Below are 131,993 nucleotides of genomic sequence, written 5' to 3' on the forward strand. Positions count from 1 at the left end.
TTGCAAAAAATACTTTCTAGGTTTTCAAGTCAAAATCCTAAATCCAAAGTCACCTAAAATGGCTAAACAAGCACTTAAGTCATTCTTGTGCAAATTCTAAATAATACAAACAATATTTTCAAAACGAAGATTATATCTAAAATTGTAAAGCAACAATTTAATATAACTATGGTTCAAATTTAGATAAAAAACTTCTGGCTTGTTAATAAATTGCCTTTTTACGGGTTCCTAAAATAATCCAATGAACTTGCATTTTATATTTGAAATCTGATTTTCATTATTTAGATTTTTTATTTATTTTTAGATCAGGCCGTTGCAAATATTTTTTGAAGTTTATGTACCTCGACTCTGACTAATGTCGAGGAGGGGGGCACAAAAAAAAGTTTGAAAATTTAATTTACGAGCCATGATTTCAACATTTGAAAAAGGTGTTTTAAAATGCATTTTACACCTGTCCAGTTGTTTTGCAATCATTAGTTTCCAAAATATCTAATTATTGACAAAAATGTATTTTTTTTGCGAAAAAAAAAAGTTTTTGCGATTCCATAAAAATTCAAATATTTTTAATCCAGTCCAAACATGCAAAACGTGAGTATCAATGCAGAAAAATGCATTTTAGATTGTTTTCAGTTGATTTGACTTCTATTTTCATTAAAATTTTGAAGTTTTTGAAAAAAAAAACAAATTACCTATTGATTTTTTGGAACAATTTCGAAGGGGTGGGAGGGGGTGACATAAACTTTGAAAAATATTGGCAACACCCTAAATTTTACCTCTCCCACCTTCAACAATAAAAAAATATCTGTGACAAAAAAAAAATAAAAAAAAGGAATTTTCATTGAATAATACAATTTTCAAGTTTTGTAAAGGTCCTATAAGCTAAAGGATTCCCTATTTTTTGGACCTTTCCAAATAAAGCTGTAGAATTGATTTAAACTTTATTGAATACAGTTCTTGAACCGCAGATCTGGAAAAGATAGTAAATTTTGGAACAAAAATTTGGACATTGATATGAAATTATTTTTTAAGTAACATAACATTCAAAACTTCATGACAAAATCTTCAAATAAAGTTTAAACTAGCCATATTATGTAAACAAATTCTAAACGTTTAAAGTCTGTTATAAAAAAATATTTTTTTTCGCTTATTTATTTTCCACAAAATCGAGTCATTGCGACTCAACTTGCTAGTTCAAACTATTTTCAATAAATCATTGCTCATATTGGGTTCACACTAAAAAAAAACATTTTTTACGTTCTTCTTTTAAAATATTGTTTTTTAAGTTTGATGAAAAACAACAATTAGATTTTAAAATTTATTTTTTACAATTCCGCTGTGAAACTGTCAACTTTTCCTGTCCTTCTGGAGTAACGAAACGGCCTACTTTTCCCTACCAAAACTAACTGAATGGAAAATTTGCTGAAAAGTTGAACTTTTCAACACTAGTATCGAAAAGTAACATTTCTCAATATTTTTTTTTGTTTTGAACGGTGAATTTACTAAACACATGAATGTTTGACATAAAATTCCATCCAAGAAGCGTTTTTCGGAATGGCATAAAATGTTGTGAGCAACTCGTTGCAAAACTTGATTTTTTCAGCACTCGTCGTATTAATCCAACTCGGTAAACCTCGTTGGATAAATGTCCAACTCGTGCTGAAAAAATCTTCTTTTTGCAACTTGTTGCATTAACCACTATTTTTTATTGAAAAATTAGTGTTTTTTGTCGATGCTTCATCACGACTTTGCTATCACAAATTTTCCACAGGTCCTAAATTTTAATTAAATCGAACTAAATTTATGTTTTCAACATCACCATTATCTTGCAACCATTAAGCAATTGCAAATTTTAACCTTTAGTTTTGTCTCCCTTCAGAAGTTTCCCAAAGGACAGGTGGCAAAACAATATTGCCAAAAAAATATTTTTCGTTTGAATAAAATCTTTTACAATCGATTGAAAACTATTGAGAATGCATTGTAGAACATTTTATTTGTTTTTTTTAAAGCAAAGAAGACTTGTTCAGGCTTTCAGGAAATTATGAATTTTGGGACCAATATTTTTTATGCATTGAAAATAAAATGTTTGTTTGATCTATAAATCGAAGAAGCACAAATATTTAGTTATTTTTTTTTTGGATTGATAATTAATTCTCTCCTAATGATTAAGGTTCTATAGAACTGAATAAGAAAGTTGTATTAGTTTGATTCCAAAAATAAAAATCATTTTTGAAATTTTGATAAATCCCAAAGATTCAATATTCCAGGACGATTAGTTGATTTTGAAAACTCAGCAAGTAGACATTCAAATGAAATTTCCCAGCACTTCACTGATAATCCTTTTTTCTCTGAGGTGTCCGTTGGGTTTTAGGTATCCAAAATTATCAGCTCACATCACAACACTTTCTTTCCTGGAGAAAAAAAAACACTTTTCCCTATAACACTTCCGGGGCGGGAAAGCTCACACGTTGTGGCTGCTCGACGGTTGGACAAAAACTAACTCGAGCGCGCTGATTAGTCCGGAAAGTAACTAGTGTGTCGGCGGAAAACTGCGTCTGGTTGGGTTGGGTCCTCCTGCCTTCCAGTATTAACTTGACGTCTGGGAGGGGGCGAGGGTGGGCCAGCCAGGAATAAATAGCAGCGCAAGCGATACATTAGATGAGCAATTCAAACGCAGTATCACAAGTGTCACCCGTACAACAATAACAGGGTGAAATCCGCTGGAAAGGGCCTATGTACACACTTTGAGGCGCGGGTGGATGGATGCAGAAAATAAAAAAAAAAGATCCAGAAAAATCAACCCGCCAGAGTTGGCGATAGGATATGTGTGACACTTTGACGAATGGATAAACAGGCGTTGATAACGTCGACTGCGCGGTGTGTCTGTGAGGCTGATCGTCCTTTTAACGCAATTTTATAGACACATTTAGGTACTTGTGACTTACGTGGGTGTTGAGAATATGGTGATGCAATGATACCAATATTATGAAATAGAAGAGTGATGTCGACAAATTTGAACAAAGGAAGCATTTTCGATAAAATACCTCAACCATTACGCACTTAGATTTTTTTACCGAATTCGATAGTTGAAAAATCGCTAAAGATCGCTTAAGATCGGTAAACCATCTGTCAAAATGAACATAATTTTACCGAATTTTGATTGTACGATTAACAATAATGAACTTCATTACCGAATTTTGGAAAGTTCTTACCTAATCCGGTAAATTTCAGTTTACCGAACTGTTCAGCAGTTGAAAATTCGGTAAACCGAATTCGGTAAAAAAATCTAAGTGTGTAACTATCAAATTTCAAGCAATTTTTACCGCAATTTTCAGCAGTATTTTATTTACAGCATTCTTAGTCTCAGCCAACCTCTTCAAGAAAAACCAGGTTTGCTCACCATTTTTTTATTACTGATCACGAAAAAGATCAGAATCACCAACTGATCATCTTTTTTGCTTTTAATTTAGTGTCATCTTCCAATGTTCTTCCACCAATACAATCGAGCATTTACCGTAAACCGTTCAAACACAATCCATCACCATACCTTTGTTTGCAAAGTTTATTTAAAAATATTCTCGATAATCCTACCGCCCAAGAGCCTCGACTCGTTTTGCGATGAAATGAAAAATGGCCATTTTCCACAATCAACACAATTATAATTGTAATTAGTCCACTGATAACATGCCGATAAGAGGGAAAAACGAAGAAAGGAAGCCTGGTTTGTCTGGTTCGCGCCATTGTACACATAGAGAGGCAACATGTGTCACAGAAGTAAATAGCCAACCGCCAACCGCCAATCCATCTGTCTACGGCACGTCAACGATCCCGGTCCGGACGATGCGATCCGTGGACGCTTTCCGGGCGAGGGCTTGGCTGATGATGGTGGAGGTGGGCAGCATGATTATCAGCCCGTACAAGAGCAGAACCAGCAGCAAGACTAGAGTACAAACGAGGAGTGCTTTGCGTGCCAATGGCCAGAGGATTTTCCGGAACGACTTGAGCGGACTGCGGTACCAGTTGAAGGACGTGTCTGGACGGCTGGGCGGGAGAAAAAATAAATCACTTGGGTTAACGGAAACGTCTTTTAAGTTGATTTAATTAGGATGATCCGCGTGGAGAGAGAGAAGAGGGAATCCCGCTAATATCATTGAATTATATTTTTTTTTTGTTTTGATACACATTGTTGGTGACGTCCTTTCGTGGGTGTGTCTTATGTACTTTGAACACAATGGCCTGGTGAAGCCTCTTGAAAAGTTACTAATTTTAGCTCAAGCGATACGCACACAGAGCGAACTTTTAAGGGTGCTTTGAGATAATCGAGAGAAAATCTGGAAAAACATTACGCGCAACTTACTCTGGCATCGCCAAACTCTGGGGTGGTTTTCGTCCTCTACCAGCAGGTTGCAAAAGCGCTTCCTCCTCAGTCAAAATCTGAAGCTCCAGCTCGATTTTACCCTTTAATCAAGTGCAATATGTGAACATAAACAAATTAACAAAATTTCCACCAGTTCCACTCACCGTTTGCACCACTTTGCCGTTTCCATGGCCAACAATTGGGTACCAACCGCGAACTTTGCCTTCGCGGAACAGATTCAGGAAACGCCGTTCGTCACCTTTTGATCCTGAACCGGGCTCGGGTAGGCCACATTTCGCAGGCTTTGAAGCTGGAACCGGCAGTTGGGCCAGATTCAGGTTCAACGTCCCCAAGAAGTCATCGCGCGTCAGTAGATCATTATCCCACACCTGCACCGTCAGCAGCGGGGGAACTTTGTGTTCGGTGTCGAGTTGCTCGTAGAAACTTTTCTTGCGTCTTACCACCATCTGGAAAGAGTTACCGAACGGCATCAGTTGGATGTTGCGGCGTTCATTACGGTGTTCTGCGAACGATTCGATTCGTACCATAATATCGGAGCTTGAGTAATTAAAAGGGAATATCATACGCCAGTTGAAGTTTCCGGATCCGTCCAAGGACCGGTAGTGGATGTCAGTGAACTGGGCGTCCGAAATGTCCTGCAACCAGCTGGAAACATTATAAGAATTTGAACTTAAGTCTCCTTACGCTAGTACACTCAAACCTCGATGGTTTGACACCAACTGTTGTCAAACGAACAGGGTCACTTTGACACCACTTTTACACGGAGTTCACACTCACTATCAAACGTTTGTTTTGATAGTGTGCGTAAGCGCCGTGAAAAAAGTGACAGTTCGTCACTTTTTAGTTTGACTTTGACCAACCAAAGTGGTACAAACTAAAAAAAGTGTCAAACGAAAAAGTGACCAACCACCGGGGGTTGAGTGTAGCCTTTAAGATTATATCTTTGTAACATAAATACAAAAATCCTTTTTTTTATCAGCGATGGTTTTGAAACTAGCTGAACCTGGCCTGGCTGGCTAACCCCCTCCCCCCATATTTCAAAATCGGTCCGAAAAATCAAGGGACAAAAAAAAATTAAAATTAAAATTAAGTAAATCAATTTAAAATGCACTCCTGGCTTTTAAAATCATTTTTAGCATGTTTGGGTTTAATCAAAAATCTCTTGAATTTAAAAAAAAATGATGTACAGGACCACAACAACCTTTTTCTCGTTAATTTTTTTGCCATCGTCATATCTTTTTTTTTTTTAAACTAATGATTGCAAAACAACTGAACCAGTGTGAAATGCATTTAAAAACACTTTTTTCATTCAATTGTGAAGGCTATGGCCTGTTATTTCAATTTTTATTTTTTCCCTCCCTCTCGACCTTGGCCAGGGCCGAGGGACAAAAACTATTATAAATATTTGCATCGGCCTAACTGATAAGTTCATAAATGTTTATCCTGTATCATATTTCCAATTCTTTTAAGCTAATCAGTAGGTAATCCGGTGAAAACCAGTGAAATTTTGTTTGTGTTTTACGCACTAAATTATGTCAAATTAAAAAATATATATTTTTTTCAGTAATTTAAATGGTAGGCCAGTTTAAATTATAATTACTGTCATGATTTGCAAATGTTACCATGGATTTATGAAAAAAAAATCATAGAATTTTCATATCTTTTCCGGTTTATAAAATATTGTTTTATTTGCAAGCCGCCAAAAACTGTCACAGTTTGATTTTTAGAGAAAATGAACATTGCACAAAAAAAAAACATTTTAAATGTGTAACAAGCGTTTGTTTGAGTTTTGCTAATAAAAAAAGGATTTTGATATAGGTTATTTTTTAGCTCCTTGGTCCTTTTTTTTTTACTATTTGAGAGATATTATCAGAACTTTGATCATGAACAACAGCTTTCCTAATGTGTTTTTGACTGTTTTAATGTAATAAAATAAAAGTAAGCAACCAACTCTCTATTGTTGATGTACCGTCAGTGGGGGTGATATTAGGTCTCGGGGGTGAGATTGGGTCAAAGTAATTTTTTACGGATTTTACCATTTCTCAGATCCTTCTTAATGAAACTGAATTCTGTTAAAAGGGTTGTGCAAGGGACATCTTAAGATGACTTCACTGAAAAAATCTCGTTCCTAGAACAAATCCTGTTATTTTGGCAGCTGTCTAAAGTTGAGGTACGTTTTTGACCAAAAATTACCTCTCGCAAAATCATTTTTCTAATATTTTTGTTGGAATTGATCAAAAAGTACCCAAATGTTTGAAAATATCTACTTCAAACATTGTAGCGCGTCAATACGATTCCCTCGAACAAGAAACACTGTTGGATGATTTGTTTTTACCATATCGTTGTATTTGAGCATCATTTTAGTTTCTTTGACCCAATGTCACCCCCTCTAAGGGGTGAGATTGGGTCAATTTTCATACTATTGGCATTTGAGGTAGTGTTAATCAAAATCCACCATATTTTGGGAAAATGTTCGTAAACTATCTAAGAACAAATCTGGAGTTTTTTGAGGTACGTAATACCCCTGGCTCAAAGCGGTTTCAAAAACACCCAAAAAGCAAAAACTGAAAATTTTGTGTATAGGACCTTTTCAAAAAAAAACTCCAGAAATCTACGTTGAAAGATTTTCGATGTTATTTAAACTGTTTTTGTTATAAATAAAATACGAGAGGTGTATCGTTTTTTGACCCATAGTCACCCCCACGGTATATGAAACTGCAAAAGTGAGAGTCTCTCTTAACTTGTTAAGAACTTTTTTTTCAGTAATTTGTCAATCTGACGTGAAATGCAAAAAAGGAAAGAACATATAAAACAAGATTTTCTGTTGAAATTACATTCAAAATTGACGAGGATAAAAATTCGATTGATTATTTATTTTAAATAAGATTTAGAAAATTCTTTTAACATTTTTTTCAGATTCTGTGAAATTTGCAATTTATTAGCGTGAAAAGCCCAGCAAGAAGTGACCGGGGAAGATCTCTTTACCCTGCCGGAGTTCTTTGCTCTCGCGGGGGAGATGATGACACGGTTCCGGAGCTGCCGTAACAAGGCGGAGCAATTTCTAGCCCTCGGGGAATTAATGATTAAGCACATCTATAAAGGATAAAAAACTGTGATCTAGTTTTAAGCTTTCTCTATTTCTATCCCCTTTTCCTAGCAAGTTTAGTAAGTTTTTTTTTTTCTTAATTTTTCTTACTCTTGGCAACACCTTTATTTACAAGCAATAACTGTTCCAAAATGGATTATGATGTAACACACAGCTGAAAGGAACTCCAAAACTCTGTTTTGTACCTCAAAAGAACTTATTGTATCTGATTATTCACCAATAAAACCGAATTTGAAAATTTGAATTAGCGTGAAAAATCACTAAGCCTACTAACCAGCAAAAAACAGCAAAAAGTTTTTTTTCCTGGAAAAAAAATATTATGCCTGGCAAGATAATTTAACATTCTGCGGTTTAAGAAATCGTCAGTCTGTTAGTCTGTTAGTTAGTCAGTGGGTCTCGTGGCGCAGGGGTAGCGGCTTCGGCTGCCGATCCCGATGATGCTATGAGACGCGGGTTCGATTCCCGCCTTATCCACTGAGCTTCTATCGGATGATGAAGTAAAACGTCGGTCCCGGTTTCTCCTGTCTCGTCAGAGGCGCTGGAGCAGAAATCCCACGTTAGAGGAAGGCCATGCCCCGGGGGGCGTAGTGCCAATAGTTTCGTTTTCAGTCTGTTAGTTGGCTGCGACTATAAAACGCACTTTGATAAGCGCTACGCATTTTACGACCACTTGTCACTTCCGGATACCAAAAACCATCATGACATCCCAAGCATGCTTTGCTTATTTCAGTTTTTTATGCAGTCACTTTACTTATTCAGATATAAAATGAAGCATGTTGATCGAACACGCCAACAATTCTAGATTAAATTTTCAAAACAACCTATCCCTCATGGGTTTCCTATGCAGATAGGGCCTTTTGAAAATTTAATCGAGAATTGAGCTTACTAAGGGACATCTGCGATTTCCGGAAGTGTGGTATACGATCGCAGCAGAATGATAATTAATCCTAGGAGCCGCAATATGTGAAACGATATTTTTTTGTCTTGTAACCTTCAAGTTTCATAATTTAACAAAAATGCGCTAGCTCAAACGGAAATAAAAATACACTCAACCCCCGGTGGTTGGTCACTTTTTCGTTTGACACTTTTTTAGTTTGTACCCCGTTGGTTGGTCAAAGTCAAACTAAAAGGTGACGAACTGTCACTTTTTACACGGCGCTTACGCACACTATCAAAACAAACGTTTGGTAGTGTGTGTGAACTCCGTGTAAAAGGGGTGTCAAACTAAAACGTGACCCCGTTCGTTTGACAACAGTTGGTGTCAAACCATCGGGGTTTGAGTGTATTGTTTTCTTACAACTGTGGACCACATTACATACCACTTAACATAAATATCGCTCATCAGCGTTCCGAAAATATTCTTCTCATCCAAAATCACATCCTTCGTGTTCCAAACAATCACTCGCAGTTCGTACGGCTTTGGAGGATTCGGGGTAATATCAACCAAATTGGGAACACATCCCTCGGGATACGTTTCAACCCACAGCTGAAGCTTTCCTTGCTCAATGCGTGGATTATCGGGATGATACAAAGATCTAGTTTCCACGTGCTCGGGAACAAAATGACAACCAACTACGGGGATTTTGTGAAAATTCTTCAAAGCCACAAGGGCCAGCCGCTCACGCGGGTCTTCTGTGGTTGAAATTTGGGTGTCATCTTGTATGTCTACTCCAGCTAGGTGAATTGATTTGGTCCCGTATTTGGGACCTGCTATAGAGCTTTGTCGGCAAATCTGTTCCAGTAGCTCCGTTGGCTTCTTTGGATGACGCCACGCGTTGTACCCTTAAAAGAAGCTCGAATAAGTTTCGATCACATGATTGACTTAGCAGTACAAACCCGACGAACTGTACTCCAGTGGTAAGCCAATCGACAACGAATGACAGCTTTGAAAACGATCCTCGATATCAACGCACGTGGTTCCAATCAGATCGTCCGCGAAGCAATTGTCATGATCAAGCACGGATATCTGGAGGTGCTGATCCCTGGGAAGACTTCCGTGCAGCACGAATCGCTTCCCGAACACGGGATTCGTTTGGTCTTTCACAAAGTTTGGGCGGTCCACGATCTTTGTGCTGCCCAGCTGGAGCTTTACGTACGCATCGGATAGACTGAACAGATCACGAGATCTCAGATTGAGTCCTTGCACTATGTACACCACGACGATGACTTTGGTTTCGGGGGCCAAAATAGGGATTGATCGAAGGCTGGAAATATTTGATCTTGAAAAGTGGGTAAGATAGAAGCTTATACGTACTTCAAGTTGAATAGCGAATTAACTGATTTTATTTCACGATTTCTTTCAAACGGTTTGATCATAATTTTGCACTTGACCATGCCATATGATTCAGCTGGTTTTGACGGATTATGTGTAGCTTTTTTGTACAAAAAAACCGGGATACTCCAATCGTGAAAATGCTCAAACTCTGGAACTTTCTCCAGCTCGCACGAATAAATCTAGGAGGGAAAATAAGGCTAATCATTCGGTGGGATTTGAAACTTTAGATTAAACTCCAATAGCTTTGACCAGAGGTAATCAACTAAATGGGAGAACATGCTCATGTTCATGCAATAAAACATTACCTTCAATTTGTGCTTGTGGGCGGACGGAAGCGGGCTGGCACTATTGTAGAACTTGGTCCACCACGTGTAGTCCGTCTCGAGAGAGTTTCGGCGCTTAGCCAAATTAGTTTTGACTGGATGCATGATACTATTTTTGACGGTGTGCCCGATAGTTTTCAGAGCAGGAACTAACTTTTCAGACAATCTAGTTTTACGTGCATCGAATTCAATTAGTGGTTCTTGCTCAGCACTGTGGAACGAATCCGACGAGGATTTCCGCAGCGTTATTTCAGAATCCCGTTTTCGGACCATGTGTTGCTTTATCGAGTTTAGATTTACTTCTTGCAAGAACTGCTCTGGCCTGTCCATCATATTTGCACCAACAACTTTTCCTTCTCTTGAGCATGAACAATCAACCTGTTGCACCATCAATGCCGGCCAATATTCAACATTTTTTGGAAGCATCTAAAACTGAAACTTAAATTTAAAGCTCCAAGCTTGTTGTAACTATTTTTTACCAAATTTCCAGTTGCATACACGTCCACAAAGTTTATCGACCGACCGCCGCTACTTTTACACGAAAGCCCACTGGAAAGTTTCAGTTCGCCGAAAATCATCTGAAGCCGATATCGACCAGCACTTTTGAAGGGCAGCGTCGCCAAATCTCGCAAGCCCGTGAACAGGACCTCCACCGTAAATTTCTCCATGTCGGGAAATATATTTTGAGGATCATCATCAGAGGCATTTTCAAGGCCCTTTATAAACAGGTCAAAGTTAGATAACGCATTAAAAAGAAGAAGAAAAAGATTTAGTTGTTTCAGATTTTCCCCTGCGGCACAAAAACGATGTAATTCGTCAATTAAGACAAAATTCCATCAGCTGACACTCTCGAAGCCATCAATCAAGTATCGACCCCTATATTACCTGATGCTGAACGTGGCACGACATCAGCACGCTCGCCATTTTCGTTCCATTCCGGTACAAGCCTACCCAGCGGAAGACCTTGTCCAGTCGTTGGTCATCGAACTCCTTCCACTGGCCAGAAAGTTTGCCCTTCCGGTGGGAGACTACTTTATGGCCCACTTCCGGTGCTGAGGTGTGACCGTCGGTGTCTGGTGGTGTCAATGTCTCATTATTTTCACTTTTTCTACTATCCAATAAAGAATAGCTCTCCGGAGGGAACACCATGTTGGTATCGATGGGGTAATCTCGTTCCTGGAAAGTGGGACGGAGGCTACATTTGAACCATCCAGTGCCGATTACTTGATACGTTTTGTGCGTGCCCTGGCGAAGATAAATTTAAAGTATTTAAATATCCTTTAAACTTGCTTTAAACTATTTCTTGTTTGTTTTACCAGCCGGGTATCTTCGTCAAGCAAGAGAAGCATCACGGTCAGTTCGTCGTTGTAGAACCAATCGTTGCATTCCAATAGATTTACATCCCGGAATTTAATAACCTCGTTCCATAATGGAGACAGCGTCTGATGAATTGTCTGAAATGAGTGGTAATTTGCATATCATTTTCCTGAATGTGGGTCAGAAAGTGCTTGGGGTAGGGCGACCAAATTTCAAAATATTATCCTTTTTGAAACTTTTCTAATTCCATCCTAATTTGACAACAACAATAATAACAATATTTTTCATACTGTTTCACAAATGCTTTGATACGAAATTACATTCAAAACCAAGATTCATAGAAACAGCAATCTGAACAATTATTATGATAAAATCATTTACAGTTTTAAAAAATCTAAAAATCTTTAATCATCTTAAAATTTCTCGTATTTTCCTGATTTTTTATTTATTTGGAAGACCTTTTCAAGCATTTTAAAATGTTCCCCTAAAAATCCCGGAATGGTTTCACTTTTACTCGTAGCTTTTGTAAATGAATGTACAGCACTTTTTCGGTAACTGGGCTGAGAACGTAGCCCAGTCACCGAATGCTGCTCACTAACTGGGCTGAACGAAAAGTTATGAGGGGACCATCGATGCACACTTTTTTTCTGATGTAATATGTGATCCAGCCGAAACCTTTAAACTGGGCCCTCGTCCTGTCACGTCCGTCAGTAGTCTTGTCGTACATTACAACTAGAATCAGATCTGCCAATGAATTAGTACACTTCGACCAAATAAACACTGACGCTGTATGGATCTGACTCTAGAATAAATGCAGATTTGTGTGTTATTCATAAGTCCAAAATGTTCAATTATTCATATAAGTCCAAATTTTCATTTGCGGATAACTACCTAACTTGAATTGAATACAAGATTTAAAGCAAGCTATCCGAAAGCTACTCTTATCTCAAATCCCCGACATTTTAATTAATAGCCAAAAAACGTTTCTTGTAAAACCTGTCTGGCTTCTTTTAAAAAAACAAAAAAAAAATTAATAACATTTCATATTTTACAAGTCGTGAATTGAAATAGAGACGACCATTTGATCGTCATAATTCCAGTAGATCCTCGATTCGCAACAATGGTCGATACAATCATAATCCGACAACCGTTAGTTCAACAGATCAACGAACTTAGTCCGATATCATTTCACTATTGATTGATCGAGACTCTACGGAAATTTTGACAAATCATAATGGTTTTTATGCTACTTGAATGAAAATCACCGACTCTGATAGAATTACTTAATTCACTGTTACTAATTTTGTCCCTAAATAACTAAAGGCAAAGTATTAAAAGTTGATATTTATAGTTAAAATCCTAAATTCTACAAAAACTAAATTTTTAAAAACCCGCATCCTAACCTGACACCCACATTAAGATAGGGAAAAATCACATATGTAGCGGTTCATTGTACAAATGTGATATTTCCACTATCGGAGAACCTCCTTGTCTCGATGACAGCTTACCGGCCATCGATTAAGCCCTGAGACTGCGCCAAAGTGGGTTCTCGCAGCATGAAGTGGTGTCCATGTGTAAAAATGGAAGCTTCAGCAATATACTGAACACTTCGATTTTAATTCCACATCGAATCAAATCATACTCTTTGCCAAACAAGCATCAAACCTATGACACTCATTATGACAAAGCCCAGGGAATTTCAAAAGTTTATCCTTTTTGTAACATTTCTAATTCCATCCTAATTTGACGACAACGATAATAATAATATTTTTTTATACTGTTTCACAATGAATGAGACTAAAAAAAATCTTCTTAAAAAACATTAAAATTTTTTATTTGAAAAAAATGACAAATCTTAAAATTGCTAGATTTTTGTAAACTTTGATGTAATCTAATTATTATTTTTTAATTGAAAACGACTTTTAGAGCATTTTAAAATGTGTATATGCAGCAACAATTCACCTTTTTAGCAGAAACTTTGATAAATTGCACCGTTTTTTAGGTAAATTCACTTAATGTTTGATTTTCGCCTTAAAAAGCATTTTAGTTTTTTTCAATAGTGCCCAAGTCTAAATACATTTTTTCAGGGTCCTCTCATAAAAAAATACAAAGATTGGCAACAATGCCAAATATTTCTTGACCTTGCGGGTCATAGCTCAATATTGTCTTTTTTGATATGTACGGGAAGGTGGGGCAAGTGTAACAAGCTGAGGAAATGCTCGTTAAAACCCATTAAAAACGAAAACAAATCCGTCAAATTTTTTGATAGTCGCCTTATTCCAGGTCTTGTCTAAGAATTTGAAAGAACAATTTTCAAAAAAAAAAATCTGTTTTGTACTATAAAAAAAAATGATTTTAAAATTATTGATTTTCCGTACGTTCTACTCAACTAGTAGGGAAAGACGAACAACCCGTTGGGGCAAGTGGAACAATGAGTATACAACATGTCAATTTGCTAACAACTGAACTGTTATCACTTAAACACACCAGATTAGAATGTATTTGAAACGTCACTTGCATTTATAGATAAAATAATATTATTTACTAAAATTATGATCGTTTTTATGAAAAAAAATAAAATACTTAGATGATAGATAGTAAATTTTCATAATATAACTATATTTTGTATGGACTATCTTTTTCAACAATTGTTTATCAGTTTAACTTTTATTTATTTCCCAATAAAATAAGTTGTTGCAGCAATTCGTATTTTTTCCATACTGCTCTCAACAAAAAATTTGATAAAATGAACTTTAAAACGAACCCTAAGTCTTATTTTAGGCTTTCCAAATGTTATAAGAAAACAAAGGATTATAAAAAAAACACTGTTCAATCTTGTGTCCCGTGGCATTTACGTCGTTTTGGCGGTTATATGGTAGTAAAATTAACTAATTGCATTGCTAGTAACAATTCCTCATTGGAAATATTGGAAAATGTATGAATAACGATCGTACGAGCGATTGTTCCTCTTGCCCCATATGGTCGTCTTGTCCCACTTTCCCCTACAGCTGTTTAATTTGTATGGAAACATATATAGACTCAAAATATCTTCTTCAGTCGTAGGGAAGACCCCTACTAAGATTAAGGCCGATAAAAAAATTAATTAAATAAAAAAGAGGCACAGTTATGTACAATCTAGTCCACATCGGTGAAGATCGAGTTCAAAAGTGTACTCATTCGAACAAGCATATCCCGAAATGGACACCCAATTTCCGGAAACGAAAGCTGCCTTACCGCAGTTGCCATTTCGCGGTTTTCAACCAGGACCACCAATTTGGGATCACTCAGACCACTGCTGTCGAAGCCAGCCTCAATTTTCCCCTGGTACACATTTGCAGTACATTTTACGGGCCCCACCGCTGATGTATGACATTGAACTTGCTGCGGGTTGTGATGCTTGTCCTGATTTTGTCGCTTGGTTCTTGCCTCTTCCATTACATCCTGCTCTTCCGTGCCCACCCAAATGGCCACGTCCAGCTTGGCGTACACACAACCGCACTGGTCGGGGCCACACGAGTGCCGACAGCTGATTGGCTTAACCAACAGTGCTCTGCGTTGGCTGGCACCGTTTAGGCCCCTCGTCGGTGATTTCCTATCACTGCCGGAATCTGATTGCCACTGCAAATAGTCGATGGTACCAAGTCGGCAGAATGCATCACAGGGCAAGGTCTCGCCAGCTGAAGTGCATCCTTTCGATGATGAGCCTTGAGTGCAGCAACGACCGGATGAATGACTTACTAGCAGAAATCCATCGGGGAGGGCGTTTTGAGGCTGGAGGTGGGGTAGTTCTTGGAATTAGTTGTAATGACGAACTTTTCGGCTGAATGAAATTTAATTTATTAAAGTGCTCACGTTATCCGCCAGTTGCGTCAGCTTTTGCAGCAGTTTGGTTAAATCACGTTGAACTGATAGAATCTTGTCGTCAGCGAGCGGTGACTTCTCGGAATAGCTTTTGAGCTCTTTCAGAGCAGCGCCAAATGAGTCCTGAAATGATATGAAAAAGGGTGAACTTTTGTTTATTTTTAGGAAACCAGTTCATTGTCAGTAAAAAGCATGTTTTACTGTCGGAGTAAATCACGTAAAAAAGTAAGTTTAGCTTGATTTTTTTGTCAAATTGAAAATAAGACAAACTTACGATTTGTTGAACAGCATGCAGCATCCATTTGTGGTCCCAGTGTGTGTATCTGTTATCATTTCTCGCGTAGAGCAATCTTCTAGCTTTTCCGATACTTTCACCAATTTCATTAATCACATCTAGGATAGCCAATTTCAGGCGGTCAGCACGACCAACCCCATTGTCCACACGGAAAAGCTCAAATTTCTCCAGCAGTCGCTCGGCCAGCTTCAACGTTCGGTGGAGTGCAATTAATGGATGATATTTCCAGCGAAAATCCGGACATTCGAATCTCACTGTCAACACCGGGCGCAGAGAGGATTCCTTGAAGGTGGCGTAACGAACTTTTGATATGGCCAATTTGTCCAGCTTCAGTTCGACGACATTCGATCTGTTATCTAAGCATTTTAATGAGATTTTGATTTTGGTCGGTTTGACCGCGTCGAACACCAGCACGTTGAGAACGATAAGCTTCATCAGAAACTTTTCCTCTTTGAAGTACTTTGACGCATCCAGCGCGACAGGAATGGATGTAGTTTGGCACTTTTTTGGAGAAATTGAACGATTGTGCACAACTTCAGTCGATAGGGAAAGTAACAGTTTTCCAGTGTAAAGAGAATGATTTTCTCCGCGATAGAAATACAAATAGGATGGCCCAAACGTAGGAAGTGTGTCTAAAAAACAAATAAAGGTAAATGATTCCCAAAAACTTCAACTCACTCATCTATCCTACAAACGCCATCAACCTCCATCGAAATCGTCTCGAAAGGTATTTCCACGCTTGCCAAAACTCTTTTGTAGCAGCAATCACTAACAACTACATCAACGATGAACGTTTGCGAAAGTGAGGGAAAAGTTCCAATGAAAGTGATTTTTTCGTTCCACTCGTGAGTATCCTTCGCCCGCACAAACCGCGTCCTAGACTGCATCCGGGAAAAACGCAAGAAGAACTTAAAGTGACAACTTCCCGAAACTAGTCCAAACGATTTACCTTGATTCCACCGTAGGTCACCTGTACAGCGTAATCTGATTTGTCAGTGAATTCACCGCGAAAAATGCTGATGCAGTACTTGACTCGTTGCAGGTTGCCATCGTCGGTGAATGGGGTCAACAGATTGCTGGAAAATCGCCACTTTTAAAAAAGTAACAAAAATTATGTGCTGAAAAAGCTTACTCCTCAATAACATCAGTGTCCGTTGCAAGCATAGGAATTGGTTCGACAGCCTGCATGCTGGATACAATTGATAAATCTAGCTGTAAATACCCAACGCTTTCAGCAGAATTGGAGAAATCCTCCAGTGAGACCCATTTTTGAAGGAAAGCATGATCTAAATGAAAATCATATGTTATGGTTTCAAATCAAGAAATTCAATCAAAACTCATACATGGATTGTTCCAAATCGTTTTCATGTCAATGGAAAATTCGCCAATACAGCGGTTCTTTTTTGAAACACAAGTATACTGAAATAGTGCAATGTTCATGTTCAGCTTCACAAGATTTTTCTCGGAGGTTTTGAGTTCAAACACAAAATACTGAAAAAAAGTTTTGAAATGCATTATAATTATCAAAAACAAATTATCGTTTACCTCGTTGAAATACGGACAATCGGAATTTCGGAATGTTTTAGTTCTGCGATATTCTCCGTTGAATGCAATTAGTACAAATAAATCCTCGTTGAGAACCGGCAAATGGCGGGCTTTGTGGACGGTGGTACACACCAGAAAGGGTTGATCGACGCTTTCGAAGCAAGATGGATGCATTTTGTGTTACGGTTGAAGAATATTGTGTCCACTTTGAAGTGTGATTGACTTAGAGTAGGCAATGTTACTAAACCCGAAGCTAACTTGATTGATTTTGAGGTAAGCTTTGCGAAACAGTCCAGACTCGATTATCCAAAGTACTCGGGAAATTTCACTGAAATTATTTATATTTCAATGAAATTATTTTAAAATTATCGAATCTCGATTATTTTTTGTTATTTTATTTTGAGTATTTAGCCTAAGGGGTTACATACATTTAGAAAATCACAAAATTTCATATTACAGAAAATTCACTAAATTCACTAAAAAGATGATTTTCAATCACTCCTGAAAGTTTCATGAAGATATTTCGTAACTGAACTGAGTAAGAGACGATTTAAGTTCACAACTTTGCCATGCGCAAAGCGAACTGTCAAACTTTGTGAACGTTTTTCTCTAAACACCGAGTTGATTTACGGGTGCCACGATATCTCGAGATGGGATAGACCAAATTGGCTGAAATTTGGGGTGAATACTCCCAGGACATATCCCGTGTGCATGACGAAGTCCGATTTCTAAATTACGATTTTTTTTAAATACAAAAATCTAAAACAGACGATTTTTTATATGAAAAACATAAAAATATTTTTATCTTCTTTTTGAAATTAAGTTTTTGAGATTCGGCCTTCATGCACACAAGACCGGTTTAACGAGTCTTCACCAAAATTTTGAGCCAATTTGGTCAAAGAGTAATTCTCTACGAAATCGGTATTTTTTATTCAATTTTAATTTTTGTATATTTTAATCCGACTGAAACTGTTTTGGTGCCTTCGGTATGCCCAAAGAAGCCATTCTAAAAGTGTGCAAACATGTGCACTAATTTAAAAAAATTAAAAACTGCTACTATTTTCAAAAAAGTCACCTAAATATGGATTTAACTTGAAAACGGTGCACTTTATCTAAATTTCACTAAAGTACTTTTTGATTGAAAATTTGATTTTACATCGAAAAATGAAGTTGAAAATTTTTTGCGACCAACATTTCGATTTTTTGAAAAAATCAGTATTGGTTCAAAAAATCAAAACTCGGTCAATGATTTTTTGCATAACCTGGAAATTTCTGAAAAGTTGGCATTTTATGTCCTCTAAAACATATAAAAAAAAAAAAGTGTTTTTTTGCAAATCAAGTTTTAGTGATAAAAAGTTAAATGAAAAATCACCAAATTTTTTTTACCGTGTATCATTTTTTTCCAGTGAAGTCCGTATCCATATATACAACTTTGCCGAAGACACCAAATCGATCAAAAAATTCCTTCAAAAGATACAGATTTTTGAATTTTCATACATAATTTTTGTATGGACAGCTGCCAAATTTGTATGGAAAATTATATGGACAAACTAATGATGCAAAATGGCTTCTTTGGGCATACCGAAGGCACCAAAAAAGTTTCAGTCGGATTAAAAAATACAAAAAAAAAATCGAATGACCGAAATCCTAGAGAACTGCTCCAAAGCAATGTTGAGATATCGTGGCACCCGTTTTTTGAAACTGCTAACATAAAAAAGCTATATCTCGGCAATGGTACATCCAAATGTCTTATATTTATTTTGTTAATAGATAAAAATGTATATTTTTATGCCCTGCAAAAAGATTTGAACCAATCTCTGACATTTTTGACGATTTACATATATGGGTATTCTCTACCAACTCACACGAAATCGGGAAAAGTTGCCCCGACCCTTCTTCGATTTGCGTGAAACTTTGTCCTAAGGAGTAACTTTTGTCCCTGATCACGAATCTGAGGTCCGTTTTTTGATATCTCGTGACGGAGGGGCGGTACGACCCCTTCCATTTTTGAACATGCGAAAAAAGAGGTGTTTTTCAATAATTTGCAGCCTGAAACGGTGATGAGATAGAAATTTGGTGTCAAAGGGACTTTTATGTGAAATTAGACGCCCGATTTGATGGCGTACTAAGAATTCCGAAAAAACGTATTTTTCATAGAAAAAAAAAACACTAAAAAAGTTTTAAAAATTCTCCCATTTTCCGTTACTCGACTGTACAATTTTTTGGAACATGTCATTTTATGCGAAATTTAATGTTCTTCTCGAATCTACATTGACCCAGAAGGGTCATTTTTTCATTTATAACAAAAATTTTCATTTTAAAATTTCGTGTTTTTTATAACTTTGCAGGGTTATTTTTTAGAGTGTAAAATGTTCTACAAAGTACAAAGTACAAAGTAGAGCAGACAATTACAAAAATTTTAATAAATATAGACATTAGGGGTTTGCTTGTAAAAATCACGAGTTATCGCGATTTTACGAAAAAAAGTTTTGAAAAAGTTACTTTTTGCGTTTCTCTTTGTTTCGTCGTCCGTGTCTGTCGCGGGTGACCATGAGCGGCCATGATCGACGACGACCAACTTTTTCAAAACTTTTTTTCGTAAAATCGCGATAACTCGAGATGTTTATAAGCAAACCCCTTATTTCTATGTATTAAAATTTTTCATGGGAAGAGATGTGTAATTTTATGTCGTAAACAACTCTTCAGAACATAATAGGCCGCTAAAATGCTAAAATTTTGAGTTATCACCAAAAAAGTGCTTTTTTGGACAATTTTTGCAAAAATGGCGTATATCTCGAGTAGATTAAGAGCTACAAATTAGACGCCTAGAAAAAACTTTCATGAAATTTTCTCCTTTACAACTTTGCGGAAGACACCAAAGCCCTACAACGTTATCCAACAAAGTTAGTTTTTGGTTGACACCCTGGAAGGTCGTCAGCCTGTATGTCAATAACTTCAAAAGATAGTCCTTATCAAGTACAACAACTCTTCCCAATACACCATTTGGCTAGGACGTCAAATAAAGGAGTTATCAATTTATTCCACTTAATTTTGCCACTCCGAACACTGTGCAGGGGGGAATTCCAAACTGGTTGAGAAACACTGTTTCAGGTATTAGGTGTACTAAGGACCTACAATGTAGGTGTAGGTCCATTTTCGAATAATCTCTTGCGTTGGTGTCGGAGAGAACAGACACAGAACAACCAAAATAGTTTTCCAAATTCCATGTTTAAAAGTGCTCTGAAAACTGCTGTTCATATTTAGACTGCAGTCCCGATTCGCCCTAGTCGACGGTACTGTATTTCCTCTGCTGACACGAAATTATGTTCAAAGCATAAAAGCTCCTTCAAAATTCACCGTTGTAGAGTTCTAAAAGCTTCATCGGACAGTGCTGGCATCGCTTACATACAATGCTTCAAAGAGCAAAGAGCTTTTCAATGACTGCACCAACACAATCATGAATCCATCATCAACAGGTGGTTGAATGCTTGTCTTAAACTGGTCCAGATAAATAAAGCATTCAATTTAGATGTTTGTAAAATACTGTTTTGATTTGGAATCTTTTATTCATGAACAGTTATTGATAGAATTAGAATACTTAATAAAGATTTAAATTTGTACTGTTTTTAATGTAGTTTTCAAATTATGATATATGAATGTATTCCAACTCACAAAATCTAAAAACCAACTCACTCTCCCAATTTTCCTCCCCTAGCAAAACTATGCTCACTTCCACAACATAACATCGCACAAACACATACGAACATTTCTACACCCTCAGCTGCCGATAGCATCTGTTTTATGCTGCTGCACAAGCCATGACAGTGCCCAGCGTGAGATCATCGGTTTCGGTTGTATTTGAATCGTCGTCGTTGCTTGCGCGGTTCGTCACTGCTTTTGGCGCGCTGCCCCGTTCAGTTTGGCTCGAGTCTTTGAACAGAGTCGTCGTTGTCGCGTGTGCTCGCGTTTACCTTCGGGTCTATCCAGTAAAGTTCAAAAGTGAACGTGTGCCTTGACGGTTTGTTATTTTTTGCTGAAACAGGTTTGTCACATTTCTCCTTTCGCTGGAGACTTGACTCTTTTTTTTTTCGTGACGCGAATTTTTAGTGAGTTGTTTTAAGCAATTGAGGGTAGCTTGTTGTTTTTTGTTGCGTTCTGCCTTTTCGGTGGAATTTCGGTGTGCAAAACATCAACAAAATGCTCGGAGAAAGGTTCTGATGTTGGCGCGAACAAAAAACGGTCATCGCGCGGTTGTTTGTGTGTGCACACGGTGTACGTGTGCGGTTCAGTGTCTGAGTGTATGTTTTATGTGTTGTTCTTCGTTTGATGAAGCTCGTTAACTCAATCAAACCGAACTCCGGAGAGTGATCGCCATAATTCAGGCTTGTGCGAATTTCCCATCGCAAAAGAAGAGAGGAAATTCAATCAGTGGAAGCAAAGAGCAACAAACAACATCAGAAGAAACAGAGCCAAAAACAACAGAAGAGACACGCGGGACAAGCAATCGGCGGATTCTTCTTGAACAAGACGACATCGTGTGCATCGAGAGAAATTGAATGCATCCGATCATTAACGAATTACTGCTGGACAATTAGCGAATTAGTCAATTGAGTTGTTTTTCTTCATTTACAAATATTATTTAAATTAGCTTAAATTAGCACTTTTGCATAATTAAATCAAAAATTAGCAATTCAGAATATTTGTCATAACTTTATTTAAATCAATACTATAACTGAAACTATGTCTGAGGTTCGTCTACCTAACTCAAGCATTATTCAAATTTCACAGTCACCAATATTCAAATTCAAACTTTAACGAATCAATTCCCAGAACACCGTATCAATGAGCTCATCGTAAGCCACAACACACAGTATTCAATTGAAATTAAATATTGTCGTTCTCTGGCTGGAGAATCTTTTTTTTTGTGTTCAGTTCATTCTTACCATATACATATTCGTTCAGTTGTGGTGGTAGACCGCGCGTTTTTGTTGATATTTCATTACCCCGTTGCGTTGCGTTGTGTTCCAGATAGGGATTATCATCGCCGACTAGTACAAGATTAGGCGGGGTTCCGGAGGCTGCGCCGAGTGTTTGTCGCTGATTGTACAACTGGAATTATACGGTAAGTGATTGTGTTAGTGTTTGGCTAAGGGAGGGTTTGTTTTTAAATATTGAAGGTAAATATCATTGAAATTTTGCTGGTTCTATTGATGTGCTATTTTCGATAAACGAAAAAATGGGTGATGTCTTTCTAACCAGATTAGAAATGTCATACAAAAGAACTGGAAATAATTAATATGGAACCAACAGAGCCCACCTACCATCCGGCTTCAAAAAGTATATAAGGTGTCATCCATAAAGTACGTCACGCTCTAGGGGGGGGAGGGGGGTATTAGCTAGTGTGACAGAGTGTGACATGAGGGGGAGGGGGGGTCTGTGAGACCGTGACGTCACGCTAGATTATTTCTTGAATACTGAAAATTACATATATAAGCTTAAAGCCGTTGCAAATATTTTTTGAAGTTTATGTCTCTCGACTCTGACCAAAGTGTAGGGTGGAGGGGGGGGGGGGGGGGGCAAAAAAATAAAAAAAAGTTAACAAAATTAAATTAGAGGCCACGTTTGCAACATTTGAAAAAAAAATTGCATTACACATCTGTCCAGTTGTTTTGCAATCATAAGTTTACAAAATTTGTAAGCACTGACGAAAATTTTATTTCTGCGAGAAAAAAAAGTTTTTGCGGTGATGTACATTGGTATTCCATAAAAGTTCAAAATGTTTTTAAACGAGCCCGAACATGCTAAATATGATAATCAATGCAAAATAAAGCAATTTAGATTGTTTTCATTTTATTAGACTTCTCTTTCCATTGAAATTTTCAAGTTTTTTGAAAAAAATATTTTTTGCCCCCTGATTTTTTGGTTTAATTTGAAGGGGGGCGACAAAAACTTTGAAAAATATTTGCACTGACCAAACTTATAAATGATAAACTTTATGGGACACCATCGGAACCGGTTCCTCCGATCTCCGGTAGTCACATTCGGAACAGCATTAGAAAAACAGCGTAAACTTGTCATGCGACGTATCCAACTTCTTGGATGGAGAGTGTCTTTAAGATGTACTTTTGCCTCCTGGGCAGTTCCCAGGTACTAAAATCATGAAGAGTGGGTTGAGATTTTTGTAAATTTGGTTTTGGATGTGGCCACCGGAGTATCCTGGGAACCAGTCCAGGAGGCAAAAGTTCCAAAGTGGATTGAGATTTAACACACAGCTGAAAGGAACTCCAAAACTCTGTTATGTACTGCAAATGAACTAATTGTAACATGATTATTCACTAATAAAACCGAATTGAATTGAAATAAATCCTACTTTGAGTAACCTTCACAAACGAAAATAAAACACTAGAAACAGACCTATAAGACCATTGAAAACATTATATTTTTATATTCTTGTTCCTCTAATCCTTTGAAAGTAATTATAAGCTGCATTAATTTACGATTTTTTGAAAACTTGGTATCACAATATTAAACTAATTAAAAAGTCGTATTCTACTTTATTTTCTTTACTGGACTCTTCGAATTTTATAACTCTTCAACTCGGCAAACAATCTGTCTAAACTCACAGAAGTAATACCACGATTTTTAACGATTTTTATAATAGGGTAGAGTACACAGAAAAAAAAATGATGGTAATATTCATCAGGAAATGGTGACAGATTTTGTGTCGAAAAAATGATTAATTTTACCCCAGAAAATGATGAATTTTCATCAGTTTTTGATGAATATTCATCAGGTTCACATTTTTACACATTTTTTATGTAATATTACTCAAAAATAGAGGTAATATTCAACCTACCAAATTTTCAACATTCCAAAATTCAACTTTTTTTTCTGTGTAGTCTTCCATGAGACACGGGGAACAATGATAAACTAGCTCTCACAAGTTGTAGTTTCAAAAAACCAGGCTCAAATTTGGGGGAAAGGTGTGTCTGGATACACGTCTGCCGTAATAGTGGCTTTAATTGTGGACGCTCCCTTGCAAAGTTATTCGTAAATGTTTGAATCCGGGATGTAAATGTATATTAGTAAATTGAGAATTAAATAAAAAAAATGTCCACGTGGTTTGTGGATGGTCCCAAAGGATAAACCAAAATTTTCCTCACATTATTTGAACACTTTATATATCAAGAGGAATTCTTTTTTTTGAAAAAAAAAATCTCTTAAAAGTTGATTCAATGAAAGTTTTTGAATGAAATTTATTGTAGTCTCACATCTCGGTGACAATTCCTAGTTACTCCAATGCTTTCAAAATGAAACTTAATACCATGATGATATAATTTGTAATAAGTCGCGAAACAGCATGATCGCAGCACAATGGACATAAAATAAAACGAACGATTGCTAGCACAAATTGCTCAATGAAGCAATATTACTAATTGCTTTCGTCCCGGTCGTACTTGCATGCCACCACTTCACAGAAAAAAAAATGATGGTAATATTCATCAGGAAATGGTGACAGATTTTGTGGCTAAAAAAATGATGAATTTTACCCCAGAAAATGATGAATTTTCATCAGTTTTTGATGAATATTCATCAGGTTCACATTTTTACACATTTTTTATGTAATATTACTCAAAAAAAGAGTTAATATTCAACCTACCAAATTTTCAACATTCCAAAATTCAACTTTTTTTTTCTGTGTACGATGCAGTGTGAGTTCACTTCTGTTTGTCTAGTGCTGTAACTGGTCAAATTAAAGTCTTTCAAAAAACATTTCATACCATAAGAAAACACTGCTTTAAAATATCAAAACAACTCGAAGAAATTTCAATTTAACTAAAAAAAGTCACCGTCGATGATTTTGTAAGCACACCAAATTGAAACCCGATCTGGGGAACGCAATTTCCTTTCGAAAGGCTAGAGGCGCATGGCGGAGGTGTTTGTTATACCGACATCGTGACGGCAACTACAAAAGTGTTTCTTTTAGCTTTAAGGTACCTAGCACTTTTTCTGATCGAATATAAAAGATTACATGTTTAGTGATTTGATCAGCAACGTTGAATAAAATTGAACTTGTGCTCGAGCTACGTTGAAATCTAAATAGGTCCAAAATAGGTACACTGACTCCTTCTCCGCAGTGTCCAATCAACCACTTGCCCTCAGCTTCTGGTCACTCCTGGTGTGGGGTGAAATTTAGCTCCTAACTATACTGATGAGAAAATACTAGTAGAGTAAGAGTAGTGCTAAGTACTGAACTAAGAGGATCAGTATCAAGTTTCCTGGTGTTCCGTCCTGTGTACAAACTTGTTCCACAGGTGACAACGCATGATTGGGTTTCAAGTCAAGAATCGTTTGACCTGAGCAAAGCCGTAAGCTTGAATGTAGTTTAATGCTTTCCAAGTCGATATTTTCAAATGAAAATTCGAAAATTGATTATTTTCGGCAACACTAACTTTTAAGCCTAGCGTTCAGCAAAGATTTTCCTCCTTCCAGCATCCTAGCTAGCAAACTTACTGGGGACCAAACGCAAGTCGAGCATGACACTAAAGTTGCACGTGCAGTGCCATAAAACGTACAGTACAAATAGCTTAACGAACTTTGCCACAGGTGCACACACACACCTGGGAGACGAAGGCGAAACTGTCTGCGGAATGAACCGCCAATTTAGTTACGAGAGTCTGCAAAACTGGCCCCCCTCTCGAGTTGGGCGCAATTTGGCGTTGCTCGACTGTGAAAGATGATTGTGAAAAAGGGGGGAAGTGATGCAAATTTGCTTTTCGTTGAACCTAAGTTTTAGTTGATGTCTTTGGCGCTGGAGAGTGCACAGTAAAATGTGGCATTTTACAGCGTTATTTTAACATAACAGTTGTTTAGTTTAGGAGTATGTTTTCACTTTACGATTTCAAAACAACCACTATTTATACCTCTTACATGATTTTATAACCGTATGATAACAAGTAGTTACCAGAGATAATTTTAGCAACCAAAATAATCAAAGTTAATGGTCATGAATGTTGAGTTTTTAGAACTGAATATAAAACATCAATAATTGATCAAAAAATCCACTTGCGTCAAGATAGCACAACGATACCATTCAGCAGAAAAGGTTATCCCAATTCGCCCCACATCACGCGGAACACCGTTGATGAACCGCTCGGAGGTCTTCGACACATCATCACCACGATCGTCGTCCCCTCTTCAGAACCGCGATGCCAATTTCCAGCCATAATGTGATGTCCCGCCGTGTTGACCGACATTTGGTGAACTTTTTGTGCAGTGTACACACACGGTCCGGCCGGACCAGTTTTGCAACGTTGCACAAAATGCTTTTACGAGGGACAAAACAGCCGCCCGAAGTGAGGGGTCCTTGGTGCAGTGAAGGTAGCCCCCATGAAAAGATTTTAAAATTTTGGGGGATCGTGATGTGGAAACCTACGAAACGAAACAGGTTTCTCCGCTATCCCAGAGAGGGTCACCGATTGTGGTCTGAAATTTATTGTTCCATTTTAAATGGTGTTATGCAAGTTTTTGCGATGATTTCGGGGCAATTCTCGCCAGGTTTGTGACATAATTCTAGGAAGGTCAACTAGATAATACGTGTTATGTTTATTATGCAAACGTGGTTGAGTTACACACTGGCAAAAAACAATGTTAAGTTTTACTTCAGTGTTCTGTTTTGCCCAAGTCAGTCGCTTTACATTCTATTTTAGGTACGGTTATTATGACGAATTTGATTTGGTGACTTTAATGCCGCACGACAACTTTGGGCCAAACACTGATGCTTTGAAACTGAGATATTCAACGAAAAATATGAAGCTTCGTTTATTGTTGCCACAAGCTTTAGAGCAATTCCTGAAAAATTAAGTCGGTCATATAGAAATTGTCAAAAAATAACCAAAACCCCTATTTATTAAACATTTTTATTTTTTAATCTTCACAAGGATTGGACTTAGGACAATAGAAAGTACATCCAAAGGAAAAATATATATCAAAATCTGCAACAGTGGATTTGCTGCAAAAAATGTTACATTTCATAACATTTTTTGCAGCAAGCCCGTAACTCATTTTTGCCCGTGTGTAAACATGTCAGCGATCTGCAGTTCACACCAACACATATAATGCTGGCGCAACACTTCAAAGAGAAGAATATATTGGTGCTCTTTCCCTATCAATCCATCAAGCGTCCATGGCGCGTAGGGTCAATAACCAAGAAGTTGGTGGTTCAATCCTCGTTCTTATAATGGTCTTTTTGTGAAATAAAACCAAGAAGCCTACGGCAATGTCGATAATTGTCGGTAACGGGCAAAAATGCCATACCCCTAATATCGCAAAAAAATGCAAGAGGACAGATTTCATGCAGAATCTGATTTCTTTCATGCAGCCATGCATCACAATCATGCGACTGGGTTGGGTGTACTTTTATGTAAAATTGTCTGGAAAATCGATTCTCACTATCGATTTTTGAAAAAATTACGTTTTGACAACTGTTCGAAAAAAACTGCTTTAGTAAGTATATTTTGTATTTTTTTTAGGAGAGACATGTGAGTCTTTTTTTAAATATAAGTTTTAAACTTAAAAGCGAAAAATATCATAGAAGTGGTGTTTATTTTTCTTTCAGTGTATTTTTTCAGAAAGCCCGTCCAATTTCCTACAAGTTTGTCTCTGACCACTTTTTGATCCGATTCAACGGCTTCGAGATACAGTAATTTTTAAATTACGGAATACAAAAATGTTTAGATAACTTACCGTAAAACAAGGTGACTTCGATAGGTTTGACATTTTTTCGTAAAATGAAGAATACAGTTAAATGCGTACGGAATGGTATGGAATCATACTGACCGTTGTAGAGAAGTGTTCAAAGTACTACTAGAAGAAGTTTTCATAAAATGTTGACAAGTTTGAAAAGTTAGTTAGCTTCAGTTCAGAAAATGTTCAAGACTAGTAATATTTTAATATTCTCAAAGTGTTAAGATATTCGCAATGAATTATATGCGTTTTTTTAACGTAATTTAAAATAATCTATAATTTGTAGGCATTTTCAGTCTAACAAATTTCATATAAAATGTGAAAACTGTTCATTGGTGCTTTGAATTTAGTTTAAAGTGTAATATGAACCGATAACTTTATAAACAAAACTAGTTTTAACGAATTTTGACCAAAACTTCTGACTTTTAACAATTTTACCTAAATTTCATATGTTGTTGTTGTTAATTCATTTATTTCTAGCAGCTTTAACCTTTTTGGTCATTCACTGCCCTATTTAATCTGAATTTTGTTATAAAGCTTACAAACTTAGCTAACTAATTATAAACATTGTTTTTTTTCTTAATAACTATATCAGCAACCTTATTGATGGTGTTTTTGACGTAAAAACAGAATTTCAACACATCAAATCTGATCTGATTTTTTTACAACTGAATTAGCTTTGTAAATGCCGGCCCAGGGGTTTTTTTCAGGAACTGTGAAAGAACTTCAGAACTGGCTGAACCAAACAAATCCAGTTTCCTGCGCACTTAGCTTCCAAAGCGTTAATAATTTAGATCAAAATTCTTTCTTGATTTTTTATGAGAAGTTAGTTTTTATTATAACAGTTTTTCTTGCAAAAATCTAACCTAAGTAAACGGTAAAAAGCAAAAATATCCTGTTTGTAAAAAAATCTAACACCTTAAAATCATATGTGTTTCTGAGAAACATATCTGATCCCATCTATCTTGTCAAGGAACAAACATCAAACAAGACCCACACCGGCCGAATCAAGCCTGGTGAGCCTACTTCCTGAAGAAATATAATATTTATTACATCATTTCACGCCGCCACCACCACGCGACCGGTTCGATGAAGTGTGAACGACAACGGTGGGGGCCAAGATTAGATTTTTCCTGGGACTTTGCACAAGACAAAAAACGCACACACAAAGTTTAAGGAAAAGGTAGAGGCCGCGGCGGGGAACTCCGGATAAACGAAAGTAGCAAAATAAAAACCACATAAAATTGATCTTCGTCGACCGGGCGGTGTTGATGGCTGGCGAGAAGTGACTTCCCCAACCGGAAGTACGACATCAAATATAATGACTCTTGGTGGCCGGGTGGGTTCAGGTAACCAGGTAGGGTGGATCGGGCCATTACGGCCCTGCGGTTGATTCTCCCGGTGGTGGTCGGTGGATCAAGCGGGCTGTGTCTTTGGCGAAACTGTCGTAAAGCTGTTGCCGCGGTGAAAGATTTGTGGCCGCGGTTATAATCTAGTTGGTGATTGGACGAGGTCCAATCTAGCGTAGCGATTCCGATCATCGTCGAAATTGGGGGGTTTGCTTGATCAGGGGTCTAGTCATCGAACATTGAAATTTCATGGGTCATTTCATAAAATTTGCTATTACGCTAGCGATCATATAATTATGTTTGAAGTATGAACACTTTCCCAAAAATTATTTGAAGAAATGTTCATCCACATGATCAAGACACATTCACTAGGTGTAACGTGGGTTTCATTTGAAAAGTGATTCCCCACAAAGCAGATTCTCTTTGTTGGCCAACCTACAGAAATAAGGCAATTCTCGTCACGCTCATTAAACCGGGGCTCCACCGTGGCACCACCTTTAGAACCTGTCTCCCACTTTCGTATTCAGACCACTCCATGTGAAAGCCCTACCGCACCTCAACCTCAACGACTCCGAGGGTCATCGGAGACAACCAGCTTGAATCACACTCACAATCCCTAGCGCTGGCGAGTCTTTCGATACACTTTGCCTACCTATGTTTTTATGGTAGTTTTTTTGTTGTTGTTCACATAATCGACTCACAACGTCTCAAACGGATCGAACCGCACACACGTGTATCGTTGGGGATGTCGACATATTATCCAATCTCTGTGTAATCTCCATTCCGGCCATCAAATACGCCTTTTTATGATGCATACTAATATGTTTCGAGAAGCGCATCGCGTGATGAAAACATGAATGGAACAATAATTACAAGCAAATCTGAACATCCCTAACCCTGGTATACGGTTGGCTGGTGCTGAAAAGGAAATGCACAAGAAGCAATTAGAATGTTGTCTTACTTTGCAGGCTAAACACGAGCTTAACGCACTTGTACGAATGGGCTCTGACTTAATTGAATGGCCGGCTTCCTCTGCTAAGCGACGGTTTTTTGTGGCTTGAGAAAACTGCTCTGCTCTTCATAAAACATGTCCCGTTGTCGAATAATGTGGAATACCTTCGTAAATGTTTGTTAAAGTACGTATAGCGTAAAACTACTATTTTGTTGATACATTTAAATCAAAAAATTTAATATTGTGGAATTTTTAGAACATTTTAAAGATCATAAAATAAAAAACTTAGCCAGAAACCACAACTTTTGATAACCTTTTTGGCAAATTTTAAAGTTCTTAAAGTATGAACTGAAAGGAGTTGAAATTGAAAGGACTTATATTACCTCTTTTAAGATGCAATATTGCCTCAATTTAAACTAAAAAAGTGAAGTGAAGTGAAAAAGTGCTGAATTTATACATTTCTCTTGATAAGATTACTATTTTTTTCAATTACTCATGTTTTCTGTTCTATAAGATGTACCGATTCCCAGATTTATTGTAACCAATTTTTTTTACTGTGTACTTTACTTATCATGACAATTCTCTATGAGGATTCCAATACGGGCGGAATGAGACCGATACGGTTAAAATGGATTAGAAAGTGCCAAAAAAATCGAGTGACAATTTTCCGATTGATCTCCACTATTTGATTCTGAGTTGATAGGTATGAGTAAATGTGGGTCGTAAAGATGGTCATTTTTCGAGTGATTTTATAGCCTTTCTTCTGTGAGAATGCAAAATTAAAATTGAACATATTTTCATTAATTTTTATAGTTAATATGTTTTACTAGTTAGTAGTTCTCTAAATTTTGGCAAATTATTTTGCGATTTTTAACCTATTTTTAAATTTATATTTTTTGATTTGGATGAAACTTTGTCCATCTAGAGGTGGGCAAAAAAGAGCGAGCCGCTCAAAGAGCCGTATCATTAAAAAGAGCGAACGAACCATGGCTCACAAAAAAAGAACCGCGGTTCTTTTTTAACCTCCGGTCTTTTGAAAGAAACGTTCCAAGATGGAATAATTTTTTAACTTGTTATGAATTTCCAACAAATTGTAGTGTTTAATTTGTTGTTGAGAATTTAAAATACAATTTCAAATATTTCAATGCTAGTTAAAAAATAGTCCCAGCATTGTCTCTTGGTGTACTTTCTCATCAATATAAATTGAAAGACTCTCAATAGCAATTGATGTAATATTCTAAAACCACTTAATAGTTTTCAAGCTCATAATTTCAGTGTTCTACTTTTTTTAAATTCCAAAAGTAAATGATTTCCTAAACAAAGTGAAGGAACTTTGTGTACTGACCGTACATCAAAGTTTTAACCGAATAAAAATTTCAGCATTTCAAATTGCTTAACTTGTAAATTATTACCAAATATCTACTAAATAGCTGAAAGATTTTGTAAAAAAAAATCCTCTTGCCCGAATAAACTTCAGCGTTTATAGACTTTATCGATAAAATCAGAATGTAGAAAAGACTTAACAAAATATTTACTCTAAATAAAATATCAGCATTAGTTCAATTTTTGCAGAAATAAACGCAATTTTAAAATGGAGAACCCGATTCGAGTGGTAGAAAAGACAGTTCTTCCATAACGAATACATTGTAGAAAAAAGCAAAGACTACTGGAATGGAAGTGCTCCATTAATAGCAATTTCTCCAAAATCCTTGATTAAAGTTTGGATTCCATTATTCGAACGTTTAGGCTCGAGTAGATATGTTAACATAGAGACCGCCAACACCTATGGTTTTCAAGGACATCTTCTCGTTTTTAATTAAATATTTTTTTAATTTATTTCATTCCAATGCGAAATAGCTTTGAAAATCACACCATTTAAAAATCATTTCCATCGATATTTTGAAAAAGAGTGAAAGAGCCGTTCTTTTTAATGAGCGAACGAAAATGAGCGGCTCCTAAAAAAGAGCGCTTTTGCCCACCTCTACACAGCTAAAAAAGTAGTAATCCAGCTGCGTGTAAAGGGCCTGGGTTTAAAACTTATATTGCAATATTTTATGCAATTTTATGTGATTTTACACCCTGAAATATGTAGCCCATCAATATGGGAAACCTACTTGACCGAAATGTCAAGCTCATATATGCGTTTGTCCTTACAGCTATTCATCGGTCTGATGGCCGAGTGGGCTAAGGCGCCAGTCCTTACTGTTGGTGCTGGTTTTGAATCCCGTCGGTTGCAACTTTTTTTTTTTGTGTTTGCAGAAATTGTACATGCAGTGTGTAATATTAAGTGTTTATTTTGACGAAGGTGATGGGCATGCTTTTGCATGCGATTTTACCATCGGATTTTTTGCTGTGTAGTCCAATGGATTCTACTAGTCCATACATTCCCTTTGTCAAAAAAGCAATTTTGCATCTTTAGCTTTTCCATACAGAACGCCATACAATTTTGGGTGCTAGTAATACAAAAAAGGTATGTAAGAGTATGAAATTCTGTATCTTGATAAGGGATATACACATCGATTTGGTGTTTTCGGCCAAGTTGTAGGTTGCCTAGTTATAATTATGAAAAAAATAGATGCACGAAAAAAATGATTTTTTATTTAACTTTGATTTTTTTATTTGATTTTGCATTTGAATGACAAACATTTTTCAGCCGAAATTTCAATATTTTTGAAATTTAAACTTCTTATCTCTGGCACCAGATTTTGCAACATCTATGGCTCAAAAGACGTCTGTATCAAAAAAGTTCGAAAATTAAAAAAATACTTATTTTGGGAATTCAACTTTAAGTGATATGGAGACTTGTATGAAAAAAATTATCATGCAAAAAAGCTTCTTTTGACATAGGGAATGTATGGACAAAGTTGCATCCAAACAAAAAAAAACATAGAATAGTCGATTTGCGGAATCGTAGAGAAGTAGGGGAAATATACCCATTTTAAACACTCTAAGCCGTTCGACCAATTCTCATCACTTTTGCAGTTTTCCTCTATTAAATCAACATTTTCAGATGTATCAACAAAGGAGAGTTGCTTGCTCACTTTTATTTGAGCTATTTATTACTTTGGAACAGTCAAAAACACTTTATGGAAGCTGTAATTCATGATCAAAGTGCTGATAGGCCGATAATATAAATAGGCTGAGAAAGGGTATAGTTCCCCTACTCAAGTGGAATTTGTTTCTTACATTTAGAAGGCAGTCGAATTTGATTTACCAATTTGACAATAACTCGATTTAAATTGCACAACATTTGTTTTGTGTACTGTTTTGTACTGAATTGAAACCCTTAACTTATTTGAATTGAGCAAATGCTTTAGTATACTAACTACACAGCAAAAAATCCGATGGTAAAATCGCATGCAAAAGCATGCACATCACCTTCGTCAAAATAAACACTTAAAATCTGGGTGCTGAAAAGACAGAATGCGTAACGTGATTTTCGAATGCTCCCCACTACTCCTCACTAATACCACTGCACTACAGCTGTAAACATAAACAAAGTAGAAGGCTATGTTCAAGCTCAAGCGTGACATATGTTTTGCTGCTCAAATGACTTGTTTTGAAACATTTTGGATCTGTTGATGTTAGACTTTTCGCTGACAAAATTAAGTACTTCGTGCGTGTTTTGTTCATAGACTAAACGATGGGCGGCTGAAAGAGGCTTTTTTTGTTTTCCACGTGACGAAAAATTGCGTCAGAAGTGGGTGGAATTTAGTGAATCATAAGAGCATCCAAATGGCATTTTTGAATGCTTCAACAGTTCGACGCCATCAACTTTTTTTTATTCCTGACAAAATAAATTATTGATCAATTACAATACTTGCTATTTCTTGGGAGCATTTTGCGAACAGTAAATTGGTTCCGCTTTGACAGTTCTAAATTGAGGCCGCTTTGCGAACGACTATTCAGCACCCAGCTTAAAATTACACAATGCATGTACAATTTTTGCAAACACAAAAAAAAAGTTGCAACCGACGGGATTCAAACCCAGCATCAACAGTAAGGATTGACGCCTTAGCCCACTCGGCCATCAGACCGATGAAAATTTGAAAGGATAAACGCATATATGAGCTTTACATTTCGGTCAAGTAGGTTTCCCATACTGATGGGCTACATATTTCAGGGTGTAAAATCACATAAAGTTGCATAAAATAATGCAATATTTATTTTACACCCAGGCCTTTTACACGCAGCTGGATTACTACTTTTTTAGCTGTGTACGGGTTATTATCAGATATTCTTCGTCTTTTGACAAAAATGTCTGAAATGTTGATACGTTCTTTATTCTATTCTATCCTATTCTATCAAATAGAGCATAAATCGAGAGAGCAATTTTGACCAAATATATTTAAACACCTATAAGACACATAACACATATTGACTTATTTGGAGTACTTTAGAGATATACTTGCTTTGCGAAACTCGCTGAAGTACTAGTGTACAGATTTACTGCTCAAAGCTAAGCTTTACTTTTGAGCAGACAAACCGCTCGATCTAAGTTGTATCATCGGTAGAACTTCAAGGAAAATGAAAACGAAATAAAACTAGCAATTCCCCCTAGAAAACATGCATTTCGCACAAAACTAGCAAAACAACTGTTGCTCATTGCACCATCTTACAGCTCAGCAGGTATGTTTCCACCACTCACCAGTTTATCCAGTTGGCTTTAAGCCTGGCAGCAGCAGCAGCACTATCGATTTCATCCTACCGAGGGGAAACCTGCTGCTGCTGCTGGCAAGTTCCTAGGTTCGTTTCCACTCTCCCGCAGGGGGGACAAGTGAAAGCGATTATGTTGGCTGATGCGTGGGAGGCGGCAGCCTCATAAAAGTGCACGTAACACATAACGACCACCGAATGGCATTCATATCCGCTGCATAATTCAAACGCTAAAAATATCACGCGATCTTGCCATTGCTAGACTATTGGGTGGGGGAAGGTGGAAACGGAGAAAAATAAACACCAACATAAAGGGGGACTGAATAGTAGGAACAACTACCAGAGTTGGCATAGAATTCCATGGGGGACACTTCATGTTTCTTTGGCTGGACTGTGTGTCCCAATGTAAGTTTTTTTTTTCTAATTCACTGCGAGGGAGTCAAACCGGTCACAATTGGCTGGATTCGGTATTGTATGGCACCAACGTTGCTGGCAGGAAGCATTCCAAGAAATGTACAGCGCTCAAGAAATAGGGGAACAGCTGAGTTCAACGAACCGGGTTCGTGAAATGTTGAACGCCAATTCACTTCTATTGGCATGTATTTTAATTGTGATCGTAATTAGCCACCCCCTCATAGCATGCAATCGATATCGATTCTGTTTAATAACTATGTGCATAAATTTGAAAGGAAACTTGCTAGCCAGTTTGATGCTCAGTTGGTACTTTTAAAACTCATAAAACAACATTGTTAAATGAGTCATTCTCAGCCAACTCACACCTCCCCTCGTCGATTTACGTGAAACTTTGCCCTAAGGGATCGCTGAGGTTCATTTTTCGATATCTCGTTTTAGAACATTCGAAAAAGACGCGTATTCAATAATTTACAGGAACTCGTGATTAGTAGGGTGCCCAGAAATAATGCACCCCTGCTCATCAAGCGATAAATGATTTTTGGGTGATTTATGCATCTTTTTAATTTTGAAAGAAATTCGATGAGATTAACCTATTGATACCCGAGCCTAAAGTTGGACAAAAATATGCTTTTTCATACAAAATTTGCATTTTTGCAATTCCGTCGTGAAACTACTTACTTTTCCAGTCATTCTTGAACGATGAAAAGGCCTACTTTTCTATATCGCAAATGAAAGAATCGAATAGTTACAGTTTTCAAAATAAATGCTGACAAGTTCTACTTTTCAGCACTGAAATGGATGCTTAAAAGTTAAACTTTTCAGCTCTTTGTTTCGAAAAGTAATACTTTTCAACATTTTTTTGATAAATGAATGATCATAATTTATCAAAATACATTACTTATTATTCCACATCTCGGTGAACCTCGTTGGATAAATGTACGACTCGTGCTGAAAAAATCTTATTTTTGCAACTTGTTGTAGAACTACTATTTTCGATTTGTGCATGAACTACTATTTTCGATTTGTGTCAGTAGCAGCAGTAAAATAATAAAAAATGTTCAAATATCATAAATGGGTCATTCTCCGCCAACTCACACAGCAGTTGCCCCGAACCCTCTTCGATTTGCGTGAAACTTTGCTCTAAGGGGTTATTTTGGTTCCTGATCACGAATCCATTTTCGATATTTCGTGACGGTGGGGCGGTACGACCCCTTTCATTTTTCTGGTTTTTTACTAAGACACGTTTTTCAGTGATTTGTAGCTCACAACCGAGAAGAGATAAAAAATTTGGTGTCAAAGGGACTTTTGTGTAAAATTAGACGCCCGATTTGATGGCGTACTCAAAATTCCGAAAAACGTATTTTTCATAAAAAAAAGTTAAGAAATAGTTTTAAAATCGCTGCCATTTTCCGTTACTCAAATGTCAAAAATCGTGAGACATGTTATTTTATGGGAAATTTAATGTATTTTTCGAATCTGAAATAATCCAAAAGGGTCATTTTTTTCATTTAGAACAAAATTTTTTATTTTAAAACTACGTGTTTTTTCTAACTTTGCAGGGTTACATTTTAGAGTGTAACAATGTTCTACAAAGTTGTAGAGCAGACAAAAACAAAAATTTTAACATATAGACATAAGGAGTTTACATGTATTCTTAACGAGTTATCAGATTTTTACTAAAAAGTTTTTTGAAAAGTTATGATTTTGACCATTTTTGACCAGTTTTCCGAATTTTTTCCCCTAAAACTCAATTGTGTGCTTTTGAAAGTATTTTTTTCGGAAAGGTCAGCTAATTTTGCATAAGAATGACCCCTTGGACGATTGTTGTGACTCGTGACTAAGTGCCTCAAACTTTAGTTGAAAAAATGAAAAATGAAGAAAGGAAAATAAATGAATAAAGACATTTTGCTGCAATTTTGAGAAAAACGAATACTAGTGACGGAGGTCACGGTGGCTCTTACGCCTATTTGAAAACTCACCCTATATATCGACGTCGAAGTCATTGGATCGTGGTGGCTTTTTACTCAAAGTTATTTCAAATTATTTTGCAATTTTATCGGCACTTCATTCCACACTTGCGTAATCACTCGAGTTTCCTTACCTGGCTCGTTGAGACAATCATGACAAACAAAACTGAAGGCTTAGAGAGGCATACTCTTGAGCAGATGGAGGAAAATTATTATTACACTTTAAAACCCTCCTCTCGACTAAATGAATGATCATAATTTATCAAACCGTGTGGTGTTGAGCAAATCTCCCTCCCTCTTCAACGATCCTTTCTCTTTTCACTTTATCCTCATGTACTCAGCCAAAATCATGGTCTCAACTTTACTCGCATAACTACACCTAATGTTCACATTTTTGAAGTGCACACTACCAACAAACACCTCATGATGATTGAAAAATGAATGATAATGATGATTATGACAATTTTCATACTTTTGTGCCCGGGTGACTTTTGATTGGCTTCATTGGTCAGCATGTGAGTACTGAGTTGTGCTACCATTCCATTCTCTTTCTTTCTGTTCGAAAACAGGGCCTCATCTCAACTCTTGTTTTGTATTATGGTCCAGTCACTTGCGCAACAGGTTTTCTGCTCCCATGACACAGATTTCCGACCGCGTCAACGTCCAGCAGGCAGATCAAAATCGCGCTGAAAGCTGAATGGGATGAACCCACAAGCAGCATCAATGACAGCTCTTCATCACAACACCTCGGCTTCGCGGTTGATGAGGTTTCTGAATCATATTTGAGCGATTCTCTAGGAATTTTTCATTTCTCTACGAGTGTTACAGAAAAAATCATAACATTCTATGAAGTATACACAAATTATTATGAATTAAACTAAGAAATTCACTGAAACGATTTTTTTCGAATGCCATGGTTCTTTAAACTTTCTGTAGCTAAATTCATTTTGATTTCATTGAATTAAAATTTTGAAATTAAATTATTATTAAATTTCCAGAGAACTGCCCATTTAGTGAATGGTAGCAGCATCGCCCAACAACGGTAGCAAAAGCCATATAGTCGCAGCTTTACAAGACTTCTATTCAACCTATATTTAGCGAGGAGACTCTATTGAGCTCGTGATGCGTGGAAATTTATTGATTGATTGTTCGACGTGGGCCAAAGGTTGCATAACGCGACGCGACCGATCAGAACGTCTGGAGCTTTTGGCCCGGACTTGTGCACGCGCCCAACCGCAAATCTGCAAGAGCAACCTGCTGAGAGCTTCGCCGTAGCAGTAGTAGGTGGAATTAATGGTTGCCGGAGGGCGGACCACTAAGCTTCCCATTAAGCGATTAAGTCGCGAGAGAAAAAAAAACGTGGTAAACGTGGGAGAAACGTGGCTTTAACGATGAGCTTTCATGGCAAGGTGCAACGAGTAGTAAGTAGTGCGTAGTGCAATTGTTTCACACCGCTGACGACTGACTTGCTGACGGTTGGGCCTTAATTTCATGTAAACGATTGACCCTGACCGGGAGGTAACCGGCTGGTGGTGGTTTGCTCAGGCCCGAATGGCTCGTGGAAATGCAATGCTGCGTGTAAAAACTTATCTTCAAGAAGTTCTTTCTTGTTGAGCATAAAGTTGTTATCAGAAGGAAGAAAAAATGCTTTAGGATTAGGGTAACAGGATTGTAAGACTACTTATGGGATTATCTCGTTTTTTAGGATTTAATCCTTTTTCTATCAAATTCGCTGATTTCTACTGTAAAAACAAATAATTTTGGAAGAATTTTGATTTAAAAAAACTTGCTTGCTCACTTTCTATTATGCTGATTATTGGATGAGCTTTTTTCAAAGCAGAAGTACCTCAATCGTCAATTTATTGTTATACCGTAAAACGGGGTGACTTTGATAGCCGGGGTGACTTTGATAGGTTTGAGATTTTCCGGCAAAATGAAGAGTACAAATTGAATACGTACGGAATGGCTTTAAATCATACTGACCGTGGTAGAGAAGTACTCAAAGTACCTCAAGAAGAACTTTTCTTAACATTTTGAAAAGTTTAAAAAGTTAGTTAACTATTATTATGGAAATGGTGATGAAGGAATTATTTTAAACTTCTCAAAGTGTCTAATCTAATCTAATCTAATCGAACACAAGCGCAGCCAGTCCGAAGAAAGCATCCTGGAAGAACTAAAAAAAAAAAAAAAGTGTCATAATTTTCTTAATGAACATGATTTTGAATTGGAAAATGGAATGCATTTTCGGATTCTTTGGACAATTTTCCACTAAGAGAAGGTAAAATAATTTTGTAAATATTAAATAATATATGTTTTTGAAACATAATTCAAAACAATCTCCAAATTTATAGGCAATTTCAGTTAAACAAATCTCAAATAAAATGTGAAAACTTGTGATTCGTGCTTCGAATTCAGTTTAAAATGCAATATAAATCGATAATTTTATGAACAATACTAGATTTAACGAATTTCAGGCAAAATTCCGACTTTTTAACAATTTTACCTAAAACTAATATGTTTTTCTTTAAAAAGCCTAAAAACTTAGTTAACTAAATATAAACATTGTTTTTTTAAACTATATTAGCAACCTTAGTGATGGTACATTTAACCTAAAATAAAGTTTGAACACCTTTAATCTGATTTTAACAAGAAAAACTATGACTATCAAAGTCACCCCGGAATTTAAAATGAGAATTTTTAACGTAACTATATTTCTAAACATTATAGAAAAAAACTTTTTTCAGAAATAGTGCATGGACTTTGTGTACATGTTTTAAAAATAATAATCTTGAGAAAAACCTTTCCAGTTGGAAAATATTCCATAATACGGTATCTTAAATTAAAATTCTTTAAAATTGTAATCAACATTTATTCTAAGGAATCCAACATTCCATTGCAAGTCTTTTATTGACCTTGTGCTCCATTCAGTTCAATATTTCAAATCATTTTCAATCAGTTTCCAGAACAATATTTTGTTAAATAGGTAAATAAAAAGGAAATTACAATAATCTTCAAAAGGAAGTGTAAATGTTTGGGAGGAAGTTACTATCATTTCAAATAATTTAAGTAGTATGTTGATTTTTTTCTACACTAATGTCTTTGTGTGGGAAGAGTCCGTTTGCTCTCCATCCGCATTGACTCTGTTTACCTTCTGTCCCTGTTATGTACTTGGTTTGGGGATTAATCGATTCATCCATTTGGGCATTATTATCTTTTCTTCTTTATTTCTTCATATTTTCATTGTTGTTTTTTCACAAATATTACCAGTATTTGTGAGGGGATATTGAGCCGATTTGCTTTCCATCCGCATTGACCTTTTCTGATCTATGATTTCCCTTTTTAGTAGTTAAAATCAAAGCCGGGGATCGGGGAGGGAGCATCAGGGCAGTGAACAGTATGCTAAGGCGGAGACTGGTTATGGTTAGTAGAAAAAAAGAACTCCGTTACAAGGGGAAAATAGTGTATTAATTGTACAATTCTTACGTATTGTCTAATTACTACATCTATTGACCATATTTTCAAAAAACCCCAGTCTGCTGATTGATCATATTTTTTATATTTAGTCATCGTCTTGAGAATAAATATTTATATTGTAGAGATACATTCATGGAATTCGGGAATAAAAATATTTTGTGGATGCTCGTTAAATTTTCTAATGGATTATAAATATAATACATACATATTTTTTGTTTGACGATTCATTTGAGGTTCAAAAAACCAAAATAAAAATGTCTATATAAACTGGATGATGTCATACCAAAAAGGTAAAGTTTAAATTATCCTAGTGAAGTCACGCTGTTATTGCTTGCAATTAGAGGGTGACGAGCGGGAATTCCCGGGAAATCGGACATTTTTGGACCTCTCGATTCCCGGGAAATTTGGTCGAGACTCCCGGGAAATTTTATACTTATAAATATCAAACCGAAATTAATCATTTAATCGGAAAAACATTTGAAAAATTCGAAATTGTTTAGAACAATCAAGTTTGAATAAACCAATGCTTCTCTAATCTTCTTATTCTAAAAGTGTGAATTTAAACTTTTCAAAAATTCCAATAACTATAATTGAGAGTAACCAAAAAATGTGAACCCCAAAATTAACTTTGAAACATTCTTAGAAGTTACACACCAGGAATGAAATATTTATTATTTCTAAGAGGGAAAACCTTTTCAAGATAAGTTTAATTTCCATATCCTTCCTCAAGCATAGCAAAACTCATAATCTTTTTTTTTAATTCTTAGTAAGTCAATTTCGTTGTATCGAGGTAATTTCCTTTTTTGATGTCAATAAGTCATTTTGTGTTTTACAGTTGACCTTAAGAAGGAAAAAATCAACTTAAAAATTTTATTTTGTGTCGTTATTTATCATATTGCAAAAAAGACATATTGCATAAATGGAAAATTATATATTAGTTATTTATTTTACTTTCAAAAAATCTAATAACAAGTTCAACAACAAGTTTGTGCAACTTTTGAAAAATCACTCAGTGCGAATGAAGATTCGTAAACATTTTAAACTGCAATTTCGAGTCCCAAAAAGGCTCAAGAAACGATTTTGTATTTGTAGATTGAGGGAAAAAATCAAAATGAAGAAATAGTTCCTCAAAATAATGAGGTTACTTTAATATACGTTTTATTGGATCCGTATGAATTAATTGTATCTGAATTCATTTAAAAGAAACGTTTTTTACTTTTCTTTTTATGTTATTGACACTAAGCTAGTTAAAAAAATTCCCGGGTCCCGGGAATTCCCGGGAAATGGCAAAACTCAACTCTCGATTCCCGGGAAATTGAAAATCTCGAGAGTCGTCACCCTCTACTTGCAATACACCTTCAAGAGCCAGTGGTTGAAATAAAATTTGCATTTTTTGCAACAAACCTGCACACACTCGACAACCTTTCCGTGCAGTTTGAACCAATATTCGCAAACGACCACAACCACCCCGACCCGTACCAGATTGACTGGAGAAAACTTGTTTCTTGATGGGCTTTATTTTTATCCTCTTACGGCAAGAAGTGACCACCGCCGCCGCAGCCAACGGCGAAGGTCACCAACACAGCCAGTTCTCAAATGTCACATCGTGAGTCCCGCTGTACTCCCTTATTGCTTGGTGGCCTAACAATATTTGCATTAGAAATTTTTGTCCCACAAAAAGGTACTAATTGAAAAGGCAAGTTACGCTGGAATTTCAAACATTTATTTCTCTCATCATCGTAATATCAAGGGTTATCAAGCGAACATGTGTTACATCAAATAAGTGGAGATAATGGCAATGATGAAGCCAAGTTAACACGCACGTGGTGGTGGATGGCGCGCATTTTACGCGGGAAAATTTCTAAACAATGGCGGTTCGCTTTAACTCTTTTGACGTAAAATTATTCATAATTAATTGACTACTTGCTTATCTGCTCGTACACATTGCCCTTCATGGGATGCGGGGAGATCCGCGTTTACTGAACAGTTGTAACTGAAATTTTACAATTTGTTTTCATATTAAAGATTTTTATCCGATCAAGAATATGCACCCAAAAGAAAAATATATCTCAAAATCTGCAACATTGGATTTGCTGCAGAAAATGTCATATTTTATTACATTTTTTGCAGCAAGCCCCTAGATCATTTTTGCCCGCGTGTAAAAATTTCAGCGATCTGCAGTTTTCACCAACACATATAATGCTGGCCCATCCCCGAGCAACACTCCAAAGAGAAGCTTATGTTGGTGCTCTTTCACTCACTTTTCATCAAGCGTCCATGGCGCGGTGGTAGCGTGTCGGATCAATAACCAAGAAGTTGGTGGTTCAATCCTCGTTCTGCTATGTGTTTTTTTTGTGTGAAATACAACCAAAAAGCCGTCGGTAATGTCGATAATTGTCGGTAACGGGCAAAAATGTCATACTCCTATATCGCAAAAAATGCATGAGGACAGATTTCATGCAGATTCTGATATACTTTCATGCCGCCATGCATCATAATCATGCGACTGCCAGTTGGGTGTGGAAGAACTGAAAAAAGTTTTTTGGGTTCAATTCTTTATTACAACATTTTTATCATTTTTTTTAAAAACAATTCGATTGTTGTAACCAGCTGCATCCTCTTGCAATCTATAACCATGTTTTCAAACCCCAAATGAAAGTGAACGTATCTTCACACAAATAAAACAGGTGGTCGCAGATGTTTGTACACACTCTGCAGCAGTTTGCCAATTCCAGTGCCAACATCTGCGCAAAACGACTGCACGCAGAGGAAAAATAAATCCTAACCTCTATATGGTGGATTTATGGTGATTTGAACGCTTTATTTCGCTTTCTTGGCTCTGCCAAGCTGAGAGCATCGCAACGCGCAAAGGCTTGCAACGACGTTCAAGTCTTGTTGGTGTTTGATGCAATCAACGCGTTGATCGTCAACAGATCGTCAACGAGATCGGAAAAGGGGTCCGGTACGGTGACAACTCGGTGCCGTTGACAAACCCGCGGGTGAAGGTTTCGCCGTCCCGCGAACGTCCGGACGTTGTTTTTCTCTGCTTCAAAGTACCCTTTTACAGGTTACAGGTTTCTAAGCGCAAGTAAAAAGAGAAAGTTTGACCGAGAACTGAGACTGCTGCACAAGCCAATATAGACGACGAGGAGTTGAAGGCTTGCTGCAGAAACAGGAGTCCGGGCCTGATCGATGGCTGTCGTTTGATGTAATCACCTCGGCAGTTCATTAACCTTCCATATTGACCCGGTAGTTAATCTTTTAGCAAACGCCACGCGCTAAGTGATTTAGAAATTACCCTTTACAACAAAAGTCAAACTATTGGCTGTTGAACAAATTGGACGTGCAGGGTACCCAAATAACCATGATTACGACTTCCCAAAGGGCTTGAGGTATAGGAACAGGTTTTGGGGTGGCAATGTTTTGAAATCCACTGCCCTTTCACCGTAAAAAATAGAAGAAAGAAATAAAAGACATGAATGGACTCTCTGTTCCCCCAGCCTAATAATAAACTCTATTGTGTGTCGCCCGAGACGAAAATCGGCAGCATCGACGAAAGTGAAGCAAAAGAGTTGTAGCTCAAGGAGGTGTTGATCGCAACCTGTTGATCGCGGCCTGATGAAACCAACTAGCAAACGATGGTCATTCAGAGTAGTTCTCTTCAGAAAATTTTCCATTTTCAGTTATTTTGTACTTTTTGAATCTGCAATAATCAGCAAAAACTTTAATTTGAAAATTTGTTGTTTTTTAACTGAAGGGTTATTGAATTAGCTTTTGAAAAATGCTTTTAAAAAAGTTGAATTCGTTTCCTCGAGACTAGTTCTTCATTGATCAACGTTCGCCGAGATGCCGCCTCGCGTGATTGGACCGTGGGCACCGGTCGGTGGCAATCATCGATGTAAAGTCAAAACCTGTTTGGCAGTTTTGCCTTTATTTTTAATAACAGCGCGCGCGCGCCAAAATAGAAACTTTGGCCAGATAATAGTACTTCCGATACGGTTGGCTCTCGAGCACAACTTTCCTCACGATCGACCGACCAAACGTAATCATCATGCAAGCTACGCACGCGTTCAAAAGTCGCGTATTTTTTGGGCGACTTGAACGCCCGAGAGACTCTGAAAAAAAAAACTAAATAAACAAAAGTGAAGCAATTATGTTGCGGTTTTGTTTCGTTTACTGTGAGTAAGAAAAAACGCAAAAATTCGCCAATAAAAGTTTGCTTGGCAACTTGAGCAGCAGTTTTCTTCCGGAACTTGAAGTGTGCACCCCCCGGAAAGATCAGCCAAGTCGCGTGAGTTGGAAAGGTCCAACCGAACACCCGATTTGTTGTGAACGGTTTAACGCGGTGTAATTTGACCTTTCCCAATCTGCCGTGGCCGGCCACGGTGCGTTCAAAAACCGGTCCCGGGAGACCAGCGCATGTGCGCGCATCACCACGGACCGTAAAACGAATTATGTAAACGAAGATGAATGGTTTGTTATGCCGTCCGTAGCAAAATAAAACTCTCTTTCCTCAGATATGAGGAAATTGGACCATAAAACCTTCAAAAAATATTAAAATTCTACACGGTAGACCACAGCCAGTTCTATAGAGCTCACTCGGACGGAACTCAACATTTCCTATTTACTCAAGAATTTTCCCTTTCAAGCCGTAGTCTGTAAAACCTCACGAACCGTGAAGGTTTCTTTCCAAGAGGTTCTGAGGCGCGCGCTCAGTTTCCACACATGTCGGTCAGGTCAAACCGGACTGGTGGTCGGGGTGGACGTAACTTGACCGTGACCAGAACCGAGTTATTCAATCTCCGTCAAAAAGTGCGGCAGCGGCGATGAGCAGCGCGTACACTGGCTACTGGGTGGATCGTTGCGGTTCGTTGACTGTGGCGTTGTTTTTAACTGATAATGTATGGATTGAGAATTTATTATATAATTGGCTTAATTTGATAAAACTGAAATGAAGGTAGTTGGCTTTGATAGCTATTTGTACAATAGTACAATACTTTGAGTTCATAAATAATGTTACTAAAAACATGCTGGCTATAATAGTTATTTTATTTATCATTAACGACAACATAATAATATGGGATTGAGATTTTTTTGTAATTTTTTTCATTATTTCATTATTTCTGCCTAGCAAAAAAAAATATTCATATTTACATATTTATTTACTGAACATATTTTTTTCTCTTCTTTCAGGCAAATAAACACGACTCTACACTCAGGTAAGATTAAAACTACAAATCATACTTAAAGTTGTTTTATGTATCATGTTGAGTGAAATTTTAAATCAAATGTCAAAAAGCTCGATATTAAAGCTACATCCAAACCAAGGTTGTTAACGATAACATTATCGAGGTTCGATAATGATAACGATAGTTCTATCGTTACCGTCGGAACGATAACGATAATCTATCGTTGTAAATTATAAAAATTTGTGTGTTTTTAAAAATACAATATTTTGTGAAAATGAGTGAGTATTTCATTCAAAAAACTCTAAAACAGTGAAAATGCATACAAAATTTCGATACGTTTGAAACTCATATTGCGAACTATAAATAATTTGATTATTTTCGAGAAAATACAGTATTTTGTGAAAATTTGAGTATTTCATTCATAAAACTCTAAAACAGTGAAAATGCATACAACATTTCGAATCGTTTGATACCCATAATCCCAAATATAACAAACGCCTCGTGGCGCGGTGGTTAGCGGCTTCGGCTGCCGATGCTATAGGGCGCGGGTTCGATTCCTGCCTTATCCTCCTGGCCTTCTATCGGATGGGGAAGTAAAAAGTCGGTCCATTTGCGTAAAAGAGGTTTTGAGTGACTCACCACACATAACCTTCGGACGCCTAGAAATGAGCAGAAACTTGCAAAAGGGACCACAAAAGACCCGGGGGTCGTTAAAGTGGATTGCTTTGCTATTTTAACAATTTGAAAATTTTCGAGAAAATATGGTATTTTGTGAAAATTTTGGTATTTTATTCAAACATCTCTAGAGCAGTTTAGATGCATGCAAAATTTCGAATCGTTTGATACCCTAAGCGAAATATAAAAATATTGATTATTTTCGAGAAAATACGGTATTTTGTGAAAATTTGAGTATTTCATTCAAAAAACTCTAAAACAGTGAAGGTGCATGCAAAATTTTGAATCGTTTGATAACCATATCGTTATCGTTAGACGATAATATTATCGACGATAATTCTATCGATTACCAACCTTGATCCTAACGTTCAACGCAATAACAAAAAAAAACTACTTGAAACGTGCACAAAAATTTATAGTCTACCATCAACAGTTAACTGCTCAGACATTTTATAGCCTGCAGAACAATTGAATCTGTTTTACGAGAATTCCAACGAATTCTGTACCGTATCCAGTCTGAATTCCAAGAAATTCACAATTAATCAACAGTTTGTCCGGCAGCTTCTGCTGCATTATGTCACACCACTGATGTTAATCCCATTAGAAGGCATTAATTGAAAATTAATTAGAGCGACATCCAACCAGCAGGGCTGAGGGCGCCCTCTTAGTTGGTAAGAGCCGGAAGCACCGCAAACAAGAAACAGGTCCCATCGGATTTATTCAAAGCATGTAGAAAGCGGTGACAAAAAGAAGCAATAAAACAGTTCCAGTAAAGCATTGTGAACAACAAGACAAAATACGAAACAATAAATGTACAGGACAGTCAAAATCGGAGATGATACAACTTGCGGAGAACACAGTTAAAAATATGGAAATTGTGAAATGTAACTTTACACTAGATTCCATGTAATTGCATTGTATCAATAAAGAATAAAATGGATTCTCGCTGCATCACGCGAGAGTTTTTACTGTGCACGCAGGGACTTGAGCTGCGTCGTACGCACTGCGCGTAATTGACAAGTGAAATAAATATGCATGAAGCCGGAGAAAATTGTGCATGAAATTGATATCGAACGATTGTAATTCAAGCCTCGGCCCGCATCTCATCATCGAGGGAGCATTTCTCATTCGTTCATTCACCGCGCCGTATTTACGATGGAAGCCTTTCGTGCTGTTTGAATTGTACGAAACAAGTTCGACACACTTGAAGAGGGCCGTACTGATCGAATCGTGTTGGGTTCGGTCAGGATTTCGAGCACCGAATGACAACGTGAAGAGCGCGGTGATCAAGTTACTGTTATGTAAAACTGAAAACATTTGCAATTGGGGGAGGGGATTGATATGTTCAATGTTATTGTATAATTTTGAGGGTAAATTTGTTGCTGACAAATTTAAATATGGGCAACCTAAAAAAAAAATTCAGGCGTCAACATATTTATCAAACTTTTAAAGTACTTTGATAATATTCGAAATGTTGTACCTTGAGACGAGATTTTCTGATCGATTTGGTGTCTTTGGCAAAGTTGTTGATTATAATTAGAACAATCAAAAAAGGAAAAGAAACGGATTTTGTTTTTATTTCATTCTCCGTTAATTCAAACAGCAGTTGTCATGATCTCTATTCGATTTCAGTAAAAATTAGCTTTAAAGGGTAATTTTGATCCCTGATCACGAATCCGAGGACCATTATTCGATATCTCGTGACGGAGGGGCGGTACGACCTCTTTAATTATTCTGTATTTTTACTAGGACACGGTTTTTAGTGATTTGTAGCTAGAAACCGTGAAGAGATATAAAGTTGGTGTCAAACAGGACGCCCGATATGATAGCGTACTCAAAATTCCGGAAAAATCGGATTTTTCTTCAAAAAAAAGTTACAACTAATGTTTTACACAGTTGCAGAAAAAAAAACAAAATAAAATGATTTATAAATATAAGGGTTTTGCATATATGTTTTACGAGTTGTGATTTTTACGACTTTTTTGAATAAGTGGTAATTTTGAGTTTTTCAAAATTTTAACCCTTAAAACTCTACCTGAAGTATTTTTTTCGGAAAGTCAGTAAAATTAGCATAAAATTGACCCTTTGGACGTTTGTTGTTGTTTGTGCACTGCTTAAAAATGTGGATTTTTCTAAAATAATGAAACTAAGCAGATACTGCCGGTCATAATTACTTGGTTTTAACAAAATTAATCCCCTCAATTCTATTCCATTTTTGATGTTTTAGTGGATCATAAGTGCATAAAGACTGAAATATTTTTGACCAGCTATACACTTTTGCAAAAAAAAATATTTTTTGTTAAGGGTGCACAGTAACGAAGGAAGTTGTTGTCTTCTTATTCCCAAATGGTCAAACTTACGGACCCAATCCTGCATTAACGGGCATGTAAAATTAATCAAACTTTGTTCTAAATTACTTTGTGGACAGTACTTTAGGGGATGAATAATTTTTTTTTTTTGGATAGTATCCGTAGTTTTGAAGATATTAAAATGTCTGTAACAAAAATCTGGGTGCAAAAGCTCTGGTTGATGTGCACCGTTAAGTTTGGGAAAACACTCGAAACGAAACGTTAGGCTGGAGTGTCCAATTACCCGTCCCGGAAAAAAAATCCCGGGATTTCCCGAAAAAAAATATAAAAGAAAATTGTAAATTTCCCTGGAATTCCCAAAATTTAAGCTGAAATATACATTTTCTTAACTCGTTGGCTCATTTTTTGAATGCTTCCCACCAAGATTAAACTTTAGTTTCTTCTACGTTGATGACCAAATTAGATGAAAATTGAATTGGTATCATTAAATGTATCAAAGAGCGTTGTGCTACAATAATAAGGTGAATTTGTATAAAAGTGTTCGAGAAATCACAGTTTAGGATTGAAAATTTATAGAGCACTAGAGCTACCATTGGCGTAAGAGGTTTAAATTTGAAACTACTAAACTACTTTTTTGCTTTGAAAATTATTTTAACCGAAGTCATTTATTAGGCTGCATCATTAAAAAAACATTGAAAAACTACTTCGTGTTATATTAAAGGTGCCCAAAATATGCAAATATATTTCACAAACTCGCTCCAAATATTTAAAAACATTGAGATGCGATTGCATTAAAAGTTATTTCAAGTGTTAAAGATTATTTTTTAGGCAAATTAAATGCTTATTTTTTTATTCATGAGTTCAAGCCAGTAAGATTTGTCCTGATAAAAAAATATTTGCCTCAAAACAAATTCTATGCATTATTTTTTTCTATTTCAACTTAATTATCAATTTAATACTTTATTATATTCGCTCAAACTGGTTACAGAGACAAATTTAAAAGTAATTTTATGGTTTTGGAGCATGGATTCATTTTACTCACTGTCCAAACACAGTGATAAAAAATAATACCTACTTCTTAACAAAAAAATACTTATGCTAATAAATTTAGAATTTTTTTTCTTGAAGTTGTAATTTTTTACCAGCAGCCAAGGCATAAATTGATCCTCACACTCATTTAAACCTTTGCTATTTGTTGCAAAATAATAATCAGAACCAGGATCAGATCAATTTTCGATAAATTTCAAATTTCCTTTTTCCCAGGATTTTTGTAAACCCGGGAAATTGGACGCTCTACTTTCAGCGTTTTGATCATTCTACTTTATGACTTAAACTTTTTGTAACATCATTATTATCAAAAGGTCTTGTCTCAAAAAACAAATCGAATCAAAAAGAATTTACTGGTATTTCGTAACTCAATCATTTATCTGTAAATTCATTACAGTTTTTTTCTCAAGATCCATCTTCTAGTGCGGACAGTGATTGATTAGACATTTCATCAATTTCTCGTCACACAGCATCGATGAGCTGCCGCTTGAAAGCCTTTCACAACCGCCCCGACTCACATGCCAACCGTACGAAGTGATCCACCTTTGAGCTCCTACCAGGGTCCCCCCAATCTAGCTGTGACGACGCCATCGACGGTGGCAGTCAGTGTTCGATTTTTAGAAAGTCTTCCCCTGTACCTCCCCGGGGTAGCCCCAGATGTTCAAGCTTGGTTCAACGGCAGCAGCACCGAGTAAGTGGGGTGTAATTGTAACGTGAGTTGTAATTTAAAACTCAAACCTCAACTCTGCGAAGGCATCTTCCTGCTCGGTGGCACTTGGACGTTCAACCGGGGGTTCATCGCTTAAGCAGAGACCCTCTCGGCTTACCTTAACAATTAGGGAGGAAGAGTTTAGGGGAAGGGGGGTCACGTATCTATTAGAGGGAGCGGACTGTGAAAGTCGTTATGTGCGCGCATATATGCTAATTGTTCAAATCAATAGCCTTACTTAGTTGGACTACAGGACAAGGGGAAGGAGAGCGCCTCTGCTGGAAGAGTGCGGCAAGTACAACTAACTTTCTTCGCACAGGGGAGCCCATCACCCCCGGTTGAACCCTTTTTTGCAAGTGTTTCATAAGTGTCAATTGCCTGAGGTGTACGTTAAGGGGCAAAGCGGTTGTACATTGCTGGCAATCCGTTACGGCTTTTGGGGAGAGCGCGACAACAACTGCATACAGATTATGTTGTAAGATGAAATCTTATCTGGTAACGAAGCAGCGATCATCGATGTTGGGTTTGCTTTTCAATTAGTCGAACCTTAACCGCTTTCTACAGCTTTCTTTCATGCAGTTTACATTCGTGTTGTAAGTACAGCTATTCAATTTCATCCTCAAATTCAAGATCACTACCACTAATAGCCAAATCATATAATTTTCATAAATAATCTGAACACCCTGATCATTCTATGCTACTCACCAACAAAGACCAGTCTATGATACCGCCTCCAATCCGAGCATTACTTTCCACAAAAGGGTTTGCAGAAAGCCACTTTGGCGGTCATTGTCGATTACTGGTCTGTAGACCGGCAAACTGAGCCAATAAAGAGGAGGCAAGAACCGCGAGCATAAAGAGAGCCAACACTAAAAAGCCACCGACTACAGCACTGGGTTCTGCCCTCTTCCCGCGAAAATTGCAACCAAAGAAAAACGTGAAATGTCGTAGTACCTAACGGAATATTTTTTTCGTGTGTTTCGATTGTTGAACACACTTTTCATCCGGTCTCATCAACGCGGAGGAATGGGCGGGTCTGTGGTCATGGCCACTGTTTTGCGCGCTACTTCTTAAGTCGCCGTCTATACCTGCGGTCTTCTCGTGGCCATTTCTTGGGCTGCATAATGTGGACACCGCGATGAAAACCAACATTAAACACCCCGCCTGTTACGAATCGTGGCTCTGATTGACGTAATTTGACGAACAAGTGCGCCGTGGACACTCTGATGTCGCGAAGACCACACACGACGAAATGCCGCTGACCTTGACCGAAAATTGTCATATTCTTTGAATACCTATTTAACACGATTTTCAACTTAATTGAAGTCAGTTTTAAACTTACGTTTGGAGTAGGCTACAGAACTCAGAAAATGTTAAAAATCCATTAAGGCTTATTGGTATACGATATTACAGCTCACGTATTAAACGTTATATCATTCTGATTTCACGATGTTTGAAGTGTCGCATGACTTTTTCGAGTGGTTCTGAAAAATGGCCCTACGGGAACCGGTATCTGGAACATCCGGCGTTGCCATACTTTGAGAGGATCTTGTCGAGGGTACTTGACAACAATTAGAAAGCAAATATCTGGCTAATTTCAAGATGTTTGAAGTGTCGCTTGACTATTTCGAGTGGTTCTGAAAAGTGGTCCCATGGGAACCGGTATCCGGAACATCCAGGGAGACCATATTTGGACATGATCTTTTCGAGAACACTAGAAATGAGTTGTAGAGAGAATATCTTACTGATTCCATGATGTTTGAAGTGTCGCTTGACCATTTTAAATGATTTTGAAAAATGGCCCCACGGGAACCGGTATCCGGAACATCCGGGGTGGCTATACTGGGGCAGATTAGGTTTATTGGCAACAATGATTTTTTTATCAAATTTGCTGTAAATTTTGAGGATTACAATGATGCTCCAATCAGATTTATGACCATGTTCTACCTAACTCCGAGAACCTCCAGAACCGGTATCCGGAACATCCGGTATTTATTTTTTCAATCATTTGCAGCCTGAAATGATGATGGTTTGGAAATTTGGTGTCAAAGGGACTTTTATATAAAATTGGACGGCCGATTTGATAACGTACTCGAAATTCCTGAAAAAACACTTTTTTTATCGAAAATAGTAGAAAATACCGCCATTAGGGTAACCATAACGAGTAATCGCGATTCTTAAAAAAATGATTAAAAACGGTTTTGAGAAAGTTCCTTTTTGCGTTCCCCTTTGTTTCGTCGTTCGTGTCTGTCACAGGTGACATTGAAAGGCCATTATTGACAATTACCAACTTTTTTTTCGTGAAATCGCGATAATTCGTGATGGAAACTCCTCATGTCTATACAGTAATTCTCCACGAAAACAGCATGATTCGAAAAAAAGTTGTCTAATCGTGCTCAAAATTGGTTTGGGGGTTCCTTTAAAAAAATAATTATAACCGTACCCCCAAAGGTCGCGTTAGGGCGATCCAAAAAATTGTCATTTAAAAAAAAAGTTGCGTCCTTCAATCACGGCAATTATGATACCCAAAAAAGTAAAGGTCATAGCTAAAATTTTGAAGTTATCGCAGTTTTAATGAAAAAAGTGTATTTTTCCCATGTTCGTCATTTTTGATTTTCAAAAAATCATATCTCAAAATCCTGTTATTACAACTTCACCATTTTTTGATATATTATGTAAAATTTCCAAACCAATAAAAGTATTTTCAAACATAGGCTCTTTGGACCCGAAACCTTCAAACAACATTTAAAGTTTTCTTACGACCTTATAATTGTCAGGTTAGATTTTTGTAACTCTAAACTATTTTTCCTTAAAAGCCTATTTAATCACCTTTCATTTGCATCAAAGAAAGCTACTATGGCGCGGAGTTATGATTTTTAAAAAAATGTGGTTTTTGTGTAAATCTATGAAAACGGCAATTGTTGTACCACCCTAACACGACGTAAGTCGCCCCTAAGAGCAAACAAAAACATACAAATTTTGGGCTGTACTTGTACATATTTTTTTATTGTCTTCTATACAATTGTGTTGAATGTTGATGCACTCTAAAAAATAACCCTAAAAGTTACATTAAATACAACATTTTTGAATGAAATTTTGTGAACTGTTTTTGTTACTATTTTTTTAGGAGGGATAGCACCCCCTCACTTTACTAAGATATCAGAAATGGACCCCGAATAAAGTTTTCAGTGTGAAATAATTCTGTTTGATACAGATAAATGATCTTAGTGGACATTGGACATCCCCTCCTTTGCACTTGAACGCCCGATAATTTTAGAATTCAATTTCCCTTTCTGCTAATAATAAAATCGCGACACTTTTTCACCGACCCATCAAACATCGTGGAACCATGAATGTTAATTAAATTAGTGCGTAGGTGTCAGTTATAACCGTTGGGCCTTTCGTTGCCTGATCTCAAAGTCTACTTGCAGTACCCATTCTCAATTAAGTATAACTTCTCCCTACAGTTCAACCGTCGTTCAAGCTGCACACCAGAAGTGACCCATTCGGGAATCGCACACGTCCAATTAGTGCTTCATTCGAAGTAAATTGACGCTACTATGTGACTTGTGAGCATTTAGTTTTTTCCTGCTACGTCCACTTCTGGCTTGACCCCCGTGAGCTGAACTCTGCGCCGTAGATTCCGGGGGACGTTGTTCGATTTGACTACGTGCCTTGGCACTACTCAGTACTCAGAAGTGTAGTTGATTTGCACACGAGATAAATGATAACAAGAGCTGTAAAGCTCACGAGCCATGTCGCTTTATTTGCTGTCTCGTGTTTGGATAGAGCTGGCGATGTAGTTTAAATTGGTTAATTGTGCGGATAACGTTTGCATCACCGGCGGCGACCGGCGATGGCATCTTTCTTAATTTAATTCCATCGTGTGACGGATGTGTAACAAATGTGCCACATGACTCATAATTGGAGATAACGTCGGTTACGTTTGGGGGGCTTGATGAGCACACGCATGATTGAGACGGTTGAGATTTTTTTCGTACGTGTAATCATACATTTTACGTGCCTCCCAGTGGGCATCGTGAAGTAATACGCACTATGTTGGCTGAAAATTACTGGAATTTTACACCCCAGACCCACATGCTGGGCTTAATTAAGATAAACACGTCCGATGATGATGGTCGGTGGTGGGAAAATTCAAGTGGCGATCGGAAGCTTAGAGTTTAGTACCTGTTGAGCCAGCTAATTGCGTCTTCGAAGTGAGCTTTTTTTTGTTCAGCGGACTTATTTGAAGCTTTTCGAAGTGTCTTATTTGTAAAGTTATAAAACTCAATGCCCATTTCTTCGCTGCTCATTCACTCGCGTTTATCCGCTTCGGCGATGATGATCTGGAAAGGCCGCCAACCATCGCTCCATTCACGAACTAGTAGGAAATGACTTTACAACACCCATTGACTAGTTAGCAGCAGCAGCCTGCACCACATGGTGATGCCAGCAGACGACAAGTGGTCTTGTTACTGAAGCATGGCCAGCACCATCATTCACACGGAGTCTTTCAGCAGCTCATGTGACTGGGAAACATGAGAGCAATTGCCCCACAAGTTTATCTCTGGGCGGTCATCAGCTGGCATCACTGGTTCGCGCTGTGGCCGCGCCCTGGATAGGCCGGAATTTCTGTATCAGATCACACTCGCTTCTTTGACTTTCCGAGAGTTTAAAAGTCTGCAACGTTATGGCTTAGCATGTCAATTGCAATAATATTACTAAAATCCAGAATCTAATTTAAAATAAAAGATATTTATTTTGAAGCTAAAAAACTGGTTACCAGGTTTTGAATGCTTGAATTACCAAAAACATTATTAAACCCCTTCAGGCCTAAATTTTGAATTTATTTTTTAGTTAATGATGGAAAAAGAATTCTTATGACCATACGAAATGTATAGGCCAGTTTTGAAAATTTGGATTTTTGGGTTAAATACTCATCAGGCCTGAAAGAATTAAATGAAAAATTCAAAATATAATTTCTAGACTTATTTGGAAAAGGCCTTTCCAAATAAAACTCTAGATTTCAGCTAATTATACTTGTCAAGCAGTTGCATTTTTTATATTTACTGGATCTTTATAAGGCCGTTGCAAATATTTTTCAAAGTTTATGTCGCCCCCTCCCCCCCCCCCCTTTCAAAATTGGTCTGAAAAATAGGGGGCAAAAAAAAATTTCCAAAAAACTTCAAAGTTTTCATGAAAATAGAAGTCGAATCAACTGAAAACATTCTTAAATGCATTTTTCTGCATTGATAGTAATATTTAGCATGTTTGGGCTTGTTTGAAAATGTTATGAATTTTTATAAAATTCCAATATACGGCAAAAAAATTATTTTTCGCAAAAAATAAAATTTTCGTCAATACTTTGATATTTTGGAAATAAATGATGGCAAAACAACTGGACAGGTGTATAATGCATTTTTAACACTTTTTCATTAAAATATTGAAACCATTACACGTAATTTCAATTTGTATAGGTACTTTTTTATTTTTTTATCTTTTTATCTTTTTTTTATCTTGAAAATGGAGTCCTTTATAAAAAATCTGTAAAGTACTTTTCGATGGCAAATATACAATAAAAATTTGGTAAAAAATATATATATATAAAATTTCGATTTTTTCCAAAAATCACATTTTTTTCTAAAATTCATAACTCGGCGCAGAATTTTTGAACATACTTCTCTATGACTAAAAAGTTGCTGGTTTTGGTTCCCTAAAACATATCAAATCTCAAAAATAAAAAAAAATGAGAAATTAGGTAAAAAATCGGGAATTTTTTTCCGTGTACCTATTTTTTCTAGATATTCCTCAACAATACCTACAACTTTGCCGAAGACACCAAATTTATCAATAATTTTTTTCAAAAGTTACAGATTTTCGAATATTTACGTACCATTTTTGTATGGACAGCGTGCCAAAATTGTATGAAGACTTGTATGGGTGAACCAATGACACAAAACAGCTTCTTTGGTCATAGGGAAGCCCCCCACAAAGTTTGAGCCAAATAAAAAAATACAAATAAAATCCATTTCCGGTTTTGCTGACGAATTGCTCACCTGTCCAGTTGCTTTGTAATCATTAATTTCCAAAATTTCTAAATATTGACGAAAATTTTATTTTTGCGAGAAAAAAAAATTGCGGTGCTGTACATTGTAATTTCGTAAAAGTTCAAAATATTTTTAAACGAGCCCAAAAATGCTAAATATCATTATCAATGCAGAAAAAGGCAATTTATATTGTTCTCTGTTCATTAGACTTCTGTACTCATTGAAATTTTGAAGGGGGCGGCATAAACTTCGAAAAATATATGCAACGGCCTAAACTAAACAAGATAATTGCAAATATAAATACTAAGAATAAATCAAGAAAAACTTAAAACAAGAATAGGAAAGTTTTTCGTAGAACAAAAGTTGCTCAAAAACACCTCCTGAACAAAAGAAAAATAAAAATGTAAGAGAAAAAAAATCGGCAGTAGAGGGCTATAATAAAAAAAATAGTCGCAATAATGTGTCAAAAAATAATATGGGCATAAAAAAAATTACTGTATAGTATACTATACTTATTTTAACGTAAAAAGTATTATTTGAAAATCGTCTAAATTTACAAAAAAACCAAACTATCAAATCAAACCACAGAATTTCACAAAAGTTTAAGAGTTCTGTTTTTAAATACTTTCTGAACATTTAAAAATGGTAAAAAAAACGTCGAAAGGCAGGGTGAGAGTTGAGGTTATTTTTTAAGCAAATTAAATTAATTTATCAAAGTTTTATCAAACAATAACCCATTTTTGAATGGAAGAACTTTTGAACATTCATGATTAAATAACTTTTCTATTTCATTTAAATAAAAGTTACAATAAATAAACTTACCTAAAAAAAAATCAAAATTTCAAAAATGCATAATAAGTCGAATACCAAATCGAGTCTAATTTCTCACTATAACCATTATTTCCTCACTCGAAGTTAACAGCGCTCCATTCCAGCCGTTCCAGTTGCTGCATACCGGCTATAATTTATTCATCCCCGTCCCAGCGAAAGGCTGGAGTAAAATTGAAATTGAAAGTGCTGTGCTTACACACGTGTGCATGCCTGCAGCTAGCTAGGAGCAAAAACGAAGCCTAACCACACTGACTGTCTAAGCTTGGGGGGCAACTATGCCTCAGTCAGTCCCCAAGTCCGGTCCAGAGGTGTGGAAAACATCAGGCGACGACGGCTGAAAGTGAAATTCCCAACCCCCCTGGAAGGCAGCGACTATCAGTCCCTTGTCCTCCTCCTCCTCCACAGTGATGGTCGGTCCAGACAGACCCTCACCCGGCGTAGTGTTAGCATAACCTAATTTAGAAAGTCCGGAAAAAAGTCCACGGCTATCGGTTTTTGTTTTCTGAACCCACCCGCGGTAGATGGCGTGTGTTCAATGAACTCGGAACTTTTATCGAGGCTAAAGATAAAGTGCAGGCCACGTGCTCGGGTGCAATTACGGCGAGCCCCTCGCCATTTGGCGCCCTCCAAGAGAAGTTACCTGTATGCTAAAAGTGGGTCCCTGTAGTTGCCTCTACTAACTCTAATTCACTCCTCTGGTGATGCATCCACTAGTGTATGAAAGAGAGTCAAAGAGAGGGGTAAATGCAATCAGCCAATTTCCGCAATCATAAATCTTAATAACGATCGATGCACTTTGGTCTGACATCGATCGACCACGCAGTGCTTGCATAACGTTAAGTCAGATCTCCAGCAAGTGAGCAATTCAACTTGACTCTGGATAGAGGTTTGCACCACTTGTGGATATCGAGAGGCGGTTTCAATTAAAACAGTTCGTGTCAAGTACGTGTAGATCTTGCACCTTTACGTTTTACATACGTGGTGCATAATGTAGGGAAAAATCTTTTACTCGAAGATAAGTATGGCATGGAAATGTATAGCAAATTGGCTTAAATCATGTCTGCATTTTGAGCTTAATCTGGGCTCTTCTGTTAACAATTCTTAACTAAATGCATGTTCTAAAATATTTACTAAAATTTCTTACTCCTTTACAAAAAAAAAAATCTTACTGAAAATTAGCTCAACTTCATCCTGATACTACATTATTCAACCAACACTTTCTCTGTGCCTCTATCCCTACGGATCGATCATTAAAAATTTACTGTTGACACAGTTTGAACCGCCACTTTGCACGATACATGCAAGCGTTGATTCGACTGGCCTGATGTGTTGCTGATACGGGACGGGAGACACTACTATACAGGTTGTTTTAGCTCTGATGGAACACAATGGATGCACGTCATCGATCGGTTGCTGAAATCATGATCACGAAATGCACGAACCGCACCGGGAACCGCCAGCTGGAGTACCTCAAACGTTGAACGAGTTTGTTGGTGTTAAGGGATATATTGCGGTGTAAACAGATTCAGTAGGAATTCAGTTCAATGCCAGTCAACGGAAAATGAAAGGGAATCAATGGTTTAGAGATTCATTGGTTTATTATTGTAAGAAATTTTCATTCGGATATTCATACTTGTTCAAGTTTGCTAACCTAATCTAAACGAAGGTTTCCGACATTTGAAAGTAATTGATTATCTTTCTATCAAACGCCATAAAGCTAAACCTCAAAGCCAAAACACAAACCATAAAAACAAACTAAAAGCTGATGAAAATTACTCCCTCGTGATGTGCGGTTGTGTGCTGCACGCCAGCGAGCACTTCATTACTCACCTCAGAGGTATAACGTGGTCGTGTATCTAAAAAAACAATATTTAAACAGCGATCCCGTGACAAATTGCATCATTCCGCCGGAGACTGCAATCTTGCACACTCGTCGGTGGATTCCCAGCAAGCCCTCTCTTATCTACTGCAAAAGGAAATGGGGTTAGAGCAGTGATGATGAGTACAACACCTAATTATGAGTGGTGTTTTTTTTTCGGCAATCAAGGATAACGGACTGGTTGATACTGGCTTTATGACTGTAAACATTTGCGAAATTATTCACTAAATTGTACTTGAACGAAGCTCATTTCCTATTCGTAACGGAGAAGGAGAAGACTAATAATGTCGTTTATTTCACAAATAAATGGGCTTTTTGATTTTTATATTTTCCTAAGATCCAACTTTCAAAAAGTTCACAAATATCACTTAAGTGGTCATAACTTGAGACAGGGCTGCAAGAAAGCGATTTTTTAATTGATACATTCTGAATCAAGATTTAAATGTTTTTCTAAAACAAACATGGCCGGTAAATGGCCGATCGGGAATGATGCCTTTCAGTGCCTTAAGTGATACAGCGTTGCCACATTTTCAAAGTTTTTGGCTTGTTGGAAAAGCTATTAAATTATGGGTTTGATGACGGATCTGAACAACATTTCCATGCGAATCCCAAGTAACATTTTAGGCTTTATCAAAGCTGTCACAACCGCTATAAAACCTATCAGCCAAAACCAACATTAAAACCCCTTAGTCGTAACAAACTCCCCAGAACCTTGATAAACCCCACTTAAAACCCAAAAGGACCTCCGCAAAAGGTGGTTACGGCCTATTTATAAAACCTACATAGGAGTTTAAGGCTTTACAACTGAATCCTAACAACCCCCTTAAAGCCTTGATAAAACCTTTGTTAAACCTAGTCAGGAGTTATGGAAAAATGACATTTCATACGTCTTCAAACGTCTTATGCCAAATAGGTTTTATTTTGGCAAATATAAGTCTTCGTCTTGCCAAATGAAATTATGGAGATGGTTGTCAAAAATGGCGATGATAAATAATAGATATTAGAGGTAATCCAAATAGTTTGAGAGCTTATTTCTCACAATTGATGGCTCAAATTCAGCTGCGGTTGAAATTTTATTGATAAATGTAGGGGAGATAGAGCCAAAAAATTCAACTCGCTTCATCAAATATCAATATTTTGTAATCATAGTGTTTAATGTTAAAAAATATTTTATTGCAATTCTTTGAAAAAAATGTTCAAAATATTTTTAAACATCTATCGCTATATAAATCATACCAGAAATTCAGCATAAATGTGTGTTTTCATCAAATTTAAATCAAATTTTTCAGTTTTCTATATTATTTAATCAAGATGGCCGTCAATCATATTCAATCAGAGCACCCAAGTACAAGAGCTCTTCAAGATAGCCACAGCATAGCAGTTTGGACCGCGGTAGGATAAAATTCTCTTCAAAACTTCTTCAGGAGTTTGGAAGAGTACTTGAAGAGAGTTTTATCCTACCGCGGTCCAAACTGCTATGCTGTAGCTATCTTGAAGAGCTCTTGTAGAACTCCTGGAAAAATGTTACTTGTGCACGCGTTTAGCGCCATATTTATGCACTGCTATTTGGCCGCGATAAATGCTCTTTAAGGAGCTTATGGTTTTAAGTAAGCTTTTTACATGCCTAATGGCACTTGACAGCTACAACACCCTAGGTTTTAACAAAGCATACGATAAAACCGTTTGGCATGGCATTGCCATATGGTTTCCAAGCCTCTATTAAAACTTTCATAAAACCTTATTGAAAGCCAGTCTTTTATTTCCACCCGGTTTTATGTCCGAGGCATAACACCATAACACTGAACCTATTAATTAGCTCTTGCTTGTTGGTTGCGGTGAATGCCCAAATAAAACTATTAGGCAATCAAGATGCTACAATAAACCCTTAATAAAACTTGGTGGTGGCTAGTTGGTTTAAAAATGTTACTTGGGATAGGTGAGATCCCGCATTGAAAAGTTCACAAATATCACTTAAGTGGTCATAACTTGAGACAGGGTTGCCAAATCTCCAAACTTTTCTGGTGAATTTTCTAACATCAGATTTTTTGTAAATTTACATTTTTATGGTAACATTTTTATGCATAACTTTTAAGCTACAAATCAAAACATAAAATTACGGTTTGAATTCGAAATAAATACACACAGACAGGTATATTTATTTTATTTTTTTGGTACAAATGTCTTGATAATGTATTGAAATTTGTTTCTGTAAATTTTTTTTTTTACATTTTATTCAATTCAAAAAATTTAACTCTTATTGAAAATGTTTTATTTTTAAAAGGACCAAGCCACGTAGCCCTGTGGTAACGCTTCCGCCTCGTAAGCGGTAGATCGGAGTTCAAATCCCGGCTCGGACCAACACAACTGGTGATCTTTTCCCTTCTGGATTCGATTGCTTAGTAAAGGGAAGGTAGTGTATCGTCACGAACTGGACACCTTAGGAAGACAGCCTATGAAATGTTAACATTAACCTCAACATGTTAAATAACATTAAGTTGATTAATAAATTGTCACTGAATCCGCTTTGTAAATGCCGGCCCCGTTACTCTTCACGGGTGTTCCCCTTAGGAACAAGGAAAGATTTACTTTATTAACTGAAATTTTAGAACATTTGAAGGTTTGAATGTATCTTCAATAACTGTGATGATCAGTTCTAAATGCTGGTTGACAAATTACAATTTTCATTATTAAACAAATTGCCTTTAGATTTCAGAGGATCGTGAAATATTTCCATGGAGTGCGTATTGAGAGAGTTATTTAACAGAAGTCCCTGAACTCAACAGAACACTAACCCCATTGCCAAAGGTCGCATCTTTGATTACTCATCGCAATTTTCTTCTCGTTTTCCCAACAGCTCAAGGTGCAAGCACCAAATAGCAACGCTGCCCTGTAGCAGCAGTAGCGCATCATCGAAGGAAAAACGACGACGACCCAGACAACGACAATCACAAGAGCCAAGAGACGGTGGCGGCCCGCTTTCCCGCGAGATGGGATGCGACTGTGAATCATGCATAGCGAGGTCGCTATTGTCGGTGTTCAACTTTGTGTTCTTCGTAAGTTGGTGACTACTGGTCCATTCTATGCTATGAGATTGAGGAGGATCATTTCACTATATCATGATTAGTCTCCCAAATATTGCAGAATTTTGAGTTTCGTTGTTCTATAAAACGACATTCGGTGAAATGACCCTCACTCGTAGACGCTCACGGTTGACCTGAATATCCGGACAAAGAACCAGCAACCCGGGTTGGCCTTTCCGAGCCATTCGGATGGCACAGCTGATGAGTAATTTTATCATAACCAACTTCTCCTCTACTACTCTTCCAGGTGCTCGGATCGATTGTTCTAGGTGTGGGAGCATGGCTGGCGGCAGACAAATCATCGTTCATAGCGCTATTGAAAATGGTTGAAAGTGATCAGCTGGAGGTAAGTGGCCATCATGAATCAACACTAGAAAGAGCTTAGGGCGCAATGTGATGCAAACTGAACCGTTAATAGGAGTGAATTGTTTACTAGAACAAATTCAACCGCATAACTCCAAGTCAGCCTCACTTCACGGTGTTATTGCGTAGGAGAACGAATCCAACGTCTGCAGAATGACGAAGCTTCGCATTGCAACCCCACGATTAATTAAGATTCAATGCAACGCGCGAAGATCCGTACACACGCGAGGAGGGGGGGCAATTCCCCCCATATTTGTTTTCGTTCAGCGGCTACATACCTCTCTACCGCAATTAATTGCTTTTGTTTGAAATATTACGTGTATGAACGTTTGCTAGTGGTGCTGCTGCTGCACCTTCTGGGCAACACTGGGCCGGGTTAATTTTATGGCGGTTCTAACGCCTTCGGACGATCTCGATTTGGGGCTCCGAGATGGAAGATATTTGCATTCAAATTAGTCGCACGTGATGCACTCGTGGTGCACCACTTCAATTTCCATACAGTGCAAAAAGGGAAAGGTGATGTAACGCGAAACGCGAACATATAGCGTCTGCAACAGGTGGAAATCGGAACGATACACTTTAGAAGTACACTTCCTCCTGAATGAAGGTGAATATCTTCATAAATCATAAACATTTTTTGATAGCATTTTCTACCAAAAAGAGATTGAAAAAGATTAATTTATTAAAATTTGGCTGAATTTTTGGCACTCGAGTAAAAAGAGTAATTTTTACACAACTTTTGAAAAAAAAATAAACCAGCTAGGGTTTTCGCAACGAAATCGTTTTTCAAACATTTGGAGACGCATTGCATTAAATACCTGGTAGCAAAAAAAAGGGGGGGGTGCATTAGGGTGGTCCAAATCTGGGCTTTCTCGGGGCTACCCTCTGAAATCAAAGATCAACCCATGACTAGGCTAAATTCCAAATTTGAGCTCATTCTGACCATGGGAACCCCTCCCTCTAATCGCTTGAAGTTTGTATGGGAAAAATCGTCAAAATGTATGGAGAAAAGCAACTGTTTCAGTTCGCAGACGGTCCTTTTCAGAAGCTAATAACTTTTCAGCAAAAAATCCTAAAAATATGGTGTCTCCGGGAAAGTTGTTCAAAATTTAATGAAGGTTCTACATCTGAGAATTGATAAATATTGCGCCCTCCACAGATACAAAACTGAAACAGTTGCTTTTCTCCATAAATTTTGACGATTTTTTCCATACAAACTTCAAGCGATTAGTTGGAATTTAACCTAGTGATGGGTTAATCTTTGATTTCAGAGGGTAGCCCCGAGAAAGCCCGGTTTTGGACCACCCTAGTGTGCAAGATTTCATAGCATTTATTCCCAAATTTACAGTTTTATTCATTCGCAGGGAATTCACTAAAACCCAATGCTATCGATTATAGCGTGTTCAGGAAGACCAAATCTATCATACCTTGACGAAAGTGAAGCATCACGGAACTGACATCACGGGAGCAAAATATTTCAAATTGAAATGACCCATGGGAGATTTATACGTAGAAGTAGTTTATCGTTGAAAAAAACGTTTTTCAGAAAAATGTGTTTTTATGCTAATGGAGACGCATCGTACACACTTAGATTTTTTTTACCAAATTCGGTAGTTGAAAAATCGGATAAAGTTTTGATCGGTAAACCATCTGTCAAAATGAACAAAATTTTACAGAATTTCGTTTGAACGATGAACAATAATGAACTTCATTACTGAATTTCAGTAAGTTTTTACCTAATTCGGTAATTTTCAATTTACCGAACTGTTCAGCAGTTGAAAATTTGGTAAACTTTACCGAATTTGTTAAAAAAAAATCTTAGTGTGTATCAAATAAAAATTGTTTTTTTTTTTAATTTTCAAACTGATTTAAGGTAAAAGAATACAAAACATTAAAAAAAAACTTTAAATAATAATTATGCTTTAACACTCCTCCGTCCAAGGCATATTTCACTTACACGGACGACCAAGCCTCCGAAACAGTTGCTTCGCTAAATTCAACTCGCTCGCATTTGGCTCCATTTCAACCAATCTTGATCGTTCTTGCAGCATTCGAACCGGTAGGATTTCAAGATTCATCTCAAACAAGAACGAACCTGATCCGACTTACCTGCTAGTAACACCGACTAAATTCGTCGAAGCAACTCATTTTAGGCACTCGTTTTAGGGAACACACCATGGCCAAATCAACAAGAAAGCATTAAAATTTGAAATCAACCATTCAAATTTAACTAATTTGGGGTCGCTGAACACGAATATGACACTTATGATCAGTTGTGGGTTCAAATCCCACCTGCACCAAGTGGAATCTTTTTCGCCATCTCTGAAACATTATTAGCAGTTGTTGTAATACTTTAATATCGTTGCTTTTAAACAAATAATATACATTGGCGCTTACACAGCCAAATAAAAACGGTACATTAAGAAAAGAAAATTTAGGGTAACCCTAACAAATCGGCCACCGGGAGAGCCGGCGATTGCTAACACATTCTAACCATCGGCTGAGAAGCTATATGTCCTCCTGTCGAAGGGGTAGAATACAAAGTTAGTTCTATAAATAGACTCTTCTCAGCGAGAATTTGAGATACAATAGCAACGACGGTAGTGTGGAAGAGAAGGATAGAAAGAGAAACAATTGGTATGGGAAAGCTTTGAAATCCAATACGCGACATTCGATTGTGCTGTACACCAATAGACAACAAATTTGTCACCGGTCGCAGTAGCATAATTGGTAACGCGGATCAGTACCGTTGATCAGTTGTGGGTTCAAATCCCACCTGCACCAAGTGGAATCTTTTTCGCCATCTCTGAAACATTATTAGCAGTTGTTGTAATACTTTAATATCGTTGCTTTTAAACAAATAATATACATTGGCGCTTACACAGCCAAATAAAAACGGTACATTATTCCAAAAAATTCAGAAATCCAGAAATCCAAGATGGCGGCCAATATGGCGCCTGTAGTATATTGGGAACATATATTTGAGGGTGTAATAGTGATTCAACCACTCAAATGTAACTAATTTGGGGTCGCTGAACACGAATATGACACTTAGAATATTCCAAAGTATTCAGAAATCCAGAAATCCAAGATGGCGGCCAATATGGCGCCTGAAGTATATTGGGAATATTTATATGAGGTTGTAATAGTGATTCAACCACTCAAATGTAACTAATTTGTGGTCGCTGAACACGAATATGACACTTAGAATATTCCAAAAATTCAGAAATCCAGAAATCCAAGATGGCGGCCAATATGGCGCCTGTAGTATATTGGGAATATTTTTTTGAGGTTGTAATAGTGATTCAACCACTCAAATGTAACTAATTTGGGGTCGCTGAACACGAATATGACACTTAGAATATTCCAAAGTATTCAGAATTCCAGAAATTCAAGATGGCGGCCAATATGGCGCCTGTAGTATATTGGGAATATTTATTTGAGGTTGTAAAAGCCATTCAACCACTCAAATCCAACTTATTTGGGGTATGAATATGAGGAATATGACACTTGGTATATTCCAAAGTGTTCAGAAATTCAGAAATCCAAGATGGCGGCCAATATGGCGCCTGTAGTATATTGGGAATATTTTTTTGAGGTTGTAATAGTGATTCAACCACTCAAATGTAACTAATTTGGGGTCGCTGAACACGAATATGACACTTAGAATATTCCAAAGTATTCAGAAATCCAGAAATCCAAGATGGCGGCCAATATGGCGCCTGTAGTATATTGGGAACATATATTTGAGGGTGTAATAGTGATTCAACCACTCAAATGTAACTAATTTGGGGTCGCTGAACACGAATATGACACTTAGAATATTCCAAAGTATTCAGAAATCCAGAAATCCAAGATGGCGGCCAATATGGCGCCTGAAGTATATTGGGAATATTTATATGAGGTTGTAATAGTGATTCAACCACTCAAATGTAACTAATTTGTGGTCGCTGAACACGAATATGACACTTAGAATATTCCAAAAATTCAGAAATCCAGAAATCCAAGATGGCGGCCAATATGGCGCCTGTAGTATATTGGGAATATTTTTTTGAGGTTGTAATAGTGATTCAACCACTCAAATGTAACTAATTTGGGGTCGCTGAACACGAATATGACACTTAGAATATTCCAAAGTATTCAGAAATCCAGAAATCCAAGATGGCGGCCAATATGGCGCCTGAAGTATATTGGGAATATTTATATGAGGTTGTAATAGTGATTCAACCACTCAAATGTAACTAATTTGTGGTCGCTGAACACGAATATGACACTTAGAATATTCCAAAAATTCAGAAATCCAGAAATCCAAGATGGCGGCCAATATGGCGCCTGTAGTATATTGGGAATATTTTTTTGAGGTTGTAATAGTGATTCAACCACTCAAATCTAACTAATTTGGGGTCGCTGAACACGAATATGACACTTAGAAAATCCCAAAGTATTCAGAAATCCAGAAATCCAAGATGGCGGCCAATATGGCACCTGTAGTATATTGGGAATATTTATTTGAGGTTGTAATAGTGATTCAACCACTCAAATCTAACTGATTTGAGGTCGCTGAACACGAATATGACACTTAGAAAATCCCAAAGTATTCAGAAATCCAGAAATCCAAGATGGTTGCCAATATGGCGCCTGTAGTATATAAGGAACATATATTTGAGGGTGTAATAGTGATTCAACCACTCAAATCTAACTAACTTGGGGTCGCTGAACACGAATATGACACTTAGAAAATCCCAAAGTATTCAGAAATCCAGAAATCCAAGATGGCGGCCAATATGGCGCCTGTAGTATATTGGGAATATTTATTTGAGGTTGTAATAGTGATTCAACCACTCAAATCTAACTGATTTGAGGTCGCTGAACACGAATATGACACTTAGAAAATCCCAAAGTATTCAGAAATCCAGAAATCCAAGATGGTTGCCAATATGGCGCCTGTAGTATATTGGGAATATTTATTTGAGGTTGTAAAAGCCATTCAACAACTCAAATCCAACTTATTTGGGGTATGAATATGAGGAATATGACACTTGGTACATTCCAAAGTGTTCAGAAATTCAGAAATCCAAGATGGTTGCCAATATGGCGCCTGTAGTATATTGGGAACATATATTTGAGGGTGTAATAGTGATTCAACCACTCAAATCTAACTAATTTGGGGTCGCTGAACACAAATATGACACTTAGAAAATCCCAAAGTATTCAGAAATCCAGAGATCCAAGATGGTTGCCAATATGGCGCCTGTAGTATATTGGGAGTATTTATTTGAGGTTGTAAAAGCCATTCAACCACTCAAATCCAACTGATTTGGGGTCGCTGAACACGAATATGACACTTAGAATATTCCAAAGTGTACAGAAATTCAGAAATCCAAGATGGCGGCCAATATGGCGCCTGTAGTATATTGGGAATATTTATATGAGGGTGTAATAGCCATTCAACCACTCAAATCTAATTAATTTGAGGTCGCTGAACAAGAATATGACACTTGGAAAATCCCAAAGTATTCAGAAATCCAGAAATCCAAGATGGTTGCCAATATGGCGCCTGTAGTATATAAGGAACATATATTTGAGGGTGTAATAGTGATTCAACCACTCAAATCTAACTAACTTGGGGTCGCTGAACACGAATATGACACTAAGAAAATCCCAAAGTATTCAGAAATCCAGAAATCCAAGATGGCGGCCAATATGGCGCCTGTAGTATATTGGGAATATTTATTTGAGGTTGTAATAGTGATTCAACCACTCAAATCTAATTGATTTGAGGTCGCTGAACACGAATATGACACTTAGAAAATCCCAAAGTATTCAGAAATCCAGAAATCCAAGATGGTTGCCAATATGGCGCCTGTAGTATATTGGGAATATTTATTTGAGGTTGTAAAAGCCATTCAACCACTCAAATCCAACTTATTTGGGGTATGAATATGAGGAATATGACACTTGGTACATTCCAAAGTGTTCAGAAATCCAGAAATCCAAGATGGCGGCCAATATGGCGCCTGAAGTATATTGGGAATATTTATATGAGGTTGTAATAGTGATTCAACCACTCAAATGTAACTAATTTGTGGTCGCTGAACACGAATATGACACTTAGAATATTCCAAAAATTCAGAAATCCAGAAATCCAAGATGGCGGCCAATATGGCGCCTGTAGTATATTGGGAATATTTTTTTGAGGTTGTAATAGTGATTCAACCACTCAAATGTAACTAATTTGGGGTCGCTGAACACGAATATGACACTTAGAATATTCCAAAGTATTCAGAATTCCAGAAATTCAAGATGGCGGCCAATATGGCGCCTGTAGTATATTGGGAATATTTATTTGAGGTTGTAAAAGCCATTCAACCACTCAAATCCAACTTATTTGGGGTATGAATATGAGGAATATGACACTTGGTATATTCCAAAGTGTTCAGAAATTCAGAAATCCAAGATGGCGGCCAATATGGCGCCTGTAGTATATTGGGAACATATATTTGAGGGTGTAATAGTGATTCAACCACTCAAATCTAACTAATTTGGGGTCGCTGAACACGAATATGACACTTAGAAAATCCCAAAGTATTCAGAAATCCAGAAATCCAAGATGGCGGCCAATATGGCACCTGTAGTATATTGGGAATATTTATTTGAGGTTGTAATAGTGATTCAACCACTCAAATCTAACTGATTTGAGGTCGCTGAACACGAATATGACACTTAGAAAATCCCAAAGTATTCAGAAATCCAGAAATCCAAGATGGTTGCCAATATGGCGCCTGTAGTATATAAGGAACATATATTTGAGGGTGTAATAGTGATTCAACCACTCAAATCTAACTAACTTGGGGTCGCTGAACACGAATATGACACTAAGAAAATCCCAAAGTATTCAGAAATCCAGAAATCCAAGATGGCGGCCAATATGGCGCCTGTAGTATATTGGGAATATTTTTTTGAGGTTGTAATAGTGATTCAACCACTCAAATGTAACTAATTTGGGGTCGCTGAACACGAATATGACACTTAGAATATTCCAAAGTATTCAGAAATCCAGAAATCCAAGATGGCGGCCAATATGGCGCCTGTAGTATATTGGGAATATTTTTTTGAGGTTGTAATAGTGATTCAACCACTCAAATGTAACTAATTTGGGGTCGCTGAACACGAATATAACACTTGGTATATTCCAAAGTGTTCAGAAATTCAGAAATCCAAGATGGCGGCCAATATGGCGCCTGTAGTATATTGGGAACATATATTTGAGGGTGTAATAGTGATTCAACCACTCAAATGTAACTAATTTGGGGTCGCTGAACACGAATATGACACTTAGAAAATCCCAAAGTATTCAGAAATCCAGAAATCCAAGATGGCGGCCAATATGGCGCCTGTAGTATATTGGGGATATTTATATGAGGGTGTAATTGCCATTCAACCACTCAAATCGAACTAATTTGAGGTCGCTGAACAAGAATATGACACTTAGAAAATCCCAAAGTATTCAGAAATCCAGAAATACAAGATGGCGGCCAATATGGCGCCTGTAGTATATTGGGAATATTTTTTTGAGGTTGTAAAAGTGATTCAACCACTCAAATCTAACTAATTTGGGGTCGCTGAACACGAATATGACACTTGGTATATTCCAAAGTATTATGAAATTCAGAAATCCATGATGGCGGCCAATATGGCGCCTGTAGTAAATTGGGAATATTTATTTGAGGTTGTAATAGTGATTCAACCACTCAAATCTAACTAATTTGGGGTCGTTGAACACGAATATGACACTTAGAATATTCCAATGTATTCAGAAATCCAGAAATCCAAGATGGCAGCCAATATGGCGCCTGTAAAATTTTGGGAATATTTATTTGAGAGTGTAAAAGTCATTCAATCACTCAAATCATACTTATTTGGGGTCGCTGAACACGAATATAACACTTGGTATATTCCAAAGTATTCTGAAATTCAGAAATCCAAGATGGCGGCCAATATGGCGGCTGTAGAATTTTGGGAATATTTATATGAGGGTGTAAAAGCCATTCAACCACTCAAATATAACTAATTTGGGGTCGCTAAACACGAATATGACACTTGGTATATTTCAAAGTATTCAGAAATTCATAAATCCAATATGGCGGCCTATATGACGCCTGTAGTATATTGGGAATATTTATTTGAGGTTGTAAAAGCCATTCAACCACTCAAATCCAACTTATTTGGGGTATGAATATGAGGAATATGACACTTGGTATATTCCAAAGTGTTCAGAAATCCAGAAATCCAAGATGGCGGCCAATATGGCGCCTGTAGTATATTGGGATTATTTATTTGAGGTTGTAATAGTGATTCAATCACTCAAATCTAACTAATTTGAGGTCGTTGAACACGAATATGACACTTAGAATATTCCAAAAATTCAGAAATCCAGAAATCCAAGATGGCAGCTAATATGGCGGCTGTAGAATTTTGGAAATATTTATATGAGGGTGTAATAGCCATTCAACCACTCAAATGTAACTAATTTGGGGTCGCTAAACACGAATATGACACTAAGAATATCCCAAAGTATTCAGAAATCTAGAAATCCAAAATGGCTGCCAATATGGCGCCTGTAGTATATTGGGAATATTTATTTGAGGTTGTAATTGTGATTCAACCTCTCAAATCTAACTGATTAGAGGTCACTGAACACGAATATGACACTAAGAATATTCCAAAGTGTTCAGAAATCCAGAAAATCAAGATGGCGGTAATATGACGCCTGTAGAATATTGGGAATATTTTTTTGAGGTTGTAATTGTGATTCAACCACTCAAATGTAACTAATTTGGGGTCGCTGAACACGAATATGACACTTCGAATATTTCAAAGTATTCAGAAATCTAGAAATTCAAGATGGCGGCTAATATGACGCCTGTAGAATATTGGGAATATTTATTTGAGGTTGTAATAGTGATTGAACCACTCAAATCTAAATAATTTGAAGACACTGAACACGAATATGACACTTAGAATATCCCAAAGTATTCAGAAATCCAGAAATCTAAGATGGCTGCCAAAATGGCACCTGTAGTATGTTGGGAATAATTTTTTTTTCTTAATTTCTGAATACTTTGGGATATTCTTAGTGTCATATTCGTGTTCAGCGACACCAAATTAGTTAGATTTGAGTGGTTTAATCACTATTACAACCTCAAATAAATATTTCCAAAATTCTACAGGCGCCATATAGGCCGCCAGCTTGGATTTCTGGATTTCTGAATACTTTGGAATATTCTTAGTGTCATATTCGTGTTCAGCGACCCCAAATTAGTTGGATTTGAGTGGTTGAATCACTATTACAACCTCAAATAAATATTCCCAATATACTACAGGCGCCATATTGGCCGCCATCTTGGATTTCTGGATTTCTGAATACTTTGGAATATTCTTAGTGTCATATTCGTGTTCAGCGACCTCAAATTAGTTAGATTTGAGTGGTTGAATCACTATTACAACCTCAAAAAAATATTCCCAATATACTACAGGCGCCATATTGGCCGCCATCTTGGATTTCTGGATTTCTGAATACTTTGGGATTTTCTAAGTGTCATATTTTTGTTCAGCGACCTCAAATTAGTTAGATTTGAGTGGTTGAATCACTATTACACCCTCAAATATATGTTCCCAATATACTACAGGCGCCATATTGGCCGCCATCTTGGATTTCTGGATTTCTGAATACTTTGGGATTTTCTAAGTGTCATATTCATGTTCAGCAACCTCAAATCAGTTAGATTTGAGTGGTTGAATCACTATTACACCCTCAAATATATGTTCCCAATATACTACAGGCGCCATATTGGTCGCCATCTTGGATTTCTGGATTTCTGAATACTTTGGACTATTCTAAGTGTCATATTCGTTTTCAGCGACCCCAAATTAGTTACATTTGAGTGGTTGATACACTATTACAACCTCAAAAAAATATTCCCAATATACTACAGGCGCCATATTGGCCGCCATCTTGGATTTCTGGATTTCTGAATACTTTGGGATTTTCTAAGTGTCATATTTTTGTTCAGCAACCTCAAATCAGTTAGATTTGAGTGGTTGAATCACTATTACACCCTCAAATATATGTTCCCAATATACTACAGGCGCCATATTGGCCGCCATCTTGGATTTCTGGATTTCTGAATTTTTTGGAATATTCTAAGTGTCATATTCGTGTTCAGCGACCCCAAATTAGTTAAATTTGAATGGTTGATTTCAAATTTTAATGCTTTCTTGTTGATTTGGCCATGGTGTGTTCCCTAAAACGAGTGCCTAAAATGAGTTGCTTCGACGAATTTAGTCGGTGTGACTAGCAGGTAAGTCGGATCAAGTTCGTTCTTGTTTCAGATGAATCTTGAAATCCTACCGGTTCGAATGCTGCAAGAACGATCAAGATTGGTTGAAATGGGGCCAAATGCGAGCGAGTTGAAATTAGCGAAGCAACGGTTTCGGAGGCTTGGACGGAGGAGTGTTAAAAAATATATTAAAATTCTCTTGAGCCACCATGTGTCTCCTCCCATGGCACTTTAAATTAGAGCTGGGACTTCGGATCGGATATTTTCGGACTCCGGATATCCGGATATCCAAATCCGGATAATTATCCGGATACTATCCGGAGCTCCGAAAAAACGGATATTATCCGAAATTTACGGATATCCGGATATTTTTCCATGTAATGCAACAAGAAAGAAGCATATTTTTCCCCAATTTTTAGTACAAGTGATGGTGTTTGGAGCAGAATAGTTCAGAAAGGAAAGGGGAAAGTGAGGCCACCATGAACAATCAAAATTTATGAGATTTGAAACAAATGGATTATTTTACTTCTGATAGCTTCATTAATCACGGTAAAAACTACATTAGTTAACTTCAATTATTATTATAATTATTTGTAAATAAAAGTGTGTTATTTCAACATAAAGCAATTCCATTTGAAAAGAGTATATCGAAAAATAAGTTCCCCAATCGGGCTAAAAATATTTCGGGGGGTTCCTTGGCCAAAATAATTAGACCTATATTTTTTTCTTTGGCCATTAGGGTAACTTGCACCGTGCTGGTGGTCTAAACAATTGCAAATTTTGTAAATTTCGCCAAAACCCATATTTTTCAAAAAATATGAACTCGACTTCTTTTGATATCTCGTGACGGTGGGGCGGTACGATACCTTAATTTTTATTTTTTCTGGATATTTACTTAGACACGTTTTAATGAATTGTAGTTCAAAACCGTGAGGATGATAAAACATTTGGCGTTAAATGGACTTTTGTGTAACATTGGATGCCCGATTTGATGGTGTGCTCAAAATTCAGAAAAAACGTATTTTTCATCATAAAAATTTAAAAAAACAGTTTTTTTCAAATTAGGGGAAGCTATCAACAAAAATAACCCAAAGATAAATCATACTCAAGTCATTGGTAGGGAATAATGGCATTTTGATAAAATGACTTTAAAAACGAAGTCTTATTTTGGGCTTTCAAAATGTTATAAGAAAACAAAGTATTTGAAAAAAACACCATTCAATCTTGTGTCCCGTGCCGTTGGCGGTTATGTGGTAGAAGAATTAACTAATAACATTGCTAGTAACATATTGGAATTGTAAGAATAACGATCGTACGAGTGATTTGTTCGTCTTGGTCGTCTAGGCCCACTTTCCCATATGCGTTTTTAAAATTTTTTTGTAACTTATTATTTTTTAGAGTGTATCAATTTTCTACAAAGTTACTAGCTTGCACCGCCCCACCGCCATGAAATATCGAAAAATGGACCTCGGATTCGTGATCATAGTCCAAAGTTACCCCATAGAGTAATGTTTCTGGAAATCGAAGAGGGGTCGCTTCAACTGTTCTAATGGTTTTGAGAGAAAATATCCGGATACCTACGGATATCGGATAATTATCCGCCTATCCGGAGCTAAGGATTTTGGATATCCGTTCGGATATCCGAACAAATATCCGGATATCCGGATACATTCGAAGTCCCAGCTCTACTTTAAATGGGGAATTTTCACCGATTGAATATTTTAAAACGAGCATATTCTTAAGCAGGAATGTGAAACACAACTTTCTACGTAGAGTAGACCGGGGCAAGTGTGCGCACCTAGCAAACATCGTTCAGCTTTCTGCTGAGAATGACCGATTTATCATTCGACCCTATTATCAAAAGGTAAATCAAGCAAGTGTGCGCACTGTACTAGGTAAGGAGTGTCATCTATTCTGGTTTTTATCAAGTAGTTCAAAGTTTCAATAATTTCAAATTATAAAAAACAGTCATATTTAAGATAATTTGTGAAAAACCTTGATGTTTCACTCAAAAAAATGAGTTCGCGTAAACGTGAACAGAGTTGATGCCAACGGGAACCAGGAAGAAAACTGTTCACTTTCATGGTGCAATGCACTATAAAACTCATTTTTTGAGTGTTTTTTTATTGAATGCAATTTTTTCAACAATTTAACATGTTTTTGTTATGAATCAAGCCATTTGAGCAACTTTTATTTTTCTCCATATACAATTGTATGGGATATTCAAATGCGCACACTTGCCCCGCACACCTTTTTAATTTTGAAAAGGTCATAGTCCAGTTCAAAGAAACAAATCTGTGAATACCATTACACGATTTTACTCGTAAAAATCTCAGTTATCAAGCTACATCATAGAATTTTTGATAAGATTAATCTTAAGTATTAATAACGTTATATTTCAAACATAAAATTTGCTAATTATTACTAATTTACTAAAAATGTCAAAACATAATCTTTGGCTGCAAAAAAAATGCACTCTTCATTATTTTTCAAGAGTGTTTTTAGGCACAAATAGTTTACCAATAAGCACAATCATCTGCAAAATATTGGAAATTTTCATTGCAAATAAGGTCAAACAGACTGGTGCGCACTCTGGCCCCGGTTTACTCTATTAATCTATCATGGGTCATCTCGATTTATAATATTTTGCTTTTACCATAGCGCATGACATCAACTTAAAAAATCATCGCTTGTGTGCTACCTTGTGCCACTTTTGCTGTAAAAAGATTAGACTTGTCACAAGATAGCATACAAACGACGAAATATCGAGTTGTGTAATCAAAAACCGTGGTGTAGGGGTAAGCATGGTTGCCTCTCACCCAGTCAGCCTGGGTTTGATCCCAGAAGGTCCCGGTGTCAAATTTTGAGACGAGATTTGTCTGATCACGCTTCCGTCGAACAGGGAAGTAAATGTTGGCCCGGTCTAACCAAGAGGTTATAGGCCGTTAGCTCAGTCCAGGTGTAGGAGTCGTCTCCCTGGGTCCTGCCTCGGTGAAGTCGCTGGTTGGCAGTTGGACTCACAATCCAAAGGTCGTCAGTTTGAATCCCGGGGTGGATGGAAGCTTAAGTGTAAAAAGAGGTTTGCAATTGCCTCAACAATCAAGCCTTCGGACTCCTAGTTTCGAGTAGGAATCTTGCAATCGAGAACGCCAAGGCAATGCTTTCGAGCGAATAATTAGATTTTTTTTGTAATCATAAATATATGATATTGTAGGTATTAGTGACGACTATTCAGAAAAAAAGTCTCGTTCTTTGAAAAAAAAAATCTGATTTTTCTTTTCCATTATGAACGTAGTTAATATTAAAATAATTTTTATAAGTGGAGAACAAAAAACGGCATATTTTGCATCATAGATCAGAATTGTGAAATATCTGGATCAGTAGCTATGATATTTTTGAAAATTTTATTGAAAAATTTCACCCAAATTTTTTTTTTTTGATACTTTTATTTTTGGTTTGGAGCTAATTTTGTTTTACGCAACCCTATACTTCTCTTGTTATATGTTTTTCTTGTTTCATGTTTAGTATTTTAATTTCAATTAATGGTGTAGTTTATGATCCTTTCTGGAAGTTTTTGGCTTATTCTACTATATCCCATCATTAGTTTTTGCCTTTTTTTAGTTTTTTCACGTTTTTGCAGTCATTTTTCCAATTTTTTGCTTGTTTGCCACATGTTCTTCAAAACAATGATACCATTATCATTTATTGTATAAAAATGTGTAGATGCATAGTCTAAGACAAAAAATTACTGCATACGTATTACATATAGGAAATGTGAAGAAAAAACACAGCCAAAGTTGACCCCAGAAAAAAATACATTTTCAAAAACAATGACATGCATACAACAAGTCAAATTTTCAACCCTAAATTTTTCTAAAATTTTAAAAGTTCTTTTTTACAATGCTTTTTAATTATCAAAAATTAGTAGAAAATTTGATTTTTGGCAAATTTTCAAATCGAAGCCCGTCTAGAGGCGGGGTTTGGTTGTAGGCGGTTAACACTTCTTCTAACACATTGAAAATTATTTTTCAGTGATAATGCCTTCCTCAATTCATTAAATGTTTTGTTTTCAGAAGAATAAAGTTTTAAGCTGTTTGAAACTTTTTGTAGTATTAATTACCTTTGAGATTAATTTTGGTAACATGTTTTTTTACTCAAACTAAAAACTTGTGATTTAGATTTTTTTCTTTTATTTTAGTTTTCGTAAAAATTTTTGTGTCTTTAAAATAAACATAAGTTTTGAATGTTGCTGTCAATCAATAAAAGTTAATCCAACCAGTGCATTTCATCACACTCATCAACCAGTACTGCTCTCAAACAAGAAGAGAGGTCAAAAACCCTTCCGGGCGGGCAGGCAGTAGTTGCAATGACCCGGCAACAAAGACCTCCCATGCCAGCCAAAAGCACGTCCATGGCGAAAGACCTTCAAATTTGCATATCTAATCATGAAAATGCAATTTGTACTGGTCGTTATGCTGACCCCAAAGTGGGTTTACTCGCGGCCTCCTGTGTAGAATGTCCCTCTTAAAGGGGTGGAATAAACATGCTTAAACGGGGTGGGGCTTTTTTGCGGAATGCTCGTTTCACTTCCGGCTAGTTCTAATGAACTTTGCTCTTGTTTGAAATGCAACTTTCATCGATTGGTTGAGCCTGTGGCATAATTGGTCAAGAACGATCAGAAATGTGTCGGGTGTAGTTTGGTAGACTTTTATTCACTTCTTTCAAAGGAGTAAACGACCGGAAAATGTTACCCACCTGCCGCTAGTCATAAATTTTAAATTGATAGTTATACCATAGTTTGATGAGAACTTTACACTGCCATAAACACATGTCTTTCATTGCGCGGTTCGACTACACCTAAACACAGCTGACGAAATTGAAACTAAATAATAAAACAGCTTAAGCTTCGTTATGAGCGGTAACGGAACGAATGTGTCAATAAAATCGCGTTATTGTACTGCAGCAAGTACTCCCAAATATGTACCAAATTTACGAACCATTTACAGACAGACTGGCGTCTTCAATTAAATATTTTCATCGGTTGTTAGCATAAGCCGTTCCGACAAACATCCTCCTCGTAACGAGTTGTTTTCATTTTGCTATTCTCACCGCGCGAAAAAAAAAACACAAATTTCAACCTACATGCTAAGCGTTTTTTAAGTCCACAAAGTGTGACCAGGGAATGACGAAAAGCTAGGTTTCATATTACACACGCAGTTCATCGCAACTATGGGCGCCAATTTAACTTTGAACACTCTAATGAATGTGGTCTGTCCGGAGTTGAGAAAATGTTAGACCAAATTGTTGCGACCTATATTCAAGTATTTCGTTACATTCACGCCCCGCATTTAATTAGTTGTAATTCGTCCAATTGAACACTCCTTGTTTAATTTTTATTTCGCAGCACTTCACACAGCCGCAAGTGATAGAACAACTGGCGTACTGCCTGATGGCGATCGGAGCCGTCATGTTCTTCCTGAGCTTCCTCGGATATTGCGGCGCGATACGGGAAAGCCAGTGTCTGCTGACCACGGTAAGTTTGTGTTCTGTTTCCAGAAACTTTACGGTTTTTAAATGTTGAATTTAAATAGAATGTTGATGTTGAATTTTTGAACATAAATACTTCAATGAAGACAATTATAGACTTTTTATAAGGATCTATAAACCTAATGTCAATATTTAGTGTACTTGAATAGTCAAAATTAGTACGTGTTACCAACCAACTAACAGCTCAAACAGCAATAAATAATGTTCCCCAATCAATTCAACCCAATCTGGGCCGTTGCAACATTTTCGCCTGCTGACAATTTGTGAATATGTGTTTTCAGTTTCAACGTGTATCCACTTTATCGCCACATTTCCCAGCAATTCAATTTAATCTGGCAAACCGCGAGCAAGCGCGCGTTCGAGGTACGTGTGTAAGCGCGCTTATCCAGCCGGCAGCACGTGCTCCACGTGATTTTCCAGCAAGCGACAACTTGCTTGCTAAAACAAGGTGGCCAACGAACTGGAAATGTTTTGAGCAACTTTTCTAAACCGAAAAATGCTGCTCGTTTCGCAACCACTTGGGAAATTTCAACCCCTCGAGCTTTATCTTGATTTCTTGTTTTGCCCCCCTCTCTCTCTCAACAGTACGGCCTGTTCCTGCTGGTGATATTGATTCTGGAGGTGACCGCGTGCGGGCTGGCGGCCGCGTACAAGGACCGCGCCAAAGTCGAAACCAAGAACTACCTGCAGACGACCATCTCCAAGTACTACTCGAGCCACGACCGCAACCAGTCGGACGCCGTCACGCTGATGTGGAACTACCTGATGTCGGAGATGCACTGCTGCGGCGTGGACGACTACCGGGACTTTGCGCTGTCGGACAAGTGGAACGAGAGCAAGGGCAACCGGATCATCCCGGAGGCGTGCTGCATGCAGACGGCGCTGTTCGAACCGCTGGACCGCAGCTGTCCGTACTCGCCGTCCGACAGCAACAGCTACTACAAACAGGTAGGGTCGTGAACTTCTTCACGGAATCAATCGTTTACCGACCGGATATTGTTCTCTTCCGCAGGGATGTTACAACGCACTGATCGACTGGATAATGTACAACCGAAATTTAGTAATCATCGTGGCCATCGGGGTGGGATTGGTGCAACTGTTGGCGATATTCCTCGCGTTCTGCCTATGCAAGTCAATCGAAAAGTACCGCGGTATGCGGCTGTAAAGCGGATCCAAAACACTACAACAGCAACAACATCACGCGTGGGATCAAGCAGCAAGAGAACAATCCATATTGTAGAGTAATTAGGACAGAATCTCAGCGCGAGCCTTTAGCCAGGTCGGCGTCGGGGCGGAACCAATCACACATTACGTTCAAAGCAAGATTAGACTTTTTAGCCGGTAAGACTAAAGCCGTTCGACAACGCGAGAGACATAGAGAGGAGGAGGGTTATCGAACGTACAAGTGCACTTCTTTTATAGACATCATCAGAAGAAACACGATGGCCATTGCGTTAGCTGCGAAACAAAGCATACACAAACACTTTAGACATTCAGAGAAACTTTTTGGCTAGATCTTTCAAGAGGGAGAAACGGAGAAAAGATTTGTTTTCTTTCACTTCCGAATCAGCAGCATCGATTGTAGACGCGTGTAAAAAGCAGTAAATCGACTATTTTTACAAGCATGCTTTATTGATTCACCTACAGTGTAAGTTATGTAATGGTACATAAATTCGAATATTCGATTTTATATCTACGATAACCAATTGTTTTTGTTAAGAAAATAAATACATTAATTTAAAAACACTTTACAGCCTTTAATACTCATTGACCTGCGCTCCCTTTTCAATTGCCATGAATTTGGCCTGCCAACCGGTTCCTCCAAAGTTTTGCGTTTGCTTGTACACAACTTGCATAATGTTACTTTCGCAGATGAATGTCGCTGGCGTATCACCTCCGCAGTGTCTTCGTTCCTCGCTAACAGCCTCGCCCTTAACCTTCATCAACTTGACATAATCCGTGCCGCACGTGGTCTTGCTCCCCATGTCAAACACCTCAAACTTGAAGGCAATGTGCATGTTCACCGGAACCGTCACCGTCCACAAACAATCCATCCTAGTTCGATTGTTGTTCGGGTACAGCGGACTAGTGAACACTCCACCATAGTTGAAGATCTCCCCCCCACATCCACGACCCTTGTCCGTAGCCAAATAAGTTGCATCCAGCATAGTCGTTGCGTACTCTGCAATAGACGCCGGAATATCTATCGTCAACGCGTTACTTTCCGTAAAAATGGGACTTGGCGTAACGTAATTGCACAACAACGCCATCTGCTTGTCCTTCCCCAGTCCGTCGTATATCCGGATTCCTTCCGCCGTACAGTCGGTCGTGTGCATATAGAATATTCCAAAGTACAGCGCAATCGTGTAATTCTCCGGCACTTGGATCGTCAGCGTGCAATGCTCGGTTCGGGTGAAATAGTTGTTGCCAATGCGACCCTGCAACCGGGTAAGGTTCTGAGCACAGATCTGGTTCTGTCGCACTGCCAGCTTGAATCCCTTGTCCTGGCTCGCTTCATCACTCTGAAACTTGACGTAAATCTTGCTGGCCGCTGAGTGATATGTCGCCGGCAGCTCGTTCTTGCCGCAGTAGATGTGGTGGGCATTGGGATTTCTTACTCCCTATTAAAAAACATGTTAATCTAAACTCAAATACTGAAAATTCATAAACTTACATGATAAAACGAAGATTTATGCGCATGAGTTGACTTTCCTCGGAACACCAAATCCTCTCCAAGGCCTTCATATATGAATGACTTCAGCTAAAAAAAAAACACACAAGCTTAATTCAACAAAAATTCAAAACAATCTTAAATCACCCATACATTAGCATCAAACACCTCGATCCGATCGGGGCACTTCTCCTCCTGGTCGTTGTAGTCCTGCAGCTGCAAGTCCTGGAACTCTACCGTGATGGTCTTCCCAGCCGGGACCTCCAACATCCACATGCACTTGCTGTTCGGTGGATAATTTCCACTGCCATAGTTGGGACTCTTTAGGTATTCCAGCTGCCCACTGGACAAGTTGTAGTACCCAGCCCCGCAAGGAGATTCCACCAGCGAAACCGTAGCGCCAAATCCGGTTCCCTTCAGGGCAGAATCCGTAACCAGCCGGGCAAACAGTGCTGAACTGAACGTGCTCGCTGCCTGTGGCAAGCTGTGTCCGCAGTATTTTCCGATCAACTCGCCAAACGGTCCCGCTCCGTCGCGCACTTCCACAAAGTTGTCGGAACAATCGGTTACGTTCCGCTCCGATCCCACGTGGAACTGGTTGAAGGTGAGCTGTACGCCGAAGCCCTCCGGTGCCTTGAACGAGTACTGGCAGTCCTGGATCTTCTTGTTGTCGCTGCCTATCACGGTCAAGTCGTACTGTCGAGATTTTGTGTCCAACGTAATGTCCCGATCACAATCATCAAAGTAAAGCACTTTAGCTGAGAATCGATGACTACCGGAAGAAAACGGTTCAGACCGGTAGTAAATGACTCCATGGGTAGCTTGTTTAATACTAACCATCGGAGCGTGGGCAGTAATGTTTCCACAGAGTGTTGCTAATTTCTTTTCCGGCGATCGTTCCAATCCTTTGTACACCTCTAAACCATCGAAATAGCAGCCATCCGAATGTTCAATATCAAGTTCTTCGAACCTTATCACCACCTTCTTTCCGGTCGGTATCGTGATGTTCCACGCACATGTAACGGTGTTGTAACCATAAGCAGAAGTAGCACCTGTCATTTCAGGACTCTCTATTTCAGTAGATTCAGTAATTGACCCTCCGCAAACGTCCAGCTTGTACTCAAACTTGAATCCACGTGACTCCAGCCAGCGATCAGTTTGGAACACCACCGCAATTCGATTCTTATACTTTAACCGACCCGGAGAGTCCTCCTTGCAATAAGTTCCCACCTTTTCCCACTGGAAAGGCTCAAAGTACTCCTGCTGTTTATAAATCGTTACATTGTCGTACATGCAGATCGAAGTTTGGGGACCATTTTCCAGCGAGAAGTCCAAAAAGTTTACCCTTATGAATGAATCCTTCTCCTTAGTTACAAACGTGTAATTGCATGTTTTCATCCTCTCGTAGTTCAGTGGATAGTTCGGACTGGTCATTTTTCCTCCCACTCGGTCAACCTCATACACTCCACCGCAGTTCTGCTCCCACTGCACAGTGAATCCATCGCTTTCAACGGTTGCATCCGTTCGGAAAATCACCCTCATCATAGATCCGGTTGAGTTGAACGGTTTTGGAGTATCCTTTCCGCAAACGCGACCCAAACTCACCCACTCGTTGTTGACTCGATCAAACACCTCAATATGATCCTTGGAGCAGTTTTCACTCTTCTCCAGACTATATCTTCCGACAAAGTACATCCCAATGTGGTATCCATTGTCGGCTTGCATCGTCCAGATGCACTCCGTGTTCGGCAGGTACTTCCCGTTATTAAGCGCCGATGCAAACGCATAAGAATTCTTGTGCAGTGTGCCACCACAACCGGAGGACATCTGAGCTAACGTCAATTGGAAATTACCACTGGAGTTGTAACTCTCCGAGTGGTACTCTACAAACAAATGCGATCCTTGGGTAGTGAGCGTTTCAAAACCGGTGTCCTTGCAGAACCGACCCAACAGCGGGCTCATCGTGTTTGGTCCGTTGTAGATCATCATGTATTCGTCGTCACATGATTGGTTGAGTGCAAAGGTGGTAAATAGAATACTGATGATACTGTTTTCCGGATAGTTTACATACCACGCACAATCAATCGGGTTTACAACGTTACTTAACCTATTTGGACTACTTAAATTTTTGAACTCAGCTCCAAACATACCACCACACTTGTGTACTTGATATTGCAGCTTGAACTTCACCTCGCCCAAAAACAATCCTTGCCTAGCCAAGATGGATACATCGGAAAATGGCGACCGAATCACATCCGTTGCCGTAGCATTTCCGCAATACTTTTTCAGGAATGCATTGTGACCGAACGATCCAGATCGTCGGACGAATATTCCACGCGTGTTCATAGTACACGCACTACGGTACGTTCCAGCACTCATGTCTCTGAAATACATCGCCAAAGTACCGTTCACTGCGGTCGTCCGCTTGTACTCACAGGTGTAGCTTGTTTGGTTGATCGGGGTGGCAATAATCCCTTGGTCACCTTCCAAATTTCCAACACAGATCGTAGGCTCTTCACTGCTAAAGTGCAGCTTAAATCCTCGATTTCCCGACGCTATCCGAGACCAGAAGTTGATCATCATCGTGTTGCCGCTAGAGTAGATTGGTTGTTTGTCGTAACCTCCCATCACAAACTTGATACGGGAGGCGTAATCAAATCCATGATAGAAACCAATTCGCTGCAGGTAACTCGCACTCAACGTGGATAGATCCAAATCTGTAAACTCGACCTTAATCCGGCGACCCTCGGGAACGGTAATTCTCCACTCACAGAATCTCTTCAGCCTTAAACCATCCGCCGGATACCCGGGACTGGTTATGTCACCGGAAGCAGCGTTGATTTCGCTTCCACATCGGTTATCGGTAGAGCTGAAGGCGAGCTTAAATCCGCGATACATTGTTTGAGCATTGAACGAGGTGAATACAACTTTCATCAGGTTGTTTTCGGTGATGATCGGCGGTGGCAGCTGAGTTCCACAGAAGGTTCCCTGATCGATGTCGGTATTGTTCTCCCCGGGAACTATCGAGTATATTTTAATATTATCTAACGTCGAACAGTTTGCGCCACCAGGCAAATGGAGATCTTGGAATGTTACATTTAGGATTGTGTTCATGCTGCCGTGAATGTAATATTCACAAACCGTTTTCGAAGGGTATCCTCCTTGGACTGGATAATTTTTAGATGTTATGGTTCCTCTCGCAGCATGGAATGAGCCTCCACATGGCGATAAAGACACGCGCAGCTTGAATCCATTTCCAGGATCCGAAAAGTCTGTGAAATATTTCACACGTAACATGTTCGATGTTGTTAGCTTCGATTGAACGACCTCTGAACCACAAGTGGAAACCAATACATCTGCATTTGATGTTCCTCCGTCTCTTAGTTCCACGTATTCCTTTTGGCATAACGATGAATACTTCAAGTTAAACTGTTCAAATTTGTACACCAACGTTTCTCCACTCGGTGCCATGATCGTCCAAATGCATTCACTGTGTGGGAAGGGAACCTCCGGATAGCGTGGTGTCGTAATAATCGTTGAATTGTTCTTTCTGAGCAAAATGTTTCCACCGCAATCCATACCGACCTCACGATACGAAAGCCGGAAAGAGTTGGAAAGGACATGTCCCGTGAAAAACTTTACAAACGCTCGGTTACTCGAAGTGTTCACCATCTGCGGTATGTCGTTGCCACAGAATGCTCCCAAAAGGGGCGAATATTCGTCTATTCCATTTTTTATCGTTACAGATCCGACACAACCATCCGCTGTTTTGCCAATTTTGATCGCATCAAACTGGAACTGGATTATTCGTCCCGGGCGTACGGTAATGTTCCACATGCACACTGGGTCCAAGAATCGGGCCATTGTCTGGTTCGTGGTAACCACTGAAGACACTTCGATAACGCCATTTGGCTCCGTTACGACACCACCGCATCGCAAGGACACGAATCCAGTGAATCCGGTTCTGTTGTTCAAGTAATCTGTGTTGAATGCAACTTTTAGGAACGGTTTACCATGGAATGCTGACTTGACTCGATAGCCAAAGGTACATATTTTCTCCGGAGAAGACCAAGAAAGCAAATCCGAGGATGTTGAAATTGCCAGATAATCCGATAGACATGCGTCAGTCTCTTCCAGATCTACGTAATCCAGCTTGAGCATTGGATGCAAGGTTGATACGGACGATTGGAAAATCCAGCTACAGTTTAAAGCCGTTCGATAGCCATCGGGATATCCCGGGGATGTCAAATTATAAATGGTTGAGTTTTCACCTAGGACAATCACTTCATGACCTCCACAGAAACCATCGTCTAAGACGGTTGCAGCCGTTACGGAGTCCGCTCCGATTTGCATCCAGTTCAACAAAAACTTCGATGGCCCGTTAGCATCCGAATGGTCCAACCGCAAGTAAACTACATTAGATGTAGACGTCAGAGAGTCCGGAATCGATGTTCCACAAATCTCGGGTATTAGTGGCTCGGCAGTGTCATCGAAGCCGTCGTAAATCTGAAAAATTGACGATGTACAAAAAATATAAAAACGTGTTACTCATTGTATAATACCTCCAGTTGTCCCTCACAAGAGTCCATAAACTTTGAGTCGATATCAACGTCGATAAATTTAATTGAAATCACCGATCCAACATCTACAATTATTCTCCAAGAATGCACCTCATCGCGTGCATAAAAATGAGGATAGGTGGGCGATGCAATGGACCCACTCCTTCCAGTAAGTTCGTTAAAGTGATCTATGAGAAATAAAATTGTTAACACTCAAAGAAAGCAACTCTAACAACTGATCATACCATAAGAATATTCTGCCAAGAATCCCTTCGCCACACCTTTATCGCTTGTTTTGAATTTGATCCACAAACTGTTCGCCGAGGTGATATTCGTCATCGGTTGGTCTCCGCAATAATCCCCGATCAATTTGCCACTGCCAGAAGACTCTCGTACCTCCAGATAATCTTCGTTGCAATTGTCGGACTCGAAAATGTTAATTGACTCTACGTACAACCGGATCATATTTCCCGGTGCAGCCTTCAGTTGCCAAACGCACTCAACGTTCATGGGGTACGAATTGGGATAGTTTGGAGATGCTATCTGACCGGCGAAGGAGTGAAGTTCTCCACCGCACGCTGGAAGGACGATCGTGTTAAATATATTGTAGGACTCAAATTGAATCTGACTTACCATTGTCCAGTACGCTGTACGACGCCACCAGTTGAACTCCCATCAAGTTGTACATGTTAAAGTCCTCCGAAGTGATGTGCACCACCAGCGAATTTCCATTGCTCACGATCACCGGTGGAGTCTTGCTTCCGCACCCACTGTACCGTATCGGGCCTTCGAAAGTGTCACCTTCGTGGACGGTCAAATTTGCCAGACAATTGCCATCCACCTCAACGATGTTCATGTGCAACACCTGCAGGGTAACGTGTCGTGTCAACTCATTCGCCGTCAAGATCCAGGTGCAGTTTTCCGACTTGATCTTTGCAGTATTCTCCAGAGAAATCATTCCGGAGTCCGTTACATTGATTCGGGAACCACAATTCTAAGAGGAAGAATGAAATTGTGATGACACCAGGATTTCTCAATAAAATTGTTCGAAATACTCACGATCGAGAAGTTGGCTCGGAATCCCTTTGCTTCTAGTGTGGCGTCCGACTGGAATGCCACGAGCATCTGATTACCCGAGGAGATGACCGAGGTAACGTTCGAAGCACTGTCGCAAATGGTCATCAACAGATTGGCCGCGTTGCGGTTAGGTCCATCGTACACCTTCAAATAGTCGTTCGTACAGTTGGGACTTTTGATCATGCCAATATCCTCAATATTAAACTGCAGAGTGTGAGAAGGATCCGTCGATATGATCCACTCACAAGATTGGTTACTGGGGTAGTTCTTGGGATAGTTTGGAGAGTACAAATAGCCCTGATGCACCGTTAGCGGACCTCCACATTCTAGAAGATTTTAAAGATTTTCAAAAAGGTATTATCAGCAGATGAAAATGCCAACTTACTTTGAGGAACAACTCTGTAGCTTGCCTCGAATCCTTTGTAAGTATACGAATGATCGCTGAAAAACTTCACATACAACGTGTGGCCAGCACTAACCAGCTTAACCGGTTCCTTCTGGGTATGGCAAAGCTGGGTTACCACCTGGCTAAAGTCTTCCGTGTTAGATATGGTGAGTCCATCGAAGCGGCAATTACTCGAAGATTCCATGTTGAAGCTGTTCACCATCAACTCGATGGCAGTTCCTGGAGGCATCGATATCGTCCAAAGGCACTGGGTGTCCGGTGGATACTCGCGTGGATAGTTGGGTGACGAAAATGTTCCACCCGGTTTGGTAAGGATTCCTCCACAGCCGTTGATCTGCCACTCCAATCTAAATCCACCATTTTCTCCGCTGCCATCAGTGCGAAAACCAATTTGCAATGTTGGACCCTTCGATGTTATCTTGGTTGGCATATGGTTGCAGTACTTGTTCGAAACAGGTTGTTCGCCAATTTGCTCAGTAATTTCCACATAATCAAAATTACAAACATGTGAATTGTTTTTATCGAACAGCATTCCATTCTCAATGTCAAAGTGAGAAAACTCCAAGTCTATTTTATTACCAGGTGGAACCGTTATTGTCCACAAACAGTCCGCTTTGACGGGGTATTTGTCGGGGAAATTCGGTGACTCAATCACACCACTATAACCGGTTATGTTCCGCTGGCATAAGATTTGATACTTGAGATGAAAACCTCTACCCTGATTGGTGTCATCGCTTTTCATTCGCATAAATGCATGGTTGGACGTGGTATCCAACTGAATGGGATCCGTTTCACTTGTGCAGTACTTTCCCATACTTGTTCCAGCAGAATCCCGTCCATCGAAGATCTCCAAGTAATCGTACCGGCAGAGTCCATGACTTTCAAGTTCCAAATCAGTAAACACGATATGAATTGCAGACCCTGCACTAACACTGATTCTCCACGAGCAGAGGGCATTATTTCCATACGGTTCCGGATAGTGTGGTGATATGATAGAGCCTCGAGCCGAGGTCAGCACACCACCACATCCAGTTGCTGTTCCATCCCACTCAATCTCGAATCCTTCGTAATTCCGAGACGAATCCGAATAAAACTTTAGGTACAGCTTATTGCTGAACGAAATCAGCCCGTTGAAGTCATCCGTGCCGCAGTACTTTCCAATCAACGGTGAAGAAGCTGTTCCACCATTGCGAATTTCCAAACCATCAAACCTGCACGCACTATGCTTCTCCATGACGAATTTCCGCACGTTGAGTTGAATCTGCTGACCCGGGGGTACCGTAATGACCCATTCGCAAATTTTGTTCGACGTGTACTCTGGACTTCCCGGAGACTTCAGCACCCCGAAGGCGGTATAGTAGTTACCACCGCAAACTACAAGTACAAATCAAATAAGAATAAGTCAGACAAAAAAGAAGATTCTATACTTACGCCTCTGAACATCGACGAACGTAAACGACAAGCTGAATCCGTCCTTCGTCTGCGAGCTGTCCGACTTGAATCGGATCGTGACCACGTTCCCACCGCTAGTGATGGCCGGAGGTTTCGCAACTCCGCAGTACCGACCAACAAAACTATTGTTTCTGGTTGAATTATCGTAAATCTCAACAAAGTCGTACGCACAGTTAGTACTTTTCTCCAGATCGAAGCTGTTCCACGTCAGCTGGATGGCATGCGTCTTGGGCGCCACAATGACCCACCGGCAGTCCGCATCTGGGATATAGCCACCGCGTTCCGATATCGAAGGTGATCGAATGGTACTGTCCTCGGAGGTGATAACTCCACCGCAAGCAACGTCCACGAAGGAAAAGTTTGCCTTGAATCCTCTATCGGACACGGAAATATCCGACACGAACCGCACGAACAGTACATTCATCGAAGATATGGTCCGCGGGGGGATTTTCGACGAGCAATACCGACCAAGAAGTGTACTATTTGAGGGATCGAAGCTGTCGTAGATAGCAACGTAGTCCATTTCACAAGCCGGATAGCTGTGTCCTTCTATTGAAAAGTCCGTGAAATCAAGCAGAATGGCTTGGCCGGGTGGAGCTTGTATTACATAGTCGCATTGCTTCAACGCTTCGTAGTTGTTCGGATAACCCGGGCTGGCGATTTCAACGCCCGGTTCAGTGAAAATTCCGCCACAACGGGTCTTGTAAGTCAGTGAGAATCCTCCGTGAGATGTTGACCAATCGCTGCGGAACTTTATCAGCAGATTGTTCGATGTTGTTGCGAAGGTTGGAGGTGGTCTATCACCACAAAATCTCCCTAGAGTTGGATCATCAACCGTTCGTCCATCGAACATTTCCAAGTAATCGAACTTGCATGAATCACTCGACTCGAGGTGGAATCGACTGAATTGTACGGTAATCTGGCTTCCTTTTGGCAACTGAATCAAGTACTCGCAGTTCAAGTTGTGAGGGTAGAGATTGTCCTCGTAGCGTCTTGGAGAGCTGATTTCACCTTCCGAAGTGGTGAAAACTCCTCCGCATCCCGGAACTCCTTCAATCACAGAGTAGCTTATCTGGAAGCCGGCATCGTTGTTATCCTCGTCAGAGTGGAAATAGATCGTCGCTTCATTACTTGGCGTCACCAGCGGCTCTGGGTGAGATGTATTGCAGAACATTGCCAGCACTGGGGACGTTGCGTTAGCTTGCTCTTCATCGCTAGATTGGATGCCGTCGGTTATTTGCACATAATCATATTGACACGAATCGTGTGCCTCCAACTTCATTGTGAAAAAGTGAAACTGCAGCCTCTTCCCAGCTGGAGCTTTGAGGAACCACTTGCAGTCCCGATTTGGAGGATAATTACCAGGTGATCCAGGAGAGGCAATAACTCCGTGACTCTTCACCGCTATTTCACCGCCACAAACGGGATCGATACTGTCCCAGTGTAGCTCAAACCCTCCATGGGCAGAGCTGTTATCCGATCGGAACCACAGGTACAAAAAGTTATGCGTAGACATGAGATTACCATCTCTTGGAAGTTTATTTCCACAAAACCGGCCAATGTTGTGCGCTGCGGACGTTTTGCCATCATGAATCTGTAACCAATCAAACTTGCATTCGCTTGAGGACACTGAGTTCTCTAGGTCGAATCGAGTGAACGTGACGTTCAAAATTTTAGTATAATTGGTTTTGATGAGCCACGCACATCGCGCGTTGTGATTGTAAGTTCCGTTATCCACCGGATATCTTAATGTACCCGAATACGAGTCCAATATGCCGCCGCAAGCTCGCGATGCCCCCTGGCAGCGAACTCCTGTGTAACCTGCAGAACAAGCGCAAACGTAGCGGTCCATGAACGGAGTACACGTGCCACCGTTCAAGCAGGGATTCGGCACACATGGTGAGGTGAGCCGTGCACAGTTCGGTAGTGCAGTTCCAGGTGGGCAGCTGCAGTTGTAGTTGTTGGTGCCCACCGGTGTACATGTTCCGCCGTTCTTGGATTCAAATTTAAAAATTAATTATGATGGCATTATACGTTTGCAATACTAGATTTACCTTGCAAGGGTTCAAGTCGCACGGACTCAAGGTCGCCCTGATGCAACCGGTAGGACCAAATCCTGAACCTTGATAGCCCGGGGGACACTGACAGGACACGACCTCGGAGAATGCCTTACAACGAGCTAACGGATGGCATAGTCCAGGAGTACATCGGTTACCCCTCATCGTGCACGTTTTCCCATCACCAATGTAACCCAGAGGACAGCTGCCACATTTGTACGATCCCTGCATCAATTATGAAGATTAAGAATGGAGATACTTATTTAAGTATTCCTGTACTCACTCTGGTATTGATACAGGTCACTGAAGGAGTAGTACTGCAACCGCCATTATTAGTCTGACATTCATCAATATCTACGCAGTAAAAGCCATTCCCGCTATACCCCGGTGGACAACCTCCACAGACAAATGACCCCGGTAGGTTGATACACGTCACTTCCGGATCCTTAGAACAGTGTGGCTTAGATTCATTGCACTCGTCAACATCCACCGAGCAAGCCGGAGTGACTCCGTTAGTTTTCCAACCCTGCTCACAGATACACTTGAAGCCGGGATCTTCCTTTATCTGAACGCACGTTCCATGCCCGCACAGCTCATTTCCATTGGCCATACAATCCTTCGTTGGACTATTACAGTGAATACCCTGCCAACCACTGGCACAAAGACAGCTGTAACTTCCGGGAGTATTCTTGCACGTGGCCCCATTCTGACACCCCAGATCGGTTCCAGCAAATTCTGAACATTCATTCACATCCGTGGCGCACGTTGGTCCCTCCCAATTCTTCGTACACTGACAAATGAACGAATCAAACAGACTAATGCACGTTCCACCATTTTGGCACGGACTAGTTTTGCAGTTATTTTCACGCAATTTGGTCATCAAGTTCGTAACCTTTCGCTCCAAAGCCGTCAGTCGTCGATTGATATTATTGATACGACCACGTGCTCGAATGCCATCGTTGGAATCAGCAGTCCTAGAAACAGCAACAAATTGCAATTCTTCCCGCAACACCAAACACTTGAAGCAAAGTTCATTACCCATTTTCCAGCACGGCAACGCGCTTAAGCAGACCAAACGGCCCCTTTACGGCGTTCATCAGATACTGCAGCTGGGCGGCCGAACCCTCGATGGGCGTTGAATCGCCAGAAGTCGGAACCATCGACGAAGACGACACGTTCGAGAGGCTCTGCAGCATTTTCAACAGATTGAGGTCGCCCACGTTCAGGAAGCCGTTGCCCTTCATCGAGATCGTAATGTTCCGATCAACGGCCGACTCGATTATCAGGTGGCCATCGCTCGAGATTAGTTTCGGCCTGACGGAGAAATTACAACGATTATAACAACACTTTTATGAATTCAACAATGTTCAACACTCACTGATTTTCATAGTAACATGTCACTTGTACAATGAAAACGGCCATGAACACACCCCAGTTCAAAAGTCTCTCCATTTTTGCAAGATTTTTGCACACTTTAACCTTTCATGTTAAATCAACTTTGTTTATATTTTCTCTACCACTTTTCACTTCAATCAACTTTAGAACTGTTCTTTCACAACTAATCTTTAGCCGGCGACTACCAACGGTATTTATAGTGCTTGAAAAAAGGGCGTTTTGCTCTATCTTGCTTCTGATAAAAGTGAAAATTTAAAAAAAGAATGCAGCCTGTCGAGACAATACTCCCACTCTCGGTAAAATAAGGTTCATTTGAAAATTGAAAAAAGCGACCAAAATTAGAAAACAATGTTATGAAAAGATGAAAATTCGAACATTTTATTTTAAGTTTATTTTACTTTTTCAGTGAAATTCAGTATAAGAATTGAATAATCCGTTCAGTTCAAACTCAAATAATACTTCCTAACGAATGGAAATCAATACTTTTCATGATAATATTTTGCAGCTGAAACTAAAATACAGCACAGCATAATAAAATATAAAATATGATGGTGCTCCCAGAAATTATATGAAGATTGTTGAACATAGAAAATAATTTCGGAAAATGTTGAGTGTTGGGCTTAGGCTAAGGTTGAGCTTTAAAAGTATTTTTTTATAAAATTATATCTCCTGCTGGTTTATCATCAGAAAAAAAAACTTTGTTTTAAGAATCCATCTTAGTGTCATATTTTTTCAACAGTTTGATGAGGACGCATAGTACCGGTGATTTTCTAATATTTTCATCGACAATAACATCATTTAAACATCTTCAAACAGATGTTAAATTTCACATTACTTGTTTTAAAAATTGCTTTTGAGTCAAAAAATATTCAAGATTAAATATACATGTAGCATTGTGTCTCATACGTTTTGTAATAAACAATAAAAATGCAAACGAAGCTAAAATATATTCTATTCTGAAAGTGAAAATTCAATCTGACATAACTAGTGCGATTGGATGAATGGACTTGACCTACAGATAAGTTTATCTGCCCATGTGTTTGGATATTGTGCAAAAGAAATTAGTGGGCACGTCAGTGATAGAACGGAAATTTCAAGGAAATCTGTTGCAACTCTGATAGAAAAAAATAATTTGAGTTTTTCCGATTTGGTCATAGCAATAACACCCGTTTTTTTAAACTGCTAATTTCAAAAAGTTTTATCTTGGCAATATTTAAAAGAAAGTTAAAGTGACATTGACATTTTTGCCGATTTAACATGTATGAATCCCCTTTAGAAATAGGCTCCCTGAACATGCTCCAATCGAAAGAAATCAATATTAACTCTTTTTCTAACTCTACTAATCCAAATAAATATTGACCATAAAATTTAAAAAATAATTTAAAACTTAAAAATAATTTTAAACAACATTTTCTATACAACGTATGACGGAAGCAAAATACTATAAATCAAGATTTTTTGTAGAAAGTTGTTTTTTATCTTCCTAATTAAGAATATATTCAATCCATTTATTTATATTTTTTTTCAATTCAAAATATTCTGCAGGTGAAAATGCTTTTTTCAGAAAAACGTATTTTCCCATATAACTTACCATGGGAGGAGGCGCATAGTGGCTCAAGCGAATTTAAATAATTTGTAAATAAGCCTTTTTATATGTCGTATTTTAAAATGTTTTGTATTTCTTATACCTTTAAAAAACCTTTAACTAAAAATAAGTAATTTTTATAATAATTTCAAATTTTTATTTTTCAGTTCCTAATTCCTTTATAATGAAAAACACATTTTTTCTTACACAACTTTTTACGTATAAATCCTCGATTTATAATACTTTGCTTCCACCATACCATTCTGTTTGTGTTTGTACTGCCAATATGCACTTAATTACAGTTAGCACCAGTGAACTTAAAAAACATTCAAAAACTTTTACTATAGAAAAAATCTATAATTCAAGGATCCAAACTTAGGTTGTGTTATGATATGTTTTTTAATGATTTCAGTATTTTTGGATTTATGTAAACATGTTTGTAATAGGTCTTATCAACATGTGTACTATCAATTGATTAAATTTATATGAAAAATGGACATATAAATAGAAAAGAAAATAAAAAAAAACACGGAAAAGTTTTCGTCTAGTTATGTATAATTTATGGTGTATGAAACATTTTAAAGTATAGGCAACAAAGTCTCTGGATAATTAACTGGCATCTAGGCTTAGTGATTTTTCACGCTCAAAAATTTCAAATTTCACGGGGACCTTAATTTCAAAACATCAAATTTCACGGAAATTTCGCGGAACGTGAAAAATATTAAAATAACTATGAAAATCTTATGTTGAACTTACAGAAACTACTTTTTATGCTTTATTATATATTATTTTTCAATAAACTAAAAAAAAATCTTAACTTTATTTGAACGTGACACAAAAAAAAACTTTACTAATTTCAAAATAAAATTCCACTTGGTTTATGGATGGGCTCTATATGTAGGGCATGCGTATTGTCATTTATTGAGCCTCTTTTTAAATGTACGACTTATATAGTTTAACAGTTTTTTGCTGATTTGCTACTATTTTTGTTTGGTACATTTAATTGAATTTCATATCAAAGCCAAATTTACCAAAACAATCTAACTATTAAAATAACTTTTTTGCGACATTTTGCCCAGTAAAAATATTTTTAAGCTTTTCATGTCACTTTTCAAAAACTAAATTAAAAATCAATAGGCAAAAATAATGTAATTTGTAACGAAATCATAAGAAATATGGGTCATTCCATCTGAAGCGGAACAGCATTTGAAAATTACCATCTCCGATTCTGCTCAAATTTGGCAGAGCTGTTGAGACTATCAAAACATGCAAAAATCCCGAATTTCATCCAAATCGGACCACCCCCTCCATTTTTGTACCCTCCCAAAAAATCGACTTTTTGGCGATTTTTGAGCGAAACCCCTTTCTTCAAACGACGATAACTCAGGAACCACAAATCTTAGAGGGTCGGTCTTAGACTCAATTTTGAAGGAAATTGGACGTAGAATCCATTTCCGTGATCAAAATTTAGATTAAAATATTTTTTCTACCTGTATTGCGCAATTGAAAACTTTAAATGGCCGTATCTCAAAACAGCCCTATTTATTTTTTTAAATTTGACCTCACCATCGTATTCCCCGTCCGATTTTACATAAGAATCACTTATCGACAGAAAGGAATATGTTTCGTTCCAGAGATATCGAATTTTAAAGTTTTAAGTATTTGAGATTACCTGTATTTGCTTTATTTGCCGCATCTGCTAGAAGCACTCGGGCGCGCTGATCAATAACTGCTACCTGGTTATTTATTGAAATAAGATTTCATCCCAAATAATCATTAGCAAATTAGGCAAAAATTGAATGTACACCACTGTAGGAAACTGCTGTATAATCTTAAATTAAAACAATAGTATACGGTGAACTTGTGTGCTAGCCCACAGGACAGAGCAAGAACGACACGCAATACAGGGCAGAATGGAATTCCCGCAGAGCTAGCAGGAAATTGCAATTGATCTTGTAAGTAACACTTTAGAAAAAGTGTACGATACATTATCGTGTTAAAAATTATGAATCAACATGAATAAAACTCTCGTGAAGCATGATTAAGGAGGAGGATTTCTGGAAAGTATAAAACTGAAAAATGTAAGAAAATCACAAAGATTAATCTGATTTATTATCTGATTAAGATCAAATTCAGTGGTGTTGATTTCGACACCGTCCGAACAATAATCTTTTTTATTGTTTGTCAACCATTTCGAAATCTTCAAAGACGATACAGCTGCTGTCCACATGTATCAGAAGTATATGGTTTTGTTTTTGAAATTAAATGTACCAGTATTGAAAAAAATCATAAATTATTCTAATGACACTGGCTCACAATATAAAAATCGGTTCAATATGATCAATCTTTCAAACCGTATGGCAGATGTTGGGGTTATTGCTGAATGGCACTATTTCGCTACCGCACATGGCAAAAGTTCTAGAACCCATGAGAATTATTTCATCTACTACAGCCAGCTCTACATTTGTTCTCGCTTCAAATAAAAGAAATAATTTGAGGAATGAGGAAATAATATGAAAACAATAGAAAAATGATATTTAAAAAAATATATATATTGTAGAAACGTTGTAGCATTTGCAAATAAATATTAAAATTTCAAATTTTACTTAATATGGTTCAATGACACTGTGATCAGGGAAAAGAGTGAAAAAATAGATTGTTCAAGGTATTGATTATCTCAAAATTGTATAAAATTATAAAAATAATTCATCTTACAGAAAACCAGGTAGTAATTATTGAACAGCACGACTGAGTGCTTCTAGCATATGCGGCGAATGTAGCTTATTTAAAACTTAAAACTTTAAAATTCGATATCTCTGGAACGAAACATATTCCTTTCTGTCGATAAGTGATTCTTATGTAAAATCGGACGGGGAATACGATGGTGAGGTCAAATTTAAAAAAAAATAGGGCTGTTCTGAGATACGGCCATTTAAAGTTTTCAATTGCGTAATACAGGTAGAAAAAATATGTTAATCTAAATTTTGATCACGGAAATGGATTCTACGTCCAATTTCCTTCAAAATTAAGATTTGTGGTTCCTGAGTTATCGTCGTTTGAAGATAGGTGTTTCGCTCAAAAATCGCAAAAAGGTCGATTTTTAGGGAGGGTACAAAAATGGAGGGGGTGGTCCGATTTGGATGAAATTCGGGAGTTTTGCATGTTTTGATAGTCTCAACAGCTCTGCCAAATTTGAGCTGGTAATTTTCAAATTTGCATTTTTTCTTGCACACTTCAGGTGGAATGACCCATATATTTAAAATCAAAAACAATAACTTCCACGGTAACCATCCACACAAATAATAAATTATCATGAAATTCAAACAAAACTCTGAAAAAAATCTGAAATGTTCTAAAAAGGTGACTTTGGACATAAAAAACTAGCTATTTAATCTTGATTAAACCAAACATGAATCTTTAAATTTATTTTAAATTTATACCTTTTGAATTTCAAATTATATTATAGTTAAATTGTTATTACGGCAAATGAAAATATTGCTAAATTCAGTTAGTTTCCTAAGACTAACTATTATTTAAAGTATCAAAAAAAAAGGTGCATGTGGTTATGTTCTACATGACCAATATGACAAAGAACTTTGTACAAAACTCTTAAAATCATGCTATTTTTATTTATATTTTTTTATTCTTTGCCTATTTATTTAATCCTGAATAATTAATTCTAATTAAATTTATTCAATCAATGGCACCGGTAGAACCTTCCCTCAGGGCCATGGCCACTCCGGGTGTGGCCAATCCTGTCAAAATGGCCATTTTCATCACCAGTATCAAAAACCAAGCCGGGTCCGGTGGTTCAGTGGTTAGCGTGGTAGCCTCTAAAACCCCAGTATGGCCTGGGTTCAATCCCAGACGGACCCGGTGGCATTTTTCGAGACGAGATTTGCCTGACCACGCCTTCTATCGGATGGGGAAGTAAAACGTCCATTTTGCGTAAAAAGAGGTTTTGGGTGACTCACCACACATAACCTTCGGACGCCTAGAAATGAGCAGAAACTTGCAACAGAGCCCACAAAAGACCCGGGGGTCGTTAACGGTGCACATCAACCATAGCTTTTGCACCCAGATTTTTGTTACAAACAATTTAGTATCTTCAAAACTACGGGTACTATCAAAATATTTTTTTATTCATCCCCTAAAGTACTGTCCACAAAGCAATTTACAACAAAGTTTGATTAATTTTACAATCCCGTTATTGCAGGATTGGGTTCGTAAGTTTGACAATTTTGGAATAAGAAGACAACAACTTCCTTCGTTGCTGTGCACCCTTAAAGTGGATTGCTTTGCTTTTTTTTTATCAAAAACCATGAATTTTGATACCCATATTGCCCCAAGTCGTATGGTTCGATAAATGTCCCCCCGGTAGAACCTTCCCTCAGGGCCATGGCCACTCCGGGTGTGGCCAATCCTGTCAAAATGGCCATTTTCATCACCAGTATCAAAAACCATGAATTTTGATACCCATATTGCCCCAAGTCGTATGGTTCGATAAATGTCCCCCGGTAGAACCTTCCCTCAGGGCCATGGCCACTCCGGGTGTGGCCAATCCTGTCAAAATGGCCATTTTCATCACCAGTATCAAAAACCATGAATTTTGATACCCATATTGCCCCAAGTCGTATGGTTCGATAAATGTCCCCCGGTAGAACCTTCCCTCAGGGCCATGGCCACTCCGGGTGTGGCCAATCCTGTCAAAATGGCCATTTTCATCACCAGTATCAAAAACCATGAATTTTGATACCCATATTGCCCCAAGTCGTATGGTTCGATAAATGTCCCCCCGGTAGAACCTTCCCTCAGGGCCATGGCCACTCCGGGTGTGGCCAATATCCTACCAGTTTGGTCCCAACCCCATTGCCTTGAATCATTCTGGTTTCCGAGTGACCGTTCTAACAATGTTCTTTAGAACAGAATTCCTCCCAAGTTGGTGCACAACCTGTGTCTTTCAATGTGTGTATGTGTGTGTGAGCAATAAAATTACCACCGTCGATCCGTCTCTGACGGATTTTCGGTCAAAACTAACTGTTCAGAGGCTATCTGTTAGCTTATATAGTCCGCATGAAATGTGGCAACAATGGTGCAACATTCTCGCGTGACAGTTCACAGACATCAGGAGACGAGGCAAAATGTTGCACCATTGTTGCCACATTTCATGCGGACTATATAAGCTAACAGATAGCCTCTGAACAGTTAGTTTTGACCGAAAATCCGTCAGAGACGGATCGACGGTGGTAATTTTATTGCTCACACACACATACACACATTGAAAGACACAGGTTGTGCACCACCTTGGGAGGAATTCTGTTCTAAAGAACATTGTTAGAACGGTCACTCGGAAACCAGAATGATTCAAGGCAATGGGGTTGGGACCAAACTGGTAGGATATTGGCCACACCCGGAGTGGCCATGGCCCTGAGGGAAGGTTCTACCGGGGGGACATTTATCGAACCATACGACTTGGGGCAATATGGGTATCAAAATTCATGGTTTTTGATACTGGTAATGAAAATGGCCATTTTGACAGGATTGGCCACACCCGGAGTGGCCATTGCACAGTGTTCGGAATGGCAAAATTAAGTGGAATAAATTGATAACTCTTTTATTTGACGTCCTAGCCAAATGGTGTCTTCGGAAGAGTTGTTGTACTTGATAAGGGCTATCTTTTGAAGTTATTGACATACAGGGTGACGACCTTCCAGGGTGTCAACCATAATTAACTTTGTTGGATGACGTTGTAGGGCTTTGGTGTCTTGGGCAAAGTTGTAGAGGAGAAAAATTCATGAAGGTTGGTCGAAGGCGCCAAATTTGTAGCTCTTAATCTACTCGAGATATACGCCAGTTTTGCAAAAATGGTCCAAAAAGCACTTTTTTGTGATAACTTAAAATGTTAGCGTTTTAGCGGCCTACTATGTTCTGAAGAGTTGTTTATGACATAAAATTACATATCTTTGCCGAAAACAGCAAAATGTTTTGAGCCTTTATTGAGGAGTTATAACCATTTTTAAGTGATTTTGAGCCTATTTTCAAGTTGCAATGTTTTCAAAATGGCGCATTTTGGCGCAAAACCGAACAATGCACCTGAAAGTACACACTTTCAACTACATTTCCTGAAAATATCTCCGTGTATATATTTTTAGATATCTCAATTTGAATTTGCCGATTTTTAATCAATTTATTTATAAATGTTATTCGAAATCATAATGAATACATGGTGAAAATCGGTAAATTGAAGGGTAAATTGATCGATTTTTATGGAAATTACATTGTCTATGAAAAAATACGACAACCTTTCCAGAGTGACCACATATAAAAGGAAATACTTAATTTTAAATACGAACAATTATTTAAAATTTTCACTTACATTATTTTTGGGAAAAACATGTATTTATTCATAATTTTAAAATGTGTATCATAATTTTAAGCATGAACAATGTTTTACTGCGGGCGTCAATAATTAGAGTTCACGTGCGGTGATACGACCGCAAGATAATGGTCGCATGACAGCCGCAAGACAACCGCAGAACAAATTTTTGGCTGTTGTCAAAGGTTGCCTGGAGTTTTGAGCTGACTTTTTGGAAAATATTGAAAACAAACCAAGTTGACAGCCAAATCAACCAGAATTTCAGTTCAACTTGCTGATTTTTACACTGCGGTAATAAGGCGGCAATAATCTCCTGTCACTCACAGCGAAGGAGAAACGTGATTTTATCTCGCAATAAGCAATATTAAAATCGATCAATTTACCCTTTCAATTTACCGATTATTACCACGTTTCAATAAGATTCCGCTTAAAAATTATAAATAAATTGATTAAATACCGTCAAATTCAAATTGAGATACAGTGGACTCTCTCGTTGTCGATATTGAAGGGACCGTCGAGAGCAGGAGTTATGAAATTATAGAACAAAAAATCAAAGCAATCTATTTGAAGGGACTGAAAAATTTATTGACAGCTGGAGTAATATTGATATCGAGAAGATCGACAACGAGAGAGTCCACTGTATCTCTAAATCGACACCGATAGACACGGAGATATTTTCAGAAAATGTAGTTGAAAGTGTGTACTTTCATGTGCATTGTTCGGTTTTGCGCCAAAATTCGCCATTTCGAAAACATTGCAACTTAAAAATATGCTCAAAATCACTTACAAATGGTTATAACTCCTCAATAAAGGCTCACAACATTTTGCTGTCTTGGGCAAAGATGTGTAATTTTATGTCATAAACAACTCTTCAGAACATAGTAGGCCGCTAAAATGCTAACATTTTAAGGTTATCACAAAAAAGTGCTTTTTTTACCATTTTTGCAAAAATGACGTAACGTCATGATTCGAATTCCCAGACGCTTCGAAACCCGGACACTTCATCTTGTTTCATGAATTATTTGGATATGAGTTCACATTATGAATGTCAAAACTGTGTTATTTGATGCATTCCAACATTATCTTTAATTCAAAGTTTGTTTAAACGCTGTAACAAACGCCAAAACAATTAAATACAATAAAATTATAAGTTTACCAAAAATGCGAAACATTTCAACTGAAAGATTTCATAGGCGTTCGAAGCACCGGGAAGGTAAAGCACAAATTTATGGTTTCGATTTTCTTAAATTCTAGCAAATTTTTATATAAACTATCGATTGTTTTGATGTTAACAGCTTATTTGAGACCTAAAGAATGACATTCACTAATATTTCAGTCCAAATTTGTGCGATTCATAAGTAAAATCGAGTGTCCGGAATTCGAAGCAAAAGTGTCCGGATTTCGAATCAGCTTTTTGCAGTGTCCGGGATTCGAAGCACAACAAGTCATTTTAATTTTAAAATTCTGATGAAAATTGTTAGAAAATACATATTTTGCATGTTTTTTCTTGAAACTGACTGTTTATAACTACATCCTGAAGATATTTCTACATTTCCAACTTATTACATGATTTTTTGCCAGCTATAACAAAAATGATGTGCTACTAAGTGTCCGGATTTCGAATCATGACGTTAGTAGATTAAGAGCTACAAATTTGGCGCCTTTGACAAACTTTCATGAAATTTTCTCCTCTACAACTTTGCGCAATACACCAAAGCCCTACAACGTCATCCAACAGAGTTAGTTTTTGGTTGACACCCTGGAAGGTCGTCACCCTGTATGTCAATAACTTTAAAAGATAGCCCTTATCAAGTACAACAACTCTTCCGAAGACACCATTTGGCTAGGACGTCAAATAAAGGAGTAATCAATTTATTCAAATGCCCTGAGGGAAGGTTTTACCGGGGGGATATTTATCGAACCATATAAATTGAGGCAATATAGGTATCAAAATTCATGGTTTTTGATACTGGTAATGAAAATGGACATTTTGGCAGGATTGGCCTCAACCGAAGTGGCCATGGCCCTGGGGAAGGTTCTACCGGGGACATTTATCGAACCATACGACTTGGGACGGTACCAAAAACCATGAATTTTGATACCCATATTGTCCCAAGTCGTATGGTTCGATAAATGTCCCCCCGGTAGAACCTTCCCTCAGGGCCATGGCCATTCCGAGTGTGGCCAATCCTGTCAAAATGGCCATTTTCATTACCAGTATCAAAAACCATGAATTTTGATACCCATATTGCCCCAAGTCGTATGGTTCGATAAACGTCCCCCCGGTAGAACCTTCCCTCAGGGCCATGGCCACTCCGGGTGTGGCCAATCCTGTCAAAATGGCCATTTTCATCACCAGTATCAAAAACCATGAATTTTGATACCCATATTGCCCCAAGTCGTATGGTTCAATAAATGTCCCCCCGGTAGAACCTTCCCTCAGGGCCATGGCCACTCCGGGTGTGGCCAATCCTATCAAAATGGCCATTTTCATCACCAGTATCAAAAACCATGAATTTTGACACCCATATTGCCCCAAGTCGTATGGTTCGATAAATGTCCCCCGGTAGAACCTTCTCTCAGGGCCATGGCCACTCCGGGGGGGGGCAATCCTGTCAAAATAACCATTTTCATTACCAGTATCAAAAACCATGAATTTTGATACCCATATTGCCCCAAGTCGTATGGTTCGATAAACGTCCCCCCGGTAGAACCTTCCCTCAGGGCCATGGCCACTCCGGGTGTGGCCAATCCTGTCAAAATGGCCATTTTCATCACCAGTATCAAAAACCATGAATTTTGATACCCATATTGCCCCAAGTCGTATGGTTCGATAAATGTCCCCCGGTAGAACCTTCCCTCAGGGCCATGGCCACTCCGGGTGTGGCCAATCCTATCAAAATGGCCATTTTCATCACCAGTATCAAAAACCATGAATTTTGACACCCATATTGCCCCAAGTCGTATGGTTCGATAAATGTCCCCCGGTAGAACCTTCTCTCAGGGCCATGGCCACTCCGGGGGGGGGCCAATCCTGTCAAAATAACCATTTTCATTACCAGTATCAAAAACCATGAATTTTGATACCCATATTGCCCCAAGTCGTATGGTTCGATAAACGTCCCCCCGGTAGAACCTTCCCTCAGGGCCATGGCCACTCCGGGTGTGGCCAATCCTGTCAAAATGGCCATTTTCATCACCAGTATCAAAAACCATGAATTTTGATACCCATATTGCCCCAAGTCGTATGGTTCAATAAATGTCCCCCCGGTAGAACCTTCCCTCAGGGCCATGGCCACTCCGGGTGTGGCCAATCCTATCAAAATGGCCATTTTCATCACCAGTATCAAAAACCATGAATTTTGACACCCATATTGCCCCAAGTCGTATGGTTCGATAAATGTCCCCCGGTAGAACCTTCCCTCAGGGCCATGGCCACTCCGGGTGTGGCCAATATCCTACCAGTTTGGTCCCAACCCCATTGCCTTGAATCATTCTGGTTTCCGAGTGACCATTCTAACAATGTTCTTTAGAACAGAATTCCTCCCAAGTTGGTGCACAACCTGTGTCTTTCAATGTGTGTATGTGTGTGTGAGCAATAAAATTACCACCGTCGATCCGTCTCTGACGGATTTCCGTTCAAAACTATCTGTTCAGAGGCTATCTGTTAGCTTATATAGTCCGCATGAAATGTGGCAACATGGTGCAAATTTTGCCTCGTCTCCTGCTTTCTTGGAACTGTCACGCGAGAATGTTGCACCATTGTTGCCACACTTCATTCGTTGCTGACCCCTTCCGCAGTACCAAGCATGCAACATTTTCGTAACGCGCGACATTTTTCGTTTTTCTGGATTGACACCTCACCAGAATAGAGCCCTTAGGACAAAGTTCTTTGTCAAAATGTGCAACCTTATAAAAATATCGCGATATACTTGTTCAGTCAATTTTAACAAGTTTTGGTTAAAAAAGACAAAATTTATAAAAAAAATAATCCTGAGAATTTTTTTTTTCTTTGACTGATTTTTGTTAACATCATTTAAGTATTCGCAGCATTCACTTCTCAGTAAATGTTGTATCAATTTCATGTTAATGAATGTTATGCTAACAATAATTCTTGAAATGATTCATATCACGCTTTTCAATTGAAAACTAATGAAATTTAGTCTTTATGAATGCAATATTTATAATGTTGTTAATTCAAAGAATTGGTTTGAGAAAATTGATAAATTTCACGGGATTTCACGGAAATCTTCGAACTTCACGCTGTCCGCGAAATCGTGAAAATTCACTAACCCTAGGCATTACATATTGCTACCGGTGGTGTAGAGGTAAGCGTGGTTGCCTCACACCCAGTCGGCCTGGGTTCGATCCCAGATGGTCCCGGGTGGCCTTTTTCGAGATGAGATTTGTCTGATCACGCCTTCCGTCGGACGGGGAAGTGAATTTTGGCCCCGGTCTAACCTAGAGGTTAGGTCGTACGTGGTCGTACGCTCAATCCAGGTGTAGGAGTCGTCTCCCTAATAGGGTGGCTTGAAGTTGTATGGGAAAATTTCAAAATGGACTGATTCAATCAGAACAGGCATTTTCCGGTCCCATTTGGGCCCCCAAACAACCCCCCAAAATTTGGGAGCGATTGGATTTGACCCGGCTTTCCGCAAAGCGATTCAAATTTGTATGGAAATTTGTATGGGAAAACCCTCTTTTTTACATTTTGTTTTTATAATTTTCATTTTTCACTCAATTTAAAAACTAACACCGTAGGTGGCTACTCCCTAATTCCTGTCTCGGTGGAGTCGCTGATAGGCAGTTTTACTCACAATCCGAAGGTCGTCAGATCGAATCCCGGGCTGAATGGAAGCTTTGGTGTAAAAAAGAGGTTTGCAATTGCCCCAACAATCAAGCCTTCGGACACCTAGTTTCGAGTAGGAATCTCGCAATCTAGAACGCCAAGGCAATGCTGTAGAGCAAACAATTTATTTATTTTTTTACATATTGCTAGAAAGAACTTAAACGTGCAAAAAAAATTAATTGAAATAGATTCTTAAAAAATTTACACGTGGTTATACCTGACATAATAAATAAATACTTCCATACATTTTATTACTACCTCTTTTCCCACAAAAAAAAGTAACAAAAAAACATTTTTTCTTATTTCCCCGAAGGAATGGGACACGAATTTTGCACGTACTGCAGATGGAATCCTCGATTGGCCACATCGCCCGTTTCGGCAGCATCGGTTACGTAGTACATGACGAAGGGCAGCGTGTTACTGGTCGTGGGCCCCAATCCCGCCCCGCAGAATCGATCCGCTGCGATACCGACCGGATTCGGGATGACCAGGAAATCTGTGTTGCAGGCCATTCCCTGCGCTCCTACTGCCGCCGTTCCAAGCATGGCCGGAGCGATGGTTGTCACGTCACTCGTCAATGTGAATGCGTACGGTTCCGTAGCCGGCTAGGGGTTGGGAAGGTTGAGAATTAGTTGAGATGAAATGTTGTTTTTCGTTTAGAACACCTACCAAAGAATAAGTAATTGAACAATATGAAGCGGCGTTTTGGATACAGATTCCATAGTTAGAGAGGGCCAACTCTCTTGTTCCTGGCAATCCCATCGCATTCATGGCAGGATTGGCCGCAACTCCGTAGTTGAAGCTGTAAACATCTCCGGTTATTCCCGTAAAGTACTGCAAGCAACCAGCTGGGGCTTGATACGCACTGGTACAGGAAATTTGAGAGAGTTGTAGATTCCAGACTCGAGGGAACGACATGGCTGCGGTCGTTGAAATCGAAACCGTTATCGGACTTGTCCCACTGAAGGGAATGTAAATGTGTTGACCGTTGTTGTCTCCACACATTGTCGGAAATCGGGTGCCACCACCGGTTACTTGCATATTGTCCACAATACAATTTCCGTTAGTATCTGGTTGTGACAAGGTGAATGCTGTAAAGTCGATTCTCAGCTGGCAAATTGAACTGTCCGGAGGTACCACTCTGAAAGAACAGCTAAAAAAATACGTTTAATTAGTGTCCGACCAAAAACCAACTCTACTCAAAACCTACGTTCCACCGCCATTGTAAGGAGACGGATATCCGGTGTTCTGGAAGAAGGTCACATTTGCGTTTGTGTTTGAAGTCCCGCCACACGTGCCCGAATCTGCAAATAACCGTTACAGCTTATTCACCCAACAATTCATCCCACAGAACACGAAACTCACAGACACAACAGACGGCCTGCCGGGTCAGCGTACTGCAGGTGCCGGATGCGTATCCTCCAAACGTGGCACATTCTCCCTTGATCTGGCACGTCCCGGCGAGTCCGTTGGTTCCGATGCACGGAACGTTCTTAATTCGACCCAGAGAATAAAACGGAAACTGTCGCCCTTGGCGATCGCTGGACGTCGTTGTTTCATTTGATATATTGTCCGTCAGAATTGAACAGAAGGACTTTTGAGTAAATGTTAAAAGCACAGAAACGAAAATCAAAGATTTCATTTTAAGTGACGAAACCAACTGACACGTTCGATCTACAAGCACCAATAGACTGAGCGGTGGAATAATATTTTTTCTAGAGAAAGGAGAAAGTAATAAAACAGTGGAAAGTGTTAATTAATCTAACCGGTGACGAAAACTAATTGGAGCATCGAACATCACTGAATGCGTGGATAGATTGCCACTTCTGGTTTTGGTCGAAAACCCTGTTACATCTGGCCTGTAAGATACGGAAGTGTTTTAAATTAGTTCTTACGTACGGACCACCCAAAAAATGGGTTAAGAAATAGCTTTACTAATAGAGCAATTCTCTGAGATTTCGGTCATTCGTTTTTTTTTGTATTTTTTAATCCAGCTGAAACTTTTTTGGTGCCTTCGGTATGCCCAAAGAAGCCATTTTGCATCATTAGTTAGTCCATATAATTTTCCATACAAATTTGGCAGCTGTCCATACAAAAATGATATGTGAAAATTCAAAAATCTGTATCTTTTGAAGGAATTTTTTGATAGATTTGGTGTCTTCGGCAAAGTTGTAGGTATGGATATGGACTACACTGAAAAAAAATGATACACGGTAAAAAAAATTTTGGTGATTTTTAATTTCACTTTTTGTCACTAAAAATCGATTTGCAGAAAAACACTATTTTTATTTTTTTTTATTTTTTGATATGTTTTAGAGGACATAAAATGCCAACTTTTCAGAAATTTCCAGAATGGGCAAAAAATCTTTGACCGAGTTATGATTTTTTGAATCAATACAGATTTTTTCAAAAAATCGAAATATAGGTCGCAAAAATTTTTCAACTTCATTTTTCGATGTAAAATTGAATTTGCAATCAAAAAGTACTTTAGTGATTTTTCGATAAAGTGCACCGTTTTCAAGTTATAGCCATTTTTAGGTAACTTTTTTGAAAATAGTCGCAGTTTTTCATTTTTTAAAATTAGTGCCCATGTTTGCCCACCTTTGAAAAAAATATTTTTGGAATGCTGAGAAAATTCTCTATATTTTGCTTTATTTAACTTTGTTGATACGACCCATAGTTGCTGAGATATTGCTATGCAAAGGTTAAAAAACAGGAAAATTGATGTTTTCTAAGTCTCACCCAAACAACCCACCATTTTCTAATGTCGATATCTCAGCAACTACAGGTTCGATTTACAATGTTAAAATATGAAACATTCGTGAAATTTTCCGATCTTTTCGAAAAAAATATTTTCAAAAATTTAAAATCAAGACTAACATTTCAAATGGGCGTAATATTGAATTTTTGGCCCTTTTGAAATGTTAGTCTTGATTTTAAATTTTTGAAGATATTTTTTTCGAAAAGATCGGAAAATTTCACGAATATTTCATATTTTAACATTGTAAATCGGACCTATAGTTGCTGAGATATCGACATTAGAAAATGGTGGGTTGTTTGGGTGAGACTTAGAAAACATCAATTTTCCTGTTTTTTAACCTTTGCATAGCAATATCTCAGCAACTATGGGTCGTATCAACAAAGTTAAATAAAGCAAAATATAGAGAATTTTCTCAGCTTTTCAAAAATATTTTTTTCAAAGGTGGGCAAACATGGGCACTAATTTAAAAAAATGAAAAGCTGCGACTATTTTCAAAAAAGTTACCTAAAAATGATTATAACTTGAAAACGGTGCACTTTATCAAAATTTCACTAAAGTACTTTTTGATTGCAAATTCAATTTTACATCTTAAAATAAAGTTGAAAAATTTTTGCGACCAATATTTCGATTTTTTGAAAAAATCTGTATTGATTCAAAAAATCATAACTCGGTCAAAGATTTTTTGCCCATTCTGGAAATTTCTGAAAAGTTGGCATTTTATGTCCTCTAAAACATATCAAAAAATAAAAAAAATTAAAAATAGTGTTTTTTTGCAAATCAAGTTTTAGTGACAAAAAGTGAAATTAAAAATCACCAAAATTTTTTTTACCGTGTATCATTTTTTTTCAGTGTAGTCCATATCCATACCTACAACTTTGCCGAAGACACCAAATCGATCAAAAAATTCCTTCAAAAGATACAGATTTTTGAATTTTCACATATCATTTTTGTATGGACAGCTGCCAAATTTGTATGGAAAATTATATGAACAAACTAATGATGCAAAATGGCTTCTTTGGGCATACCGAAGGCACCAAAAAAGTTTCAGCCGGATTAAAAAATACAAAAATTAAAATTAAAGAAAAAAGACCGATTCCGTAGAGAACTGCTCAATAGTAGAACAAAAAGGTGGTAAAACTTTGTCATCCCGGTACGAGAATCGAACTCATGACCTCTGGATTGGAAACCCAGCACGCCGCTAGTCGAAACCCATCCCCTACCGGTCAGTATTCCCAGTGAGCACATTTACTCTTTTAAGGGATCTGACTTTGCCGAGCCAGACAGGAATCGAACCCATCACCTTCCACTTACAAGGCGAAACCTCACGGCCACGAGAGCTTGGCATTCCTCTATGCGGTTTTCGATCTAAAAAATCGACAAAAACATTTTTCAACAATTTTTCAATTTTTAAAAAGTTTTGGAAAAAAGAACTCTTAAAATTTTAGAAAATTTTAGGGACCGTAAAACGGGGTGACTTTGATAGCCGGGGTGACTTTGATAGGTTTGCAATTTTTCCGCAAAATGAAAAGTACAATTAAAATACGTACGGAATGGTTTAGAATCATACTGACCGTGGTAGAGAAGTGTTCAAAGTACCTCAAAAAGAACTTTTCATAAAATTTTGAAAAGTTTAAAAAGTTAGTTTACTATAGTTAAGAAAATGTTGATGAAAGTCATTATTTTAAACTTCTCAAAGTGTCATAATTTTCTCAATGAACATGATTTTGAATCGGAAAGCGGAATGCATTTTCGGATTCTTTGGAAAATTTTCCACTAGGAGAAGGTTAAATAAGTTTGTAAATAACAAATATAATTTTTCAAAAAACAATTTCAAAAAATCTCCAGATTTATAGGCATTTTCAGTAGAACAAATTTTATACAAAATGTGAAAACTTGTGATTCGTGCTTCGAATTCAGTATAAAATGCAATATAAATCGATAATTTTATAAACAAAACTAGTTTTAACAAATTTCAGACAAAATTCCGACTTTTTAACAATTTTACCTAAAATTTATGTGTATTTTGTTAAAAAGCTTATAAACTTAGTTAACTAATTATAAACATTGATTTTTTTTTCTTAAAAACTATATCAGCTACTTTAGTGATGGTACATTTAACGTACAAATAAAGTTTGAACATCTTAAATATGATTTTAACAAGAAAAACTATGACTATCAAAGTCACCCCGGAATTCAAACTAAGATTTTTAAACTTTACTCTTTTTCTAAACACTATTGAAACAACTTTTTTTCCAAAATAGTGCATGGACTTTGTGTGGCCTACCCCAGTACATGTTTTAAAAATAATAATCTTGATAAAACCTTACCTGTTGGAAAATATTCAAAAAACAAATTGAAATCCTATCAAAGTCACCCCGGTTTACGGGATGGAAGTTTGACTTGTTTTGTGTGACTTTGTCAATGTTTTAAAAATGTTATTTTTCAGGGGTCAACTTTGGGTGAGAGGCAACCACGCTTACCCCAAATCTAATGTCTGTATACAGACAAAAATGTCCATGTCTAGGTCCATGTATTCTTTCACTCGAACAGTTTTGAAGACATCAGACAGATTAAATAGTTAACATAATTTTGTCAACTAAAAAAGGTTGCATAATCTCAAATTTCTTGAAATTTCAATTAAATGAGGATTTAACAAAACCAGAGCATACGAGATACTAAGTATTATAGACACGGTGTGTTTTGTAGAACAAACTAATGACAAAAAAATGGGTATGTCTTATAAATGGCATCGTGAAAGAAGGGCTCTTTCCCGACATTTTGCGGGGTATACCGAAATATTTCATCGGGGGGTCTAGAGCAACTTTTTTATTGAAGATTTTTTTCGATTTTATGGGTTATTTCTTCAGAAAAATCGCTGAAAATCGGTACATTCATGTTGATATCACTCAAATTTCTTATGAATATGCCTTGGGAGACTCTAAGTTAATATATTTGACCAATATTTGACATCCAATAAAAAGTTTTCGAACCAAATTTACCAGATTTCAAATTTCAATTTCGAAGAAAAATAGAAATCTGGTAAATTTGGTTTAAACACTTTTTATTGGATGTCAAATATTGGTAATATATTTTTAGTTACAGTCTCCCAAGGCATATTCAAAAGAAATTTTAGTGATATCAACATGAATGTACCGATTTTCAGTGACTTTTCTGAAGAAATATCCCATAAAATCTTCAAAAAAAATTTCAAAAAAAAGTAGCTCTAGACCCCCCGACGCAATATTTTGGTATACCCCGCAAAATGTCGGGAAAGAGCCCGGTAGCCCGATCTTATGATTATCAAAATAGTTGCAGTTGTGATGCTGCAAGGATAACCAATGGAACGAAAAATCGACGACGAAGAACTGTACTGCCCATGATCGCATAAATGTCCCATATGCATTTTCATCACTTTTGAGTTATTGATGCAGTTTTGTTCAAAATCGTGTGCTCTTTCAAAAGAGCCTATAACATCCAGTACTTTGTTCTAGAAATCAGGAGGAAATCTCTCTTTTTCTCAGCTTGGTTTTTTGCATATGGGACATTTATGCGAACATGGGCAGTGGATATAGCACGTCCCGAGTTTCCAAGATATGGTAGAAAAATTTACGAAAGTCGCAAAACTTTGAAGCGGTGCCAAAAAAAGGGTGGTCCGATTTTATTGCGCATTTTGCACTTCTCTAGAGTCTTGCGCAAATATTTTCATCACAGTATCTTTTTATCACAGTGATTTTCTTCACACTACCAGTCGTTACCATAGAAATATTGTTTTTGTTTGTTGATTTTTATTTCTTGTATAGTCGAAACTGTATGAAACCGTTCAAAGTCAGATAAGTTGGAAACTGTTGTAATGCCGGCACAGTCAAATTGAGGGTTATTATTAATTTGGTAGCGTGTTACTTTCTTCAACGTTTAAAAATGGCTGATAATTTATTCCAGAGTCAAATCCTGCTTCCAAACAGAGCCAAAAAGGAATTTGTTCTGTGACTGCCCAGCAGCGTTGATAACTCCTGTGAAGCTTTACCGGACATGTAACGGATTGGCAAAAACATGGTTTTAGCTAATGACCACATCATTGCGTCTACCACTGGAAGCAATCGGGATTTTAACGATTGTGTAAGATGATCATTTCCAACGTTATTTTAAAATAAATGCTAATTCATCAACAATAGTTTATTTATGGCGTTTACATAAACGAGCTAAAAGAAATAGATGATCACGGCCAATATTTATGATTCTTGAGAAAGATTGTTTCATGGCATGCATCTTCTAGACGGCGGAGGGGTAGTTTGGGTAGAAAGATCATGATTTTCGTCATCAATAGATTGGGAAGTTCCAGAAGCCAGAAGCAGTCGTAATCGTCTTCTTACACCTAGTATCTTGCCATTCCTGGGACTACCCGGACTTGACTTGTTCCGGCTGTAGAATTCTGGTCTTCGGTGCCGGGATGTAGTTATGTTCGCAGCAATCGTATGGCCTCGAGCCGTGAGAATAATGGTACCGTTTACGGACTCAGCGAACACAGCTCGAAGTGGCCGATAGAATTATGCCCTCGAGCTCATTAGAAAAAAAAATAACCCGTCAAAAAAACTCAAAAGTTCCAACTACGAGAATCGAGCCAGAAACCTTTAACAGACCATCTCAATGACTTAACTGTCTCGGCTAGCACAGCTTGGTGACTAGATTGTGGTCAGAAGTCGATGTATTACATTGTTTTGTTTGATGGTGTGATGGAAATTCAGTTTGCCAACTGTGATGAAAATTATCCCGCAGCACTCTACTGAGGTGCAAAGTGCGCAAAGTTGACAGTTCTCAGTCCTGCAAAGCAGTGTGATGAAAAAATCTAGGCCTAGCACGATTGACACAAAACTCTAGGAATTGCTGCAAGGCGAAAAAACTGATAATTTTGCAAATTTTTATAGAATAAACAGTTCCGCCCAATTTGAGCATAGCAGAGACAACTGGAGTAAAATTATGGGGACGCCTTATCCTTAAACCGTGTTGACGGAGTAATGATTTTTTATGCTTCCCGTATTTCTCTCTTCTCTTGCTCTTTCTCTCCGGCTCTCCCCATCCATAACAAGGAGAGGGAATCTCTTTTAGCATGCTTCCGCGATGCGCGCGCCTCCATCATTCTAAAGTAGAACATGTTTTACCATGGAGGCGCATGGTGTTTCAAGGGAGCAACGCTACGGGATCCAGTAAGTTCGGGAATAAAGAAAATGAATGCAGAACAATAAAACTGTGTTATCTTTTTATATATGTATATATATTTTTATTTCAAATTAAATATTATAAACAGCCCACTCTACGAGCTCCCCAGCAGCAACTTCAACTGATCCTTCCTCGTGTTCTTGATGTGCTCCGCGATCATTTTCTTCGGATTCTTGCGGTACTTTTTCGACTTCAACAGCTGGTTCACCTTCTGGCAGCGGTTCAGGAACTCTCCCTTCTGTTTCTTCAACCGCTCCACCTTGAGCTGCTGTTTCGTTTTCGGTTTGGCCTTCTTGTCGTACTTGGGCACGCCGGTTTTGAGATTTTCCGCCGACTTGAGCTGGAACAGCGAGTCCAGCGAGGGCAGCGCGTCCAGCAGGGGGCGCATGTCTCCGGTGACGGCCGTTTTCTCCCGCTTTTTCTTCTCTTTCTCGCTCTTGAAGGCACTCTGGGTGAGCTCGATCTTTTTGAGCACCTCCTCCTTGCGTAACTTTTTCTTGTCTTTTTTGTTCAACCGAGTGATGGCCAGCTTTCGAAGTTTCTTGGTTTTGGTTTTGGCGTCCTCGGGGTCTTCCTGGGGTGCGGCGGGAAGTGGAATCGGTGTGGTTGTGACTGATTTTGCGACGGCTTTGGTTTTCTTGGTCGTCTGTACTTTGAAGCTTTTCGGTTCAGGACCGTTAAGCTGTACCGGCATGGACCGATAGATGGGGAACGGACCGGATGTTTTGGCTTCTGGGTCGGCTTTCTGCTTCGCCGGAATCGGTTTCACGGGAGTTAACTTTTTGTTGAGTTTTCCCATATTGATGAGTTGTATTTATATCTAAAATTTAACTAATTAGTATTTCGAGAACAAAATTTAATTGAATCCTTTCAGAAATACCTTTTCACAAAAAACTTGCCAACTTTAGAAAATTAATGTTAACAAGTCCCACGAGGTAAACCAAAACAAACTCTACACTCTCAAAAAAGAAAAGGGCTCAGTGCATAAAATCCACTTCTATTCTAGTACCGCAATGAAAAGACAAAAAGAACTGTCAAAAGAAACGTCAAACCAAATTTGATTCCTTCCGAAAGCCGGACGTGCATTTACTTTTCTCGCGATCGAAAATCGAAAAGTTTCCAATTTCTCCCCAACAAAATGAGTTCCAAGACCGACAGCAAGAACAAAGGCACATTCCAGCCGGTAAGTCACGGTCCCAATCGGCGAACCCGCAATCCAGCCGTAAATTACTTCCATTTTTGGCCTTGCAGGACTCAGATGTTCACATCACCATCGATGACCAAATGAAGATCAACAAATTTGCGAATTTCAACGCCAAAGTCGAGGACCTCAAGGAGGAGCTGAAGGTGCGGCAGAACGAGCTGAAGAATCTGGAGGAGGCCGGCGACGAGATCGAGCTGATGGACGAGGACACGATTCCGTTCCTGATCGGGGAGGTGTTCGTGTCGCACGATTTGCCCCGCACGCAGGTTAGTTTCTTTTTGTGCGGGGGTGGTGGAGTTTCTTTTATTATATGAATTCTTTGTAATGTGTAAATAACGGTACCTCTTTTATTTTCTTCTTTTCGCCATCCAAAAATCAACAGGAACTGCTCGCCGAAGCCAAAGAGAAGAAAAAGCAGGAAATCGAAAACATCCAGAAGCTGTCCAAAGACATCCAGGACAAGATGGGCGATCTGAAGGCGCATTTGTACGGCCGGTTCGGCAGCAACATCTATCTCGAAAACGATGAATAAATTAATCATTCGAGTGTGTGATATTCCCCTTGCTACTCAAACTAGTTTGTCGTTTTATTCCGGTTGACGACATTCCTAAACAGAAACACGATGTCTTCCGGGCAAGCTTGCAGGGACAGTTCCTGAAAAGATACAAAGTAAATCGTGTTGATTATTGCACTCGGTGGTAATTTCTTAGATTGAGGTTATTCGATCGTAATTTCTCGATCTACCATCTACAAATTATAAATGACGCTTGAGTAATGTGTTTTAAAAAAGTCAAGTCAATTTTTAAAATATTAAATGACATTAAAAGTTTATATAATATAAATATTAAATTAATTTAAACATAAGGCCGTTGCAAATACAGTCGACTCTCTGGTTGTCTGGTTCGGCGAAAAAAAAATCTCTTCAATACTTGCATATTTTGAACACTAATGATTGCAAAACAACTGGGCAGGTGTAAAATGCATTTTAAAACACTTTTTTCATTCAAATGTTGAGACCATGGCTTGTAATTTCGATTTTTATATTTTTTTTGCCCCACCCCCTTGACCCCGACCAGAGTCGAGGGACATAAACTTCAAAAAATATTTGCAACGGCCTAAGGTGCTATAAACTATTTTGTTTCATATGTTTATAGGACCTGTTCAAAAAACACATCTGAACAGATCTGAAAAAAAAAACAAAATTTCCAAAACACAAAACATTTTCAAAAATTTCAAGAATCTAAAAAAAATTAAAATTTATGAATATTTTAATGATTTCAAAAAAATCTTTGAAAAAATCTTAAAAATAATAAAGTGGGAAATTGTTACTTAAAAAAATAAATCAAAAATCATAAATTGAAAATATTTCGAAGAGAATTATATTTAGTTTAATCATAAAATTAGAAAAAAAATATCAATAATTAAAAACTAAAAAACATATAAACTTTAACAATAGAAAAATTTAAAAATATATTAAAATTTAAATTACTGACCATGGTAGGGGCAGGGGGGGCAGAATGGGCCACCCTTGGTTTTGGGCTTTAGAATGGATTTAGACCAACTGTATGGCAAAAGTCTTATAAAGGACGTCAAATAACATAACCACACCGAAAACGACGTTTGAATTCATTGTATTTTTCGAATTATGAGCAAAAATGTAAATTTATTGACAAAACCACGCAAATGTTGTTTATTTTGAGGTTCTTAAATAAGCTTTCTCGAAAGTTAGATTGTTTGAAAAAGTTTGTTCAATGTTTATAATGTTAACAGGAGCTATTACAAAGGTATTCAAACAACAACGGAACCTTCAAATCGTTTAGAGGCTTGGTGGTGGAAGTGTTTAATTAAAATCCACTTGGGGTAGAATGGACCACCCTTTTCCTGCCTTATAAAAACAATCAAAAGTTATGAAATTTTGGTTAAATGGATTATGTCGCTCCTGGTAGGTTCACAAATCACGTTTAATGCAACATTAGTTGATTTTTTAGTTGTTTTGATGCTTATTTGTAAAAATAGTGTCTTATTTCAACATATTAAAACTATTTTCAAAAATGTTTGTTTTGATAAGTGACTATTTTCATAAAAGTGGTCTAACTTCATGGAAACTATGTTAGAAAGGTCCCTTAAGTCATTTATTATCTCCCTTCAACGTTTTATTAGACAAAATGGCTTGTTTTCTAAGGTGGCCCATTCTGCCCCGCACCCTGGAAAAGTAGTCGAAAAACTTTTTTTTAAATTGCATCAAAAATAGTTTTAAGCTAAAAATTTTCATCAACCAAGTATACAACATTGAAGGGAACATCCCAAAGCATAAGCCTACTACAATGAATTCATAAAATGTATGTTTTTCTATGGTTTTTGGTGCATTTTGCCCCCCCCCCCCCCCCCCCCCAGCCCCTATTTACATTTTATTGAAAAAGGTGTTAAAAATGCATATTATACCAGGGTCATTCCATCTCAACTGTGCACGAAAAAGTGCAAATTTGAAAATTACCCTCTCCGATCCTGCTCAAATTTGGCAGGGCTGTTGATACTATCAAAACATGCGAGAATCCCGAATTTCATCCAAATCGGACCACCCCCTCCATTTTTGTACCTCCCCAAAAAAACGACTTTTTGGCGATTTTTTAGCAAAACCCCTATTTTCAAACGGCGATAGCTCAGGAACCACAAATCATGGAAGGTCGGTCTTAGACTCAATTTTGAAGGAAATCGGACGTAGAATCCATTTCCGTGATCAAAATTTTGATTAATTTATTTTTTCTACCTGTATTGCGCAATTGAAAACTTTAAACAGCCGTATCTCAAAACACCCCATCTTATTTTTTTAATTTGACCTCACCATCGTATTCCCCGGCCAATTTTACATAAGAATCACTTATCGACAGAAATGAATATGTTTCGTTCCAGAGATATCGAATTTTAAAGTTTTGAGTTTTTGAGATTACCTACATCAGCTTCATTCGCCGCATCTGCTGGAAGCACACAGGCGGGTTGATCAATAACTGCTACCTGGTCATTTATTAAAATAATAATTCATCATAAATAATCTTCATCACATTGAGTAAAAATTAACAGTATAACTGTAGGAAACTGGAGTTTAATCGCGAATGTTTATCTGCTCAAAAAAAAAAAAAAAATGAATTTCTGTGCTAACCCACAGGGCAGAGCAATAACGACACACAGTGAAATGCAGAATTGGATTACGACGGAGCGAGCAGGAAAATGCAATTGGGTCCTAAAGTTAAGCTTAAATTTGTTATGTTATTGTTCAAAACGATAAAGCTTATTTTGCTGAGTACAATGACCCTTTGATCGACCGCAAATAATTTAAAATGGATTTTTAATTCAATTTAAAAAAATAACTTCACGGCTCTTCTTGACAGTAAAGGTCCTACTTGACAGCTCGTTCCAAGGGGACCATAGTTGATCCATCGAAAAAATGTTGTCTTGTCAATTTTTTTTACATTGAAATGAAAAAAAGTGATCAGAAATGGGTTTTAATTGTGTTTTTTACCGTTGTACATAAAAAATTGACATAGTGCTTTAGTACTCAATTGATCTTTTAAGTAACACTGAACAAAACGATACATTATTGAGTAAAAAATATGAATTAAAATGAATAAAATTTGTTGATACGTTGTATTCTAGTGAAGGACGATCGCAAGGAGTAGGAAAAGGATTTCTGGAAAGTATAAAACTGAAAAATGTTAGAAAATTACAAAGTTTGATCTGCTGCGAAGCGGCTAATTCCCCAAATTTAGTTGCGGTGATTTCGACACCGTCCGAACAACAATGTTTTTTTTTCTTCTATCATTCTTGGATTCTTGGAACACAATACGGCTGCTGTCCACACGTATAAGGATTTTTTAATTAAATGTATCTTGACCAAAATCATCTTTCAATCAAATGGAGCTGGCTCACAATATAAATATCGATTTAATATGATCAAACCTTTAATCCATAAATCAGATTTTGGAGGTTTTGCTGAATGGCACTATTTTGCTACCGCCCATGACAAAGGCCCTAGTCATGGCATCGGGGGTACTCTAAAACGGTTAGCTACACGTAAAAAACGGTGCATTCAAAATAACCCAGTAAATATTCCTTACACAAAAAAAGATTGATCAAGGTATTAGCTATTTGAAAAAATATTTGCGTAAAATTATAAAAACAAAAATAAAATTAATCATCTCCCAGAACACCAGGTAGCAGTTATTAATCAGCCCGCCTGTGTGCTTCTAGCAGATGCGGCGAATGAAGCTGATGTAGGTAATCTCAAAAACTCAAAACTTTAAAATTCGATATCTCTGGAACGAAACATATTCATTTCTGTCGATAAGTGATTCTTATGTAAAATTGGCCGGGGAATACGATGGTGAGGTCAAATTAAAAAAATAAGATGGGGTGTTTTGAGATACGGCCGTTTAAATTTTTCAATTGCGCAATGCAGGTAGAAAAAATAAATTAATCAAAATTTTGATCACGGAAATGGATTTTACGTCCAATTTCCTTCAAAATTGAGTCTAAGACCGACCTTCCATGATTTGTGGTTCCTGAGCTATCGCCGTTTGAAAATAGGAATTTTGCTCAAAAATCGCCAAAAAGTCGATTTTTTGGGGAGGTACAAAAATGGAGGGGGTGGTCCGATTTGGATGAAATTCAGGATTCTTGTATGTTTTGATAGTATCAACAGCCCTGCCAAATTTGAGCAGGATCGGAGAGGGTAATTTTCAAATGCTGTTCCGCTTCAGATGGAATGACCCACCAGCAAAGTTGTTTTGCAATCATTAGTTTTCAAAATATCTAAGTGTTGAGTTTTTAATAACTGTACATTTAAATTTCACAAGACTTCAAAATATTTTTAATCGAGCAAAAAACATGCAACAAAGAGTAGATGTCCCTAAATTGGACCTACTATGCAACAAGCCTTATTCTGGCTTGTTCTCAATAACAGTTAAACCAAAACATGCCATTTGCGGCTGATTTTGTAGCTTATTTCATGCACATAACTATAGAATACCCATTGTTTGTGTAACTCTTATCAGGTTGTTATCACAGGTGAAAAATGTTACAAAGTTTTTGGCTGTATTTTGGACCTAAACCGAAAAAGTTGGTTGGTATTGTGTTATATTGATTTTCCTATTTTAGGCCCATCATCTAACATCGTGTGCTTGAACCAATTGACTCTAACATTTATTTTAAAATGGAAATTTCTTTATAAAACTTGTTTGATCTCTGTTAAATCGGGACTAATTAGGATTTCAATCAAATTTTGATATCTAATGATTTAATTTCGCAATTCAATTCGCAATTTTCAGTGTAAGAACGGGCCTTGACCGATCTTATGCACCAGGTTCCCGACGAACACGCACTGCCCTTACACCTACATCTCACCCTTGCTCTGAGTCAGTACGAGCAACACGCTAGAACACGCTTTGAGTGTTCGTGCCAGGCATGCACACCTTCTTTTCCGGTTACGCATTTTAACTCGGCCGGGGGTGGTACATTACGTAGGGTTTGATGTAAGTATAAGCGCCTAAACATCTTAAGTGTGCTTATCATTTTTCATTAAAGCAAGAACTGTTTTATTTTTAGTTTGAATTCGAAAACTAATTGTTATTTACTGTGTATTGTTTTTCTCCTGAAATCTTTCCTATTGTTGAGTCGTGTTTATCTGTTGCTATTTCTTTTGTCGCGGTGTTTTGTTACAATATTTTGGTCCTAAGCATGTTATAAAAGTTTACCAAAAGTACAATAGTTATATTTGTGTTAATCCATTAACCATTCCATAAATTGAGTAAGGGCTCAAACCTCACTTGCTTAAGAAAAAGGTGAAGTTTCAAAACAATGGACAGTGAAAGAAATATACTATGTAAAGAATCAATAGTAAAAGAAAGATAGTAATTTATGAAGAAGTTAAAGAAATTAACAATAGTTAATAAATAGAGGTAACAAACATGCTTAGATTGTATTGAGGGCAATTTACAGGGAAGATGAGAAATTATTGAAATAGATAAATAAAGAAAAGGCACATGATAAACAAAATTGACATCGCTGCCAAATTAAGGGAAAGCAGACAGTTTGTTGCAGCAGCATCAATTAGTAAAATAGAGTGGAAAAGCGTTGAGAAATATGAGAATCAAATAAGTAAAATCGAAATCAAACAAAAAGCCGTTTAAGAAAATCAGTGAAACAAAATAAACAGATGATAGATGGTAGCTGGAAATGGAAAGGAGAGAGGAAACCCCGTTCTGCAACGTTCAGGTACATCCACAGCAGTTGACTCAACATACTGCGAATCTAAACAATACCGTCTACAATCACAAATTACTTCCCTTTCCCACATTGACGCGCCCCTTTCTTCTAGCCGTCTCGACTCTGACCCTCGCTGGTCAAAGGTTTACGATCCGTTTCCACAGGCCACCAGCTAGGTCATCATGAAAACCAAGCCAACGTGGAGGTAAGAAAATAGGACACTTGCAAGGAACCAGAGCTATACTGTCCTGATCAAGAAAGATCTAACAGGACTACGGACGTAGTCAGTGACGCTCCTTCCAGGATGTTCCTCGCCTGAGCGTCAACTGAAGAGATATCATCAGAATCATTCGCACTTGGCCTGCATCTAATGATTTAATTTTAGAACTTATTCGGTAAAAATAAATAAAATGAAACCATAAAACACCAAATTTGCCAGCAATAGCCTAGCGACTTATGAGAGCTAACGCACACAAACTTGCGGCGCCTGACACCACACACTGGCACACGGACGAGTTAAACAAAAGCATGTGGTGTATCCAAATGCAAGGTACACTGTTGTGTTAATGTTTTTAAACTTATGAAATCAATAGTTTAGCTACTACTCAATGTATATCGATGAGTTTTATTATGTAGATCACAACATTGGAAGACTATAAGTTTGAAAAGAGTTCTGAACTGTCGTGCGAGTGAACCAAAAGGCGAAACTTATGGCAAAGCCAATGCTGCACAGTTGGTTTACTTATGTCCCTTATTTGGAGCCCATTCTGAAATATTAAAGTGAAACAAAAAATTACAACGAGTTTTGAATTTTGCTCCAAAAACTAATTAAATGTACCTATTTCGTTGAGACTGGAGTGCTAAAATCTTCAAGCGAATGATCACAAGAAAAAGTGCAGAAATTTATTAAATCACCGTAATTCTGCCACTCATGCCCAAAATAGGTACATTTTCCCTGATCAAAAGTTTCCAAAAAACTGAGGTTAATAAAAATAACTTAAAAGTTATAAAATATTCACAAATTAAAAAAATCAATGTTGAACCATTTCTAAAAAATTTCAAAAAAATAGATTTTCAAAACTTTTAAAAAATTTGAGGATATTTTTTTTATTTGTAAAATATTCCAAATTTATCGGCAATTTACGACTGACGGTAGAAAAAAAAACACGCAGAAACACGTTTTAGAAACACTCTAAATTATTTTTTTTAATCTTAAAATTTTTAAGTTGCTTTAAAATTCTGAAATTTGAAATAAAATTTGAAAATTTTAATTTAAAACATTTATAAAGTTTCTAAAAATAATAAAAAACTATTAAAATCCTTATTTATTTAATTTTTTTTATTCAAAAAATTCCAAATTTTTAAGATTTGAAAAAATCATTTTTAAAAAAAGTTCTGTCGTCTGGGGCGAATTGGGACAGCTGTTTCAACCATGTTATTGCACAATATTTGAATATTTTTTATTGAGTTCGGATAGAACAGACACAGATTAACAAAAATAGTGCATCCATTTCCAAATTTCAAATTTCAAGTTGCTCTAAAACCTGCTGTCCCTATTCAGACTGTAGTCCCGATTCGCCTCAGATGACGGTTATTAAAATTCCAAGAATTGAAAAAAATATTGAAAAAGCAATTTTGAATCTTAAAAAAATTAATTAGGTAAATACTTCAATAATTTCAAATTATTATTTTTTTGATTAAAAAAAAATATTTTGTTTAAAAGATTTTTAAACATTTTGAATATTTAAAATTTTTTTTTTACTTTTTGAAATTTTAATATGTTCTTTAAATTTGAATTTTTACAATTTTTTAATTTTTTCCATCTTTTTTTAAATGTTTTTATTTTTTAATTTATGAATTTATGAAATTTTTGGATTTGCGGAAAAGGGGCCATTTATAAACCAAGTGGACACTTTAGGGTGTGGGGTAGGTATCCACGTCTAATCTAATCTAATCTAACACAAACGCAGCCAGTCCGATGAAAGCATGCTGGAAAGTCTTGTGATAAGATTAGCACTTTTCTTGTCATTATTAATAATTGCAGTACATCCGAGAACACCCCAAAATGTATTACAGAAATTAAAGCGGCCAGCCCTACTGCGTTGTGTTTACCGCAGAGAGGATTCTGAGAACGGATCACATTTCAAAGTATCTACAGGGGAGAAAGGATGCGTGTGGGGTAGGTGTCCACGTGGATAAAAAATCGAGATATTTCGTTAGTAAAATCTCGATCGGAACTTATCGATGGTAGCTTGATCTACTATCTATTGTTGAGAGTTCGATTTAGATCTACCGTCGACAAATCTCGATCGTGAATCAAGAAATTACGATTACGATTACTCGATCGAGTGCAATAATCACCACGAATAGTTAGACAAAGTTACTATCAAAACTAACACCTAAACTCCCAAGCTCGAGGAAAAGGGGGAATTTGTATGGAAATTTCGCTAAAGAACCTACCTCAAGTACTTCCTGCTGCACCGGTGCCCGATGGTGCTGCCACCTCAGCAGCTCCTGCATTTTGAGCGAATGCTTCTGGTTCTTCTTCTTCGTTTTGGCCAACTTCACCCGATACCGACTTCGCTCGGGTGATTCCATCTCTTCCTGGCTGGAGGCGGCTCCCGCCGGTTCCGGAACGTCCCCACTTCCGGCGCACTCGCAGGCCAACATCTGGTGCGTGAGGCAGTCCTCCCGGTCGTCCTCCTCAACCAGCGAAAACAGGTCTTTGAGTTCGTCGTCGGAGAGCTTCAAGTTGCTGAGGTTCTGCTTCTGATCGACGACGGATCCGCTGAGGGAGGTCTTGGAGATTTGCCGCTGGAAGATTTTCTCCTCGATGGAGAAGGCGGTGATGAGTCGGTAGATGAAGACGTTCCGGGTTTGTCCGTCGCGCCAGATGCGGGACATGGCTTGGAGGTCGCTCGCTGGGTTCCAGTCGTTGTCGAAGAGCACGAGCCGTGAGGCGCCGACCAGGTTGAGACCGATTCCGCCGGCTTTGGCGCTCAGCAGGAAGATGAAGATGTCGGAGGACGGGTTGTTGAAGGTGGCGACCAGTTTGCCGCGGTCTTGGGAGGGTGTTGCGCCGTCCAGACGGCAGAACTTGTAGTTGTAGTGCTCGCACAGGCCCGCGATCATGTCCAGGGTTTTGCTGAAGTAGGACACGATGACGACCTTTTCGCGCCGCTCGATGAGGGCTTCGAGCAGGGATTCCAGGATGGCGAGCTTGCCGGAGTCGGCGGGGCCCATGTGCTGCCAGCTGGGGAGTTGGGAGATGAGGAGGTTCTGCAGCGAGTCCGGGTCTTTGGAGTCGGTTGTTGAGATGAGCGACGGATGGTTGCAGATCTTCTTGAGGATCGTGATGAGTTGAAGCGGTGTTATCGCGCTGGTTCCACTTTGCTCGTAGTGCTTCAGGGCCAGCGTGAGCAGACTCTCTTGGAGTTCCGAGGGGTGGGCAAAAATGACCAGTTCTTGCTTCTCCGGCAGGTAGCTGTTGTTGACTTCCTGGGTTCGACGCAGGATAAACGAGGTGGTGATGGAGTTCAGCTCGTTGAGTCGGGTTTGGCCCAGTTCTTGGAACTGTGGAAGGACATTCGGCTGTTGCGATTGGACGATCGGGTTCTCGTACTTGGCTTTGAACTCTGAGTAGGTACCGAGCAGCCCGGGGTTGACAAAGTTGATCAACGAATGAAACTCTTGCAGGTCATTTTGGATTGGCGTTCCGGTGAGCAGTATTCTACGCCGACAGTCGATCCCGTCCAGAACTTCCGCGATCTTGATGCTGCTATTCTTGAGACGATGTCCTTCGTCACAAACAATCAAGTCAAACTTGACCGTCTCCAGCTCGCTCACCTGCTTGGCCAACAGCTCGTACGAGATGATCAAAATCGGAATGTGCGCCGATTGCGCGTACTTTTTCAACTTGTTATTCGGCCCCACGATGAACGTATAGATCCGTTCCTGCTTCAACCACTTCGTTATCTCTCGATCCCAATTGTCCACCAAACTGCTCGGAGTCACAATCAAGACCCGCTTCACAATCGGCTGCCCGTAAGGTCCGTGCTTCATCAAGGTGTAGATCAACGCCAACGTCTGCAGCGTCTTCCCCAGTCCCATCTCGTCGGCCAAAATCGCTCCAAACTGTTCCGAATCTTCGCGTTTCATTCCCAAAACGCACTCGTACAGAAAGCTCACCCCTTCCCGCTGGTGAGGCCGCAAATGCTTCGCCACGCAGTACGGAACGCTAACCGTCGCAACCGGAACCTTACCCTTGTTGAACTTCCACTGATGATCGAACGACGGTTCCCGCATAGTCAACGGAACAAAGTCCTCCGCAATCGCTTCCTCTCCCACCGTCCCAACCTGCTTAAAACTCGACACCACAATTGGCCTCCCAGCGCACATCGACTCCGCCGGCGCCTTAAACCCTCCTCTTGCCTCCAATCGAACCCGCTTCACAGGCCCTTCATTCTCCTTGGCCACCTCCCCATCAATCCGCTCCACCAGCTCAACCTCCTTGCTCCCCACAATCAACCGCGAACCCTCCTCCAACTCCTCCCCTTTAACCGACCCGGAACTCCCAATCACCTTGCCGTCCTCGTCGCGCAGCGTGGCGCTCTTCCCGCCCACGATGGTCAACGTTCCGTCGCCCTCCCACGTTTTGTGCTTTTTGGTCGTTATTTTGCCCCAGCACACTTTGAAGCGCACCTGCGATGTCGTTGGTTCTGCGGGGGTGTCCAAAGCTGTCGGCTTTCTAACTGCGGTGGCGGCAGCTCGGGCTTCCAAAACGCGGGCATGGTTCTCGGAGCTGGTAAGCAGCTCCAGCATTCCCGGGTCAGGTTGGGATTGCGATAACGACTGCTGTCGGATTGTCGGTTGGGCCGGCAGGGACCGCTTCATCGACGGAGCGCAACTGCGGCGCATGGCGATAAGCGAACTAGAATGTTGGTGTTTAAAACTAGAGGATAAACTGTGTTAATTCATATTATTAAAATTTAATTTTATTTGAAATTACTTTACGGCTTTGAATTTTGTTTTCCGCCTTTGAAAATACTTGGCCGTTTTTTTTCTTTGTTTACATTTGAATTTACTTGGTCCTTTCATTTGACATTTAAAAAATGTAGTACTAGATTAGTATTTTTTAGGAACTTCAGGCAGTGTCAGGGATGCCAGTTTGTATTGTTGTATTCAACCACACGGTCAGATGGAGGTACTCAAACTCAAGTTCGATCTCACTCAAAACCAGGTTCGGGTCTCGAACTAAAAATGAGGTTTTTTCTGAACTTGATTTTGACTGGATTTTTTACTCAATCGACAGTTTAAAAACTGATCAGACGTTTGAGTAAATTGAACTTGTCATTTCGACGGTAACATTTCAAAAGGCATCATGTACATTTTGACACTTTCTGGGTTATTGCATATTCTGAAAGTACTCCTAATAAGCTACCTCTCCACCAAAAATGAGCAAAAGTTACTTCAGTAAAGTCTGTTTAATCATGATTTTAAATAAAGTAACATAAACAAAATCTCTGCCATCAGCAGTCCCTGTTTATATAGCCCTATCAATCTGTCAAACAAAAGACTACATGAACCTCGTGCCGAAAAAAAAGCAACATGAACAAAGCGCCATGTACATTCGGCGAAGAAAATCGAATCATAACAAAGCGTCCCCCTCAATGACAGCAGGGTGATATAGACGTTGGTGATTTCAAAGGAAGTTATGTTTGTTTTTTCTCAAATAAAATTACGGAAAGAATGTTTTATTGAATTTGGATGATCAAGTATCAATAAAAGCAACGTTTTTCATCGTTTGTTATCATTAGAACATCTTATTTTGCTTTTATATTAAAATGGGAATTGAAAATGGATGCTCAACATTCAAATGCGTTTTTCTCAAAACGCATGGTTTGTACATGATGCTTTTTGAAATGTTGGCGTCGATTTTTGTTATCTCGATGCCAACATTTCAAAAAGCATCATGTACACACCATCCTTTTTGAGAAAAACGCATTTGAATGTTGAGCATCCATTTTCAATTCCCATTTTAATATAAAAGCAAAATATGATGTTCTAATGATAACAAACGATGAAAAACGTTGCTTTTATTGATACTTGATCATCCAAATTCAATAAAACATTATTTCCGTAATTTTCCGTTTTCCGTTTCCGTTTTTCTTCGCCGAATGTACATGGCGCTTTGTTCATGTTGCTTTTTTTTCGTCACGAGGTTCATGTAGTCTTTTGTTTGACAGGTTGGCAGGGCTATATAAACAGGGACTGCTGATGGCAGAGATTTTGTTTATGTTACTTTATTTAAAATCATGATTAAACAGACTTTACTGAAGTAACTTTTGCTCATTTTTGGTGGAGAGGTAGCTTATTAGGAGTACTTTCAGAATATGCAATAACTCAGAAAGTGTCAAAATGTACATGATGCCTTTTGAAATGTTGCCGTCGAAATGTGAATCGAAGATTTTTTTTAACTTTTATTTTTTAAAGGGTTAAAATGGATCAAAATAAACATTTTTGTGCATGTTTCTATTGTGAAATTGTCTCAGAAACACGAATATGATAAAATTATCACCAGAAAATGGGATCTAAGGGGTCCCCCGAGCAAAAATTTACAGCCAAAAACTTCACTAAAAGTAAAAGTGTCTATTTAATATGTTACTGCCTTACCCAAAGCGTTCTCAGTCTCAGATGGTAGTCCCAGATGTCCCCTACAAGCTGCAGGTCGAACCGAGTTGATATCTGGATGGAACACTTTTTTATTTAAGTTTGAAAATTATGCTATTTTTTCACTAAAATGCCAATAACTCCCTTTAGATTTAACCAATCGGGATGCTCTACCCTGCATTTTGTTGCATTTTTGAGCCCTTTCAGATGCATTTTGAATTTTAAAATTTAATTGAATTTTGCCTAAGTTATAGCCTTTTTAAGATTTTTGACGTTTTTAAACCTTTAAACTTTGTGTCCCGATTTGCCCCACTTCCCGTTGACCTAGAGTGCTCATATTTTGCCAGATGCTAGTTTTATATGTACAAACAATCCCTGAAAATTTCAGGCAGATTGGTGAGGTCGATGCGAGATGGGTATGCTTTGCTCGTGGACTCGCTCTTAAAAATCACCAAAAAATGAGTTATTTTACATGAGCGTGTACCCATCCTACTTATGCATGGCAACACTGTCAGTCGAGCTGAGCCGTCATCCGAAGAAGAAGATTCCAAAAAGTTGAATTTTTGATTGTGCTGCTGTTTTCCCTTCCAGCAGCAGCATTTTTTGCCGTCCTCAGCATAAAATCGTCGCTCTAGAATTTCATTCCGCGACATTCGTTTTCTCGCGAGGAAATTATGTCCAGCAACGAACACACCCCGAAGGAATCGTTGGTAAGTTGCACAAAAATCTGTCTTTTGTTGATGTTTGATTTCTTTCGATTTCCTTTTTTTTTTCGTCACGCCAAACACAACAATCTCAAACGAAACTCATCAACCTTCCTCCTCCTCAAAATCGAACAACAAAATAACGCGGTGCAAGTTGTGTATTTACGTTACATAATCCGGCGTTGGTCACACGGTGACGGTGACGCCGCGCAGAATTCCTCCCAAAATGATAAGGACCATCAAAAACTAACCCCAAAATCATCAGTCGTCACACTTCCGGAACTTACGCTTTTGTTTGGTTCGCACTTCCGGTTTCTTTTATTTTCGTTTCTTTTTGGTTCCGGATTCAGGTTGGCATGACTGCTTTTGTCGGTGGAGTTCCATCAGTGGTAAGATTGTTCCGGTTTCACCGGACTCCGGATTGGTTGGTAAGATTAGATTAGGGGGATCCATTTCCGGGTAAGATTTTTTGAATCCTGACGTGTAAAATGAAGAGTCAGTATAACGTATAGCTCTCTTGGGATCGACACCAACGACCGATAGGAGGGTGGGCACATTCCGTTGAGATATCCTTCTGACGAACTCTGTCCCCTGCTAGTCGAACGGCGGCGCAGGTTCAACATCAACGACAAGATCAAGGAGCTGGGCACGCTGCTGCCCCGGAACATGGAGGGCTCGAGCAGCGACATCAGCGGCAAGGATGGCCGCGTCAACAAGGGCACGATCCTCAAGGGGACGGTGGACTACGTGAAGGAGCTCAAACAGGAGCTGAGTGCGCTGAAGCACAACGGAGAGTTGCTGGTCGCGATCAAGAACGAGAACATCATCCTGCAGCACAAGTTGAGGGTAATTTGGACGGGTTATTTTAATTGATTTTGGTATACGAAAGTCCTCAGATGATATACCATCATAGATATTGCCTAAAGATTCCTTTCAGCCTTTAATTAAGTAGGATTCTGAGTTGAAGACGCGAGTTTTAGACGCATCCCTTCTTCGTATTGCTCGAAGGATTGATTTGCAAAAACTTACGCGACAACCTTTGGCCTGAATCCTACAACATTCTTTCAGTTTACCAACGTGTAAGTATCCCTTTATTGCCTATGTTCCGCAATTACCTCGTTTACTTTTATTTTATGTTTGTTGTTTACACAGACTCGGTCACTTTGGGAGGAATTCTGGCCGTGGAAAGTTCCCCTTTTCAGGTACCTTTCGTAAAAATCCGCCATAAAACATATCATCAAACATAACTCGCCCCTTAAAAAATACAATAATCATGTCCCACCTCTCTTTCTCCGCAGCCAAAGACCGACCAACAGCAGCAGGCAGCCCCCACCAAGCAGGGCATCGTGCGGGTTAAGTTCTACCTGTACGTTGAGATGAGCGAGAACAACCTGCAGCTCGAGAACCACCTCAAACGGCTGCAGAACCTGCGCAAGGAGCTGACCCACATCAAGGACACCGACTGGCAGTACGACTCGATCGACAAGTTCTTCGGCCAAAACTAGAGCAAAACTGAAAACTGACGATCGCGCGAGTGAAATAGACTAAAAGAAAGCAATTGAAAGAACAGTTTAGTGTGAGAAGAGTGAGTGAGCGATGTGGCGGTTAATTTCGGCGGTGAAAGGGTTGGTGGTCGGTGGGCAGCAGGAAACACAGGAGGACAAGATTCGGCGGCTGGAGGCGCAGGTCGCCGACGAGGATGAGGTGGACGGGGAGGCCGAGCGGCAGCGGATGGAGGAGCAACGCCGGCAGGAGCAGAACAAGCCTACGAATTGCTTTCAGCAGACGGGTGAGTTGCGGTTGCGATGGTTCTTCGAAGATCACCGTGGTGATTATTGCATTCGATCGTAATTTCTCGACTCACGATCGAGATTTCTCGACTCACGATCGAGATTTCTCGATAGGGAGATTACGATTACCATCGACAAATCTCGATCTACCATCGACAAATTACGACTTACCATCAAAAAATTACTATCGTTATTTTACTGTTGAGAAATCTCGATCGTGGATCGAGCAATTACGATCGTAATTTGTAATACCACTGTTTTAATATTATTTATTTAAAAGGTATACAGTTCAGACTCGAGTATCCGAAGGCCTTAGCAAAATTTCATTTCGAATAATCGAATAACGAAAAAAAAATTTTTTTTTTCGTTGTCTTATTTGTAATTGTTGAGCTTTAGCATGACCCTTAAGCTAATCTAAAGTGATTTAGAATTTTTAAATCCTAAATGGCAATGACGAAATATTGAAAAATACAGTTTTTAATTCCATTTAAAACCATTCAAATTTTACAAAAATTGGGTCGCAGAACTCGAATTTGATGCAAGAAAATAAAAAATATACGAAAAAAAAACGTGATTCGATTATCCGGAGTCCCATACAACGAAAACGAAACGAAGTTGACCAACCACTAGTGTCTTCCTTTTTATCTACAAGGACTTCGCCGCCCTGGGCTCCTAAGTGTATGAAAGTATGGCACGGTGCGACGGCGCCGAATACCCATATTTACACAAAGAATTTTAGAGCGCCCGCCGCGGGATTCGAACCAGCGACCTCTGGATTGGAGTCCAGTGCGCGGTGCGAGTCCCATACAAACCTTTGGATAATCGAACTTCGGATAATCGAAACTTCGTATAATCGAGGTTTCGGATAATCAAGTCTGGACTGTATTTAAAAAAAAACTAAGTTAATTTTTTTACAGTGAAAAAATTACAAAATTAAAAAAACTAAACAATTTAAAACACTTTTTTTTAATTTCCAAGATTTCAAAATTAAAAGAATATCCAAAAATTTCAAAAAAAAATTAGAATTTATTTTTTTTAATTAAATATTTTTAAATTAAATTAATTTCCAAAAATTTCAAAGATTCAAAATTTAAAAAAATTAAAAAACTCTCCAAAAATTTTCAAATTTTAAGAATTTCAAAAATTTAAAAATAATTAATATTTTTTTTTTAAATTTAAATTTAAAAACTAAAAAAAATAAGTTTTAATTTTTTTTAATTTAAATTTTTATTGTAAGATTTTTTTTTAAATTAAAAAAAAGTATCAGGTACGAAAGAAGATCTGCTATATTTAGGGAATGATTATCAGGCTTGATAATCGAATTGCTGAGAGCTGATAGTTTGATATTTTTACTACCCTGCTTGCATAAATATTTTTGTTAATTTGGCCTTGACTTTTTAAAGCAACTAACATTTTGTTTGAAAATTTTTAAAAGAAAAAAAAGTTTTTTTCAATTTCCTCAAATTAAAAAAAAAGTCTTTTGAAGATTTGTTATAATTTAATTTTCTGAAAATTGCAACTTTTTAAATAAGTTTTTTTTATTTTGGTTTTTTAAAATTTTTGGAATTTTTGGAATTTTTTTAAATTTATAAATTTTTAAAATTTTTTGAAATAATTGAAATCTTGGAAATTAAAAAAAAGTGTTTTAAATTGTTTAGTTTTTTTAATTTTGTAATTTTTTCACTGTAAAAAAATTAACTTAGTTTTTTTTTAAATACAGTCCAGACTTGATTATCCGAAACCTCGATTATACGAAGTTTCGATTATCCGAAGTTCGATTATCCAAAGGTTTGTATGGGACTCGCACCGCGCACTGGACTCCAATCCAGAGGTCGCTGGTTCGAATCCCGCGGCGGGCGCTCTAAAATTCTTTGTGTAAATATGGGTATTCGGCGCCGTCGCACCGTGCCATACTTTCATACACTTAGGAGCCCAGGGCGGCGAAGTCCTTGTAGATAAAAAGGAAGACACTAGTGGTTGGTCAACTTCGTTTCGTTTTCGTTGTATGGGACTCCGGATAATCGAATCACGTTTTTTTTTCGTATATTTTTTATTTTCTTGCATCAAATTCGAGTTCTGCGACCCAATTTTTGTAAAATTTGAATGGTTTTAAATGGAATTAAAAACTGTATTTTTCAATATTTCGTCATTGCCATTTTGGATTTAAAAATTCTAAATCACTTTAGATTAGCTTAAGGGTCATACTAAAGATCAACAATCACAAATAAGACAACGAAAAAAAAATTTTTTTTTTCGTTATTCGATTATCCGAAATGAAATTTTGCTAAGGCCTTC

At 38.2% G+C, this 131,993-nt stretch overlaps 9 protein-coding genes across 14 annotated transcripts in view; 4 read left to right on the forward strand and 5 right to left on the reverse strand.

The window, feature by feature from the left end:
- Nucleotides 1-3,634: 3,634 nt before the first annotated feature.
- LOC120418537 (dysferlin) lies at nt 3,635-16,814 on the reverse strand. Its single transcript, XM_052709898.1, has 17 exons — nt 16,685-16,814; nt 16,502-16,628; nt 16,244-16,433; nt 15,532-16,184; nt 15,249-15,380; nt 14,631-15,167; nt 11,396-11,533; nt 10,965-11,324; nt 10,559-10,795; nt 10,062-10,505; nt 9,736-9,935; nt 9,318-9,685; nt 8,801-9,263; nt 4,900-5,020; nt 4,519-4,821; nt 4,355-4,455; nt 3,635-4,038 (listed from the first exon to the last, which is right to left on the reverse strand). The coding sequence occupies exons 1-17, from the start codon at nt 16,738-16,740 to the stop codon at nt 3,807-3,809; spliced, it is 4,662 nt and encodes a 1,553-aa protein (XP_052565858.1). The 5' UTR covers nt 16,741-16,814; the 3' UTR covers nt 3,635-3,806.
- Nucleotides 16,815-20,960: 4,146 nt separating this feature from the next.
- LOC120418523 (tetraspanin-18) lies at nt 20,961-80,417 on the forward strand. Of its 5 annotated transcripts, none has more exons than XM_039580960.2 (8): nt 20,961-21,115; nt 22,126-22,219; nt 45,849-45,874; nt 62,196-62,394; nt 62,669-62,767; nt 78,529-78,657; nt 79,257-79,619; nt 79,684-80,417. In XM_039580960.2, the coding sequence occupies exons 4-8, from the start codon at nt 62,329-62,331 to the stop codon at nt 79,834-79,836; spliced, it is 810 nt and encodes a 269-aa protein (XP_039436894.1). In that variant the 5' UTR covers nt 20,961-21,115; nt 22,126-22,219; nt 45,849-45,874; nt 62,196-62,328; the 3' UTR covers nt 79,837-80,417. The 5 variants fall into 5 exon arrangements, with proteins under 5 accessions (XP_039436894.1, XP_052565724.1, XP_039436893.1 ...); XM_039580959.2 differs by having other exon boundaries at nt 20,977-21,139; XM_052709764.1 differs by lacking the exon at nt 45,849-45,874.
- LOC120418536 (cubilin homolog) lies at nt 80,278-92,420 on the reverse strand. Its single transcript, XM_052709761.1, has 13 exons — nt 92,272-92,420; nt 91,932-92,207; nt 91,177-91,867; nt 90,891-91,118; nt 88,816-90,829; nt 87,364-88,758; nt 86,961-87,304; nt 86,535-86,895; nt 86,147-86,479; nt 85,905-86,089; nt 81,496-85,848; nt 81,346-81,432; nt 80,278-81,292 (listed from the first exon to the last, which is right to left on the reverse strand). The coding sequence occupies exons 1-13, from the start codon at nt 92,343-92,345 to the stop codon at nt 80,429-80,431; spliced, it is 11,205 nt and encodes a 3,734-aa protein (XP_052565721.1). The 5' UTR covers nt 92,346-92,420; the 3' UTR covers nt 80,278-80,428.
- Nucleotides 92,421-105,397: 12,977 nt separating this feature from the next.
- On the reverse strand, nt 105,398-106,865 carry LOC120418521 (uncharacterized). The gene is made up of 4 exons (XM_039580957.2): nt 106,464-106,865; nt 106,309-106,402; nt 105,768-106,251; nt 105,398-105,703 (listed from the first exon to the last, which is right to left on the reverse strand). The coding sequence occupies exons 1-4, from the start codon at nt 106,738-106,740 to the stop codon at nt 105,398-105,400; spliced, it is 1,161 nt and encodes a 386-aa protein (XP_039436891.2). The 5' UTR covers nt 106,741-106,865.
- Nucleotides 106,866-113,106: 6,241 nt separating this feature from the next.
- On the reverse strand, nt 113,107-114,079 carry LOC120418547 (uncharacterized). The gene is made up of 2 exons (XM_039580979.1): nt 113,954-114,079; nt 113,107-113,893 (listed from the first exon to the last, which is right to left on the reverse strand). Exon 2 carries the CDS (start codon nt 113,870-113,872, stop codon nt 113,168-113,170), a length of 705 nt encoding a protein of 234 aa, XP_039436913.1. The 5' UTR covers nt 113,873-113,893; nt 113,954-114,079; the 3' UTR covers nt 113,107-113,167.
- A 19-nt stretch (nt 114,080-114,098) lies between these two features.
- Nucleotides 114,099-114,853, forward strand: LOC120418548 (probable prefoldin subunit 4). The gene is made up of 3 exons (XM_039580980.1): nt 114,099-114,256; nt 114,325-114,543; nt 114,660-114,853. The coding sequence occupies exons 1-3, from the start codon at nt 114,212-114,214 to the stop codon at nt 114,807-114,809; spliced, it is 414 nt and encodes a 137-aa protein (XP_039436914.1). The 5' UTR covers nt 114,099-114,211; the 3' UTR covers nt 114,810-114,853.
- On the reverse strand, nt 114,605-125,591 carry LOC120418545 (DNA repair and recombination protein RAD54B-like). Its single transcript, XM_039580978.2, has 3 exons — nt 125,544-125,591; nt 122,996-125,486; nt 114,605-114,931 (listed from the first exon to the last, which is right to left on the reverse strand). The coding sequence occupies exons 2-3, from the start codon at nt 125,450-125,452 to the stop codon at nt 114,851-114,853; spliced, it is 2,538 nt and encodes an 845-aa protein (XP_039436912.1). The 5' UTR covers nt 125,453-125,486; nt 125,544-125,591; the 3' UTR covers nt 114,605-114,850.
- A 2,135-nt stretch (nt 125,592-127,726) lies between these two features.
- On the forward strand, nt 127,727-129,413 carry LOC120418563 (uncharacterized). 2 transcript variants are annotated; one of them, XM_039580994.2, is made up of 3 exons: nt 127,759-127,914; nt 128,259-129,110; nt 129,207-129,413. In XM_039580994.2, the coding sequence occupies exons 2-3, from the start codon at nt 129,009-129,011 to the stop codon at nt 129,411-129,413; spliced, it is 309 nt and encodes a 102-aa protein (XP_039436928.1). In that variant the 5' UTR covers nt 127,759-127,914; nt 128,259-129,008. The 2 variants fall into 2 exon arrangements, with proteins under 2 accessions (XP_039436930.1, XP_039436928.1); XM_039580996.2 differs by lacking the exon at nt 128,259-129,110 and having other exon boundaries at nt 127,727-127,914.
- Nucleotides 129,414-129,504: 91 nt separating this feature from the next.
- The window catches only part of LOC120424972 (probable RNA helicase armi), a 12,560-nt gene continuing 10,071 nt past the window's right edge, over nt 129,505-131,993 (forward strand). Inside the window, exon 1 of the mRNA XM_052709659.1 lies at nt 129,505-129,697. Within this exon, the coding sequence (XP_052565619.1) occupies nt 129,505-129,697 (193 nt within the window). The remainder of the gene's footprint in view (nt 129,698-131,993) is intronic.

Source organism: Culex pipiens, chromosome 3 (assembly GCF_016801865.2).
Source record: "Culex pipiens pallens isolate TS chromosome 3, TS_CPP_V2, whole genome shotgun sequence".
Taxonomy (NCBI): domain Eukaryota; kingdom Metazoa; phylum Arthropoda; class Insecta; order Diptera; family Culicidae; genus Culex; species Culex pipiens.

Coding starts and splice junctions, on each gene's coding strand:
- LOC120418545 (XM_039580978.2), bottom strand. CDS start 125,452: ATGCGCCGCAGTTGCGCTCCGTCGATGAAGCGGTCCCTGCCGGCCCAA. Junction 114,932..122,995: donor TGCAGCAGGAAGTACTTGAG/GTAGGTTCTTTA, acceptor GTATCTTTTCAG/GAACTGTCCCTGCAAGCTTG.
- LOC120418536 (XM_052709761.1), bottom strand. CDS start 92,345: ATGGAGAGACTTTTGAACTGGGGTGTGTTCATGGCCGTTTTCATTGTA. Junction 92,208..92,271: donor ACATGTTACTATGAAAATCA/GTGAGTGTTGAA, acceptor TTTCTCCGTCAG/GCCGAAACTAATCTCGAGCG. Junction 86,090..86,146: donor CTTGGCAGAATATTCTTATG/GTATGATCAGTT, acceptor TATTTCTCATAG/ATCACTTTAACGAACTTACT.
- LOC120418547 (XM_039580979.1), bottom strand. CDS start 113,872: ATGGGAAAACTCAACAAAAAGTTAACTCCCGTGAAACCGATTCCGGCG.
- LOC120418537 (XM_052709898.1), bottom strand. CDS start 16,740: ATGCAGGCTGTCGAACCAATTCCTATGCTTGCAACGGACACTGATGTT. Junction 15,168..15,248: donor TGACGCAACTGGCGGATAAC/GTGAGCACTTTA, acceptor CCCCACCTCCAG/CCTCAAAACGCCCTCCCCGA. Junction 11,325..11,395: donor TTGACGAAGATACCCGGCTG/GTAAAACAAACA, acceptor TATCTTCGCCAG/GGCACGCACAAAACGTATCA.
- LOC120418523 (XM_039580960.2), top strand. CDS start 62,329: ATGGGATGCGACTGTGAATCATGCATAGCGAGGTCGCTATTGTCGGTG. Junction 62,395..62,668: donor TGTTCAACTTTGTGTTCTTC/GTAAGTTGGTGA, acceptor CTACTCTTCCAG/GTGCTCGGATCGATTGTTCT. Junction 79,620..79,683: donor GCAACAGCTACTACAAACAG/GTAGGGTCGTGA, acceptor TCTCTTCCGCAG/GGATGTTACAACGCACTGAT.
- LOC120418521 (XM_039580957.2), bottom strand. CDS start 106,740: ATGAAATCTTTGATTTTCGTTTCTGTGCTTTTAACATTTACTCAAAAG. Junction 106,403..106,463: donor GCAGGCCGTCTGTTGTGTCT/GTGAGTTTCGTG, acceptor GGTTATTTGCAG/ATTCGGGCACGTGTGGCGGG. Junction 106,252..106,308: donor CCTTACAATGGCGGTGGAAC/GTAGGTTTTGAG, acceptor GTATTTTTTTAG/CTGTTCTTTCAGAGTGGTAC.
- LOC120418563 (XM_039580994.2), top strand. CDS start 129,009: ATGTTCCGCAATTACCTCGTTTACTTTTATTTTATGTTTGTTGTTTAC. Junction 129,111..129,206: donor TGGAAAGTTCCCCTTTTCAG/GTACCTTTCGTA, acceptor CTTTCTCCGCAG/CCAAAGACCGACCAACAGCA.
- LOC120418548 (XM_039580980.1), top strand. CDS start 114,212: ATGAGTTCCAAGACCGACAGCAAGAACAAAGGCACATTCCAGCCG. Junction 114,257..114,324: donor ACAAAGGCACATTCCAGCCG/GTAAGTCACGGT, acceptor TTGGCCTTGCAG/GACTCAGATGTTCACATCAC. Junction 114,544..114,659: donor ACGATTTGCCCCGCACGCAG/GTTAGTTTCTTT, acceptor AAAAATCAACAG/GAACTGCTCGCCGAAGCCAA.